Genomic DNA, 144,179 nt, shown 5'->3' on the forward strand with positions numbered 1-144,179 from the left:
TATATTAAGCACTTATCAAATGGTAACTATTTTTTTCAAGATATGTTTTAATATTTCCATGTAATGAGTCAGAGTGCAATTTTAAGCTGGTTTATACACCTCGCTGTCGTTCCACAGAGAAGAACATATTGGGGAAGAAATTCTGATCCTACATCAACCAGTAGTGCTCTTCAATTCTCAGTCTGCCCTGTGGTTTTTATTCAAGGTACTAGGTCCTGAATATGCTGCAGGAGATGGCCCCTTTCTCTTACAACCACACCAATACCCAGGATATGTGGTATGTCCTGATTGGAATCCCAGGGCTGGAAGATTCTCACCCCTGGATCTCCATCCCTATCTGTTCGATGTACGTGTTGGCTGTCATAGGCAACAGCTTCTTGATCTTCCTGATTGTGACTGAGCGCAGTCTCCACGAGCCCATGTATTTTTTCCTTTCCATGCTGGCCTCGGCAGATGTGCTGCTCTCCACAGCCACAGCCCCCAAGATGCTGGCCATCTTCTGGTTCCAGTCCATGGATATATCCTTCGGTAGCTGTGTATCTCAGATGTTCTTCATACATTTCATCTTTGTGGCAGAATCTGCTATTCTCCTGGCCATGGCATTTGACCGCTATGTGGCCATCTGTCACCCCCTGAGATACACCACCATCTTAACCTCCTCAGCCACTGGGAAGATTGGCATAGCAGCTGTGGTCAGGAGCTTTTTCATCTGCCTTCCATTCATCTTCCTGGTTTACCGACTTAGGTACTGTGGGAGAAACATCATTCCCCACTCTTACTGTGAGCACATGGGCATTGCCAGATTGGCATGTGACAGTATCAAGGTCAACATCATCTATGGCCTGACTGTGGCCCTACTGTCTACAGGACTGGATATTGTGTTCATCATTATGTCGTACACCATGATCCTTTGCACAGTGTTTCAGATACCTTCCTGGGCTGCCAGATTCAAGGCCCTCAACACATGTGCTTCCCACATCTGTGTCATCCTTATGTTCTATGCCCCAGCATTCTTTTCATTTTTTGCCCATCGTTTTGGGGGTAAAACCATCCCTCACCACATCCACATCCTGGTAGCCAATCTCTATGTGGTTGTTCCCCCTATGCTAAACCCCATCATTTATGGGGTGAAGACCAAACAGTTTCAAGACCGAGTGATGTCGCTTTTCTCTCCCATCAGCACATGTTGTTAAAATGGAGATTGATGCTAAATGCTGCATATCTCTGAATCAAACACATGCACCCTCACATATACACACACACACACATAATATTTTTTTTTTAATTTTTTTTTTAATTTTTATTTATTTATGATAGTCACAGAGAGAGAGAGGCGCAGAGACATAGGCAGAGGGAGAAGCAGGCTCCATGCACCGGGAGCCCGACGTGGGACTCGATCCCGGGTCTCGAGGATCGCGCCCTGGGCCAAAGGCAGGGGCCAAACCGCTGCGCCACCCAGGGATCCCCACACATAATATTTGAATGAGGAATTAGAATGATTGAAATCCATAAAGAATCCTCAACACACTTAAAAGGACAGTAAATGCCAAAGATACCAATGCATAAATCACTTAAAGTCTTTGGAATACTAATGATATTCTCAATTCTAGACATGTTATCATCTTGCATTGTACTTAATTCTTTTTTTTTTTTGTACCTATTTGTTAAGGAAGTGTAAGATAAGTCTGAAAAGAAAGGAATATATTTTAGGATTCAGTCCAGATGGAACTTTCTTGGGTATAGCTGGGGGGTGAGAATAGTGAGTTGCTGAGCTTTTGCACGGACATTTAAAATTCTGCTGAAATATAAAACTCTCCCACTGCAATCAGTAAACACTTGCCTAGTAGCATGAAGCTACTTAACTAAACTTATTTTTATCAGCACCTTTTTCTTTAATTAAATTGTTAGTTTTAAAGTGAGATATTTTTGTATCCCTGATACACTCTACTGTATGGAATAGGTACAGAATATAGGTCTATTGTATGAACGCTTAATAGTGAATTAAAACAAATAATGACTTCATCTTACATAAAATGTCTCTAATAACACGAAATATAAATTTTTATAAGCTTGTCTCCAAACTGTACCTTAATTTCTTTATTTAAGAAAATACTTTTATAGTATCTCCTTCTCAAGGCTTAACATGCTATGAGAATGTAAAATCGGAACTTATCTACATTTGATGTCAGCAAAAAGTGAACTTGGAGGTATTGCTTTGAACAATTGCAACCTTTCCAGGGTTAGTCTTTTTTCTTTGTCTTCTATTAAGTATATATCATGTATGTGTGAATATACACATTAATGTATATATGATGTAATATATGCGAATGAATGTGAAATGAAAGTCTTTTTCTTTGATCCTTGGAATCCTGAATAATTACCGTGGCTTGCAATAAATGATATATTCACTTGAATTTCAACAAATCTATTTTAGCAGTTAAAAAAAAAAGTTTGATATTAAAAATCCTTGTTTGCTTGTCCACACTAACTGTATAAAATTATCTGTTGTGTAACTTTTGATTCTTGCCTGGTAAAATGGAATCATTTGAGTACCTTCTTTATTGGCTTGATAATTAATCGAAATATGTCATAGGATATATTTGATATTTTATAAATATAAATTTTATTTTGATGATGTCGGTAATTTTTATGATCAGAGACACTAAAGAACCCAGCAAACTGAAACTAGCTCTAGTAACAATAGTTCATGGAAAAATGGTGGGAATGGGTCATAGTCATAGATATGGGAGTCACATAAACTGTGACAAAAGTTGCAGCACATAACTAGGAACTCTTTGACTCATATGGGTCAAAAAATGTTCTGTTTTCTTCTAGTCATTTATAATTTTAGATATTTCATTTAGATTTATAATCCATTTCAAGTCAATTGTTGCATAGGAAAATGGTTGTTTTTCTTTTTCTTTTTTGGATAATGATACCCAGTTGTTTCAGCAATATTTGTATAGAGGACTATTCTTTCTCTGTTGAACAACTTTGATATTGTTTTTGAGAATCAATTGACCTCATATGTAGACATTAATTTCTTGACTCTGTATTCCATATATCAGTGACTTTAGCAATATGAGTCTCTTAATGACCGTAGCATTCTTAAAATACAAAGTGGCGGGAAATTGGTGTAATTTATTGTATTCTGCTAAAAACCTGGATTGTCAGATTAGTGTATGATACATAGTGAATACATATCAATATTTTTGAGGAAATTTTTGGGTGATAATCCTTTAAAGATGATTCATTAGCCTACTACCCTCCTAAAAAAAAAGCCAATATTCAGAAAAAAGGAAAACAAATAGGTTTTGATCTATGTGTGAAGACATTTCCAGGGATTACAATAAAGTAGAAAAAGGTTGTTAGCCAAAATAAAATGGTCAGGACCATTCTTCACACTATTTGTTTTTTATTTTTTAATTTAAATTCAATTAGCCAACATATAATACATCATTAGTTTCAGATGTAGTGTTCAATAATTTATAATTTTGTATAACATCCAGTGCTCAGAGCATCATGTACCATCCTTAATGTCCATCACCCATTTATCCCATCACCCCACCTTCCCTCCAGCAATTCTGTTTCTTTCCTATAATTAAGAGTCTCTCATAATTTTCCTCTCTCTGATGACTTCCCTTTTAGTTTTCCCTCCCTTGCTCTATTATCCTCTATGCTGTTTTTTATAATCTACATATGAGTGAAACCATATGATAATTCTCTGCTTAATTATTTTGCTCAGCATAATACCCTTCAGTTCCATCAATATTGATGTAAATGTTAAGTATTCATCTTTTCTGATGGCTGAGTAATATTCCATTGTTAATATATATCACATAATCTTTGATCTGAAGAATTATCTTTCAAAGTATGTTCTACATCAACTGAAATTTGGATATGACTCGCTGATACTATATATCTGGAGCAGAATCAGGATATGTGCTGAAAATATTGTAAGAGTTGACATAATAACACTGATACTTAAGTTATTTTGAGAAGCTGCAATTGCCAATTACCAACAATAATGGATACTTTGAGGGTGAAAGGACCTTAGGATAGAATATTGGAAGGCACCAAATTTAAATAAAATCAGTAGAAGAGAAGAAGAGGAGGGAAACAAAGTGATGCACCAGCCTAAATTGTTCTTTAGTGATTCAAGAATGGGCTCATGATTAGCTAACATGTGCCAGTCTGACCTCTGTTTCAATTTCATTCCACATGAATCAGTATCACTGTATCTGTCTCCTTCACAAGTGTGCCCTTTTATCTTTATCTCATATTCTCCCTGAAATCCGCTGTGAATGCCTTCCTCGATCCTACTGAAAGTATTCGTCCCAAATTTGCCAGTATCTCAACATACCTCTTAAAGTTAGCAACATACAAAAAGTCTAGACTCCAGGTGAACCAAGTACTTCTTACAGTTAGCAGCATACAAGAAGGTCTAGACTCCAGGTGAGTCATGTCAAGGAGAGAAATAACAGGTGTGTAAGTATTTCTTGTAATTCATCACTTGTTATAATGATAAAAGGTATATGAATTCTTCCTCCCATATTTCTAAAGATTTGAAAGCATATATTATATATTCTTTATACTTGCATCAAGAGCAGACGGCATGATTCCTTCACACCTATGAGACATAAAACATCTGCATTCTGAGAGAAGAGTGGCAGAAAAGAGGAACTATAAAAGAGAAATGGAGAAAAAAGTCACCAAGTGGCCAACGACATGCTCAAAGTTCAGTATGGTAGGGTTTAGAAATGTACCATATAACTTGTCATGTGGGAATATTATTAAATTTACAGAAATAGTTTCAACACAATAAAAATCAGAGGAATGAGAATGCAGGACGATGAGAGTAAATGTGTGATAAAGAGCTATTGTGGATACAGATTTTTCTTTCCAGAAGTGCTTCAATGATAAAGGGTCATAAGGATATTTATAGAATTCATTGGCATAGTAACATACCCATATCTAAGTGTTCTTTAGATGTCTTTCCAAGTGAGAACAGCAGAAAAGGAACTGAACTCATAAAAGTATAACTCGTGTGCATTAATTTCTCTGCATTTACTCTGTGAGGAAAGAGAAAAGAGAAGAACAATGAGATTCTGCAAGGTATAGAAATGATTTCAGAGATATTAGCTGTGAATGGACCCCGAAGTGACTTATTCTGAGCTGCTGGGCCTCCTGGCCTGGGCTAGTGGCAAGGAAATCTCTCAGTCCATGTTCAAACTTCCTTTTTCTCCACATTCACTATGAACGTGTTAATTGGTAGCCAGGAGCTTTCTTCTGTACTTTGAGCTCAATAAATTTGTTGCTGCCTCAGCATAAATGAGACCGATCCTGCTGTCAGTTTTGTTGGAGGATGAATTCAGCAACATGATCTCAGGCAGACTTACAGAATAGAGTCAAATCTGTTTTAAAGGGGGAGAAGAAAGGCAAGAAAATTGTCCCACAGATGTCCATGTCCATATATTGGATATGGCCCCAGCAGCAAATAGATCAGAGTTCATGACATTGACAAGGGCTGTTACTGAGGGTGTAACAGGAGGCACTGCCCAGCACAAGATACTGGGGAATGAGACCAGAATCTCGAGAGAAAGACAGGTGGAGGAGAGAAAAGCAAGGAGGGATGACGGTCATCAGGTGTCTGGTAAGAACAGAACTGGTTCCCAATAACAAAGGGTAAGAATGTCTCACTATCTCTAAGTTTACCTCACAATGCTTCACTAGTGGATTTCCCTTCCCACCTGTCCTTAACTCACATCCTCTCCCACCTGCCTTCTCACCATCTGTACCTGTCAGGTAATGCTCACATGGCAGTTCCTTTCTCTTGACTAAGTCAGACAATGTGGTTGTTACTAAAGGATTCCTATTCTGTCTATAAGGAAGAGAAAAATCAACCCTGTGAGAAACAATCTGTGACCTATGGATGTGTAGAATAAGACACTGGAGAGCAAAGCTGTGGAAATTAAGGAATTAGCTGACTTACTAGTCTATCCTAAATACATGTTAGCTGATGCAGCCTTTCTTCATAAATGATCCCTCTGATTTAAGTCCTTTCCTTGAGTTGTAGCTGCATAAATCACAGCTGTTCTTGATCTACTGGCATATTTGGTGACATTGGTTATGTGGTTTGTTGATCATGAGCTTGCTGACATCAGGCAACACTGTTGGAGAGTTCAGGAAAAATGACATACCTGAACCATGTATTTTATAGGAAATGCTTTTCTATTGTATAACTTGAGAATTTCATGATTTTAGATATGCAGTTTTTAAAATCAATGATCTTTATCAGAGAAGAACTCTCATTTGAGGACTAAGAGCCCAAGAGTTTAGAAAATCCAGTCATCAGTGAATTGTGGTGATCAAATTATCTTTAGTTGCTCTACAGCCCTCTCCTAAATCATTTCTGGTGTGCCGAGGTCTGCCATCTTTCCTCCCTTTGTAGGACTTCTAACCATCTCTACCTGTCAGGTAATGCTCACATGGCAGCTCCTTTCCAGCTTCTAGATCGGGCTCCCTTTTAAGGAACCTGTCTTTTTATCCCTTTATTTTCTCATTCTTTATTTCTATTTTCTATTCATTTTTGATGCTTCATCTCCAAAATGATTGAAGTATTCAAATGAGAATCAATGAGACTAAATTTACCAATATTTTGCTAATGGTACCTCTAAACACTTTAAACCCTAGAAACTAAGCCTAGAAAAAGTATTAAAACAGATTATTTGCTTGGAGGTTATTTAGGCCTTAAAGTGCAATCAAACGAGACAAATCCTAATAGAACTTTCTCAGATACCCACATGACCACAATTAAACAAATGTACCATGTATTATAACTTTTTATCATGGTTCTAAATTATGGTAATCACTTTTCAATATTTATGCTATGATGAGAATATTATTTATATGCATCTTATGTAATGTTATAAGCAAACACATAGTAAGAATAAATACACAAGTAACATAATAAAGAGAACATTTATAAAATTAATAACAGTAATCATTCCTATAACCTGAGTTTTAAGTCTATACTGGGTTACTGGTGAAAAAGTTGCCACCAATACTAACATGTTGAGAACTCCTGAAAGCCCAGTTTTTGGACTAGTGTCATAGAAGGTTCTTATCTCTTCAGCCATGCTGGAACTCCAAAGGGCTGGGCCTCACAAAAACCCAGTTTAAAGCAAACTTGCTTTATGCATCCTTGAAGATGGGGGAAAATGGGCTTCTTCTGCCCCCTACTGGTGTCCAGATGTGACACTGAGAGGGACTACCTGGCAAAGAGTGAATCTTTCAATTTATTGAACAAAGCAGGTTGTGCGCGGGCGTCATTAAATAATGATACAAAAAAAAAAAAAAGCAAAAACCTGGACTATTCTGGCAAACAGTCATACTTTTTATTCAATTTAATGAAAAAGACTCTGACTTGTACATCCAACACTCCACCTCCATGCCTTTAGGGTAAGTAAGGAATATTCATCTTTACCCTACCCAACCTGGAAAAGGCAGCGAGTGATTAATAGTGATTAATTCATTAAAAGTGATTCATTTGCAAAGAACAGAAAAAAAGACAGCATGCTTGAATATGTAGGTCAGTTTGAACTGGAGGGTGTAAGAAAAGACTCCTGTGAGAAAATGATCTGTTTACTTTGATGACAGATATGCTTTCCAAATCCACATTCCAGACAAAGTGCACAGAGCAAATGCCGGGATCCCATCACCACCCTGGGCTCCAATTCACTGCTGCATTAATTCACTGCAATATTATTTATTTCATGCCAGGCATTGCTCTGGTTGCTAGGAATTCAGAAACAAGTATTATGCACACTGACTGAGAGAGGGAAAAACATAGCATGATGTTTTGAGAAATATGTTCTTTTTTCCCCTCCTTTTTGATACAAATGGAGCATATTTTGCATCTGAAATATCTGACCACTTTCCTTAGAAATTTTCATTTATTCATCTCACCAGCACTATCTTCTCTGATTCCCATCCTATCTCAAAATAGAATTTAGAAAAATCCTACAATTGCACTTTTATGCTGAAAGACCGTTCATCTGAGGCGACACTACTAAGCTTTGTGGCTAGGCTGAAGAAGCCTGAATGAGAGAATAGATTTCAATTCCATGTGTGCCTATATTCAGAGGATGTTTGAATCTTTTGTCGGTCAGGCTGTGAATGACGGGAATCATATCTGGATTCTGAGCATTGTTGTTTGAGGTCAGCAGGAATGCCCAAGGCAGCATCTGTTTTATGCATCACATAAACCTTCGAGAGGATGACAACGTTTGGTAACATGTGACCAAAAAGAATCGAATGTGTACTTTAAGATATGACAGTTTAGATTTCATGGTATTTTTTTGCAATGTGTTTGCATTTAACTTGTTTTATACCTCTGTAATTGAACAGTTCAAAATCATAGATTAATTCAAATAAGACAGTAATAATTGGATAAATGCCCCATCTATGCTACACCTCACTTTGCCTTTCAATGAGCAAAAACCAGACATAGCTCCTGTTCTTCTCATACTTCCAACAGATCTCCTAGAAAATCAGCAAAGGATAAGTGGCATAAACACAAAGCAGGGAATGATGAGACTCATTTATTGGAGAGGATGGGGGCACTTGTGGTGGGGCTACAAAAATCCCTCTGAGGAAGCTACATTGAACTTCTCCACCAAAGAAGAAAAAGTAATTGTTGACTATGTCACCTGGAGGGGAGAATCCTCAATGACGAAAGGAGGTTTTGTGCAAATACCTGGGGTAGATCATTCTACACAGAGAGAAGATCAAGAACAAAGACTCTGAGATAGGAAAACACTTAAGTGGTTTTAAGGAAGAATAGATTCCTGGATCTCATTCATTTGGGGAATATAAATAATAGTGAAAGGGAATATAAGGTAAGGAAGAAGAAATGTGTGGGAAATATCAGAAAGGGAGACAGAACATGGAAGACTCCTAACTCTGGGAAATGAACTAGGGGTGGTAGAAGGGGAGGAGGGCGGGGGGTGGGGATGAATGGATGACGGGCACTGAGGGGGGCACTTGACGGGATGAACACTGGGTGTTATTCTGTATGTTGGCAAATTGAACACGAATAAAAAATAAACTTATTATTAAAAAATAAAAAAGAAAGAATAGATTCCTGGGAGATAAGAAAAGAAAGCAACAGTGGCCTATCCTGTAGACAGAAAAGTGGGTAAGCCATGTCCTTTCATTTTTCCGACTAAGATAAAAATATTTTTGTTTTAAGAGCAATGAAAAGACATCAGTGATTTTGTTTTTTGTTGTTTTTGCCTTTTGTTGTTTCATTTTGTCTTAACATGGGCTTATGTGATGTAGTAGACATTTATCATTTATTTATTTATTTTATTAATTAATTATTTTTTTTAGCGGGGGGGAAAAGATGGTTTTAAAAAGCACTCAGTAGTGCCTGGGTGACTGAGTCGGTTAAGCATCCAACTTGATGTCAGCTCAAGTCATGATCAGGGTGATGGGACTAAACTAGGCTTTGGGTTCTGGGCTCAGCGTGGAGTCTGCTTGACCCTTTCCCCTTTTCTTCCCGCCTTCCCTACTTGTGCTTTCTCTGTAAAATGAGTAAAGGAAATGCAAAAATATAAAGAGGAAAGAAGGAAAGAAAGAAAGAAAGAAAGAAAGAAAGAAAGAAAGAAAGAAAGAAAGAAAGAAAGAAAGAGAAAGAAAGAAGAAAGAAAGAAAGAAGAAAGAAAGAAAGAAAGAAAGAAAAAAGAAAGAAGAAAGAAAGGAAGAAAGAAGAAAGAAAGGAAGAAAGAGAAAGCAGTGTGGTATCCCTGGGGAGAGTATATTTTTAGGGGGCAAGTAGAAAAACAATAAAACTAACTGGTAAGTTATTGCCATACGTGAAGAACAGATGAGGATATTATGTACCAAGACAGTGGTAGCGTACAGTGTGTAGGTGAGAAGTGGGCAGGTCTGGGTACGTTTGAGGCAGGAAATGATAGAAAGAGATGAAGGATTTGATAGCCAGGAGAGGGAAGGAAAGACAAGAAACAAGAAAGACTCTTGGGAGTCTTCCTAAGTAATCCTGTAATTGCTGAACTGATTTTATGATACCAGGAGTAAATGGATTTATGAGGAAAATGATATCTTTTTGTCATAATTTGAATTTTTGGGTTAAAGATGAAGATATCAAATATGAGGCTGTATCCATCAGTCTGTGCTCACAGGGGAGGTGAGAACACTGAAGTGCAAATTTCAACCTACCTTACGGAATAAAAATTAACACTATCCTCCCTCTCAGGGACATTACAATGCAGTATGTAACAGAGACCTTAGCCAGTTATGTAGGCTTATGAATATGACATTGTAAATTGAATAAATTATATAAAGATAAATGTATTTACCAACACAATAGATAAGTGAGGAAAATCTGTCTCAGGTAACGGATCCTTGAAAAGTGATGGTTGAGTTGCAGAGGAAAAATATAGTATTATTTTACAAATGGGAGGAAGATGTTGAGGAGAAGACGGAAAGAAAAGAACTCTGTGAAAAGAACACCTTAGGCAGAGAGAATATCTGGAGAAATATCTCATGAAAGAAGACAATTGTGCTTTTGAGAAGGAAAAGGAGCTCAAGGGGAATACATTTTTCTCCAAAGGGTAAAGACTCCATTCATTCAAGGAAGGACAGAAAGAAAAATATTGGACTAGATTATTTCACATGGAGAGGGGCTCAGGGCAAGAAAGAACAGCACAGGGGACTCTAGAAGGGGTCTGACAGGGACAGAGGGTGCATTATGAAGAAAGGTAGCCTGAGGAGCTGCTTAGTGTGCTAGAATGACTAAATTGAGGAAGAGGAAGAGGAAGACAGAATCTGGAGCTAATTGAACATGTTGGAAGGATGAGATGAAACAGAAGCCAGAATTGATTTTGAAACACCTGCCTATATTCTAAAGCCTTCAGTCTTTTTATGATGACTCCCAGGGTCAGAATCCCAAGCAGGAAAACAATGTGGGGAAGAAGTCAATGAATGCCGTTGCCAGGAGGCTTTTTAAAATTCTGGAATTACCTCTGCCACATTGGCCTTATTTCTAGTCTTTTGAATGCTAGGATCTAAGGAAGAGAAAAAACCTGCTCATCCCTTCCATAAATTGATATTCAATGAATATTGAACTTACTGATTGAATGAATAAATAAGTGGGTGAAGAACACTGGGCTGATGTCAGAAGCTGAAAGCTTTTAGCCCAAGTCTCTGAGTCACAAGGGCACAGTTAAGCTGAACATCTCAGAGTGAGAGCTCTCCTGGGAGATTCTTCTCCAAAGGCCTCATGCATAAATATTCCTCTCTTCTTGTCACTGCACAGAAAAAGTAATTGTTGGCTGTGTCATCTGGAGTGGAAAAAAAAAAAAACAAACAGGGGTGTCTTTCCTAAGGATTATTTGGAGGAATTATTCATTTGGAGACAGCAGAAAATGGAGAGTTAGGGGTACACAGCAACTAGACTTTGGAAAGACTTTGGATACTTAAACACTAAATGTTACTCTTCATTTTAAGTGCTTAATAAATTGGAGAGAGGAAACTAATAATTGCTTTGAGAACCTCAGCTCTCACTTTTACCGGTACTCCCTTTCCTCAGAATCCCTGAGAAAATATCCCAGGCAACATAGCCTCTCTGGAAATTAGCTTCTTACTCTGGTCTCCTCATTTTCACTTGTAGCTTCTAAGGATATAATGTGCCTCCAGTGGATGAATAATGGCTCTTACATGACATGAGGAGGACATTATTCTCTTCCAGGCAGCAGATAATACATCTCTAAAGAAGAGAGTTGCTCAGCTAGTATTTCATACACTCAGTTAACTATAGCATAATTTTATTTACTCAGAAATTTCACCTAATTCATCTGAACTTGGAGCATTTCCTTGGAAAAACCCTTTCTTACTGCCTGGAAGAGGTATCCCTGTGCCAAAAGGATGGCGTTGGGAAGTTCTAGCCTAAATTCTTCCTCCTTCCTTCTCACGGGATTTTCTGGCCTGGAGCAGCAATATCCTTGGATCTCCATTCCCTTCTCCACTATCTACGCCATGGTGCTTTTGGGCAACTGCCTGGTGCTGCATGTGATCCGGACTGAGCCGAGCCTGCACCAGCCCATGTTCTACTTCCTGGCCATGCTGGCCCTCACTGACCTGTGCATGGGGCTGTCCACGGTGCACACGGTGCTGGGCATCCTGTGGGGGTTCATTCGAGAAATCAGCCTGGATTCGTGCATTGCCCAGTCCTACTTCATCCATGGTCTTTCCTTCATGGAGTCCTCTGTCCTCCTTACTATGGCCTTTGATAGGTATGTCGCCATTTACAATCCACTGCGGTATTCCTCCATTCTGACTAATTCCAGGATTTTCAAAATCGGGCTCATCATAGTGGGTAGGAGTTTCTTCTTTATTACACCCCCCATCATCAATCTGAAATTTTTCCATTACTGTCATTCCCATAGCCTCTCTCACTCGTTCTGCCTACACCAGGACCTTCTGCGTCTAGCTTGCTCAGACATCAGGTTTAATAGCTACTATGCCCTGATGTTGGTCATTCTCACGCTGTTGTTGGATGCTGTTCTCATCCTTTACTCCTATGTGCTGATTCTTAGGGCAGTGCTAGCAATTGCCTCTCAGGAGGAGCAGCATAAATTATTTCAGACCTGCATCTCCCACCTGTGTGCTGTTCTCGTGTTCTATATCCCTATCATTAGCTTAACAATGGTGCACCGTTTTGGCAAGCATCTCTCACCTGTGATCCATGTACTTATGGGCAACATCTACATCCTTTTCCCACCTTTGATGAACCCCATCATCTACAGTGTCAAGACCCAGCAGATTCGGAGCAGAATGCTCAGACTCTTTTCTCTGGATATGTGTCGAGTTGCCTAGGGCTTTTGAAGAATAAAACAGCAGCCTTAATTAACACACAGTATGTAATACCAAAAAGGAATTTTGTTTTAGTTAAGTAGTCCAGAGTCTAGGATTCTTGATTTTAAACACATTTAAACATAAATCGAGAGAATCACCTATGAACGAATGCTATTTTAACTTATGTTTGGTAGTAAATCATTCTTAGGGTTGGAGTTGGGAGACTCCTTGAAACATTCCAGAAATTTTCTACCAACTATGGATTTATGTAAAATGGATATTATATGTTCCTGCCACAAGTATATCCAAGAGATGATAAAACTAGTTCATGTGCCCAAAATGGAAATCAAGCACTTTCTTTGCATTGAAACAAGGCTAGATTCAAATCCTAGGTTTTAGTTACAAGGGTGGATGACTACACATTCTTTGTTTCTCAGATTATGTTAACTAATCTTCAAATGGGGAAGTTGGGATCCATGGGTGGCTCAGCAGTTTGGCGCCTGCCTTTGGCCCAGAGTGCAATCCTAGAGTCCCGGGATCAACTTGCATCTGGCTCCTGGTATGGAGCCTGCTTCTCCCTCTGCCTGTCTCTCTGCCTCTCTCTCTCTCTCTCTGTCTATCATGAATAAATAAATAAATAAATAAATCTTTAAAAAAATGGGGAAAGTGCCCATCTCTGGGATCTTGTGATAGGCATATATGGACCAGAATCCTCCAGTAGGGTTTTACTAACATGTTGGAGATGTTCTCTACTATAGGGTAATAGGGACCAACATATAAGAAGAGCTATGTATTGCTATTGAACATTTGAAATGTAAAGAGTATAACTGGGCTCATGCCTCTACAATTCATGTTAAATATGGTTAATTTATATTTAAATGTTAAAAGGACATTGCCTCCACCAATGCAGTGGCTACTGTATTGGACAGCACAATATAGATTATAAAGACAACTTCTAATGGAATTTGATTTTGGATTCAATTTTTACCACGTCGACTTTATTTTTTTTTTTTTTTTTTTTTTTTTTTTTTAATTTTATTTATTTATGATAGTCACAGAGAGAGAGAGAGAGAGAGAGAGAGGCAGAGACACAGGCAGAGGGAGAAGCAGGCTCCATGCACCGGGAGCCCGACGTGGGATTCGATCCTGGGTCTCCAGGATCGTGCCCTGGGCCAAAGGCAGGCGCCAAACCGCTGCGCCACCCAGGGATCCCTACCACGTCGACTTTAAATTAGAATCGTCACTTGTTATATTTTACATGTAAACTCCTTTGTCATTGGGCCAGAAGTAGATTCTGCTGTAAACTCTGATTTTAAATCTGAAGAGGGGAATATTCTGAGTAGATGAAACTTTATGCTTATGGTTGAGCTTTATGAACTTTATCTTTATTGATTCTGAGTTAAAAAAATATCAACAGATTCCCTTCTGAGTAATTTAGAAAATTTAGTTCATTTTCAAAAGAATGGAAGCAAGAATGAAATCAGGTATCTGTGCTGAGATACAGGGGGAAAATGGTTTAAGATTCCCGTAATCTTGGATACCTGAGGAAGAAATGTTAAGTAATGCTCAACAGATGACTGCATCAGAGCAATTTCATGAAGCAAGAATTTAATATTAATAGGTAAAACCTAGACCTTTGTATTTTAAATTAGCCTTTGAAACTCTGTGTTTCTATCTTCCCCTCCTTTTTAGTGCTTCACTCAATTAAGTAATCAGTGTAGAAAGCAGAAGTATAGGCTACCCTCCAACAGCTTTAAAGTGTGGAAATAGTTCCTAGACAGAACAAAGTATCTTGGAACATGCGTTTGACAAGAGTCCTATGACCCAATTTCAGCATGAAAACAGCAGTTAGCTGCTGAATCTTTGGAGATTCTGTTGTTTCTCACAGACCATGTCTAGGCACATGTCTCTCAGCTTCCCTTCAATATCTTGACACCGCAGCATCACCTCTCCTCAGCACTGACTCAATCTTGCTGAAGCAGGGGCCTCTGGGGCAGCAGGACATGTCCTGCCCTGGCCAGGCATGCTGGGAGTACTGACATGAGCTTATGTTGTGTTAAGGGCATAGCACCATATGTAACACACCCGAGTCCTCTTTTGGAGAGTCCTGTATTCCACGGTGAATGGGAGGGTTCACTTGAGGACTTGGTACTCATACAGATGCTCTGAGTGGCTGTACCTCACATTATGACAATTTGTAGAATATGAGCCAAAAGAGTTGGAAAGAAGGGCTATGAAATGGACGTGAAAATACCTGGTACACTCTCAGAAACCACAGGGGGTTTCAGAACTGTGCAATTGTATTATGATGAGGAGACTTGTGAAGAACTTCAGAATGTTTGAAACTGTGTGAACCAGTGGAAGGATGTCAAAGGAAGGCAAATGTGTGAAGGAAGCAAGCTGATGAAAATACATCTCCTGATTACTGGGTTTTACATGGAAACAAACAGGCAGGAGAGTTGGTCTTATAAAGGCCTTTGACTTGAAGCACCATCATAAAGTCAAATAAAGCCATTCTTAGGGAGGAAGGGAGATTTTGGAGTCATCCTTCCCCGTCCTGAAGTTGAGAATTGACAGCCATACCTTAGGTTTAGGAGCACTGTCTGACACTTTGTAACCCCTTTAGAAACAAGACAAAGATATTTTTCCATGACTTCTGGAAAGCCAACTTGTAAGGAAAAGAAACTTGTTATCCAAAAATTAGACAGTCTCTGAGGGCTGTTGTCAATGAGGTGGCCTAAAGAGTCAGTAGGAACTAACAACCTGATGGGAGTTGCCCAGACATCATGCTAAGCCTTCAAGGCTGCCACCCAGTATGGATGGAAACCACTATCGAATTTTTGGAAGCATGTGTTCTCTTGATGTAGACTTTGTTACACGTGGACTGCCATGGCTTTGGACGCTTCTCCTTAACTGAGGTCAAACTAAAAGGAGAGAGCTAAAGAATATTAGACGGGGTGAGTTGAGCAAAACAGGATGTGGGAAAACAGAGAGTCATTGCTCTGTTGGTGTTCATTTTGTTCTGACTTCAGAAAGCTATGGTCCATAATGAGAGAGATTTGTGATCCTCAGAAGTGAGGGAACACATTTTTAGTGGAAATAACCCCACCCTGGTAATAGTCCAAAGGCCGATGCTCTTACTGTACACTATATGTCTTACTTTCCTTAGATGTAACAGAACTCTACTTTTCAATCAACTTAGAAGGTTTTCTACGTTAGGCTGTTTCTCTGGTCCCTACACTATTTGTGACCCCTACCTCAAAAAGGGAGAATCAGCTAGAGGAATGGATAGAGACTTCCTGGTGAGGCAATGAAAACAAGCCCACTATCCAGGATCACTCTCTTAGAAATTTAAAAATAATACCAACCCAGTCTAAATTCCCTTTGCCGTGGAAACTGGTGTCCTAGAGCTTTTCTACTGAACATGTGGCTTCCGGTCCTGCAGCCTCAGCTCGATCTGGGAGTTTGGAAAAAACTTATATTCTTGAGCTTAGTCCAGTCCTACTGAAAAGAATCTGTATTCATATTGGGGGTGCTGGAGCTGTTCTTTTTCTTGGTCAGAGTGTCGGCTATAGGTTTCTGCAAATTTCGTGGTAATTAACCAAGATGAATCTTTATGTACCTTCCTGTGTTCACTTAATAATAGAATATGAATTTAAGGAATGTAATTACGGAATAGGATGTGTAAATTTACAGGTAAACTCAGCAGATTGAATGTTATGTTTTTATTTCTGCTATTTTCTGAAGTTCACTAAAACCATGGTGCCCACAAAAGACAGTGTAAAATATTACCAATGTATGTGTAAACAAATTATATAAATATGGAAGATTAAGATATCCCCAAAAGGCAGAATGGATTACATAAATCTGAAATCTTGGTGCCTGCAGAAGGGGATACCCATGAGGTAAAAAATGATCTGTGTATGTCAACTCTAGAAAAACACAGCAATTTCATCCAAGGCAGTGGTGAGAGGTGGCACTGAGAATGGTACAAAAAGTGAGTTTGTGTGTAAGGCTTCCTAATTGAAGTGTCCAGAAAATATCTATTCCAATTCCTGCAAAACGCTTGGTCTCTATAATGACAGAATCAAATATGACCCAGATAAAAGGGCATTGGGTACAAAGGATGATAGGAATGAGGGGTCATATAAGAGAGAGGGATTGTGTAAAATATTTCGTTTTGAATGTTGAAGCCCATAGAACACTTGTCTACATTCACCTTGTAAAACAGCAGCACACTGATACTCTCTAGGGAAGCAAGTTTGAGATGATTCTCCATTGAACTGTCTCAAAAGAAAAGAGTAACAGGTACTGACATTTGAGTATTTACTCACTGACTTGTGTAGTCTCCTTCCTCTGGAACCTACAATGTCATGGACCAGGTAACATATCCCAGTATGTCCATGGAAGTCCCTGTTACATTCATGGTCCCTCATCATGAAATATGAATGGACAGCCAAATCAACACCAGGGATGAGATCAAATCCACATATGGAAAAGTCATAAATTAAAGTCAAAATTTAATTTATGAAAAGAAAATTACCTGAATTGAGCAGAGCTTCTTCAGAGTAGAATATAAAACTTAAAGAGAAAAAAACACAATCCCTAATTAATACTCCTAATGACATACTCCGTCATAATAGATCCTTGAGAGAAGATTAGAACACCCTTAATAAGACATAATTAGACAACACAAAAGATTATTTATGAATTAAGCAACAATGTGAGAGATTAAAGAAAAACCAATAGAACTCTCAGGAAATAGTGTTAAGAAAGTAGAACAAAAATTTAAATGTTATATTGGGGTGTGTGGGGGCGGGAGAAGAAAAAGAGGATCAATCTGACAACAACAACACATCATTAGTACGTGTCCTAGGAATCAGGGAATATAAAAATTTAGGCAGAATATTAGGATTAGGAATGTATTAGAGTGTTATACAAGAATTTTTCCTAGAACAAAAGGACACAATTCCACATTGATAGTATCCCCTGAGGACCCAGAAGAGAAAATAAAAAAGAATATAATTTCATAGTAAGTTAAGAAAATGAAAAGAAATCCATAGACCAGAGAAAATCATTACAACATACTGTTCATCAAAGGATCTGTATCCAAAGTATACAAGGAACGTTTTAATTCAAAAACAAGGAAATAAACAAGTCTGTTAAATATTGGGCAAATGATCTAAAAAGATATTTCCCTCCAAGAGGACTGGTCAATACCAATAAGCACGTGAAAAATATATTTTTAATTAAAAATATTTATTGGAGTTTAATTTGCCAACATATAGCATAACACCTAGTTCTCATCCCGCCAAGTGCCCCCCTCAGTGCCCATCACCCAGTCACCAACCCCCCGCCCACCTCCCCTTCCACTACCCCTTGTTAATTTCCCAGACTTAGGTGTCTCTAATGTTTGGTCACCCTCACTGATATTTTCACTCATTTTCTCTCTTTTCCCTTTATTCCCTTTCACTAATTTTTAATTTCCCCAAATGAATGAGACCATATACTGTTTGTCCTTTTCCAAAGGACTTATTTCACTCAGCATAATACCCCAGGTCCATCCACGTCGAAGAAAATGGTGGGTATTTGTCGTTTCTAATGGAATGGCTGAGGTTATTTGATTTTATACATATACCACAGCTTCTTTATCCATTCGTTTTTCAATGGACACCGAGGCTCCTTCCACAGTTTAGCTATTGTGGACATTGCTGCTAGAAACATCGGGGTGCAGGTGTCCTAATGTTTCCCTGCATCTGTATCTTTGGGGTAAATCCCCAGCAGTGCTATTGCTGGGTCGTAGGGCAGATCTATTTTTAAATCTTTGAGAAACCTCCACACAGTTTTCCAGAGTGGCTGCACCAGTTCACATTCCCACCAACAGTGCAGGAGGGTTCCCCTTTCTCCACATCCTCTTCAACATTTGTTGTTTCTTGCCTTGTTAATTTTCTCCATTCTCACTGGTGTGAGGTGATATCTCATTGTGGTTTTGATTTGTATTTCCCTGATGGCCAGTGATGCGGAGTTTTTCTCATGTGCTTGTTGGCCATGTCTATGTCTTCCTCTGTGAAATTTCTTTCCATGTGTTTTGCCCATTTCAGGATTGGATTGTTTGTTTCTTTGCTGCTGAGTTTAATAGATCTTTATAGATCTTGGAAACTAGCCCTTTCTCTGATAGGTCATTTGCAAATATCTTCTCCCATTCTGTAGGTTGTCTTTTAGTTTTGTTGACTGTATCCTTTGCTGTGCAAAAGCTTCTTATCTTGATGAAGTCCCAATAGTTCATTTTTGCTTTTGTTTCTTTGCCTTCATGGATGTATCTTGCAAGAAGTTGTTGTGGCCAAGATCAAAAAGGGTGTTTCCTGTGTTTTCCTCTAGGATTTTGATGGAATCTTCTCTCATATTTATTTATTTATTTATTTTTTATTTTTTATTTTTTTATTTTTTTGCTGTTTGGCATAGAGTAGTATTTATTATGTATGAGATATCCCAAGACCCATATGGAAAAGTTTAATTGAAGTATCACTAGGCACTAGACATGTTCACTCATAAAGCAACCTTAATCTTGTGTACTCCAAATATACAATATTATAGCAATCTCTTTTTTTTTTTTAAGGGTTGATATTATTTTATTTTATTTTATTTTATTTTTTTTTATTTATTTTTTTTTAATTTATTTTTTATTGGTGTTCAATTTACTAACATACAGAATAACACCCAGTGCCCGTCACCCATTCACTCCCACCCCCCGCCCTCCTCCCCTTCTACCACCCCTAGTTCGTTTCCCAGAGTTAGCAGTCTTTACGTTCTGTCTCCCTTTCTGATATTTCCCACACATTTCTTCTCCCTTCCCTTATATTCCCTTTCACTATTATTTATATTCCCCAAATGAATGAGAACATATAATGTTTGTCCTTCTCCGACTGACTTACTTCACTCAGCATAATACCCTCCAGTTCCATCCACGTTGAAGCAAATGGTGGGTATTTGTCATTTCTAATAGCTGAGTAATATTCCATTGTATACATAAACCACATCTTCTTTATCCATTCATCTTTCGTTGGACACCGAGGCTCCTTCCACAGTTTGGCTATCGTGGCCATTGCTGCTATAAACATCGGGGTGCAGGTGTCCCAGCGTTTCATTGCATTTGTATCTTTGGGGTAAATCCCCAACAGTGCAATTGCTGGGTCATAGGGCAGGTATATTTTTAACTGTTTGAGGAACCTCCACACAGTTTTCCAGAGTGGCTGCACCAGTTCACATTCCCACCAACAGTGTAAGAGGGTTCCCTTTTCTCCGCATCCTCTCCAACATTTGTTGTTTCCTGCCTTGTTAATTTTCCCCATTCTCACTGGTGTGAGGTGGTATCTCATTGTAGTTTTGATTTGTATTTCCCTGATGGCAAGTGATGCAGAACATTTTCTCATATGCATGTTGGCCATGTCTATGTCTTCCTCTGTGAGATTTCTGTTCATGTCTTTTGCCCATTTCATGATTGGATTGTTTGTTTCTTTGGTGTTGAGTTTAATAAGTTCTTTATAGATCTTGGAAACTAGCCCTTTATCTGATACGTCATTTGCAAATATCTTCTCCCATTCTGTAGGTTGTCTTTGAGTTTTGTTGACTGTATCCTTTGCTGTGCAAAAGCTTCTTATCTTGATGAAGTCCCAATAGTTCATTTTTGCTTTTGTTTCTTTTGTCTTCGTGGATGTATCTTGCAAGAAGTTACTATGGCCGAGTTCAAAAAGGGTGTTGCCTGTGTTCTTCTCTAGGATTTTGATGGAATCTTGTCTCACATTTAGATCTTCCATCCATTTTGAGTTTATCTTTGTGTATGGTGAAAGAGAGTGGTCTAGTTTCATTCTTCTGCATGTGGATGTCCAATTTTCCCAGCACCATTTATTGAAGAGACTGTCTTTCTTCCAATGGATAGTCTTTCCTCCTTTATCGAATATTAGTTGCCCATAAAGTTCAGGGTCCACTTCTGGATTCTCTATTCTGTTCCACTGATCTATGTGTCTGTTTTTGTGCCAGTACCACACTGTCTTGATGACCACAGCTTTGTAGTACAACCTGAAATCTGGCATTGTGATGCCCCCAGATATGGTTTTCTTTTTTAAAATTCCCCTGGCTATTCGGGGTCTTTTCTGATTCCACACAAATCTTAAAATTATTTGTTCTAACTCTCTGAAGAAAGTCCATGGTATTTTGATAGGGATTGCATTAAACGTGTATATTGCCCTGGGTAACATTGACATTTTCACAATATTAATTCTGCCAATCCATGAGCATGGAATATTTTTCCATCTCTTTATTTAGATCTAAATGGGATTGACTCCTTAATTTCTTCTTTCAGTCTCATTGTTAGTGTATAGAAATGCCACTGATTTCTGGGCATTGATTTTGTATCCTGCCACACTGCCAAATTGCTGTAGGAGTTCTAGCAATGTTGGGGTGGAGTCTTTTGGGTTTTCTACATACCATGTATCATGCCATCCTCGAAGAGGGAGAGTTTTACATCTTTGCAAATTTGAATGCCTTTTATTTCTTTTTGTTGCCTGATTGTTGAGGCTAGGACTTCCAGTACTATGTTGAATAGCAGTGGTGAGAGTGGACATCCCTGTCTTATTCCTGATCTTAGGGAAAAGGCTCCCAGTGTTTCCCCATTGAGAAAGATATTTGTTGTGGGCTTTTCGTAGATGGCTTTTTTTTTTCTTAGAAATTTATTTTTTATTGGTGTTCAATTTGCCAATGTATAGAATAACACCCAGTGCTCATCCTGTCAAGTGCCCACTTCGGTGCCCGTCGTAGATGGCTTTAAGATGCTGAGGAATGTTCCCTCTATCCCTACACTCTGAAGAGTTTTGATCAGGAATGGATGCTGTATTTTGTCAAATGCTTTCTCTGCTTTGTCAAATGTTTTCTCTGCAAAAAAGATGTTTAATACCATTTGTCATTAACAAATGGCAGAGTAAAACAACGAGACAGCACTACAACCGATTAGAATGGCTAAAACCTAAAACACTGACAATGCCAAATTCTGCTGAGGATGTAGTCATAGGCATTCTCATTCATTGCTGGTGAAAAGCCAAACTAGTACAGCCTCTCTGGAGGAGAGTCTTGCAGTTTCTCACAGGATCAAACATACTCTTATCATATGGTCATTCGTTCCCAGGCATTTTATCCAATGATATGAAGACTTAATGTCCACACAAAGACATGCACCTGTATCTTTATTTCAGATTTCTTTGCAATTGCCCCAAATTGGAAGCATTTAAGATGAATGGATAAAAAAAAAGTGGTATCTCTGTAAAATGTAACATTACCCTTTGATTATATAGAGAGAAAGAGAATGAGAGAGAGAGAGCGAGAGCTATCAATCTATGAAAAGACATGGAACAACCTTAAATGCATATTTTTAAGTGAAAGAAGCTGTCCTGACAAGGCTTAATATTTATATGATTTCAAGGACCCGACCTCCTAGAAAGGGCAAAACTATAGTAATAGAATAAAAATCAGTGTAGCCAGGGGTCCAGGAAGAGGGAGAGATACATGAATAGGTGGGGAACAGGGAATTTTAGGGTAGTGAAAGTTTTCTGTAGGATACTCTGATGGTGGGTATATGACATCATTTATAGGTAACCTCTAGTTTTAGAAAGTTCACCTTATGGCAGTTAGCTGTCATGAAAGACCTACATTAGTCCTCTTTTTGTCACTTGAAAGTAATCTCAAGAATATTTTAACTTTACATAAAAGGTGAAAATCAAAACTAGCTTTTAGTGTGTGTTTTGAATTCAGCCATCACAGGAGCAGTGAGAGCAGCCCCACCAAGGTCCTTCCGCATGAAGCACATTCAACATCATGGTATCAAAACCCCACAGTATTGATACTGTGTCTGTGAGCACCTATGCTCTATCCTGAGTGATTTTGTGCATCTGTCAGCAAGATATATCCTGAAGTATCAGAAAACCTAACAGAAGGTATTTTGGGGGTCTGGAAATGCTCAAAATCCTTCATGCTTTTGTTGTTGTTGTTGTTGTTGTTGTTGTTAGCGTCTTTACTTTGTTTCATTTCATTTTGGCTCAGAAAAGATTTTATAGGAACTCTCTACTTTTGGACACCAGGGAGAAAACATGTTCTCATCAGACACAGGATTGTAGACAGCACGATCCCATATGTAAACTGTCAACTTTGGTGAGTAATAATGCATCAATACTTCTTCAATTGCTTAACAAAGAGACAAATCAGACATGCAATCATTATATTGTAACATAAAATGGGAATGAAAAGGACACAGCAGTAGCTTGGAGCTGAAAATGAATAAGTGAGTAAACCAAAAGCCAATACCAAAGGAGTGGAAAACAGAATGGTCCTGCTAATTTCCACAAGAATGCAGGAATCTAGAAGATATCATAAAATCCCTTCAAAAGGTTGAGGGAAGGTACTGGACTCCTGATGATAATGGTAGTCACTTCCATCTCAATATATCTACAGATTTCTTTCTCTCCCTCAACCTATAAAGTACAACAAGAGGACTAGACATAACTATCCATATTTCCATGTCTAGGGACATACAAAATCTCAAACTTTGAGAGTCAGCTCCAGAACTACATCTGAAAAAGACTGTTTAGGGAACTAAGGTCGAGCAGCAGTATTTTACTGTTACTGAAACATTGAAAACACCACATCCACCAACACAAATGCCAAAAAAAGAGTTCATTCCATGGTGTAAAATAGTGAGAATAGGTCTGAGGGCTTTTGAAGGAAACATTCCTTAAGTGGAGAATTAAAGGAAGAGTTGAAAGGGCACAAAAAGAAACTTGAAAGCAAACTTGAGAAGCTGTTGCTTTTGTGTCAGGCAACACAATGACAAAATCGGTGTTAGTTAGGGGCACATGGTTGGCACTGTCAGTTAAGCTTCTGAATCTTGATTGTCAGCTGAACTCTGCTCTCCGTGTCCTGAGATGGAACCCTGAGTCGGGCTCTGCGCTCAGCAGATCAGCTTGAGATTCTCTTTCTTTCCCTTCCTCTCTATCCCACCCCTCCTTGTGCACTCCTTTTCCCTTTTCTCTCTCTCTCTCTCTCTGTCTCTCTCATATATATTATATAATATATATATATATATTTTTTAAAGAAACAGAGATCAGTTAAAATAGAGGACAAACAATAAAACAAAGCTAAAACTAAGATTATAGTTATAACCTTTGCAGAAAACCCAGACAATCCCAATGCATTTAGAGAATGGTTACTAGGAATGAGAAAGTTGAAAAAGAAACAGAGACAGAAAAAGAAAACCTCATGCAGAGAACATAAATATCCAAATAAAAAATATCTATAGGAGCTAATGGCGTTTCTGGATCCATCTGATGCTAATTCTACCATATGACCAATGGTAGAGAGAGAAAGCCAGGGAGTCTTAAATTTTTGAAGTAAATAAGAGGACAACATCAAGGTTTTAGGAAACTTCTAAGAAGCAAACAATGCTTTCACTTGTGACATTGAGACTCTGCATTTGCTGATGCCTCCAAGGGAACAAGACATGACTACACTAGCAGGAGTTTCTGCCTCTCAATGGAGACCTGGATGTTTAACGGCAAGTGTGTGCTGATCTCGGTGTGTTAGAGTGCTGGGCAGAGGGAAACCTGCACATGAGGCCTGTGGAGAGAATGTGGGGGCGCTTCTCCCCTAAGCCAGGTCTGGGCCCTCTCCTTCCATGAATCAGTAAAGTTCAGTCCTCTGGGGACTGAAGATCTTGGGCCTGAGAGGTCCCTAAAGGAGGTATAAATAGCTATACATTTCCTCTTTGTGTCTGTGTGTTTTGAAAAGATTTTATGTATCCACTTAAAGGAGAGAGAGAGAGAGAGAGAGAACAAGCAGGGAGAGGATCACAGGGAGAAGGACAAGCCAGATTCTGCACACAGCGCTGAGCCTGACATGGTGCTCCATCCCATGATGCTGAGATCATGGCCTGAGTGAAAATCAAGAGTAAGAGACTCAATGGATTGATCCACCCCCAGGTGCCCCATCCTATTTTTGCTTTGAACATCATCTGCCTTTTACTTTTTCCATCTCAACGAGTTAAATATCTCCAGGGTCCTAGAAAAGATAGGTAAGTAAGCTGACTTTTGCTCAGCAAAGATGTAGAAAAGACATCAGGGAAAAAAAGGAAAGGGAAGGAAAGGAAGAAAATCTTAGGAAACCGAAGGAGCTACTCAGTCTTCCTAGAACTTGATCATCCCACATTTCTCTCAGCCCTGACCCCTGAGGTGTGTTGTGTGGCTGTGATTGGACTGCAGGGGCGATTGTAGTGGCTCTTTGGGCTCTTTAACGAAATGAGTCATCTGCAAAGAGCACAAATATTTTTTCATTTAAGAATATATTTATGCAGTGGTTGTTTTTCTTTACTACGTGTCTCTGAATGTTGGGCATAGGGGCAATGAATTTCTATTCCAGATCCAGTAATAAGAATAAGGCTCAGGAGTTACACAAGTCTAGTAGTTAAAGACCTTGTATAGGTGTGTATACATCAATCCTTGCATGCATTTTTCCTTAGATTTCCTTGATATTCACCATATAGCAGGTGCTGGGCTCAACACAGAAGAAGAAGCTGAAGCGTAGAGATTTGGACTCCTCTCTCTATGTGACAGAGTTGCTACCCTGGTGATTGGGCAAAAATAAAACTCCATTTCTAAGCCCACTGAGTTCAGCATGCTGAACTGCCTGCATTTTATAAAATGAAGAAGACAGATTTGGGGTGAAAATTACAGTTGATACCATGCGTGTAGTGTGAGAAAGTGATTTTACAGTTTAGAATATATAACCCTCAAATGATCATCCCATTAGACCTTTCCTTAAGGTGGTACATAATTCTTGAAAGATGTTACACTAAAATGCTTGAGATGCATAAGTCTCTGGATCTCCTTTGATTACATAAGCTAATTGTCTAAACATTTAGCATACAGGTTAAATTAATTGTTGGAAATTTATTTTAAAAGGCATTGCAGGGTTTCAGAGAGTGAGAGAAAAGATACATTTGGCAGTATGCTTGTTCCAGACCTTAGCCAGAACCATGTACGTGAGTCAAGTACAGCTAAGGGGAGGGGTTGTAGAGTGAAAAGTGTTAAGTGCCAAGGCCTGCGTGTGTACTCTAAAGCAGTTCAATGTCTGTCCAGTGGGTCCTAAGCCTAAAGTCCAAAATATTGAACTTACTTCAAAGTAACAATGTTTTTTTATCTTAGTGATGGTAATTTTGGAAGTGCCCTAATTTCATCTGTTGCCTGGATAAAAATGTGTCTGATTTAGTAGCAACCATCCTAAAATAGTAACTTCAAAACTGGCTCACATCTGTCATTGATGTTTATTTTTGGGGATTTTACAGAAGAAAACTAAGCTTCAAGTCAAGATTTAATGGAAATGTAGTCAGAATATGACGTACTCAGCATGTACATCTAATCTGTGGGTCCCAATCTGTCTCTCTAGCCACAAACACTGCCTCTGTGCATATAGTCATGGTTCAGTCAGACTAGACCATTAGGAATATTGTAAAGAAATTCTTCAGTGAGCTCCAGAGCTGTAGGTTAGAGAGCTGCATGTGATACTGCTGCACCAAGAGGAAATCAAGTAAAATAAACCAGGTCACTGGTGTCCCAAAGGATCAGGAGAATATCTATAAATTGATTTGATTTCTCTTCTACCTCCTTTTCTGTGCTTTTCATCATTCATGTAGACTCCTCCCTCCCCCATCTCTGATGTCCTTATGAAGCCCCGCTTACTCTACAACCCCTCCCCATAACTGTACTTGACTCACATACATGATTCTGGTTCAGGTCTGGGTCAAGTATACTGCCAAACGTATCTATTCTCTCACTCTCTGAAACCCTGCAATCCCTTTTAAAATAAATTTTCAACAATTAATTTTACCTGTATGTTAAATGTTTAGACAATTAGCTTATGTAATCAAAGGAGATCCAGAGACTTATGCATCTCAACATTTTAGTGTAACATCTTTCAAGAATTAAGTACCACCTTAAGGAAAGGTCTAATGGGATGATCATTTAAGGGTTATATATTCTAAACTGTAATTTAATACATGGGGTCCAAATGACCGTAGAGAACAAACTAATGGTTGCCACAGGGATAGGGGGATGGAAGATGGATAAGATGGGTGAAAGGGAATGGAAGAGAGAAGCTTTCCTTTTTGGAATTATTAGTCCCAGGAATAAAAGGCAAGTATAGGGAATAGTGTCAGTGGAATTATAATGGTGTTGCATGGTGGCATATGAGATGTATCCATCTGGCGAATATAACATAACATATAGACTTGTCCAATCATGGTGTGGTCCTCTTGAAACTAATGCAACCTTGTATATAAATTCTTCAATAAAAACAAGAAAAACAAAAACGGAATCCAAATATTTCAATAATATGAAATGAAGTGCCAGATTATTGAACATTTAATGAAAAAAGTCAAAGTGGTCAGATTATACTGTGCAGTGATCCTGACACCTTGCAAACAAGAGGTTAAATAGGTTAACATCCCTTAAGTCCATGTTCCTCTTCAGCAAATGCGTTGAGCGCTTTTATTGAAGAACGGGGACTGAGGGAGGATGGAAGCCACTCGTTATCCACTTCTTTCCTATTCATGCCTATACCCTCGTTTTTTATGTGTGTGTTCATATGGACACACCCCCTCACACACACATCCCACTCACATGTTGTATCTCCTAGTCTGTTTTTCACCCAAAAGCTCTCCTGACTTTATGCACATTCTTTTGGAACTTTAGAAAAAGAGCAAACAGTAAATTACTCACCCTTCCTTTTAGTGAAGGACAGTGGATGCCCACTTCGTAATGTGAAGCATTAGTATTTGCTGCTGTGTGGGGAGTTGGAAATAATAAATATGTTGTCCAATTTTCAATCAATGACCCAAAAGGGAGAGAATGTTTTTCCTCACCATATGCAGGACATATCCATTTACGAACCTAACTGAGCAGTCAGCCCTGTGGCTTTGCGGCTTAGTGCTACCTTCGGCCCAGGAGACCCGCGATCGAGTCCCATGTCGGGCTCCCTGCATGGAGCCTGCTTCTCCCTCTGCCTGTGTCTCTGCCTCTCTATTTCTGTGTCTCTCATGAATAAATAAATAAATAATCTGTAAAACAAAAACAAAAGAATCTAACTGAGCTTGATCTTGCATGAACTTTAGGTTTTTAATGTTCAGCCTATAATTTTAAGAAACATGTTGATTAGCAGACAAGAATCAGTTAATTCATCTGTGGCTCCTCAATGCCCAGCATAGGCCTTAGCATCATTTCTACGGTCAATCAATGCTCAAGAGAGCCTCTGTATATACATGGTCTGAAATCTATTTTGGTAAAACCTAACTCCCTCCCTCTTCAATAAGCAGTATGATCAATTTCACATGTATCAATGTTACTCAGGGGTAGGATCAGTGAAAATTTTGATGATGTGTTTTTGTATAGGCAACATTCGATGGTGGTTAAGATCGGAACTTTATCATTTTCACTCTTTGGCTCTAATGGGACCTAAGTCAGGAAGCTGAAAGTCTGTGGGATTCTTTTTTTTCATCTGTGGGAATAAGAATGATATTATGTCAAGGATTATTGTTCAAGTCTTTTCAACAGGCTATTGTGAAGATTTAATGAGTTTAAATTTTGGGAGTACTAGACGTATATTAAGCATTTATCAAATGGTAACTATTTTTTTCAAGATATGTTTTAATATTTCCATGTAATGAGTCAGAGTGCAATTTTAAGCTGGTTTATACACCTCGCTGTCGTTCCACAGAGAAGAACATATTGGGGAAGAAATTCTGATCCTACATCAACCAGTAGTGCTCTTCAATTCTCAGTCTGCCCTGTGGTTTTTATTCAAGGTACTAGGTCCTGAATATGCTGCAGGAGATGGCCCCTTTCTCTTACAACCACACCAATACCCAGGATATGTGGTATGTCCTGATTGGAATCCCAGGGCTGGAAGATTCTCACCCCTGGATCTCCATCCCTATCTGTTCGATGTACGTGTTGGCTGTCATAGGCAACAGCTTCTTGATCTTCCTGATTGTGACTGAGCGCAGTCTCCACGAGCCCATGTATTTTTTCCTTTCCATGCTGGCCTCGGCAGATGTGCTGCTCTCCACAGCCACAGCCCCCAAGATGCTGGCCATCTTCTGGTTCCAGTCCATGGATATATCCTTCGGTAGCTGTGTATCTCAGATGTTCTTCATACATTTCATCTTTGTGGCAGAATCTGCTATTCTCCTGGCCATGGCATTTGACCGCTATGTGGCCATCTGTTACCCCCTGAGATACACCACCATCTTAACCTCCTCAGCCACTGGGAAGATTGGCATAGCAGCTGTGGTCAGGAGCTTTTTCATCTGCCTTCCATTCATCTTCCTGGTTTACCGACTTAGGTACTGTGGGAGAAACATCATTCCCCACTCCTACTGTGAGCACATGGGCATTGCCAGATTGGCATGTGACAGTATCAAGGTCAACATCATCTATGGCCTGACTGTGGCCCTACTGTCTACAGGACTGGATATTGTGTTCATCATTATGTCGTACACCATGATCCTTTGCACAGTGTTTCAGATACCTTCCTGGGCTGCCAGATTCAAGGCCCTCAACACATGTGCTTCCCACATCTGTGTCATCCTTATGTTCTATGCCCCAGCATTCTTTTCATTTTTTGCCCATCGTTTTGGGGGTAAAACCATCCCTCACCACATCCACATCCTGGTAGCCAATCTCTATGTGGTTGTTCCCCCTATGCTAAACCCCATCATTTATGGGGTGAAGACCAAACAGATTCAAGACCGAGTAACATTGCTTTTCTCCTTCATCAGCACATGTTGTTAAAATGAAGGTTGATGCTAAATGCTGCATATCTCTGAATTAAACGGATACACACACACACAGACACATACATACACAGAATATTTGAATGAGGAGTCAGAATGATTGAAATCTATAAAGAATCCTCAACACACTTAAAAGGACAGTAAATGCCAAAGTTACCAATGTATTTTCAGAAAGCACTTAAAAACATTGAAAAACTAATGATATTCCTAATTCTCCTAGACCTGCTATTTTCTTGCATTGTACCTTATTTCTAAGCAAACATAAGATATCTCTGAGAAAAGAGGAATGTATTTTAGAATTGAACCCAGATGGAAATTTCTTGGGTGTAGCTGGGAATTGAGAATGGTGAGTTTGTGAGATTTTGCACAGACCTTTGAAATTCTGCTGAAATATAAAACTCTCCCACTGCAATCAGTAAACAATTGCCTAGTAGCATGAGGCCACTTAACCATACTTATTTTTATCAGCACCTTTTTCTTAAATAGAAATGTGAGTTCTAAAATGATATATTTTCTGTCTCACTGACATAATGTCTCCTATATGGCATAAACACAGAATATAGGTTGTTGAAGGAACAGATAATACTGAATTAAAACGAATAATAAATTAAATGAACCCATCTGAGACCATGTAGACAACTTAAAAGTTAATACTTTTTCCCCCTATATATTAGCAGCTTCAGGCCCAAATCACCAAGGAAGTATCCTGTTATCAACAGAGACTTCATTGAGGGAGGGACTAAAAGTTTAAAAATGTCATGCTGAGTCCAAAATTAAAAGGCAATAATAGATTACATAGGATGTTTACCAATAATCTTATGTAAATGGCTCTAATCTCATCAAATATAATTTTCTATAAGCTTGTCTCTATACTGTACCTTAATGTCTTCATTCAAGAAAATATTTTTACAATCTTGAAATATGGAAATATTTTATGATCTGTCCTTCCTCAAGGCCTATCACATGCTATGAGAACATGAAATCTGACGTTATTTACACTTGAAGAAAGCAAAAAATGAACTTGGAAGTATTTTCTTGAACCTTTGCATCCCTCTCTGGGATAGTTTTTTTTTCTTTGTTTTTCTATTATATATATATACCATACAATGTGTAACACACTTTAATGAATGTATAATGTTAATGTGAGAAATGAAAGGCTGTTTCCTTGATCCTCGGAATTCTGAATAATTATCTTGGCTCAAAATATATGTTTTCTCCCTTGATGTCAGCAAGTAAGTCTATTTTAGGGGTTAAGAAAAATACTTTGATGTTAGAATTTTGGGTTTGCCTGTATCACAGTAACTCTATAAAATTGTCCTGTTATTTAACTATTGGTTTTTGACTAGTAAAATGGAATTATTTTAGTACCTTCTTTACTGACTTGATAATTAAATGAAATATATCATATAATGTACTTGGCATTTAATCAATGTAAATTTTATTTTGATTATGATGGTAATTTTTATGAACCGAGAAACTAAAAAACCCAACCCAGCAAACCGAACCTAGCTCTGGTAACAATAATTCATATAAAAATTATTGGAATGGATCTTCATTATAGATATGGAAATCAGGGGCAGCCCGGGTAGCTCAGTGGTTTAGCGCCACCTTCAGCCCAGAGCGTGATCCTGGAGAACTGGAATTGAGTCCCACATCAGGCTCCCTGCATGGAGCCTGCTTCTCTCTCTCTCTCTCTCTCTAATAAATAAATAAAATCTTTTAAAAAAAGATATGGAAATCACATAAAATGTTGATAAAAGTTGCAGCAAATAAGATTCTGGTTTAGGGGCAAATTCTCCAAGGAATGAAAGAGAGTCAGAGAGTAATTCAGTTACAATAAGCTGGCAAAATATTTGTTTAAATGCGTGTTTTAAGTGAGCCTAGAAGGACGTTTTAATGCTTTATTTTGGCAATGGGGATCTAAGAAAATGCCAATTTCCCACTCAGAATGTATGAAATATGATAGAGTAAACAATGATTGAGTTGACAATTTTAAGAAACTTTCAAGTTGAGGGCTCAGGGATGTGTAGATGCTGAAGGAGTTAGGAGAGCACTGTCTATTCTTAGCTGATGGAGGCACTATTACTGAGCCATTGCCCTAGAAATTTTGAAGGCAATGCTCCATATCCTATCATCTCCATGACCACTAAATTTCCAGCTGGGTAACAATGACTAAGAAAGATAGAATACCACACAAGATAGAAATGGTGAGCCCTGGAGGAGTTTAGAGAAAACTGACATAGTCTTCCAGACACAATTAAAAAAACAGGACACTAAGATTGTTAACATGAGAACAGTCTTTCATAAGACAATGCTGAGGAATTTAAATCAGATTCTGAGCTGCAGTAGTTATTGCGGGAGCTGACTCCAGAGCTGGACAGCTGGCCACTGCCACTGTTGTTGTTCCTACTGGTGTCACCTTGTACCTGGGACTGAGCAGGAGCCTCATAGGATAAACAACTCCCACTGAGCTGTGCACCTGGCAGGGGGCTGGGCTGCTAACCCAGATGCACACACCTGAGAATCAGCACAGCAGGCCCCTCCACCAGAAGACCAGGAAGAAGGACAGCAGAAATGCAAGTTACTGACCAAGCAGCAATGGAAAGTTCCAGGGGAAGTCGAGGGATTTACAATATATATAACCAGAGGATACTCCCCCTTGTTTTTTGTTTTCTGTTTGTCCCCCAGCCCCCACCTTTTTTCTTTTTCTTCTTTTTTTTTTCTCTTTTTCTCCTTTTTCCAGTACAACTTATTTTGGCCACTCTGCACTGAGCAAAATGACTAGAAGGAAATACTCACCTCAAAAGAAAAAATCAGAAACAGTCTTCTATCCCACAGAGTTACAAAATTTGGATTACAATTCAATGTCAGAAAGCCAATTCAGAAGCACAATTATAAAGCTACTGGTAGCTCTAGAAAAAACGTATAAAGGATTCAAGAGACTTCTTGACTGCAGAATTTAGATCAGATCAGGCCAAAATTAAAAATTAAATGAGATGCAAATTCAATCAAAAATTAAATGAGATGCAAAATCAATCAAAAATTAAATGAGATGCAAATCAAATTAAAATTAAATGAGATGCAAATCGAATTAAAAATTAAATGAGATGCAAATTAAATCAAAAATTAAATGAGATGCAAATCGAATTAAAAATCAAATGAGATGCAAATTAAATCAAAAATTAAATGAGATGCAAACCGAATTAAAAATTAAATGAGATGCAAATCAAATTAATAATTAAATGAGATGCAAATTAAATAAAAAATTAAATGAGATGCAAATCAAATTAAAAATTAAATGAGATGCAAATTAAATCAAAAATTAAATGAGATGCAAATCAAATTAAAAATTAAATGAAATGCAAAATAAATTAAAAATTAAATGAGATGCAATCCAAACTGGAGGTCCTAACGATGAGGGTTAACAAGGTAGAAGAACGAGTGAGTGACATAGAAGACAAGTTGATGGCAAGGAGGGAAACTGAGGAAATAAGAGGAAAACAATGAAAAGATCATGAGGATAGGTTAAGGGAAATAAATGACAGCCTGAGAAGGAAAAATCTACGTTTAATTGGGGTTACTGAGGGCTCCAAAAGGGATAGAAGTCCAGAATATATATTTGAACAAATTGTAACTGAGAATTTCCCTAATCTGGGAAGGGAAACAGGTATTCAGATCCAGGAGAGAGAGAGATCCCCCCCTAAAATCAATAAAAACCGCTCAACACCTCGCATAGTGAGGTGTTTCACCTTGCATAGTGAAACTTGCAAATTTCAAAGATAAAGAGAAGATCCTTAAAGCATCAAGAGACAAGAAATCTCTAACTTTTATGGAGAGAAGCACTAGGATAACATCAGACCTCTCCACAGAGACCTGACAGGCCAGAAAGGGCTGGAAGGATATATTCAAGGTCCTAAATGAGAAAAACCTGCAGCCAAGAATACTTTATCCAGCAAGGCTCTCATTCAGAATAGAAGGAGAGATAAAGAGCTTCCAAGAGAGGCAGAAACTGAAAGAATATGTGACCACCAACCCGGGTCTCCAAGAAATACTAAGGGTGACTCTCTAATAGAAAAAGGAAGTCCAAGGAAACAATCCACAAAAACAGGGACTGAATAGGTATCATGATGACATTAAATTCATATCTTTTAATAGTAACTCTGAATGTGAATGGGCTTAATGACCCCATCAAAAGGCACAGGGTTTCAGACTGGATAAAAAAGCAAGACCCGTCTATTTGCTGTTTACAAGAGACTCATTTTAGACAGAAGGACACCTCCAGCCTGAAAATAAAAGGTTGGAAAATCATTTACCATTCAAATGGTCCTCAAAAGAAAGTAGGGGTAGCCATCCTTATATCAGATAAATTAAAGTTTATCCCAAAGACTGTAGTAAGAGATGAAGAGGGATGCTATATCATACTTAAAGGATCTATCCAACAAGAGGACTTAACAATCATGAATATTTATGCCCTGAATGTGGGAGCTGCCAAGTATATCAATCAATTAGTAACCAAAATTAAGACATACTTATATAATACTACACTTATACTTGGTGACTTCAATCTAGCGCTTTCTACAATCGACAGATGTTCTAAGCACAACACCTCCAAAGAAACAAGAGATTGAAATGATTCACTGGACCAGATGGATTTCACAGATATCTACAAAACTTTACATCCAAACTCAACTGAATACACATTCTTCTCAAGTGCACATGGAACTTTCTCCAGAATAGACCACATATTGGGTCACAAATTGGGTCTGAAGTGATACCAAAAGATTGGGATCGTCCCCTGCGTATTCTCAGACCATAATGCCTTGAAATTAGAACTAAATCACAACAAGAAGTTTGAAAGGTCTTCAAACACGTGGAAGTTAAGGACCATCCTGCTAAAAGATGAAAGGGTCAACCAGGAAATTAAGGAAGAATTAAAAAGATTCATGGAAACTAATGAGAATGAAGATACCACTGTTCAAAATCTTTGAGATACAGCAAAAGCAGTCCTAAGGGGGAAATACATTGCAATACACGCATCCATTCAAACTGGAAAGAACTCAAATATAAAAGCTAACCTTAGACCTAAAGGAGCTAGAGAAAAAATAGCAAATAGATCCTACACCCAGCAGAAGAAGAGAGTTAATAAAGATTCGAGCAGAACTCAATGAAATTGAGACCAGAAGAACTGTGGACCAGATCAACAAAGCCAGGAGTTGGTTCTGTGAAAGAATTAATAAGATAGATAAACCATTAGCCAGCCTTATTAAAAAGAAGAGAGAGAAGACTCAAATTAATAAAATCATGAATGGGAAAGGAGAGATCACTACCAACACCAAGGAAATACAAACGATTTTAAAAGCATATTATGAACAGCTATACGCCAATAAATTAGGCAATCTAGAAGAAATGGACGCATTCCTGGAAAGCCACAAACTACCAAAACTGGAACAGGAAGAAATAAAAAACCTGAACAGGCCAATAACCAGGGAGGAAATTGAAGCAGTCATCAAAAACCTCCCAAGACACAAGATTCCAGGGCCAGATGGCTTCCCAGGGGATTTCTATCAATCGTTTAAAGAAGAAACCATACCTATTCTACTAAAGCTGTTTGGAAAGAAAGAGATGGTGTACTTCCAAATTCGTTCTATGAGGCCAGCATCACCTTAATTCCAAAACCAGACAAAGACCCCACCAAAAAGGAGAATTACAGACCAATATCCCTGATGAACATGGATGCAAAAATTCTCAACAAGATACTAGCCAATAGGATCCAAGAGTACATTAAGAAAATTATTCACCATGACCAAGTAGGATTTATCCCCGGGACACAAGGCTGGTTCAACACTCATAAAACAATCAATGATTCATCATATCAGCAAGAGAAAACCCAAGAACCATATGATCCTCTCATTAGATGCAGAGAAAGCATTTGACAAAATACAGCATCCATTCCTGATCAAAACTCTTCAGAGTGTAGGGATAGAGGGAACATTCCTCAACATCTTAAAAGCCATCTATGAAAAGCCCAGCAAATATCATTCTCAATGGGGAAGTACTGGGAGCCTTTCGCCTAAGATCAGGAACAAGACAGGGATGTTCACTCTCACCACTGCTATTCAACATAGTACTGGAAGTCCTAGCCTCAGCAATCAGACAACAAAAAGACATTAAAGGCATTCAAATTGGCAAAGAAGAAGTCAAACTCTTCCTCTTCGCCGATGACATGATACTCTACATAGAAAACCCAAAAGCCTCTACCCCAAGATTGCTAGAACTCATACAGCAATTTGGCAGCGTGGCAGGATACAAAATCAGTGCCCAGAAGTCAGTGGCATTTCTATACACTAACAATGAGACTGAAGAAAGAGAAATTAAGGAGTCAATCCCATTTACAATTGCACCCAAAAGCATAAGATACCTAGGAATATACCTAACCAAAGAGGTGAAGGATCTATACCCTAAAAACTATAGAACACTTCTGAAAGAAATTGAGGAAGACACAAAGAGATGGAAAAATATTCCATGCTCATGGATTGGCAGAATTAATATTGTGAAAATGTCAATGTTACCCAGGGCAATTTACACGTTTAATGCAATCCCTATCAAAATACCATGAACTTTCTTCAGACAGTTGGAACAATTCATCTTAAGATTAGTGTGGAATCAGAAAAGACCCCGAATAGCCAGGGAATATTAAAAAAGAAAACCATATCTGGGGGCATCACAATGCCAGATTTCAGGTTTACTACAAAGCTGTGGTCATCAAGACAGTGTGGTACTGGCACAACACAGACACATAGATCAATGGAACAGAATAGAGAATCCAGAAGTGGACCCGCAACTTTATGGTCAACTAATATTCGATAAAGGAGGAAAGACTATCCACTGGAAGAAAGACAGTCTCTTCAGTAAATGGTGCTGGGAAAATTGGACATCCACATGCAGAAGAATGAAGCTAGACCACTCTCTTGCACCATACACAAAGATAAACTCAAAATGGATGAAAGATCTTAATGTGAGACAAGATTCCATCAAAATCCTAGAGGAGAACACACGCAACACCCTTTTTGAACTCGGCCACAGTAACTTCTTGCAAGATACATCCACGAAGGCAAAAGAAACAAAAGCAAAAATGAACCTTTGGGACTTCATCAAGATAAGAAGCTTTTGCACAGCAAAGGATACAGTCAACAAAACTAAAAGACAACCTACAGAATGGGAGAAGATATTTGCAATGACATATCAGATAAAGGGCTAGTTTCCAAGATCTATAAAGAACTTATTAAACTCAACAGCAAAGAAACAAACAATCCAATCATAAAATGGGCAAATGACATGAACAGAAATCTCACAGAGGAAGACGTAGACATGGCCAACATGCACATGAGAAAATGCTCTTCATCACTTGCCATCAGGGAAATACAAATCAAAACCACAATGAGATACCACCTCACACCAGTGAGAATGGGGAAAATTAACAAGGCAGGAAACAACAAATGTTGGAGAGGATGTTGAAAAAGGGGAACACTCTTGCACTGTTGGTGGGAATGTGAACTGGTGCAGCCACTCTGGAAAACTGTGTGGAGGTTCCTCAAAGAGTTAAAAATAGATCTGCCCTATGACCCAGCAATTGCACTGCTGGGGATTTACCCCAAAGTTACAGATGCAGTGAAATGCCAGGTCACCTGCACCCCAATGTTTCTAGCAGCAATGTCCACAATAGCCAAACTGTGGAAGGAGCCTCGGTGTCCATCGAAAGATGAATGGATAAAGAAGATGTGGTTTATGTATACAATGGAATATTCCTCAGCCATTAGAAACGACAAATACCCACCATTTGTTTCAACGTGGATGGAACTGGAGGGTATTATGCTGAGTGAAGTAAGTCGATCGTAGAAGGACAAACATTATATGGTCTCATTCATTTGGGTAATATAAATAATAGTGAAAGGGAATAGAGGGGAAGGGAGAAGAAATGGGTAGGAAATATCAGAAAGGGAGACAGAACATGGAAGACTCCTAACTCTGGGAAACGAACTAGGTGTGGTGGAAGGGGAGGAGGACGGGTGGTGGGCGTGACTGGTGGCGGACACTTATGGGGGCACTTGATGGGATGAGCACTGCGTGTTATTCTGTATGTTGGCAAATTGAACACCAATAAAAAATAAATTTATTATTAAAAAAATCTTTAAAAAATAAAAAATAATATAAAATCGTAAACAAAAATGTATATATGCCTGAAATAAATGTAGGAAACATTTATTTCATATTGTTCATTGTAATAATATTGACTCCAAAACCATCTATAAATTCAACATAATACCAATTAAATGCTAATCTATGTTATTGTTTGCATGCTGATTTTTTTCAATTTTTTTTATTGTGGTGAAATATGTGTACCATATCACTTGTTATAATGATACTTTTTATGCATACAATTCATTGGAATTAATAATATTTTGGATATTACATAATATCACCACCAATTCAAACGTTTTTCATCACCCCAAACAGAAACTCTATACCTCTTTTTCTTTTGGAGAGGGGATGGAGAGGAAGAAATAACATTTTTATTAAAACAGAGGAACACTCAAATTTTTGTCTTTTTTTTCTTTCAATTTTGTATTAAATTCTAGTTAACATATACTGCAATATTGGTTTCAGGAGTAGAATTCAGTGATTCGTTATTTAAATGCAGCACTCAGTGCTCATCACAGCAAGTGCTCTCCTTAATACCCATCACCCATCTAGCCCATCCCCCACCCACCTCCTTCTATCAATCCTCAGTTTGTTCTCTATCATTGAGAGTCTCTTATAGTTTGTCTCCCCTTCTCCTTTTCCCCCCTGCCCACACATTTATCTGTTTTGTTTCCTAAATTCCACATATGGGTGAAATCATGTTATTTGTCTTTCTTTGACAGACAGATCAGATCAGTTAGTGAAACTATACCACTTAACCAGTAACTTCCCATTCCCCTAGTAACCTCTAATCTACTTTACATTTCTATGAATTTGCTTACTTGTATAAGTGGAATAAAATAATTTTTATGCTTTGTGTCTGGCTTCTTTCACTCAACATAATGTTTTCAAAGTTCATCCATCTTGTAGCATGTATCCATACTTTATATGGATGCATGATGTCCCATTCAAAGGCAGAATACGGAGTCAAGAGTCATATGGGTACATATTTATATAAAGTTTTAAACTAAAACAAAACTAATTTAAACTAAAACAACCTCAAAATGGTTGACAAAGTACCAAATTATCTATTAATATGTAATAAAAATGGTCTCTACATTTGTTAATAATTAAATTAAATCCTTGGTTACCCAAGTCCCCAAAACAAATTCCAGATGGAGTTAAAGTTTTCTCTTCTCTCCTTGCTTTCTCTCAATTCTATTAAAATCTCCCATCATAGTTGCTATCTATATCAGTATCTAGATCACTTCCCATCTCTATATAGAGTTTGTATCTGTTTTTGAATTTATGTATGGGATAGCTGTATAAAAAAACTGAATTTGTGTATGAGATAGCTGTTATAAAAATCATAAAAACTATATGTTATAAAGAAGAATGTTAACTACATAAAAGCTATGTATGACATGTATATTTCATAGGACAAAAATAAAATCAAAAGACAATAGAAAGAAAAACATTCAAATATGAAAAGTGTTCTATATTTAAATAATAATTAATGAAAAATTAATTATTTGTTGTCTCTTTATCTTCTTTTGTATCTATAAACTCTTAATATATTTCTTGTCAGAGGACTTGTTCCCTCCCTTTCTCTGGAATCCAGCTGAAGTTTCCAAGGATTATTATTCACTGCTTAATTGTTCCCTCAAGTATTCCATGTCATCATGCCTTAACTGCCAATCAAGTAAGCACATATAAAGGAAAGTAGTAACTAGACTTACAGCCTGATCAGAAGGAAAGCAAGAAAGGGGAGGCATGGATTGATGTGCCTGCTGTCAGTTAACCTGGTAGGAAAGTATGTGATATCTAGGATCAGTTGTAGTTATGTTTAATGCTCTCCTGGTACTGCCTGGCATCAGGTTGAGAAAGCTGCTTATAAATATCTCAGCTCTGCATTCAGCAACATCACATGGGTGGCTTGTAATTGCTCATAATGTGAGTATTTAACTAAAGAAATTGGCAACTGGTACAGATCAGGTATTTTACTCAGACAGCTGTTTTTTTTTTCTTTTTTTTACCTTTATTAGCACTCCACTGATTATACCTAACCAAGAGCGTGAACCCGATATGAGAAAAATACTTCACTTTCACTTTCATGTACCGTCTCTAAGCTACGCCTCACCCTGAATTTTACCTCTGATTCCTAACCTTCACACCCAAGGCTCTGCTACAGATGAGGAGAATTTTAGTGTTAATGAATTTGTTGAGATAAAGAACCCTAGCCCTAACCTCAATCCTTACCATTGTGTTCAGCTTGTGAGATCCTGATGGCTTTGGACACCAGGTTCCAATAGGAGACATTTACCTTCCTACCTATGGATAGTAGGTGGAGAAAGAGTGAACTGGTAAGTTAAAAAAAGACATTGGAAATACTAAAAACTAGGAGAAACTAGCCCTGTTTTCTAATATTTAATTGTTCCTTTTATTTCCTGAGCTGAATATTTATTGATCCAAATATAATGACAATTTACATACATTACCCTATGCAACCATTACTGTGTTTATATCAAATACCTGGATCTCAGATAATTAAGTGGCTCTCTCAAGATCACAAGCCTATTAAGTATTAGAGCCATGAATTCCTTTTATTACTCTGTTATATTCCTTCTGCTATTTACATTTACTCCTGTACAAACTGCAGAAAGTTACCAGATCCTTCTCCAGTCTTCAATTTCCACAGGAAGCTGTCATTTCCATGCTTATTAGAACTGCCTTCCATTGTCTTAAATGGCCCAGTGGAGATTTCTGTACTGCCAGGCAGTACCAGGATAGCATTAAACATTATCTTTTGTATTTGGCATGTAGCCCATGGAGAAATACTCTTCCACATGTCTAAACAGGAATCTCTTCCACATAGGGTGGTTTCCGTGTGTCCTTGTTTCAGATATAAGTTTTGCATCTCTTTGGTAATGAAATGTTTTTGTTTTTTTTTTTAAGATTTTATTTATTTATTCATGAGAGACACACAGAGAGATGCAGAGACTTAGGCAGAGGGAGAAGCAGGCTACCTGTGGGGAGCCCAATGTGGGACTCAATCCCAGGACCCCAGGACCACAACCTGAGTCAAAGACAGATGCTCAACCACTGAGCCACCCAGGCATCTCAAGGAAATGTCTTAAAAATGATTATCAAGAGCTTGAATTTTGATGTATAGTAACTGACCAGAGATTTCTATTCTCTAGTCCCTGTGTGCTTCCCTGTGTCTTCAAATGAAGTCTCACCATGACATTTTCAATGCGTCCATTGCATTCACACCTGCAACATTCACTCTTGCTGGCATTCCAGGGCTAGAGGCAGAACATATCTGGATATCCATCCCTTTCTGCCTGATATACATCATCATCTTCCTAGGAAATGGCATCATTCTTCATATCATCCGGATTGACCCTGCTTTGCACCAACCCATGTACTCCTTTTTGGCCATGCTGGCCTTTGTTGAACTTGGGGTCTCTGCTTCCACCATGCCCACTGTGCTAGGCATTTTCCTCTGTGGAATTAATGAAATCAGTTTTGGTGGTTGCCTGTTCCAGATGTTTTCCATGCATTCTTTTACCATAATGGAGTCAGGTGTCCTTCTCACTATGTCTGTAGACCGTTTTGTGGCCATCTACAGCCCCCTGCGCTACACAACCATCCTGACAATTCCCCGCATCATTGGGATGGGTGTCATCATTGCCTTACGAAGTGTGGTGCTCATGTTCCCACTGCTCTTCCTCCTGAAGGGCCTGCCTTTCTGTGGTCACAATACTCTCACACACTCTTACTGTCTCCATTCAGATCTAATCAAATTGCCCTGTGGAGACACTAGACCCAATAGCATCCTGGGTTTGTTTGTCATTACCTCCACATTTGGGCTGGACTCACTGCTCATTGTAGTTTCTTATATGTTGATTCTTCACACTGTACTGGGAATAGCTTCTGGAGCTGGGCAGTGGAAGGCACTCAACACATGCGTGTCACACATCTGTGCTGTTCTGGTGTACTATGTGCCCATGATTAGCCTCTCCTTGCTGCATCGTTTTGGGGGACACTTACCTCCACTCCTTCAGACTGTCATGGCCAATGCCTACCTCTTCTTCCCACCTGTGGTCAACCCCATTGTGTATAGTATGAAAACAAAAGAAATTCGCAATAGCATTGTTCGTATACTGCCTAGAAAGAGGCATGAAGTCTCAAGACAGATAATACCCTAAGAACTTAGGAATTTGGATCAGATCTGATTGCCTATATAGTAATCTGTCAAATGGGAAAAATTCATAATTTATCATTGCTTATGAGCAAACTGTAGGCTTTAGTAGATAAAGAAAAGAAAAATACCCTCACCTTTCTCCCTGAAAATATAGAATGTCATTACTTTGATGTAAGCTTATAGAAGGAGGCATGGGCCCCATGCTTAACCCTGGTGAGGACAACGTTTTTCTATTCAATTCTTAAATACTTGATTCATTTTTCCCCTTGGGAATAGGTAGAATGAGTCCTAGGGAGGTTTGTATTTCCAAGTACATACAATTTAGTGATACATACTTGTGTGGAAGAGAATCAGGACACAAAAGAGTGTGTATTGTATGATTGCAATGTGTGTATGATAACAGTGGTTACTTCTCTGATGGATGTAGAGGTGAGAAAGTGACTGAAGAAACGCATGAAAAAATTTTCTGTCAGATGGAAATACCAGACGTATTTTAGGGATGCAAGTTACATGGTTGTATTCATTTGTCAAAAAAAGTACAGCTAAGATTTGCACATTTCAATGACTGTCAATTTCACCTCTAAGCTTCTAAATAAAAATGATGATAGTAGCAACAAAAAAATGCTGGGTTAGACAGTGGTTGCAAGTGTGGGAGATAGAAGAACAGCATAATGTTCCAATTATAGAAGCTGGATGATGGATAGATGGAGTTTCATTCATTATAATGCCTTTTTTTTTCCATTTTCAAAGCTTTTGTAATAAATAGTCTTAAAAACATATTGTTCTGTTATTAAGTATTTATTGCATGTATGCCATGAAGCAGAGATAACTTTCAACTGATAACTTACTTACTAAGTGATTTATATACATTAAGATAATTTAATCCACAGAACAAATATATAAAGTAAAAAAATGACTTTAAGATATTTTATTTTTAATTAGCCAATGACTTAATAAACAATGATCTGAAAATAATGGTTTTAGCAGAAAATAACTAAAAAAAAAAACCCTCTACTCTTGTAATAGGTTTGGTTGACATGAATCACTTAGTAGTAGATATTAATACACATGCTTATGATCAACAGGAAGGCAAGGAGGGAAGGAATAACTTGATGTAAACTTTCTAGACAAGGTCTGCAAGATTCAACTTTTTTTCCACCTGGTTTCGATTTTCCACAAACTAGAATGAGTATCCTCATAAACCAGAGTCTTGACTAATTAGCGGTTAACCAAGTTAAGGCAAGTCCCTGTCTTAGAACAAGTGATAAACATATAGGGTGGCGGATGGCATCATTTATATAATTTATTTTCTGTTTTTATCTAATTCACTCGATTGAGTTCTCTTCCAGTTTTTTATGTATCTATCTTTGAAAGTGCTCGATTTAGTGAAATCATGAAAATGGAAAGGGTATTTTTTACTGACCTAGTTTTTAATTTTTCAAGGTACTCAGAAGCCATTCCTTAGCAATAATTAGTGTCAATGTCCATGACAATGCTATGAATTTGTTACTATTATTATTCTCATTATATAACTGAAGAAATTGAGAGAATTTATGTAAGTTTTTTGAAGTCACACAGAGAAAAGTTAGTACTTGCAAGAACTAAGTCTGTAATTTGATGTTGGATAATTGAATCCCATATAGTTACGTCCAAATTCTAGCTATTTTACTCTTAATATGTAGAGAACTTTTCTGTGATTTGACCTGTTTGAATTAAATGTCCTCATTTGTAAATAGGGGAATACAATAGAATTTCATGTTGATGGTTTAAAGATTCAATACAGGGCAGCCCAGGTAGCTTAGTTTAGCCACGCCTTCAGCCCAGGGCGTGATCCTGGAGACCCGGGATCCAGGTCCCATGTCAGGCTCCTTGCATGGAGCCTGCTTCTCCTTCTGCCTGTGTCTCTGCCTCTCTCTGTGTGTGTCTGTCATGAATAAATAAATAAAATCTTAAAAAAGAAATAAAGATTCAATACAATATACAAATAAAACAATTAGCAAAGTTCCTGGTAGAATTTGCTTCATAAGTACTTAGGTTTTATTAGTCATTACTTTCCTACAACATCTGATAGAAATGTGTGAAACATCCCACCAAATTTCAGACTGCCAGATAGTAGCTATATATCCTAATTTTAAGTTCAATAACATCATAATTAAAGTCCTGCAATTATTTGACAGAAGCTATATATCAAGTATCATACTAAGTGATTTATGTAGATAAGATCATTTAATGCATAGAACAGATATATGAAGCCATTATCAGTATTTTCTACATATGCAGATATAGAAATAGAGACAGAAGTAAAGTATAGTGCTCCAAATCATAGTTAGCCTGTGGCATAATCTTATTTCTAACCTAGACAACACAAATAAAAAACTAAATTTTCAACCAATTGTATTATGAGTGGTCCTGTATCTTAAACTTCAAATATATTATAATTAATTATAATTAACTATAATCTGTAATGATGACACCTAAATATTTCTTTAAGATTTTTATGCAGTGGTCTCCACCTAAACCTGCCTGGCTTCCAAGAGATTTTCTTCTTTAATCCTCATAACCACCAGAAATATCACCCATGATACTGTGGGTCAAACTTTCATTATTACAATGATAATAGAGGAATATTGAAAACAACAACTCAGTCTTATTTGCAATGTTTTTGTTTTTTTTTTAAGATTTTATTTATTCATGAGAGACACAGAGAGAGAGAGAGGCAGAGACACAGGCAGAGGGAGAAGCAGGCTCCCTGCAGGGAACCTGATGTGGGATTTGATCCCGGGACCCCGGGATCACGACCTGAGCCAAAGGCAGATGCTCAACTACTGAGCGATCCAGGCGCCCCTTATTTGCAATGTTTTATTACATGTTATTCATTATGAGTTTAACTCTTGTAGGTAACAGACTTAATTCACTCTGAGGACTGCACCAGGAATTTGCCTCATTTCATCATTGTACAAATCAAATTAGGCTAATTTATGCTACAGTAATGAATAGCTCCCAAATCTCAAGGGACTAAACATAAAATTTTTCTCTCTCAGCTATGTTTACAATGTGGGTAGAGGGTGGAGGGTGAAGTTATACACCACATAAGTATCAGGATGAGAAGTTGATGGAACCTCTTAACATTTCAACATGAAGCTCTTAGAAAAGATGCTGCAGGTGAACAAAAAGATGGTAAGTAAACACCAAAATGCTAATGCTTATTTGTAATTGACACATCAATTGCACTCATATTGACTTATGCAGAGGAAGTTGAAAAGACACAAATTTATAGAGATGTAAAGAGGAAAAGAGTAGAGAAGAAAAAGAAACAGAGAAATACTAGGAAATAGCATGCGTGTGTGAGTACAAACACTCCATCAAGGTCTCACAGGAAAAGAGAAAATAACTGTGTCAGAAATTCACTGAACTTGTTTGCAGAATTAGATGCTGTCAGTGACACAGCGGGAACATGATGTCAAAATTTTGTTTATTGTCCAGATCTGAAAAGCCAGGAGGAAAACCAAAAGCCTAAAATACAAGACCAGAAACATCACAAAAATGAGATAGACTAGGTATAAAAAAACAGACACTAGTGAGAACTGAAGCAGAGTGAAGCGGCATTTCCCTTTATGAAGAAGCCAGATACTATTCAGTTCCAGATAACTTTTTATCTTTTAGGAATAAAAGTCCATTATTAACACATTTTTTGAAGAGAAACCACATATCCAAAATTTTAGGCTGTTATGAGCAATGTTTTATGATGATTTGGGTAGAAATCCTACACATGCTAGCATTTTTATAGCTCTGGGGTAAGCACCAGCAGTGGGAATGTTGGGTTCTATGCTATATGTAGGATTAACTTTTAAAACAAATTTCAAACACTTTCCAAAGTGGTTCTACAATTTTGCATTCCCATCAACAGTACGTGAGAGTCCCAGATGCTCCACATTATCACCAATGCTCAGCAAAATCGGTCTTTAATTTACTGTAGCTGGTGTGTAGGTACATCTTACTATGGGTTTAAAAAATTTTTTTGTTTTTTATTTGGGAGAGAGAGTGAGGGAGTGAGTGTGTGTGTGTGAGAGAGAGAGCACAAGCAGGGAGAGTGGCAGAGGCAAAGGGAGAAGGAGACTTCCAGCTGAGTAGGAAGTCTAATGCAACACTTGATTCCAAGATTCTGGGATCATGACCTGAGCCAAAGAGGCTTAATCAACTGAGCCACCAGTGCCCTCGCTGTGTTTTTCCTAAAAGATTTATTTATTTATTTATTTATTTATTTATTTATTTATTATTTATTTGAGAGAGAGAGAGCACAAGCAGGGGTTGGGGCAGGGGGCAAAGGGAGAAGCATACTCCCTGCTATGCAGGGAGCCCTATGGATGTAAGGCTCAATCCCAGGACCCTGAGATCATGACCTGAGCCAAAGGCAGAGTTTAAGCAATTGAGCCACCCTGGCTCCCCACTTAATTGTGATTTTCATTAGCATTCTCTATTGACTGAAATAGTGGACACTCTTTTCATGAGCTTATAGCATATTCATTATGTTTCTGCACGTTCAGTAACTTCAAAGTTTTGCACATAGTTTGCTAAATATTCCTAAATGTATCTAAATAGACTAATATTTCTGGCTCCATCAATAACATTTAAGTTAGTTTTTCTCTAGATTTTTCTGTTTGAGATGATAAGTATGTCTTAGCAATACATTCTCTGCTACACCACCGATATCATGGGGATGATGAGAAAATAGATTTAGTTACTCAGGAAACATTTTAGAGAAAAATTGAATTTTTCCTTTTTATTAAAAATGTTTTTATGTATCCTAGATACAAATGATTGATTAGGTATGTGTTTTACAAATATTTTCTCTAGTCTGTGGTTTGTTTTAATTTTCCTAATAGCATCTTTGAAAGAATAATATACTTTTAAATTGTAATCAAGTCTAATTTATCATTTGGTTCTCTTGGTTTATGCTTTTTAGTCCTTTCTAAGAGATCTTTGACTAAAAATGAGGCCACAAAAATGTTTCAGTGTCTTCTAGCAATTTTATAATTTTAGATATTTTGTTTAGGTTTATAATCCATTTCAAGTTAATTGTTGTGTAGAAAAAATGTTGATTTTGGGGGGGGGATATGGATATCCAGTTGTTCTAGCATTATTTTTAGAGAAGATGGTTCTTCCTCTATTGAACAACCTTGATATTGTTTTTGAGAATCAATTGACCTCATATGCAGACATTAATTTCTTGACTCTGTATTCCATATGATTTATAAGTGATTTTGGCAATATGAGTCACTTAATGACTACACTTCTTTTTTTTAAAAAATGGACAAAAGAAGAAATAATACTTATTCCACTGAAGCTGTTTCAAAAGATAGAAATGGAGAGAAAACATTCAAACTCATTCTATGAGGCCAGCATTACCTTGATTCTAAAACCAAAGACCCTATCAAAATGGAGAATTACAGACTAATATTCCTGATGAATATGAATGTCAAATTACTCATCAAGATATTGGCCAGTATGATCCAACAGTACATTAAAATAATTTTTCACCATGACCAAGTGGGATTTATTCTGGGGATGTAAGAGTTGTTCAACATTGGCAAATCAATGTGATAGATCACATTAATAAAAGACAAGAACCAAGGAATCTTCTCTATTGATGCAGAAGAAGCATTTGACAAAATACAGCATCATTTCTTGATTAAAACTCTTTGAAGTGTTGGGATAGAGGGAACATACCTCAATATTATAAAAGCCATCTATGAAAAGCCCGTAGTGAGTATCATTCTCAATGGCAAAAACCTGAGAGCTTTTCCTCTAAAGATCAGGAACACAACAGGGATGCCTACTCTCACCACAGATTTTTTTCAGAGTTGGAAAAAATGATTCTAAGATTTGCATGGAACCAGAAAAGACCCCAAATAGTCAGAAGAATGTTGAAAAAGAAAACCAAAGCCAAGGCATCACAATGCCTGACTTTAAGCTATACTACAAAGCTATGATTATCAAAACAGCATGGTACTGGCACAAAAACAGACACATAGATCAATGAAATAGAATAGAGAATCCAGAAATAGACACTTAACACTATGGTCCACTAATCTTTGACAAATCAGGAAAGAATATCCAATAGAAAAAATATAGTTTCTTAAATAAATGCTATTGAGAAAGTTGGACAGTCACATGCAGAAGAATAAAACTGGACCATTTTCTTACACCTTACACAAGGATAAACTCAAAATGTATGAAATAACTAAATGTGAGATAGGAATTCATCAAAATCATAGAGGAGAACACAGGCAGCAACATTTTTGACCTGGGCCACAGCAGCTTCTTGCAAAACTGTCTCTAAAGGCAAGGGAAACAAAAGTAAAAATGAATTATTGGGACTTTATCAAGATAAAAAAGCAAAGGAAAGAGTCAACAAAACTAAAGGCAGCCTATAGAATGAGGGAAGATATGTGCAAATGACATATCAGATCTATAAAGAACTTACCAAAGTCAACACCCAAAAACAAGCAATCCAGTCAAGAAATGGCAGAAGACATGAACAGACATTTCTCCAAAGAACACCTACATAGGGACAAAAGACACATGAAAAATGATCCACATCACTCATCATCAGGAAAACACAAATAAAAACCACAATGAGATACCACTTTACACCAATTAGAATGGCTAAAATTAACAATACAGAAACAACAAATGTTGGCAAGGATGTGAAGAAAGGGGAACCCTCTTACACTTTTGGTGGGAATGCAGGCTAGTACAGCTACTTTGGAAAAGAGTATGGAGGTTCCTCAAGAAATTATAAAAATTAAAAAAAAAAAAAAAGGGATCCCTGGGTGGTGCAGCGGTTTGGCGCCTGCCTTTGGCCCAGGGCGCGATCCTGGAGACCCGGGATCGAATCCCACGTCGGGCTCCGGGTGCGTGGAGCCTGCTTCTCTCTCTGCCTATGTCTCTGCCTCTCTCTCTCTCTCTCTCTCTGTGTGACTATCATAAATAGGTAAAAATTAAAAAAAAAAAAGAAATTAAAAATAAGGCTACCCTATGACCCAGCAATTGCACTACTGGGTATTTACCCTAAAGATATAGATGTAGTGAAAAGAAGGGGTACCTGCACCTCAGTGGTCATAACAGCAGCGTCCTCAATATCCAAACCGTGGAAGGAGCCAATAAGTCCTTTGGCAGATGAATGGATAAATAAGATGTGGGATGTATATATATACACACACACACACACACACACACACATTACTTACATATTACATATGTGTGTGTGTGTGTATATATATATATATATATATATATATATATATATATATACACATTACTCAGCCATCAGAAAGGATAAATACACATTACTCAGCCATCAGAAAGGATAAATACCTACCTTTTACATTAACACATTAACATGGATGGAACTGGAGGGTATTATGGTGAATGAAATAAGTCAGTCAGAGAAAGAGAATTATACCATTATATATGGTTTCATTCATATGTGGAATATAAGAAATAGTGCAGAGGACCACAAAGGAAGGAGGGGGAACTGAATGGGGAAAAATCAGAGATAAAGAAAAACCATGGGAGACTCTTAACTCTGGGAAACAAACTGAAAGTTGCCAAAGGGGAAGTGAGTGGGGGTGATGAGGTAATAGGCATTAGGAGGCACGTGATGCTATGAGCACAGGGTGTTATATACAACTGATGAATTATTGAAAACTACATCTGAAACTAATGATTTGCCAACATATAGTTTATAGAATTTAAAGAAAAAGAGATGGATAGGAAATAGATGTAATTAATTTTACTATGCTAAAAACTGGATTGCCAGATTGGTGTATGCTTCATAATGAAAACATATCAATACTTTTGAGAAAAAAATGTTGAATGATGATTCTTTAAAGATTATTAGTTAGCCTATCCTGCCCCCCCCCAAAAAAAAACTCCACAAAATTCAGAGAAAAGGGAAAATAACTAAGTATCTATTTGTGAAAGTATTTCCAGGTAGTACAATAAAGTGGAAAAAAATCATTTACCCATTCCACAGGCAAAAGAAATGGTCAGGACAGTCCTTCAAATATGTTCAACATGAACTGAAATTTATATATGACATATTAAGTCAGATTCAGAACAGATATCAGAATCAGATATGCTGAAAATATTGTTATACGAGTTGGCATAATAAAATTGATGCCTCAGTTATTTTGAGAGACTCAATTACCAGCAATAAGGTATAGTTTGAGGGTGAAAGGGGCCAGGATAGGGGCACACAATTTTAATAAAATCAGTAGAAGAGAAGAAGTGGAGGGGAAAAATGATAAACTAGTCTAAATTGTTCTTTGATGACTTAAGAATGAGCTAATAACTAGATAACATGTGCAAGTCTGACCTCTGAATCAATTCTTTTCAACATTAAAGAGTATCATGGCATCTGCCTCCTTCACAGACAAAATTCTACAAAAAGCATTTAAGATTCCTTGCACCTTTATCTCTATCTCTTCTTCTCTCTGAAATCCATTGTGAATGCTCTCTTCCATTTGTACTGAAAGTATTATTCTTCCTAAATTTGCCAGTCATCCCAACATTACCTCAAAGTGAGTGACATACAAGAAAGTCTAGACTCCAGGTGAATCATGTCAAAGAGAAAAATAGGTGCATAAGTATTTCTTGTAATTCATCATTTGTTTTAATGATAAAAGATATATGTATTCTTCTTCTCATATTTCTAAAAATTTGAAAGCATATATCATATCTTTTTTTACTTTCATCAAGAACTGATGGCATGGATCCTCCACCTCTTTGAGGCATAAAACACCTGCATTCTGAAGGAAGAGTGGAAGAAAAGAAGGAGGAAGGTATAAAGGGAAGGATGGAGAAAGATTTCATCAAATGGGCTGCAACTGGCTCAGAGCTCAGTACAGAAGGATTTAGAAAGATGCATCATGGCTGGGCATTATGAAAATATTAATGAATTTGCAAGAATAGCTTCATCAAATAAAAATCTGATGAATGAGATTGAAGGAGAATGAGAGCTAAATGTGTGGTAAAGAGCTATTGTGGATACAGAGTTTTCTTTCCTGAAGTTCCTCAATGGCCAAAGGATTATAATGATATTCATAGAGTTCATGGCATAGGATCATGCCCATATCTAAATGTTCTTTAGGTGTTTTTCTAAGTGAGTACAGCAGAAAAGGAACTGAACTCATAAAAATACAACTTGTGTATATTAAATTTATCTACATTTACCCTGTGAGTATAAAGAGAAGAGCAAAGGCAGTCTGCGAGTTGTAGAAATGATTACAGAGATATTAGCCGTGGATGGACCCAAGAGGGTTTCGTTCTGAGCTGCTGGGCCCCTCCTACCCTGGACTAGTGGCTAGGAAATCTCTCAGTCCATGTTCAGACCTCCTCCTTCTCCACATTCACTTGGGGACATTTTAATTGGTGGCCATAAGCTTTCTTCAACACTTTGAGCTCAATAAATTTATGCTGCTGTCTCAGCATAAATAAGACAGATCTTACTGTGAGTTTTGTTGGGGAATGAATCCACTAATATGATCTCAGACAGACTTACAGAAATGGGAGCAAGTCTGCCTTGCAGGAACAGAAGAAAAGGAAAGACTATCCCAGAGATGTCCATATATTAGATATGGTCCCAGAAGTAAATGGATCAGAGGTCATGGTATTGACAAAGGCTGTTACAAAGGGTGTAGACAGAAGGAAGAGGCACTATCCAGAACAAGATACCAGGAAATGAGGCCAGAAGCTCAAGAGGAGGAAAGGTGGATGACAGGTAAGCAATGAGGGATAATGCTGTGAAAACTGATGATGGTCTTCAGGTGTTGGGTAAGGAGTTGGTTCCCAGTAACAAAGGGCATGGAAGATGGAAGTCTCACTATCCCCAAATTTATTCCATACTGTTTCACTACCAGCTTTTCCAATGATAAACAATCCTTCTCACCTGTCCTTTACTCACTTACATCCTCCCCTATCTGCCTCCTCAGCATCTGTACCTGTCAGGTAATGCTCACATGGCAGCTTATTTCTCTTGACTAAATCAGACAATGTGATTGTTACTAAAGGATTCCTATTCTAATTCTGATTAACTATGAAGAAGGAAAAAGTCAACCCTATGAGAAACAATCTGTGACCCGTGGATATACAGAATGAGGGACTGGAGAGCAAAGCTGCAGAAATTAAGGACTCAGTTGATTTACTAGTCTATTCTAAATACACATTGGCTGATGCAGCCTTTCTTCATCAATGATCCCTATGATCTTTCACTAGAGTTTTAGCTACATAAATCGCAGCTGTTCTTGAACTACTGGCATACTTCATGACTTTGGTTATGTGGTTTGTTGATCATGAGCATAAGGCAACAGTGTTTGAGAGTCTAGGAAAGAATGAAATCCTGAACCTTGTATTTTACAGGATGTCAAATATTTTTCTATTGTATACCTTGAGAATTTCATGATTTTTAGATACACAACTTTTAAAGGAAATTATTTTTTATCATAGAAGAACTCTCATATAGGACTACGAGCCTATGTTTTTAGAAAATTCAGTCATCTGTGAATTGAGGCAATTACATTTTCTGTTTGCTCTATAGCCTTCTCCTGAATCATTTCTGATGTCCAAGGTCTGCCTTCTGTCTTCCCTTCCTACTACTAGATTGGACTCCTTTTAAGGAATCGACCATTTTACCCCGTATTTTCTACTTATTTTTGGTGCTTAAACTCATAAAATTACCGAACCATTAAATGGTGTATATATAATTAAGCATCAACAAGCCTTAATTTACTAATCTTTTACTAATGGTAAATCTAAACATTTTAAAACCTAGAAACTAACCTCCATTCTGACTACCTTACTGATTACCTATGTTGTATAGTCAGCAAGAATGAGTCCTCTTGTTTTTTCTACATTGTTACTCTGGATTTCCTTGCCTCTGGATATTTCTTGCCTCTAGTAATTCTGAAACCTGTATTATAGTATTTCTGCTATTTTAAGGGTACAACTCTTTTTATGAAATTCCAAAGTTAGAAATATTGATAAAACAAATACAGTTTTACTAAAAATGTAAAAAATAGCATGGAACTTTGATACAAATAGTAAAAATTGCATGGATTTAAATAATCTTTTCTCAAGTTCTACCTCGCATTCTTTTTTTTTAAATAAATTTATTTTTTATTGGTGTTCAATTTGCCAACATACAGAATAACACCCAGTGCTTATCCCATCAAGTGCCCCCCTCAGTGCCCGTCACCCATTCTCCCCCACCACCATCCATCTCCTCCCCTTCCACCATCCCTAGTTCATTTCCCAGAGTTAGGAGTCTTTATGTTCTGTCTCCCTTTCTGATATTTCCTACCCATTTCTTCTCCCTTCCCTTCTATTCCCTTTCACTATTATTTATAAGTCCTCACATTCTTTTGAAAGGACATCCACTCTTACATAGACCTGTAACGTATAGATACAGATATCTAAGTATATTATGCTCTTAGGTGGAGGTGTTTCTATCCCCTTTCTCTTTCATAGAAGTTTTTGATACCACTATACTGTGGAGTGCGACTACTTGCAGGTCCAGACTACCAGTTCCTGACTCAGAGACAGTGGGGAAAAAATAGAGGACCAAGGATTAGCTGCAAGTTGGAATAGGGAGAGACTTTTCAAAATATGATTAATGCACAATTAATGTACAAGCAAAATAAACAAGTACAATTATTTTGTCCACAGGTCCAGAGGACATAACAGACAGGTCAGCACTTGATTCCCTTACTCAGATGGTCTGGTGGTTCTAATGCACTTAGCCTTTCATGCACATAACCTCTTAATATGAACTAATGATTGGGGATGCCTTTCCTCAAAACAGTGGGATCTATGGATCTTTTTCCTTAAATAATATGCATGATGTGGATGATATGATCTTAGACTTCAGCCAAAATCAGAGAGACTCACTATGATGACCTTGAACAAAAGTAGAAGTTGAAGAGTTCACTGACTGAGACACTTTTCATTTGCTTCTGGAGACCCAAAGACATTATGTCCATCTCCAACATTACAATCTTCATGCCTTCTGTGTTGACACTAATAGGGATCCCAGGCCTAGAGTCTGTGCAGTGCTGGATTGGGATTCCATTCTGTGCCATGTATCACTTTGCTATGATTGGAAATTTCTTGCTTCTGATCATCATCAAATCAGAGCGCAGCCTCCATGAGCCCATGTATATTTTCTTAGGCATGTTAGGAGTCACAGATATTGTACCTGGCACAGGCATTGTGCCCAAGATGCTTGGAATTTTTTGGCTACATGTACCAGAGATTTATTTTGATTCCTGCTTGCTTCAAATGGGGCTCATCCACACATTTGAGTGCATAGAGTCAGGCATCCTCCTTGCCATGGCCCTGGACCGTTATGTGGCCATCTGTTATCCACTCAAACACAGTGGCATCTTCACCCACCAGCTGGTGGCCCAAATAGGGGCTATGGTAACACTCAGGGCTGCCATTCTGGTAGCCCCATCTTTAGCACTCATAAAGTGTCGGTTTCAATTTTATCATACAACCACCATCTCCCACTCCTACTGTGAGCATATGGCCATTGTGAAACTGGCTGCAGAAAATGTGCGGGTCAACAAAATCTATGACTTGTTTGTGGCATTTGCTGTTGCAGGGTTCGACCTCACCTTCATCACTATGTCCTACATACAGATCTTCTTCACGGTTTTTCGTTTGCCCCAGAAGGAGCCCCACTTGAAAGCATTCAGTACCTGCATCGCCCACATCTGCGTTTTCCTCCAGCTCTACTTCCTTGCCTTCTTCTCCTTCTTCACATAGGTTTGGTACTCATGTCCTCCTTATATCCATATCCTCTTTTCTAGCCTCTACTTGCTGGTCCCCCCATTTCTTAATCCACTTGTCTATGGTGCCAAGACCAAGCAAATCCGCATTCACGTGGTAAAGATGTTCTGTTCTTAAAATCCACAGTGATTAACACCTTCAGCCTTCCCCTCTCTGCAATAGTAACAACCTCTCAAAACTAAATAAAACAGCAAAAACACATGTTGTTTGTGATGTTTGAGTATTCTATTATTTTTTTGTGTGTGTGAAATTTGCCTGTATTTTATGTGGTTGTCACATCATAGCCCGTGACACCTCTGCGTCAGTGAGATTTACAACCTACTGGATAATTAGAATGAGAAATGTTTAAAGAGCAAAATAGTTAAAATATCTCATTTCCTTTTTAAAATTTTTTTAGTTACTGATTGAACTTTCTCCTTTAAGTATGCTTCTCTAGAAGGATTCACAAATATGTATATCTCAGTGAATATAATTGCACCCAATACTCATTCTTTTTCCAATTTGTCTAGGTCAGCAATAACAAATTGTTAATACTGTTTGTTTCTGGGTCATCCTACTAATCTTCAAAACAAATGAGAGAATTTTTAAAAACTCTTATTCAAGCAAAAATCCCCAAACAAAAAGCAAAGACTTTATGTATCTGATGAGACATTGTCTTCAAATTTCAACATTTCCATTGTCATTTAAGATATTAAGATATAAAAATTATGAACAATCAGTGTTCCACTTTATACATCAATACTTTTTTCTGAATCCTCACCATTTGCTTCTTTATTAATTCATCAAGTGTTATAAAAACCTACAATATTATAATGCTATAATAAAGAATAGAGGCATAATGGTAAATTTGACGTAATGTTTACTTTTTTTTCAGTTTATAGCCATCATAGGTTTATATTTCTGGGAGAAAAAGGGGAGGAATAAGAGACAAGCAATAGAGGTCTCCATGGAATATGAGTTAGCAAAGAGAGTGAAGCACTGAAATTCAACTAAAAGCAGCAGTCTGTAGAGTTATTTCTATTTTATTTTTTTATTAGAGAGTCTGATTCTTCTTTTAAATTTTCATTTTAATTCCAGTTATTTACACACAGTTTTATATTAGTTTCAGGTGTACAATATAGTATTCAACACTTGTATGCATCACCGTGTGCTCAAATCAGCAAGTGCACTAGTTACTTCCCATCACCTATTTCACCCCATCACTATTTCACTTTCCCATCACCCCACCCACCTTCCCTCTGGTAACCATCAGTTTGTTCTCTGTGATGAAATGTCTCTTTCTTGAGTTCCCCCTCTCTTATTTTTCCCCTTGCTTGTTTGTTTTGTTTTGTAAGTTCCACATATGAGTGAAATCAATTGGTATTTGTCTTTCTCTACAAGGAGTCTGATTCTTAAGGAAGGACAAATGAATCGCTAAGCAGGTAAGGACATTCATGCCAGGTAGATGATATTGGAGATTAAATAGACAATCAAGAAACTGCCCTGTTTTTTTCAAAGTAATGTACAATTTGTAGAGATAAGACAAATACAAATGTTAAAAATGATTATGGACACTGTGCCAAATTGTTGAACTTTATATAGCTATCATATATCATTGGTGAGTTTTTTATTATAAGAAAGGCACTTATGTGTGTGTGTGTGTGTGTGTGTGTGTATACTTGGCATTTGGCAGCATATCTTAGTGGATATAAAACAGAATGCTTTTTAATTACTCAAGACTATTTATTAATGAACATATAGAGTGTTCTATCTAAATTAATAGCTTGAGAACTTAGGGTTTGTGGGCTGTTCCTGAAAACCTCAGCTCATAGATCATTTTTTAAAATTATGGAAAATATTCACATGTGCAAAAAATGTCCCTACTTGATTTATGACATTAAAATCAATGTATATATAAGAAACATTGGACTGCATGTCATAGGAGTGTGGATACTCTGGCTTGTTTTATGGACTGTGCCTTATCAGATGACTGCTAAAGATGATCACTTTATAAATCTAGAGGCTATCCTGATGCATTTTTTGAGGCTACTTTAAATGTCAGTATTTATTACATAGAATTGATTACATTACCAGTAATAGTTATTTTTCTTTGATAACAATGTATTTGGAATTAAATAAAACCTAAAAAACCATCAGAAATAATTTCTTAATGTTCTAGCCAGAGTTCCTCAAACTTTTATGTAAAGGGCCAAATAAATAACTTGGGCTTATGTAGGCAAAGAGAAAATTAAAGAGTATTTTTTTTGGTATTTATATAAAAAGAAACAAAGCATATTTCCACAAAAATTTTGATGAAATTCTATATAATGAAATATCATTTACAATTGGTAATATTAATAATAACAAACACACTTGTGTAGTTTTCTGTAATGTAAGTTTGAATGGAATTCATTTTTCTCTAGGAGATAACATTCTGCTTAAGTGGGACTGAAAGTTAGATTTTCCCTACGATCAAACTTATTGCAAAAATTCATCTATAAAAACCCTTCTTACTAGCTATTGGGCTATCCAGCCCTATATATAGACAGAGAGAGAGAGAGAAAGAGAGAGAGAGAGAGGAATATTTCTCAGCCACAAGAAATAATGAAATTGCCATTGGCAATGATGTGGTTAGAGCTAGAGACTATTATGTTAAGTGAAATAACTCAAAAGAGAAAGACAAATGCCATATAATTTCACTCACATGTAGAATTTAAAAAAAAGGAAAACAAATGAACATAGAGGAAAAAAGAGAGAAAGGAAAAAACCAAGAAACAGACTCTAAACTATAGAGAACGAACTGATGGTTACCAGAAGGGAAGTGGGTGGGAGGATAAATTGAATAGGTGATGGCGATTAAGGAGGGCACTGTCATGATGAGCACCAGGTGTTGTATGGAAGTATTGACAGTGTTACTGACATGGAAAGAGATGAGTCGAGAATGAACGTTGAGGATTTGAATCCTGATTGGAATGAAAAGTATGGTCATTATTTTTAATAGAGATATAAATAAATATGTACATATAAACATAATTATATAATTATATGTTTTTGTTGCATATGCATGTTTATTTTTGTAAACATATTTCATGGGCTCTATCCACTGAAGGGAACTAATAGCATGACAAATCAGTACAAGTAAAATCTTTACTATTGGGATCCTGAACTGGAAAGCATAATATAAGTTAGAATAGTAATGCTATGCCAGAAAGTAAGAAACTGCTCAAAGTGTGATTGGGACATGTCAAAAGGACCCACAATCTAGTCTGAAAGAATGCTCTCTAGCCCAATGTAGAAAAATTTGAGTAGTAGTAGTAGTAATACTACTACTACTAATAATAATTAATAATAATGGTATGGATTATGAATCCATATATATATATATACATATGCGTGTGTCTATGTATATGTGTATGTGTGTGTGTGTGTGTATACATCACCTCTTCTTTCTTCTTTAGCCATTCATCATTAGACTCTTTCTATAATTTGGCTATTATAGATAACACTGCTATAAACATTGGGGTTCAAGTATTCCTTCAAATTAGTATTGTTATATCCTTTGGGTAAATACCAGTAATTTAATTGCTGGATTACAGGATAGTTCTAATTTTAACTTTTTGAGGAACCTCCATTCTGATTTACAGAGTGACTTCACAAGTTTGCATTCCCACCAACAGTATGAGTGTTCCCCTTCCTGCACATCCTTGCCAACATCTCTCGTTTTTGTGTTGTTAATTTTAGCCATTCTGACAGATGAGGTGATGCTCATTGTAGTTTTGATTTGTATTTCCCTGATGATGAATGATGTTGAGCATTTAAGCTTATCTTTTGATACCTGTGCTACCACAACTCCACCAACATACGGAACATTTCCATAACTTCAGAAAGTTCCCTTTTCATGCGCCTTCCCAATGAACGTCTACCTCCCACTCCTGCAGAAGAAACCACTATTTTATTTTTTTTCATTTTATATTAGTTTTGCATGTTCCACACCATCTATAAATAGAATTATAAAACCATGAATTTTTAATCTTATTTACTCAAATCCTTTTTTTTTTTTTTTTTTTGGTATTTGGTGTGTTAGTCTTATGAATGTCTGATAAAGAATTGTGTCCATTTTGTTTTTATAATCGAATTGTAAGATTTATTTCTGTAATTTTGACTCAAGTGTTTTGTCCGTATAAATAAGTATATATATATGTGTGTGTGTAAATGTGTGTGTGTATATATATATATATATATATATATATAACGTCATATATATGACACAACCTCACAGTCTGCGTATTGCTTATTAATTTTTTCAAACTATACTTCTCTTAAAGTAAAAATTATTAAAAAGATGGTAGCCTATAGCTTTTTGTGTCTTAATAAGGAAATCTTTCCCTATCCTCCAGTCATATAAATATTCTATTTTTTCTAGAAGTTCTATTTTTAACTTATCACTACTTTGTATGGGTGCTTATAAGACAATCGGGTCATTATATGTTTATTAGGGCTGGGAATGTGATTGGGACATGTCAAAAGGACCCACAATCTAGTCTGAAAGAAAGCTCTCTAACCCAATGTAGAAAAATTTTAGTAGTAGTAGTAGTAGTAGTAGTAGTAATAATAATAATAATAATAATAATAATAATAATGGTATGGATTATGAATCTCTAACTAGGGTAATTGATGAAGGCTGTTCACAGTACAATGCAAATCCAAAAAGACTGAAAGAGGTTATTTCAAATGTGTAGATCTCAGTACAAAGCCACAAGGCTCATGGAAACACATGAAAACCTGGCTCAATCAGAAGAACAAAATAAATCTTCAGAAATTAATCTTAAAGAAACAGTTATTTGAATTACCTGATGAATTGAAAATAACCATCATACAGATGTCCAATGAACTAAAAAAAACAATACGTGAATAAAATGACAATCTCAAGAGTGGTAAAAAGTACTTTAAAAGATCAAACAAATTTTGGAACGGAAGAATAAAATAACTGAATTGAAAAAATTCACTAAAAGAATACAACATATGACAAGAAAAAGAGAAAATCATTGAATCCAAAAGTAGGTTTTTCTTTTTTTTTTAATTTATTTTTTATTGGTTTTCAATTTACTAACATACAGAATAACCCCCAATGCCCGTCACCCATTCACTCCCATCCCCCACACTCCTCCCCTTCTACCACCCCTAGTTTGTTTCCCAGAGTTTTCTTTTGTAGTTGAAATACAACTTATATACCATCAAATTCACTCTTTAAAGCATACAACATACTGGTTTTTAGTACATTCAAAAAATTGTGTAACTATCACTACTAATTCTAGAATGTTCTCATCGGTCTGACAAAGATACCATATTCTGATTGGCAGTCACTTCCCACTCATCCTGTCCCTAGTCTCTGGCAACCACTTTTTTTACCTCCTGTCTATATGAATTTGACTATTTTGGAAATTTCAAGTAAGTAGATAATATGTTACAAGGTATTTTATGTCTACCTTCCTTCATATGGTATGAAGTTTTCAAGGCTCATCCATATAGTAGCATCGATTGGAACTTCACTTCTCTTTTTATGTCTGAATGAAATTCCATTGCATGAATATACCCAAGTCTATTCCTGGCACCTGGCAGGCAAAATCTGGCCACACAAGGTTTTCCATGATCTCTCCTCTCTCTGTGTGGTAAGGACTCCTGTCTTAGTTCATACATTCCACAAATAATATAATCATGGGCTTTTATTTTCTATTTTCCATTTTTCATGTACACTTACTTCTTCTCACTTGATTAATTTTATCAACCATCATAGTAAAAGCTATTCAGAGGTCATATTTCTTTGTTGAAAGGTAATTATAAAATTTAATATGACAGAAATTATATTTTGGTCTTTTGGCTTCAGTATGCCATGGAATTTGGATCGAAGTAGTTTCATTTATTATAACAAAAAGTCTTAGGTTTTCATTCATATAATATAGTCTAATAATGTCAATATCATACATTAAGGAAGATAAAATACTCTAAAATGTCTGAAAATTTTATGAAGATGAATGATATAGTACATATTTAATAAATGGTGAATATTCATTTTGAATTTCAAGCTCTCAACACAATCTAGATTTTTAAAAAATGTTTAATAAATATATTTTACTTATTCTTCAATTGCTTCCAAAAGTACCTGAAACACAATTAATACTTAATTATTGTGTGTTGAATAAAATCATCAGGATGTAACTTTTTAATTGGTGGGAAGTAACATTAATGTTATTTTGTTGATTTCATATTCCATATAATCTGTCAGTGATTTTGGCAAAATGAGTCTCTTAATGACTGTAGCTTTGTTAAGTCAAAGAGGTGAGAGATGAACTTATGTTGGGTCTAGCTGATTTTACTATGCTGAAGACCTAAATTGCCACATTGATATGATTCATAATAAATATTTATATATATATTTGGTTAACAGATGGGATATGATGATAACCTTTCACTTAGAATAATAGTCCCTAGAAGAAAGAAAAAAGAAGAAAAGAAGAAGAAAGAAAGAAAGAAAGAAAGAAAGAAAGAAAGAAAGAAAGAAAGAAAGAAAGAAAGGAAGGAAGTAGAGAATACATACATAGGTATTGACTAGGTTTCAAGTTATTTCCAAAAATTATGATAAAGTGGAAAAGTATTTTTTTACTCATTGTGATGCTAAATAAGATGGTCAGGGACAGTTTTTCAAAGTGTATGAAGCATAAACTGAAATTGGATAACATATAGTGAACCTATGTTTCTGGAACAAAATAAATGGAGTGAGAAAATTTATGTTGGAAATACAGTTAAAGAAGTTTGCAGAAGGAAGTGAATTACTGCATTATTTGGAGTAAATAGAATTACAAGCAAATTTACAGAGTTTGAGGGTTAAAAGTACCCAGGATAAAATTTTGGAGGGTGCCAAAATTTAAATAAAATATGTAGAAGACACGAAATCTGGAAGATTATAAGCTAGTCTAAATTATTTATTGCTGACTCAAGAATTAAGGTACTTATTAGCTCACATATCAATCTGACCTCTGAATCAATTTCATTCGACATGAATTAGTACTATTTTATCTCTCTCCTTCATGTAGAAAATACCGTAAAAAACATTTAAAGTCTCTTGTCCTTTTGTCTCTATCCCTTATTTTACCGGAAATTACAAATGCCCTCCTCCAACTTACTGACCAGATGAACTTAATATATATATTCAAAACATTCCACCATAAAACAGCAGAATTCACGTTCTTTTCGAGTGCATATAGAACATTCTCCAGAATAGATCATATATTAAGTCACAAAACAGACCTTGACAATACGAAGAAATTGAGATCATACCAAGCACATTTTTTGACCACAACTCTTTTTTTTTTTTTAATTTATTTATGATAGTCACACAGAGAGAGAGAGAGAGGCAGAGACATAGGCAGAGGGAGAAGCAGGCTCCATGCACCGGGAGCCCAACGTGGGATTCGATCCCGGGTCTCCAGGATCATGCCCTGGGCCAAAGGCAGGTGCCAAGCTGCTGTGCCACCCAGGTTTCCCGACCACAACTCTTAAAACTAGAAGTCAACCATAAGAAAAAATTGGAAAGACTACAAATACATGGAAGTTAAACAACACACTACTAAAAAAAGAATGAGTCAGCCAAGAAATCAAAGAGGAAAAAAAAAATAGATGGAAACAAATGAAAGTGAAAACACAATAGTCGAAATAAATAAATAAATAAATAAATAAATAAATAAATAATAAATAAATAAATAAAACACAATAGTCCAAATCTTTTGGGATGCAGCAAAAGTGGTTATAAGAGTGAAGTATAGGCTTCTAAGCACAACATCTCCAAAGAAACGAGAGCTTTAAATGATACACTGGACCAGATGGATTTCACAGATATCTACAGAACTTTACATCAAAACTCAACTGAATACACATTCTTCTCAAGTGCACATGGAACTTTCTCCAGAAGAGACCACATATTGGGTCACAAATCGGGTCTTAACCGATACCAAAAGATTGGGATCATCCCCTGCATATTCTCAGACCATAATGCCTTGAAATTAGAACTAAATCACAACAAGAAGTTTGGAAGGACCTCAAACACGTGGAGGTTAAGGACCATCCTGCTAAAAGAGGAAAGGGTCAACCAGGAAATTAAGGAAGAATTAAAAAGATTCATGGAAACTAATGAGAATGAAGATACAACCGTTCAAAATCTTTGGGATGCAGCAAAAGCAGTCCTGAGGGGGAAATACATCGCAATACACGCATCCATTCATAAACTGGAAAGAACTCAAATACAAAAGCTAACCTTACACATAAAGGAGCTAGAGAAAAAAACAGCAAATAGATCCTACACCCAGGAGAAGAAGGGAGTTAATAAAGATTCGAGCAGAACTCAATGAAATCGAGACCCCAAGAACTGTGGAACAGATCAACAGAAACAGGAGTTGGTTCTTTGAAAGAATTAATAAGATAGATAAACCATTAGCCAGCCTTATTAAAAAGAAGAGACAGAAGACTCAAATTAATAAAATCATGAATGGGAAAGGAGAGATCACTACCAACAACAAGGAAATACAAACGATTTTAAAAACGTATTATGAACAGCTATACGCCAATAAACTAGGCAATCTAGAAGAAATGGACGCATTCCTGGAAAGCCACAAACTACCAAAACTGGAACAGGAAGAAATCGAAAACCTTAACAGGCCAATAACCAGGGAGGAAATTGAAGCAGTCATCAAAAACCTCCCAAGACGCAAGAGTCCAGGGCCAGATGGCTTCCCAGGAGAATTTTATCAAACGTTTAAAGAAGAAACCATACCCATTCTCCTAAAGCTGTTTGGAAAGATAGAAAGAGATGGAGTACTTTCAAATTCGTTCTATGAGGCCAGCATCACCTTAACTCCAAAACCAGACAAAGAACCCACCAGAAAGGAGAATTACAGACCAGTATCCCTGATGAACATGGATGCAAAAATTCTCAACAAGATACTGGCCAATAGGATCCAACAGTACATTAAGAAAATTATTCACCATGACCAAGTAGGATTTATCCCCGGGACACAAGGCTGGTTCAACACCCGTAAAACAATCAATGTGATTCATCATATCAGCAAGAGAAAAACCAAGAACCATATGATCCTCTCATTAGATGCAGAGAAAGCATTTGACAAAATACAGCATCCATTCCTGATCAAAACTCTTCAGAGTGTAGGGATAGAGGGAACATTCCTCAACATCTTATCTTAAAAGCCATCTACGCAAAGCCCACAGCAAATATCATTCTCAATGGGGAAGCACTGGGAGCCTTTTCCCTAAGATCAGGAACAAGACAGGGATGTCCACTCTCACCACTGCTAATCAACATAGTACTGGAAGTCCTAGCCTCAGCAATCAGACAACAAAAAGACATTAAGGGCATTCAAATTGGCAAAGAAGAAGATAAACTCTCCCTCTTCGCCGATGACATGATACTCTACATAGAAAACCCAAAAGTCTCCACCCCAGATTGCTAGAACTCATACAGCAATTCGGTAGCGTGGCAGGATACAAAATCAATGCCCAGAAATCAGTGGCATTTCTATACACTAACAATGAGACTGAAGAAAGAGAAATTAAGGAGTCAATCCCATTTACAATTGCACCCAAAAGCATAAGATACCTAGGAATAAACCTAACCAAAGATGTAAAGGATCTATACCCTCAAAACTATAGAACACTTCTGAAAGAAATTGAGGAAGACACAAAGAGATGGAAAAATATGCCATGCTCATGGATTGGCAGAATTAATATTGTGAAAATGTCAATGTTATGTTACTCAGGGCAATATACACGTTTAATGCAATCCCTATCAAAATACCATGGACTTTCTTCAGAGAGTTAGAACAAATAATTTTAAGATTTGTGTGGAATCAGAAAAGACCCCGAATAGCCAGGGGAATTTTAAAAAAGAAAACCATATCTGGGGGCATCACAATGCCAGATTTCAGGTTGTTCTACAAAGCTGTGGTCATCAAGACAGTGTGGTACTGGAACAGAAACAGACACATAGATCAATGGAACAGAATAGAGAACCCAGAAGTGGACCCTGAACTTTATGGTCAACTAATATTTGGTAAAGGAGGAAAGACTATCCTTTGGAAGAAAGACAGTCTCTTCAATAAATGGTGCTGGGAAAATTGGACATCCACATGCAGAAGAATGAAACTGACCACTCTCTTTCACCATACACAAAGATAAACTCAAAATGGATGAAAGATCTAAATGTGAGACAGGATTCCATCAGAATCCTAGAGGAGAACACAGGCAACACCCTTTTTGAACTCGGCCACAGTAACTTCTTGCAAGATACATCCACGAAGGCAAAAGAAACAAAAGCAAAAATGAACTATTGGGACTTCATCAAGATAAGAAGCTTTTGCACAGCAAAGGATACAGTCAACAAAACTCAAAGACAACCTACAGAACGGGAGAAGATATTTGCAAATGACATATCAGATAAAGGGCTAGTTTCCAAGATCTATAAAGAAGTTATTCAACTCAGCAGCAAAGAAACAAACAATCCAATCCTGAAATGGGCAAAACACATGAACAGAAATCTCACAGAGGAAGACAGACATGGCCAATATGCATATGAGAAAATGCTCTGCATCACTTGCCATCAGGGAAATACAAATCAAAACCACAATGAGATACCACCTCACACCAGGGAGAATGGGGCAAATTAACAAGGCAGGAAACCACAAATGTTGGAGAGGATGCGGAGAAAAGGGAACCCTCTTACACTGTTGGTGGGAATGTGAACTGGTGCAACCACTCTGGAAAACTGTGTGGAGGTTCGTCAAAGGGTTAAAAATAGATCTGCCCTACAACCCAGCAATTGCACTGTTGGGGATTTACCCCAAAGATGCAAATGCAATGAAACGCCGGGACACCTGCACCCCGATGTTTATAGCAGCAATGGCCACGATAGCCAATCTGTGGAAGGAGCCTCGGTGTCCAACGAATGATGAATGGATAAAGAAGATGTGGTTTATGTATACAATGGAATATTACTCAGCTATTAGAAATGACAAATACCCACCATTTGCTTCAACGTGGATGGAACTGGAGGGTATTATGCTGAGTGTGAAGTAAGTCAATCGGAGAAGGACAAACATTATATGTTCTCATTCATTTGGGGAATATAAATAATAGTGAACAGGAATATAAGGGAAGGGAGAAGAAATGTGTGGGAAATATCAGAAAGGGAGACAGAATGTAAAGACTGCTAACTCCGGGAAACGAACTAGGGGTGGTAGAAGGGGAGGAGGGGGGGGGGGTGGGAGTGAATGCGTGATGGGCACTGGGGGTTATTCTGTATGTTAGTAAATTGAACACCAATAAAAAATAAATTAAAAAAAAGAAAAAGAAATAGATAATAGGAATAGAAAATTTTAAAAAAATAAAATAAATAAAAATTTTAAGCATGTGTGTCAAAATAAACAAAGAGACAAACATATAAACATAGCCAAATCTTTATGGATATAAAGAGATCATAATATAAAAATTTCAGTACAATCTTCAGAGTCATTCAGCAATTTTGAGATGGAAAAATCATGAGAAATCAAGTGTTCCATATTACATACTCATACTTTTTCTCTTGCATCCTCCAGGTATTTAATTATTACTCCATCAATCAAGTATTACAGCATCATATATTAAATATTGTACTAGGGAATAAGGGGCAGGGTGGCAAATTTAACAGATCACTTAAGTTTCATCCACCTGTTTCCTTATGTTTCTGGGAGGGAAGGAGAGAGAAACAGAGAGGGAAAGGAGTAAGACGTTGTAGTCGTATATGCACTGATTGTTAGGTAAGGGAACACTGAAATCCAACTGAAAGCAGCAGACAGGAGAGTTAAAATCCTGTTCTTTGGTTTTCAGTTAGGAAGCCTGATTCTTAAGCAATAATGGAAGATGGCCCAGTAAGGAAGGACACACCATGCCAGGTAGATGATACAAGAGACATAAACTAGAGAATGTGCTTAATGTAACTGCACAGATGTTTTCCCAATGTAAGATATGATTTGGAGAGATGAGCATACTGTGGATATCAAGGATCACCCTGGAGGGCAAATTGGCCAAAGGAGAGCAGGAGATAGAGAACCTACTTGTGATAGGAATAAGTCATGGGGATAAAAAGCACAGCATAGATAATAGAGTCAAGGGTATTCTAGTAGCACTACATGGTTACAGATGGTAGCTACATTTGCTGTGAGCACACCATAAAGTATAGATTTGCTGAATCACTATGCTGTACCCCTGGATATAAGGTAACATGGGTGTCATCTCTATTTCTATTAAAAAACTTAGAATCCCCGTCAGGGATGAGCACTGGGTGATATGATATATGTTGGCCAATTGAACTCCAATTTAAAAATTAAAATAAATTTTAAAAAGAAAATAAAAGAAATAAAAATTTCTAAAAATAAAAAAAAAAAAACAACCTACAAGAATGGCTACCACAGACACTCTGCAAAGAAGTTGAACTTTATTTTGAAAGTTATTATGTGGCATTACAGGTTTCTTTATAAGGGAAACACATGTATTTTGTGTACATGTGTAAACATGTATGTACCTAAGGAGCATGCAATAGTGTATCTTCTCAGTGGATATAGACATCATGCTTTTTAATCAGGCAAGGCTATTAATTTAATGAAAAGATGGAGTAGTCATCTAAGATTATGATTTCAGAGCTTAAGACTAGGGGACTATTCCTGAAAACTTCAGATCATAGACCATTTTACTGAACAATTGTGGAAAACATGCACATGTGGGCAGATGTCTATGATTTCATTTAAAATAAATACATCTATAAAATAGGCTGCATGTCACCAAGATGGAGGATACTCTGGTTTGTTTAAAGCAATCAGGCTGAGGATGCATGGGTGGCTCTGTGGTTTGGCGCGTACCTTCAGCCCCAGGGTGTGATCCTGGAGACTGGGGTCAAGTCCCACATCAGGCTCCCTGCATGGAGCCTACTTCTCCCTCTGCCTATGTCTCTGCCTTTCTCTCTCTCTCTGTCTCTCATAAATAAATAAATAAAATCTTAAAAAAAGAAAAAGGATTCAGGCTCATCACCTATCAATGATTGATGAGGATCACTGACTACTTGTAAATCTAGGGGATTTCTTGTGGCATCTTTGAAAATGTTCTCAATATAAATCTTTCTTGTATAATTAACATATGATATGATTAGCATGGATTACCAATAGGGGTGGTTGTTCTTAGAGAACATAACTTCTTTAGGAATAAAACTGAGATGGCATCAGAAGTGATTTCTTAATGTATTAGCAGGGTTCAACAACATTCTATGAAAAGGAACAAATACATAGCTTAGGCTTTGTGGGCAAAGAGGCAATTGAAGACTATTACATAGGTTTTTAGATACCAAGAGATAAAACATGTTTACATACAGAAGTTGAACGAGGTCCAAAGTCTAATATGAGAAATAATAATCAAGATTGTGTAGATTTTCTATAATTCAGTCTAAAGTAGAAGAATGGAACTCATTTTCCTGGTGGAGAACCTTCTGCTTATGTGGGGCTGAAAGGCAGACTTTCCCTATCACCACCTTGAGTGCAGAAGTTCATCTGTGCATACTCTCTTCAGCTAATGGGCTGAACAAAAACAGCAGGCCAGTTTAGGGTGGTGCACTGTAATTCCAAGTTTATTTGGAGAAGTTTGAAATATATCTAACAAGGACTGGTCCTGACAGTGATTCTAAAAATAGACAGAATAGGAAATCAATAGGGAGACAGAAGATGAAACTGGAAACCTTTTACACCATCCTCAACTGTCAATATGCCATAAAATATCTAGTCTAGAGTCCAGATTATCCTAGTATTGTGGCCTCCAAATCATCAGGACCAGATCCAAACTGAGACCTGAAAAAGGAAAAAAGAATATAATGACCCTTATTTTTTTTTTTTTTTTCTCTCTTCCCACCCGCAGCCCTTCTGGGCCTGCCCAGACAGGGCCTTTCAAGCTTTTTTTTTTTTTTTAATTTATTTTTTATTGGTGTTCAATTTACTAACATACAGAATAACCCCCAGTGCCCGTCACCCATTCACTCCCACCCCCCGCCCTCCTCCCCTTCCACCACCCCTAGTTCGTTTCCCAGAGTTAGCAGTCTTTACGTTCTGTCTCCCTTTCTGATATTTCCCACACATTTCTTCTCCCTTCCCTTATATTCCCTTTCACTATTATTTCTATTCCCCAAATGAATGAGAACATATAATGTTTGTCCTTCTCCGACTGGCTTACTTCACTCAGCATAATACCCTCCAGTTCCATCCACGTTGAAGCAAATGGTGGGTATTTGTCATTTCTAATAGCTGAGTAATATTCCATTGTATACATAAACCACATCTTCTTTATCCATTCATCTTTCGTTGGACACCGAGGCTCCTTCCACAGTTTGGCTATCGTGGCCATTGCTGCTATAAACATCGGGGTGCAGGTGTCCCGGCGTTTCATTGCATTTGTATCTTTGGGGTAAATCCCCAACAGTGCAATTGCTGGGTCGTAGGGCTATAATGACCCTTATAATGGGTCATTATAAGGACAGAGGATAACCAAGACCCTCTATCCTCCCACACATTCTCCAGGATGATTATAGAGAACCTTCTTGGACAGGAAATTGCCTGAAAAAGAAAAATACATTTTGTAGAGGGTCATTTTAATGATTTCTAGAAACTTCAAACTGGATTGCATCAAGTGCAACAATGACTAATAACACTTGTATCTCTGAATCCTCAAACACTGGTTATGATTGAGATTTTTAAGCTTTGACAGTCAGCTTGGTGAAATATTCTTTTTATAACTAGTATTCACAAAGAGTGCAGTAACTGTTGCTTTTTCTGCTTGCATATCCTTCCCTTGAAGTGCTTCATTGTTTCCTTTAATCACCTGCTGATTTGTATTCATTTCTTCTTTGTGTGTTTAAAATCTGATAAATAAGCTTTTCCATGATCCCCTCCTCTCTGCATGGTAAGGACTATCATTTTACATCAGACAATTCCACAAATAGTATAGGCATGGCCAGTTCCCACTATTTGGTGTTTCCCATAATTCATGTAAACTTGGTACTTCTCACTTGATAAACTTTATCAACCATTGCAGTAAAAGGCATGCAACTCCATTCTTAACACTGTTGTAATAAAAATTAAACTTTTGTTTCTCGTTTTCTCTAGAACACGTGTAGAATGAAGAGCCACTGATGAATACCTGCACCCTATATTTCCTATTACATTACAGTAAGATAATTATTCCTATTGATATAAGGAGTTCTAAGGAACTGTATTTGTCACCAAAGGAGTCATATTGCTTCTAAAACCTCTTATTCACCTTAGCACTAATGTTTTTTTTTTTTAAGATTTTATTTATTTATTCATGAGAGACATAGAGAGAAAGAGAGAGGCAGAGACTTAGCCAGAGGGAGAAGCAATCCCCCTGCTATAAAATTCACCCCTTCACATGTACAAAACACTATTTTGTGTTTTCAGAAATTTATGTTACTGTCTCTTCTCTAATTCCAGAACACTTTTGTGACCCAGATGCTGAGTTCATGATCTTAGCCAACGGCAGATGCTCAACCACTGAGCCACCCAGGTGCCTGCCAGCACTAATGGCGTTTAACTAAGCATTATCTAAGAGTAATTTTTTCTTTAACATTCAATAGCATTATGATTCTGTGAGGTTCAAACAGTTTTGCATTTCCCAAAAATATCTTGTGGGTCATTCAACATGCTTCTAATACTCCAATTCTCTATAGACAGAGTAGTGTTTGAATTTCAGAACCTGCTGGCCTCATAGCAGCCTATATCATATTCTATGTGCAAACTATTCTTTTGTTTTCTCTGAAGATATTTTATTTTATTTTGAATTCATCAGATGCTATTCTGTTGGGTGGCTGGCATTCTGATATACATTGTTTTCTGGTGTACCTATTTCTACTATGGTTGATTTGAATTTACCATGTCACTGAGTGCAGAACTGGGAAGAGATGCACACAACCAGCTCCCCTAAGCGCCTGTGAGGTAACCCAGCCCATGAAGTAGCCGTATTACAGGATAAAGATAACTTTATGGCAATTTAATGACAAGATGGGAGTCAGAGAGTCTCTCAGTACAAAAAAGAACGTGTCTGCTAAATGCAGCCAGATGCAATCAATGACAAAAAACATGTAACTCTAAGTGAGGCTATCATGTCTGTCACATAGATGCATGTAACACAGCCTTGTTAGATATTTTTTTGTACCACGCAGATTCAGAATCTTTTCCTTTCCTCTTCTTGATCCCAAAGCTTAAAATCCTGTTTAAGTCACAAACTCCCCCTCAACCCCCCTCTTTTTTTTGTCAACTAAGTAAACACCAGCCATAAAAATAATTCATAGTTGGGAAGTTGATATATATATGGCGACTGGCAGTAAAATCTAAAAACACATAACATCATTTCATGATAATTCTAAAGAAATAGAACAATTTCTATATCACATAGATATATTCCATTTAGTTCTCTGTTATCATGTCTACATTGATTACTCTGAATACCTTTAGATGTTTTTATTTCCCTTCATTTGGCTCATTATTTAGTATATAAGTGTCATTGACTGCATTATCTTGGGGTACTATTTTCTCTTAAAAGCTTCTGAAAGGACAGTTGTTTTGGTTCCCAGTCCTCCCAAGGACAGCAGGAATGGAGAATTTTTATTAGATGCAGATCTGCTATGAGACAAGTTCTCCTAGGGTTTGAACCATATTGTGCCTGCTTTTCACCTTTGTCTGAAGCTGATTTATAGCTCACCAGTGATTAGTGCAAAATAGTCCCCCAGGTGGCTCCTATAGTACAAAACATCCATCCTTACTATATGAAACACCAAAAGAGTTTCACCCTGTGGCTTCTATGTATGTTATCATGGAGGATTCCAGGTAAATCTTTGGGCCTTAGATTCTGTACTGAGTGTGGGAAATGGAGGACTGGTTTCAAAGAGAACACAACACCCTTATGAGCTAAGAAGATGCCAGGATCTTAAAAAAAAAAAAAAAAAGCCACAGAATCTTGCAGTAGCTGATTGCTCAAACATGAAGATTCTGTTTCGTGTTGCCCTTCAGAATATTTCTGAATCACTGAATCACACAATCGGTGACAGATTATAAAGTAGGCCTGAGAAGAGGAAGACCTGAGAGAAGAATATGGGTTAATAAATGTGTAATAATTTTGTTTCTGAGAATCTACCCCTGGGGGCTTGAGACAGAGATCAAAGGATGAATGTCACAAACTCTGCATAGGGTAAGATTTCCTGAGATTGTAGGGAGAGTAGCTTTAGACCTCAATCCCTTCATTCTTTTAGGTTTTGAGAATCAGCCCGAGTCAGAAATGGGTTGTAAGTAACCCTAAGAGTTCAGGGTTGATGCTGAAAATGAGAACCCCTGATTGTTTACCTGGCCCACACATTTCAAGGTTTAAGATATGTCTCCTTCCTCTTCTAAACATGTACATATCTGTACACACACAGTTGTTTCAAGCTTGTCTTGTGATCTAGTGCCATTACTCTCAACCCAAAGGTATCTTAGTCTCACCTCCCATGATTTCCATCCATCAAGTCAGTGAGCAGCACAGACATTGTTCCCATGTTAGTCTTCCAATGAAGCCAGATCACTTCATCCTACCCCATCTGGACTATCACAAGTATCCTTCTAACTTCATTTCCCTATGCCAGATCTCATCATTGTAAGCCATTTATCATTCTGCCAACAGAATGGATTTTTAAAGGCAAACAAAAACCAAACTTGTTATTCCATCTAAGGTTTTGAAATTATTTTGCTTAATAAAATTGTAAGGACATTTGTTATTCTTCCCTTTTGCTTAGCCCCAAAAACCATCATTTCTGTTTATGCATCAATTCATATGTGAAAATTACTTATTGATTTGTGATCCCACTGTACATTTCACGCTTCTTTGATTTTGTTCAACGTATTTCCTCAGGGAATGCTCTTCCATCTCCTTTATTTGGTGAAGGCCTATTAAAGAATGATTCCCCTGCCTAGTCAGATTTATTGTGCCCATTTTGATTAAAGCTCCAAAACGTTAATTTTCATTTAATTAAAGACTCTTTTTCTTCAATGAAAGACTCTAGAACAATAAGTAGTAACCAGGTATGTTGTGTCCCTCCCCACACATGCAGGTGACATTTGGCATTGCTTGAAACATTTTTGATTTTCATGATAAGAGAGAACAATTGGCATAATGAGTAGGAGTGGGGATACTGCTAAGCCCCCTACAATATACAGAGTTACCACAGAACACAACATTTATCTGACTAATAAATGCCAGTTGTTGAGATCTCATGAAGTTAGAAATGTAAAGCTATCAGGAAGAAAACTAACTGCTTTCTTCATACAATTTTTGGCCTCTTAGATTGAAGGCATGTTTTTCAATTTCATTTACCTGCTCCTTTGTTTACTTTCTTCCTTCCTCTTTTTTTTTTTTTTGCTTTCCTTCTGATTACTCATGATATATACTGCTATTGAATTTCAGTTTGCACATTATCCTGTAAAGATTCTCTAAGACAATAGTGACCCACATGGCCATGATAAATCTCCCAAGGGATAAATATCCCGGGGATATTCCTGATAAAGATAGTAGCACACAATTTTGAGCCAAAAACTTAGTGCTATCTATTATACAGATTCATGGCATAACTAATGTGGTTTTATATCAGACATGTAGCATATAATAAGAATATGTGTAATGTATATGTTACGTCCATTTAGTAAAATAAAGAAAGATATGTGAGTTGTTTTCATCACAATCTCAACAGGCTCAACCAATTAAAATTTGTTGTATGTTTTTACACAATCCCATTTCATGTGGTTACACATTGATATATATCCCATATCCTTACTGAAGTATAATTATAAAATCTCAGAGTATACAAATTAACTTTTGTTCTTTCTGAGTCAGTATGCCATGGAATTTGGATCCTAGTAGATTTACTTACAAGTTAATTATTCATTAATATAATATACGGTAATAATGTCAATATCAGAAGTTAACAAGATAAAATATGCAAAACTATATGAAAATATGAAGGTGAATCATATAGTACATATTTAAGAAATGGTGGATATTAGCTTTGAAATTCAATCACTGAGCACAATTAGTTATTGAATAAATATATTTTACTTATTCTCAAATTACTTCAAAATACTTGGAATATAGTGAATTCTTAATTATTGCGTATTGAATGAAATCATCAGGATATAAATTTCTGATTTTGGGGTAGTAATGTTATTTTAGGAAGATTTGAGGAAGATCTAGTTTGGCATACTGTATATTTGTTAAAAGGAAGGGTTCAAGAACAAAGAGTCTCAGAAAGGAAATCCTTTCTTAGAGTTGAATACTTTTAAAGAAAAGGAGGCAATAAATGCTCCTGCCGTTGATCTGAGGTGCATACTAGGTAATCTTACATGGTTAGAGGTAATCTAAGTTTATAGATAATCTATGTTACATAAAATACTGAAGAATCAATGTTTTTTCAGGATTAGGAAGGTAAAAATGTTTATTAATGGGAAGAGAGAAGAGCAGAGGACACAGATTGGCACTTGGGAATAAATACAAGAGATGTGCAAATAGCAGGTCATAGTAAGAACAAGATCTGACAGGGACTGCCAAAGAAAACAGTCACGATTAACTTATTTTCTGAGAGAATAAGTTGGAAAACTTGCACATTTTGGAAAAATATGGAAACTTTGACAAATTAGGTTGCAAACATTCTGAGTCTATGGGAGAGAGATTAGGCTATGAAGACACTATTCTGAGATGTTAAGCTTGTGAGCTGCAAAACCGAAAAATATTCTGTTCAAATTGTCTTCGAATTATGAACAGCAGAATTGTCTACCACCACTCTGGTTGCTTTATGTCATCCCATTTGAATCCAGTTTTTGAAATGTGTATGCTCTGTATCTAATAAGCATTCTTCACAGTCGCCAAAATAAGCACAGGCGATGAGGAGCAAACATGAGATAAAAAACACTCTTTGGTCCACTAGTCAAAGACTAAAAAAAGCAATCTCATCTGCTTAATTTTTGTCTTTGATGATTAAGGCATGTAGAAGCATAGAACCTGATGGTTGTTCTTATAATGACTTTGTGAAAAGAGAAAATTTGAAAGGAGTCATTCAAAGAAAATAATAAGATGGTTAATATTCCATTGCATATATATGTCACATCTCCCTTATCCATTTGTATGCTGATGGGCAATAAGGTTGTTTCCATGTCTTGGCTACTGTGAATAATGCTGCATTAAACAGAGTATTGCAAATATTTCTTCAATTTCTGTTTTCCTGTCCTTTGGCTATATACCCAGAAGTGGAATTGCTAGATTATATGTAGATAATTTTTTCAAAATTTTCATTGAAACTTATATTGCTTTCCAAAGGGGCTGCATTCCCATGAATTATGAGCAGTGGTTCCTTTTTCACTAAATTTCCTAAATACATATTATCTTTTCCCTTATTGAGGATAGGCCTTCTTACAAGAGTGAGGTGATATCTCATTGAGGTTTTGACTTACATTTGTCTGATTATTAATTTATTAAGCCACGAGAAAGAAGGAAATCCTCTTATTTGTCACAATAGTAATGAAAATTGAGAACATTATGCTGTAATATTAGTCAAAGACAAAGACAATGTGTATATATATATATATAATGTGTGTATGTGTGTGTGTGTGTATATATATATATATATATATATATATATATATATATATATAAACACATAAACATAAGACATCTTCTGGTTTCATTTGGCAGAGATTTCCTTTGCAGCCTGCCTTCTACAAATATGGCTTATTCACTCATTCCAGGCAATTGAATCAGGCATCCTACTGGCAATGGCCCTAGATTGTTATGTGACCATCTGTGACCTCTTGAGACACACCACTGTCTTCTCCCAACAACTCTTTTTTAAAATAGTTTATTTATTTATTCATGAGAGACAGAGAGAGAGAGAGAGAGAGAGAGAGGCAGAGACACAGGCAGAGGGAGAAGCAGACCCATATAGGGAGCCTGACATGGGAATTGATCCCAGGTCTCCAGGATCAGGCCCTGGGCTGAAGGCGGCACTAAACCACTAAACCATCCGGGCTGCCCCTCCCAACAACTCTTGACTCACACTGGAGTTGTGGTGACACTCAGGACTGCCATTCTTATTTTTTTTTAAATTTGTTTATTTATGCACAAGAGACACACAGAGAGAGGTAGAGACATAGATAGAGGGAGAAACAGGCTCCCTGAAGGAAGCCTGATGCAGGATTCAATCCTAGGACAGCGGATCATGACCTGAATAGAAGGTAGATCCTTAACCACTGAGCGACCCAGGCATCCCAGGGCTGCCATTCCTGTAACACCATGCCTAGGACTCCTCAAATGTCATCTTAAACTCTATCGAACTACAGTCATCTCTCATACTTATTGTGAGCACATGGCCATTGTGAAGGTGGCCACTGAAGATATCTGTCCGGGTCAACAAGATATATGGTCTTTTTGTTGCCTTCAGTATCTTGGGGTTTGACACAATCTTCATCACCTTGTCTTATGTTCAGATCTTTATCACTGTGCTTCAATTGCCTCAGAAGGAGGCACGATTCAAGGCCTTTAATACCTGCCTTGTCCACATCTGTGTCTTTTTACAGTTCTACCTCCTTGCCTTTTTCTCCTTCTTAACACATAGGTTTGTTTCTTACATACCACCTTATATTCATATCCTCTTATCAAGCCTTTACCTGTTAGTCCCTCCTTTCCTCAACCCGATAGTCCTGGTGTGAAGACCAAACAAATCTGTGATCATGTCCTGAAAATATTTTTCTCCAAAAAGCCATCTGGATTATTGTTGAATATTTCTATAGGCATTTTAAGAGGATTCAAAGGAGCAACATCAATATGTTAAATATTAATATCTACCAAAAATATCTGTGTTCCAAGATATTTAATTTTATATGCTTATAATAGAATGAGGAGTTCAATAACCATAGATGTCTTAAGAAATTTGGTTTGTTGTTCATATTAGAGCAAAAGAATGCTGATATTTCAAGGTTTTTCAGTTATTTCTGTGTTTTTGCCCTATTTCTTTAAACCTAGAGGTACCTCTCTGGCAAAACTTAGACGTACATAGAAGCCAAATTACACAAAACAGCACAATTCCAGGTAACTTCCAGGGACCAGGTCATACATCAATATTCTCAAACTGGTAACCCAGCCCAGAGCTATATTTTTCTGACTATATCTCATTTTTAATATTTGCTTGTGTATTTTATTTTGACAACTTTGGAATCACCTATGTTTGATTATATTCTGCAATACTGAAAAAAATAAAAATAATATAAAACCAGTGATAAAAATATTAGCAACACCAAAAATATATAAACATAGACTATAAATGGTGATGAGTTTGCTAAGAGAGGTATACTGAAAAGATTTATGGAAAAGGTAAGCATATTCACTAATATGCTTTTTTAACAGTTTATCAAAGTAAAATTCATGTATAATAACTGATTCACACCTATGAATCCATCACTACAATTAATAATAAACTTAAGCATCACTCCCAAATATTTCCTCATGCTCTTTGTGCCAGAATTCTACTGAACCTCCTTACACACTGGACAGGCCCCATCAACCATTGATTTACTTTCTGTCACTACAGAGCAGGTTTTAGTCTCAAGAATTTTATAAAAGTTGATTCATAAACTGTATAACCCTTTTTGCTTGTCATCTTCCACTCCCTAATATGCTTCAGAAATGAAAATATAATCAATACTTTCACAAAGATAATCCTTCTATACACACAAGTTTCATGATTTTACCTAATTCGAATTTTGTACAAATTTGAAGGTGGAAGATCTAAAAACGAACATACAAAACGGACTTCCACTACTGCATGAGGTAATTGCCTAATGCATGTATCTTGAATATAAGAACTGTGTCAAGGATGCATGGGTGCCTCAGTGGTTGAGCATCTGCCTTTGGCTCAGGTCATAACCACAGGTCCTGGGATCGAGTCCCATATCAGACTCCCGGCAGGGAGCCTGCTTCTCTCTCTGCCTGTCTCTGCCTCTCTTTTTGTATCTCTCATGAAAATTAATAAAATCTTTTAAAAAGAGACCTCTATTGGATTTATACTTGTTATCAGCAATGCATAGGGCAATCAATGCCTGAGGCTTCTGAGAATCTCAACAAAATGAGAATAATGAACAATTTGAACATTTTGTTGATCAATGGTTTTCAAAAGGAATCAATGTGATGACTTAAGGTAATATGTGACATCATTACCTAGAATATCTGCATAGAAGGGAGTTTATTCTGATACCGCCAAGAAAAACAAAGATGATGACTTGAATGAACCATGATGAGACCCTGAAATAAAGTATGATCCAAACACAAAACTGGCATATGAGAGACTGACTCTAAAGAAGTGATTTCAGACCTTCACTCTTTGTTGTTCCTCTGCCCACCTACCTTCCACCACTTTCAGGATGCACCAACAACAGATATCTGGTTAAATTCTATTCATTCAACTTTCGAGACTGTGAAACAATAAGATGATTATCAAAAAAAGAAATGAGTATACAGAGAGACATAGCTTCTTCTCAAATTTTGGACTTCTACATAGTCAGAGGAAGAAAACACCCAAGAAAACATAGCATTACAGAAAATGGAAGGGACAAAGGCATTCAAAAGGCAGAGGTGGTAGAGGATATTTTTTTTAGGAAAAAAGTCTTGTTGAATAAAGCAAATAAATTTGAGCCTTGTTGTTCTTGATGTTTAATAAAATGTATGTGAACATGAAATATATACAAAGTAAGAAATGGCAAATACCATGACAAAAGGAATGAAACATATTGGTGGATATTAGAGAAGGAAAAATATGATTTTTGTGAGATAATAAGCATGGAATTGACACATTTTGATTCTGTTTAGGGGATTAAGTGTTTCAGGAAGTTGTGGCAATCATAGTACATACTGAATAATTGATGAGGACATTATCCTTCCAGGAGAAGACAAAGGCAACCATATGAATTTTAGAGATTATATACAAAAAGGATGATTAATGGATATAACTGTGTGATATTTCTGAATAAGAAGTCAAAACTAATACAATATGATACATTGCTATAATCTGGACCTGTGTACACTGTTGAATAAAGGTATTGACAAAGAGGCATCCTGGCATCTCTCTCAATCTATGGAGAAATTTTAGTTTTACACTTTTAAATATGGTATTCAATAGATTTTTCATGGATATATTTAATCAGTTGAAGAAGTTTTTTATTACTCCTAGTTCTCTGATGGTTTTTACTTTAATTGGATATTGAATATTTTCATATGCTTTCTCTGAAGTTATTGAAATCATGGCTTTTTTCCTTCCTTTTGTTTACAATGTTAGTTACATTGATTGACTTTCTTTGTTTTTATTTACCTAATATTTAATTGACACATCTAATTATAACAACAAACATAGCATGCATCAATTGAGATTTAGAGGAAAACAGCTGACTGCTGACCAGCTCCAAATTCAGCTGGTGAGGAAAGGAGAGAAAGACTGAGGGGAGAGCAGTTCAGCTCCCTGGAACATCAACTGGCGTGTGTCTGGCAGGGGAGAGTGGCAGTGAGCTGCATCAGTCACTTCAGAAGTCAATGAAGAGCTTCTGTTGTTGTATTCTTATCTTACCGATGATGGCAATGAGGCTTGGAAGAGGTAAAATAAGTATTCAGAAGCACAAACAGCCCAAGTTTGAGTCCTGGCTAGGAAGGAGCAGAGCTGTTTCCTTCCAAAAGTTGGCTTTTAACCACCACATGCTGCTCAAATAACCTCACAGTATTATGTAAAGTATACTTTTGCCTCTGGCATTTGGTTTCTCTCAGGTAGTCAGTGGAATGGTCTGCACCAGGTAGCACATGATCCCAAGAAGGGTAATTAGCAATTGGTATTGATCAGGACTTGAGAGTCCTGCATTTTATTATATCTAAATCTACTTCCACTCTCCCTAGAGATGGTTTTTGTGACCTCCTTGATGAACAAAGACCAGGCAGGCTACTGAGACCAACTGATTGAGTCCCCACGTGGATCTGTTGGTATTTTGGTTGCCACTTAGTCCCCTTTTCAGGTGAAATCATTCCAAGCTGCAGATTCAGGAACATATCAACTTTTGAAGGTATAAAGAGGACCTACCCCCAGAATCGTGCTGCATGTATAGTCATTGAAGAGCTTCTTCACTCCCATCTTGGGGGTCCCCTTGAACTGGGTATTCCAGCTAATTAGGTGCCGAGTCCAGGGTAATAGGAAAACACATGTATAGGTTAATGGGTTGAGATATGTGTCACATTGACATAGGCCCTATGTATGATGCAAGGAATGAGGGACTTACTCCAAAAAGCTTGCTATGAGAGCATGAAGGGAATGTCCGAAGATAAAAAAGGACAAATGGTATAGCCCAGGAGTCAGGCAGATGGACAAGAGGCTTACTATACAATAACTCCCTGCAACTTCTAAACTTCCTCCTACAACTCTATAACACGTGCCTCCCTGGGATCACTGAACTGCATCTGGAAATCCTCTGAATCTCCATGGGATGGTCAAGACTAAGTAAGTGGGATAAATAGGAAGAGGCTACCATTTGTGTGAAAGCAATTTCCTTTCCTTAAAAAGCCTGGGATAAAGCTGGCCACTTTACTCAGGCAAGACTTGGAGTTCCAGCTTTGGAGTCCCCATTTTGTGTTCCATTTCTCCATCATATAAGTAAGTAAGAACAAGGAATCACATATGTGGTAGTGTGAAACACACTACACTGTTTGAATTAGAGAAGATGCTTCAACAGTACCAGCTCCTGGCTGCCCTAGATATAGCAGGTCTCCTGGGAATTGAGTAAGATGTTGTCCTGAGAAATGATGGTTGTTCCTGTGGCTCTAACCCTCCTTCTTTGCCACAGGGAGTAAAAAAAAAAAAAAAAAAAAAAATCTCACGATATGCAAGAAGCTTATGAAGTTTGGTCATAAGGGAAAACTATGTTAGAAAACCCAGACAATCCACTCCTAGGAAAAGCAAAGATCAACCTTCTCCTGATCCAGTCACCTCCCACTGCTGCTTCTGGATACTAAGTATGACCATCATGAGGAAACTTCTCCTGTTCTAGCCACTTACCTCTGCTGCTTCTATATACTAAGTAAGTGAGTAGCAGTTTAGCTCAACTTGAAATTCTAAAAGTTGAAGTATAAACAAAGTACAATCAATGAATATAGACTCCACAGCAAAATTGCTAATCATTAAGGAATACAAATAAATTTTTGGTAGACTCTTACTTTGAGATTTAGAAAGTACAATTCAAAAGCACTCATGATAAACTGGAAAATCTGTGTTACAAAATAGAGAGGTTAAGGAAATTAGCAACATGCTGCCGGCCAAGATGGGTAGAACTGCATATGTTTTAATTGAAGGAGAACAGATCATGAGTAACTTGAATCTTATGATATTTTTACTGAATATCTGTAATTCAAAAAGGGGGTTGGTGGTTTCAGAAAGTTTGTCTCTTCCACACGAGGATAAGTCTTTCTAAAAATGAGCATTGCACAGTAGACAAACAGGCATGAAAAGGCAAAAGCACACATAAAGTCATCTCCAGGATTCCCTACTAAAGAATTCTCCTTTGGGAGGGTGATATAGTGGAATAATATCCACATCATTCCAAATTTGAATTTTTAGAGGAGTCATTAGGTTGTTGGGGGCCAAGGAAAAGCTCAGATTAATATTGGGACGTCAAGACTTAATTTATGGGCTGATGTTTCAAAATGCTTCAGGAAAGAATAATTTAAAGATACACAGATCAGCTTCATTTAGATCTCAACAACTGATCACTTAGGCAACCTCTGTGTCCTCACTTAAAAAAAGTGATCAATGTGTAGTCTAGTGAGCCTCACATCTGAACTATACTTCATTGCTGGAATGCAGTTACTGGAGAGTGTGAAGTGTCCCCAGTAACAGTCTGCAGATTGCAATGAGAATTGTTTTGGAAACTTCTCTTCCCATCTCTGGTGCCTCCCCAGGCACTTCCACATGAATGTACCTATATGTTTGTTAACTATTATCCATGGAATCTCTTGATTAATTTTGAAAAAAAAAAAACCCCACTTCTTCATCTTCTTCTTATGTCGGCTTCTGTAGGAGATAAAAACTAGAACTTTTTACTTGCCCTCACTGGTATGTACCCCCAATATCAATGCAAGGATCATCACCTCTGCTGACACTAGGCTCCCAATCTCATTCACTTAACCTTATCCTACATCAGTCACTTCAGCTTCTTCCTTCTGGCTGTCTTGGTGAGACACCCAGGATTTCTCTTTTATACCAGGTACCCTTTAACCCTTTTAATTTTATTTAATATTGTCAAACTGTCCTTCCTCTATAATATGTGCAAAAAAGAGTGTGAGAAGCTATGGGTGCCTATTTCACCAAACTATTTGCATTGAGCATTTGTGTCCTGAAACAGAATTGCCATAGAAATTATGCCGCTGCCATTGTCTTTCTTGATAGAGTCTGGTTCCACAGCAGTGTCATATTTGCAAAACTTTGGTGAGGAGGAAATTCAAGATCATGAATGGTTATTATATTTATGTATAATGGGATCTTCAATTGATACTTTATCAAAGAAAAGTTGGTATATTCCATAGAAATACCCAGATTTCTAATCTAGGTTGTATACATGATAGAAAGGAGACAAAAGATGAGAGAAAAATGAGGCTCAAGGTACAGTGGATTTTGGTGTTTCTCTGTTTACAGTATCATTCCAATTTTTTATTCTCTGATTTCTATGACCAGGTTAAAAGGGGGAGAAGATGGAATGGGGCAGGAAGAAGAACCCCACTAAGCAGCGTGATTACAGTGGCCCCATCATAAGGATGTTGCCCAAATACTCAGTTTTCATGTTGTGGGTATCACTTAGTGTGGGTGGCTGATTTTGGTAAACTACACACTGTTAACCTTTCCCTTGACTTTTTCTAACTCTTTAAAAAATGATAACTAAGCTGTTGAATTGGTTCTCCTATTCTTCTCATTCAGTAATTTATGACTGGATAAAAAATAGGACATATTAGAATACACAGAATTATTTTTGCTAAAGCTAGCCTCTTTAACAAAGAGACCCCTGGACTGCCATGCCTATTACAAATGGCACCATGTTCATGCCCTCTGTGCTGATCTTCATTGGGATCCCTGGTCTAGAAAGTATACAGTGTTGGATTGGGATTCCATTCTGTGCTATGTACGTCATTGCTTTGGTGGGAAATTCTCTGCTATTGATCATCATCATATCTGAACCCAGTCTCCATGAGCCTATGTATATCTTTCTGGCCATGTTGGGAGCCACAGACATTGCACTTAGCACCATCTTTGTCCCCAAGATGCTTGGAACTTTTTGGTTCCACTTGCCAGAGATCTTTTTTGATGTTTGCCTCTTTCAGATGTGGCTCATCCACACATTTCAGGGTATTGAATCAGGAGTCCTGCTGGCTATGGCTCTGGACCGCTATGTAGCAATCTGTTACCCTCTGAGGCATGCTACCATATTCACTCGACAACTAGTCACTCACATTGGAGTTGCAGTGACACTGCGGCCTGCCATTCTGGTCATCCCATGTCTGGTGCTCATAAAGTGTCGTCTGACACTTTATCGAACCAAGTTAATATCCCACACTTACTGTGAACACATGGCCGTCGTGAAGCTTGCTGCTGAAGACGTTTACATTAATAAATTCTATGGTCTCCTTGGGGCTTTTATTGTTGGTGGCCTGGACTTCATGTTGATCGCCCTCTCCTATGTACAAATATTTATCACTGTCTTCCGCCTGCCTCAGAAAGAGGCACGTCTTAAAGCATTTAATACATGTATTCCCCACCTATGTGTCTTCTTCCAATTCTATCTCCTTGCTTTTTTTTCCTTTTTCACTCACAGATCTGGATCTTATATTCCATCATACATACATATCACCCTGTCCAACCTTTACCTACTGGTTCCACCTTTCTTCAATCCTCTTGTCTATGGGGTGAAGACCAAACACATCCGAGAGAAAGTAGTAAAAATGTTCCATTGCAAAGACCAGGTTTGACATTTATGGAAACAGTTCCTCCTACAGATTTCATGGCTCGTTTATTGGTCCTGTGTGATGTGAAAGTCCAGCCAATAGATAGGAATATCATTATGCTTTGTAAATAAACAAACAAACAAAAATCATATAAACAAATACATTATTGTGTTAAAAAAAAAACCCAGCCAATATCAACTTTAAGTTAGAAGGCAGTTAGAAGAAATAAGGGAAATAGAAGATCAGATAAGATACTAAAAAACTCTATGTTGGCTATAAGACAGTCAGAATTCATCACTCTCCTGATTATCTGAGACTGCTCTGAATGGAGTAGATAAATTAGAGATCCTTTTGCAAACTGTAGTGGCACATAATACAATGACTTTTTTGTCCTTAGAACAGCAAGATCAGCCCCCTTTATATGCTATACAAGTCCCAGTACATTCTTTCTCCAGTTCTTCTAAAATCTTTGGTGTTTACTTTATCCCATAAAAATACATCCTTTGAATATCTCTTTGTTAAATATAATCTGAACTTTGAAAGAAATATCTATAAATATCTCCTTCTTCTCAAAGCTTATCCCTATTAAATACTTTGTTTTTAATCAAACTGGTGCTTCACATGACCTAAACTATGTTTGCTCCAACACATCTATGATGAAGGCATATAATATCATGCTACTGTTCATTATTATTAAGTTTTAATTTAATTTATTCATTTGTATAAAGAGGAAATTGATAAAAGCTCTGGTATTTGGTGATTTTTTTTTTTTAAGATTGTGAAGACAAGTTGTAGAGGTACTGTAAATGAGTTATTCTAAACATCAGGAACAATCATTTTCCTGATTCAACCAACGATAACCCTTTGGTCTAAGAAACCTGGACAGAAATTCTGGAGGCTAGGATTCATGATATACTAGTTTTCCAAAGCATCTTTTGCTTTTTAATATAAGCAAAGTAATTGCATTAAGATTTTGTTATGCATGAAGATGCTCATACACTAATGATAATATTTCATAAAGAAGCTGCATTGCGCAAGCCCATCATATATGAGGGCAAGTCGCCAAATATAGGTCAAGACTCTTATAGCAAAAGCAGATTGCAGTATGGTAGGCAAAAAAATCATTGTGGAAGCTGTTACTTGCATGAGTTCTAGAGTCAAAATGAGCTTGGTTCAAAATTTTGTTTTTCCAATTCCTAACTACATGCTTTGGAATACAATTTGTTGTCATAAATTCAGCCGCCTAAACTATCAGCAAGGAAGAACAACATGCATTTCATTGGGAACTGGAGACAGTGGTGGGTAAAACATAATGGATATGCTTATGTAAGGCCCTTCACATGGGGTTTCATAACTGGTAAGCACTCAGGAGATATTACCATGGCCATGATGGTCATCATCATCATCATCCTTTTCTTGTGAAATCCACATCACTACTATTAAAACTTAATAGCTTAAGAGCTTAAACTGAACTGCTGGGCCATGACTTTCCAAATAGTTTCTTAATATCACACTGAAGTTAATTGTAAAAATACAGATTAAAGCTTTATATGCCTCAGTTTGTGTTATGCTTTATTCACCTGTACTTATGTTTGAAGTGCTATTTATAAGTCTATCTATATCTATATTTATCTAGCTGTATGTGCATAGTCAAGTTTGTTAATTTTAAGTGATCTTATTTGTTTCCTTATATTAGTTTGCTTGCATTTTCAGCTTTTCATAGACGTGTGTTAAAATGTTCCATTACAAATGTGCATTAGTCAATTTCTCCTGTTAGAGCTGCTGATTTCTTTGATTTGTGTATTTTTAAGCTATGGATAGTTAGACACTTCCACTTATTGAGCGCATAAAGATCTAAAGTTAAGGGATTTTCCTTGCTGACTGACCTTTTTGTAACCATGAAACCCTCCTATTTCCTTAGAAAGGCATCATGCCTGAAAGTCTCAGGTTTGTTATTTTCTACTAACCTTTAGTTTAGCTCCATAATCTTGTCTTCTACTCTGTAATTCTGCTTTCCCGAATTATTAGGTTTACCTCCTGTGCATTAGTGTTTTCTAATGTCTATCTGCTCATTCTTCCTATCTGTCTCTTTTTCTTTGAATTTTAACTTTTAGTATATTGTATATTTTTGGTAAAATTTCCCATATTTTTGTATTTTAAAAATGTATACTTTTTTTTATCATCCAATCCTCTATTTCCTGGAATGCATTAAACATTGTTACTGGCAAATCTCTGACTGCTATTTACAATAAATACATTTGTGGGTAGGTCTGTCTCTTCAGGTTTTCTCCCTGCTTTTGAACTCATGTTCTTGTCTCTTGCCATGTCTACTAATTTCTTATTGAGTATTTAACATTATTTTGAAAAATTATGGAGGGCAGATGAAGTTATATTTTCCTCCAGTGATAATTCACTTCTTCCTCTGTGATAAGCACCATATAGGATTTTTACATTGATCTAAAGAAAACTCTGAGTTGAAGCTTATTCTATCACTTTATTGACCAGTGACACTTTTGAACTCACTTATGGCTTGATCTGCTCAGGCTTTCAATTGTGAGACGTGGTGTCAAGGAAACAAAGACTGCCCAGAACTCCCTCTTATTTTTCAAATGCTTTCTGCATACTCTTTTGCTCCCCATTCCATGATGTCTGAGAGTTTAGTAAATGTCTCCTCTGAAAACTAACACGTCATCAGTGTCAGGTCTCTGTTCCTCCTTTCTTACCTGGAATGAGATCTTTTAGTTGTTTACTTTTGTCTTTTATGTTCTGCCACAATCCCAACATCTGTTTTCTGACCCTCAGAATTGGCTTTGTGCAGGAAAATCTTCCCTCTTGGCCAGAAATAGTTGATGGCTCTTGGCAAATGTGGCTTCAGAAAGTCAGCTTTGTATGACCTCTGAAATACTCCTTCCTGAAATCTTATTGCTTCAAAATGTCTCTGATGCATTTTTTTTCCATCTCTGTATACCTTCATTACTTGTTTATTAGGTGTACTTTTGTCTCTAATTTTTTTCTTCTTTGTCCTTTTGGAAGGTAGGACAGAATTATAATTTGATTTCATGTACAAAACATTTTCATTTCCCTTAACACATTTGTGATTATGCTTAGAAAACTTTGCCAATCACAAAATTTGTATAGGCGTTTAGTGTATATGAAATGGTGCGTGATGCCTATGTATCAGTTAAAATGCATCAAGGCAACAATTAAAATTATTGCATATCTCAAGATAATTCTCTTTTGATAAATATATATGTTTTAAATTGAAACAATACCATTAATTGTATATAACTCTAAGACTGTAAAATGCTTTTGTTCTCTCCTCTCTCTCTCTCTCTCTCTCTCTCTCAGTAGAGTTAATTAGTGAGTGTATCTTCAGATTTTTATATATTGGAGACTATATGTAGAGTTATTTTAAATAAAAATAGATCATATAATAAATTCTGTTCTGCAGTTTTCCAACTAAATAGCTAATAATGAAGGCAATTCTCCAAATTCTGACTTATGGACTTTTTCACTTTAAAAATGCCTATGGCATTGAATATTCTAGCAGTGCCATAATTCAATTAGCTTTTTCTCTCAATAAACATTTTCTGAAATATATAATGATGTAATAAACATTCATGTGCATTTACTTATATTTTCCTAGCCAAAAGTGATTTTGCACTATGCGTTCAAGAAAGAATTGCAGTGTAAGTATAGATATAGCCTATAGCCTATTTTTATTATTTGCTGCAGTTATGTTCTGTGAAGTCTCTGCACACATTGCAATAATAAATTCTGAACCACAGCATTAAGTTGCTTTTCAGCCTCTGATCACAATTTCAATAAGAAGAAGGAGAAGAAGAAGAAGAAGAAGAAGAAGAAGAAGAAGAAGAAGAAGAAGAAATAATATAATATAATATATTATCTATAATATGTAATAATAATATAATGAGATAATTGCATGGTCCTTCTGTTCAAAGACACATTTTAATATATAGTTCTTACAAATAATAAATTTCATAAAGGATCTCATTGTAGTGAAACACTAGCTGAGATGTGTTTGACATTTCCTTAGCCCTGGGTGATGTGTCTATAGATTCCTTTGGATTTCACCCTCACAATCTGCTACCCATTAAACTTTTCTTTTTCTTTTTTTGCTACCCATTAAATTTATTTAATCCCTCATAATCCCTTGAATTCACAAATTGTTTCACTTTTCTTTTACATAGTTTCATCGAACACCTTAGATGTCACTATAGCACTTGTAGAATCAGCCTCATACACAAATTGCTAAACCTCTGTTCTGTTTTCCGGATGTACAGTATTTTTATCTCCTTAATATTGATCTCACTATCAAAGAAGCTATAACTCACACCTATGGGCAGCTTAACTGCCACACTTATTTACCGGATAAAATAGATCACAGCCTTGTGTTTAAGAGCCTGGACAGCATTTCCATAACCTGATTAGGGGGCTATCTTCAACAGTCCCCTTCATCATACGACCAACAACAATGAAATGAGAAGAATAAGACATTAAATAGATCACAAAAAGGGATACTGACTGAGTCATATAGGAGATGACACCTAAAGGTAGAACTTCACCTTGTCTAAACTCAGCTGGGAACATACGTTAGGCACCTCAATTTTTTTTGTGCTCTGCACATGTCCACTGATGGTGACAATACTGGGATACTGATTTTAAGGTTTCAAATACATTTAAGCAATATGGTGAATTCGCACAGAATCTGTAATAATAAGAATCAACTAAATATATATATATATGTAGATATAAATATGCATATGTAGTTATATATCTGTATACACATACATAATGCATTAATAGCTAATTTCTCATTATGTTATCAATTTAGTTACAATTCTTAAAAATAAAGTATAAATGTGTAAATGCAGAATTTTGACCATAATAGTTTATGAATCACCACTTGATTTTTTTCCTTTTCACTAGTATTCACTTCGGCTCATTTAGCTTTTTGTATCTTGTAGTCAGCACATAGAGGGAAGAGTTTGAAATTTTATAAAAAACTGTAAGAAAACTAATTTTCTTAGAAATATCCTATGAGAGGGCAGCCCAGGTGGCTCAGCGGTTTAGCGCCGCTTTCAGCCCAGGGCCTGATCTGATCCTGGAGACGTGAGATTAGGCCCGCATCAGGCTCCTGCATGCAGCCTGCTTCTCCCTCTGCCTGTGTCTCTGCCTCTCTCTCTCTCTCTCTCTCTCTGTTTCTCTCATGAGTAAATAAATAAAATCTTAAAAAAAAAAAAAAAAGAATTATCCATGGAGAAAAACAAAAGCTCAACTTATGCAAAATTCAAGTTCCCAAACCCATTTTACTGTTGTATAAAATGGGCATAATATTATTGCCCTTGGATAACTCAAATAGTTATTCTTACTTCAAAATCTAACTTATAATATCTATAAATGTTTCCATTTAATGTCAACCTTTATGCATATATAATAGGGATCATTTATATTTTTATCATTAATCAATAGTATAATTGAATGTAAAGCTTCTTCCACATCCTATTTCTCTAATTCTTCTAACAAGGAAAAGAAATAAGACATGTTTTTCCCACTGTAACTAGAACAAGTCAATTACCAATGATTTGCAAGAAGCATCTTTACAAAATGAGCTACAGAGGAAATGACTGATGGGAGAGCCAGGCACTCTGCCATAAAGAAGTACCACCACAGAGAGCCCAACAGAAAGGAGCCATCAAGGTAAAGTCATCTGACAAGGGCAGAGCTGTTTAGGCAGGCAGACTGTAGGGATGCATGGGTTTATACAGTAACAGTTTGAAAGGAAGAATAACAAACATCAACTTGATGGCTTCTAATTTAAAAAAATCGTATTGGGGCACCTCAGTGGCTCAGTAGGTTAAGTGTCTGCCTCAGCTCAGGATAGGATCTCAGGGTCCTGGGATCCAGTCTTACATCCTGACCCTATGCTTAGCAGGGAGTCTGCATGACTCCCTCCCTCTGCCTCCTCACCCCCACTCATGTGGTCTCTCTCTCTCTCTCTCAAATAATTAAATAAAATATAAAAAAATCAACTTAAATTTCTAATAAAACACTAAAAGACAAAGATAACCAAACAAACATTGTTTTTCAAATTGAATTCTCCCATTTGTTAGAATATTGATGATGGAACTTCATATACCTGAAGATACATGTGCAACAATTTGCTTCCTCCTATCTCTAGAGTTTAACTGTAATTAATCACTGCTGGTAACTACTGCCATAGGCATTGCTAGTACATAGCTCTGAGTAAGTGATAATATTCAAAGAAATAAAATAAATATTGAGACTGATACTATGTGTTGTGTTTTTTTTAAAATTTCCTCTTTTTTCTATTTGGAGAAGTCAGTATTTTTTAAAGGTGAGAACCAAAAAATATGTATCTGGATTTTATGATTGAATTGAAATTCTTAATTTTATCTATGAAGAGGATAAAAGATGGAAGCGAAATATACACTGAAAAAATTCTCAAAAGCACAACCCCATGCCCAGCTGAGCTACTGATATTTTACAGTCTGTACCTCTGCATCCTCCCTTCAAAATAAAGAAGTTGATCAAACTCTCTTTTAAAATGTCACATAGCCACTAGAAACTACAAATACCCACCATTTACTTCGACGTGGATGGAACTAGAGGGTATTATGCTGAGTGAAATAAGTCAATCGGAGAAGGACAAACATTATATGGTCTCATTCATTTGGGGAATATAAAAAATAGTGAAAGGGAATAAAGGGGAAAGGAGAAAAAATGAGTGGGAAATATCAGGGAGGGAGACAGAACATGAGAGACTACGAACTCTGGGAAACTCAATTTATAAAAAATAAATAAATAAAATAAAATGTCACATATGGAGACATCAAGATTATAGTCAATTGACAAATCTCGTGAGTACCAAAATCTATGTAGATTTGGGGGTGCACAGTAGAATATGTAGGAGTGTGATAACTAACTCCATCACTGTTCACCAAATCTTTTGCACTAAACTATGTAATCTAACCTACCAGTCCTGCATTCTGTTAGGTCAGACAGAATGGGTTTTCCAGATGCTTTTGTTTAATTATAAGCAGAAGAGGTGTGAATGACCGTGTGAGGGTCAGGAAAGGCCACCCTCAAAGTGTGACATAAGGTCATAAAGACTATTTTGAACTAACAGCTTCTGCAGAAAGACTGACTCTGTCTCCAGAATTCAATAAAAACATCTCCCCTGTGAAAGGTCCCCTCTTTCCACCGAAAGGAAAAGAGACATCCTTATCATCAGAGGTAGGAAATGCAGGGCCAAAGTAGCCTATATAAATAAGCCTTGTAAAAAAAAGAAAAAGAAAAAGCTAAACCTGAATAAACTTTGTAAATATTACTAATAAATTACTCCAGCCTGGATTCTACTCAAATTTAGAATTCCTTACTAATTGAAGCTGGTAAGCATAAGATTTATTTGTCTTGTCAATTCCTCACAGCTTTGTATTTCTTTGTCTAAAATCCATAAAACTTTCATGCCAAGGCACCTGGAAGGCTCTGTTGGTTAAGTGTTCACTGTTGGTATCAGCTCAGGTCATGCATGACCTTTCAAACAGGATGGAGCCCCACAGGGGGGCTCTGGTGCACAGCCAGGGATCAGCTTCAGAATCTCTCTCCTTTTCTTCTCTCTCTCTTTCTCTCTCTCTCTCTCTCAGATAAATAAATAAATAAATAAATAAATAAATAAATAAATAAAATCTTAAAAACAATAACAGCTTCATGCCTTGGCCATTTCTTTAGGTCTTTACCACTGTGCCTCTGTGTGCATTTAATTTAATTATGTTCTTTTTTCTCCTGTTAATCTTTCTCATGCCAACTTAATGCTTAGACCAGTTTAGGAGAATCTTGAAGAATAGAGTAAAATTTTCCTTCTCAACAACCTCAACAGACTCAACTTGTGACACCTGATGCTAATAAGTAAAGGCTACTTGTCTCATAAATATACAGATATACCAGTTACATGGAAAAGTAAAATCATACTGTAAATTAGAATTCAAAAACATGGATAGGACTGCAAACTTAGTAATTACCCAAGCAAGTGCTCATTAACACACTATGGAATATAATTCACTGCAGTTAACATTATACTTAACTTTAAAATTAGGAAATGAGATCAGCAACACATGCTCTGCTTATTTCTCTGGCTTTGCCAAACTGTATTAGAAAATGATGATCATATGGCTTTAATCTGTTAAATATTACATAAAAATGTATTACTTCTGCTACAAATTGTCATTAGTCATTCCTCTTAAAAATACTACCTTCCCATCGTAAGGACACGGGGACCTTTAGTACTCAGTTTTGTTTGGTGAACCATCTCTGGAACCTGCTGCGTATTTGTTGGGTTTTGACACTGTAGATGATGGGGTTCATCAAGGGTGGGAAAAGGATATAGATGTTGCCCATGAGGACGTGGACCACAGGAGACAGATGCTTTCCAAAGCGGTGCACCATGGTCAGACCAATGATTGGGATATAGAAAACTAGCACTGCACAGATGTGGGAGACACAGGTCTGCAAGGACTTGAAGCGCTCCTCCCGGGATGCAATAGTCAAAACTGAGTGCAGGATCAAGACGTAGGAGATGAGAATGAGCACTGAATCCAACAACAGTGTGCAGATCACCAGGGCTAAGGCATAGAAGCTGTTGAAGCGAATGTCAGAGCAGGCCAGCCGAAGTAGGTCCTGGTGCAGGCAGAAAGAGTGGGAGAGGATATGAGGACGGCAGTAATGGAAGAACTTTAGGCGGACAATGGGAGCAGTGATGAACAGGAAACTCCTCCCTACGATGGCCATGCCCATGTTGATGATTCTGGTATTGGTGAGGATGGATGTATACCTCAGAGGATTGCAGATGGCAGTAAAGCGATCAAAGGCCATGGCAAGAAGGACTCCAGACTCCATGCATGACAGACCATGAACAAAGAAGGTTTGAGCAATGCAGGCATCCAGACTTATCTCCTGGCTGAGCCCCCACAGGATGCCCAGCACCGTGTGCACTGTGGACAGCCCCATGCAGAGGTCAGTGAGGGCCAGCATGGCCAGGAAGTAGAACATGGGCTGGTGCAGGCTCGGCTCAGTCCGGATCACATGCAGCACCAGGCAGTTCCCAGACAGTACCATAGCATAGATACAGGAGAAAGGGATGGACAGCCAGGGATATTCTTGCTCCAGTCCAGGGAATCCCGTAAGTAGAAAGGTGAAGTTACTGACTTTGGAATCAGATTGAACAGACATGGATCTATAAAGACAGAAACCTCTCAGGAAAACAATATAGTTAACTGTTCATTTAGAATCCTGTGTTTCCCATTGTCTTAGTAGAAATTTTGAAGTGACTGCTCTGAAAGAATGACTGGATTTAGCACCATGGCTCATTACATAATAGACCAAGGCTTGTATTTTTTCGGGAACTGCTATTTGCTATGAAACTGGTTTTATGCCTGCATGTGAAACCTCTTTGTTATTAGGTCTACATCAAAGGTTTCTGTGTTCATATCTACAATCTCACTGTCACTTCCTAATTCAATGCTTCATACTATAAATAACAGGGAAAAAATGTGATTTCTGGCTTGTGAAAGTATAATAGTGAAGTTTACGTATACCTAGTAGAGAAAGAAAACACATTTGAATCCTTGCCCCTAAAACATGGTAATTTGAATTGCTAATCACTGCCATGGAGTGGAAGATTAACCTGCTTCTTCCAAAAGACACTCAGTCACTTGTAGAATTCATCTCTCAGCCATTGTTGTCCATTCTGATATGTCCATTTCATGGAACTTCATAAAGACCTCATCAGTGGAAATGGTCTCACCAATCTTGCAATGAACTGTTTCTTCTCTCTTTTGCCCCAGCGGCATCAATGTTCTAGGACTAGCATGATTTATGCAGGTGTGAGAGTCACTGGAGTAAACCCCGAATCCTGGGAGGTGCTGAGTGAGTGATGCAACATATAGTGGCTGTGTTCCTTTGGGAGAATGAGGGCAAACACAGGGTTAGTGTCTGCACACTACACTCTCCATTCTATCAAATTCTGAATATCTTACAATTGCAATTTTTAAAATATAATTCCTTTACCCAGGGAGATTTGGAAATGAACTTTGGACTTACAGATTAAGAAATATCTTGTAAAAAAAAAAGAAAGAAAGAAGAAAGAAGAAGAAAGAAGAAAGAAGAAAGAAAAGAAAGAAAGAAAGAAAGAAAGAAAGAAAGAAAGAAAGAAAGAAAGATCTTTTAGCTTCCTTCCCCCTTAACTGGTCTATACATGTTTTGTTTTGTTTGTTTTGTTTGAAGGGCAGCAGTAATAGCTTATGTAAAACAGGCCCTTGTCATTAACATAAAATTTGATTTTATTTTTCTCCATTTGAGTTATAAATTTTTATTCTCTTTTAGAACCCTGGCTTCAGTCTCAAGGAATCACCTGCTGGCAAAGAAAGCCTTATGAATCATAATAGTTTTGTATAAGGCTGATAATCCTTATAAGCTGCTTGAAATCTGAGTCTCTATTCTCAAAACAACAATATTACTATGCATTTCTTTTTGGCATTTAATGAGGACTAGGAATCTTAGCATTATTTAATTCTCAGAATTAGAAATTTGAATCAGAATTATTGAAGGATGATATCTTTTCTCTCTAATAGGCAGTAGACCATACAGATAAAGAATGTGCTTATAGAGCCTGACTTTCTGGTTGGTAAACCCTTCCCCAACACCTGAGTACACTGTCCTTGGGCAACATACTTAACTTTAAAACAGTGTTCTCATCTAAGGTGGAATAATATTATTATTTCATAATTGTCCTGACAATTTATTTAGATGAATTTATAAACCATTTGGATTGTGAAAGACAAAGAAAACACTTAAAGGAAATTGTTATTTTTTCCATGGTAGAGAAAAAGAAACTAAGTTTAGGGTGGCATTCTTTAAGAAGTTATCCATGAACCACCAGGGACTATTGAGTACTTGGAATGTGGCAAGTCCCAATTGAGATGTTATGTAAGTACAAAATACATACTAGGTCAAAGACTTAGAGTGGAAAGGATGATTTAAACTGTCTCCCCATATGGTCTCATTCATTTGGGGAATATAAAAAATAGTGAAAGGGAATGAAGGGGAAGGGAGAAATAATGAGTGGGAAATATCAGAAAGGGATACAGAACATGAGAGATTCTTAACTCTGGGAAATGAACTAGGGGTGGTGGAAGGGGAGGTGGGTGGGGGGTGGGGGTGACTGGGTGACGGGCACTGAGGGGGGCACTTGATGGGATGAGCACTGGGTGTTATGCTATATGTTGGCAAATTGAACACCAATAAAAAATAAATTTATTAAAAAAATAAACTGTCTCCCCAAAATGTTTATATTGACCACGTGTTGACATAGTATTTTAGATGTAGTAGGTTAAAGAAAACATTAAAACTTGTTTCTCATTCAATTTTACTTCGAATACCTAAAGCTGCATAAGTGGTTCACATTGGATTGCTCTGGGATGACACTTGGTTAGCGATAAGTACTAGAAACTTTCCCAGGATCACTTAGCTATGTTGTTTAACATTGTTCCAAAAACTTTTATGAGTCTTTTGGACCTAACTGTAGAATATTTCTACCTTAGAAAAGAACTTCAAGTATGTTGAGAATGTTCAAGTCATTCATCCGGATCATTTCCAGTGTGTTGAAAACTCTAGTTCAGGAACTCTACACTAAGGAAACTCACTGTGGAGAGACTTTAATGGTGTGGTTTCCTTTAATGTTGTGGTATAAACACTTTATAAATATAAATATGTTATAAATACTTAGAAATACTGGATGAGTTTGAACAAAACCTTTTTCAATTACCAGAAGTCAAGATTTAAAAGGTAAATGAAAATGACAAGGATATGTGCCAAAAATTACATTGTTTGCTTAGGTCAACTGATATTGACAATCCAAGACCTGTGAATGATATTCACAACACAGGACTTGTGTCCCCACACTCATTTAGGAATAGAGGAAAGATGGTTAAATTTGAACTGAGTTCCCATGTAAAACCAGAGAAAGAAGGAAATCCTCTCCTTAGTAATAATAATAATGAACTTTGAGTACCTTAATGCTGTGAAATTAGTCAAAGAGAGAAAGATAACGTATGCTATCTTTTATATGTAAGTGGAATCTTAAAACAGCTGAACCCCGTACGATATCACGTATATGGAATCTAAGAAACAAAAAGAATGCCTGACAAAGAATAAGGAGAAACAGATCCATGAATACAGATCTGGTGGTGGCCAGAGGGGCAGAGGTTGTGGGTGGCCAAATTGGTGAAGGGGACTGGGAGACATAGGCTTGCAGTGATGAGATGAGCAGTTACATGATAAAAAGTACAGCAATGGGAACTATAGCCACGGTTAGTATACGTGCTGCCGAAGCGAGCACAATATAGCCACGGTTTGTAATAGCCTTGTATGGGGACACCTGGTAGCTAGATTAGTGGTGATCCCCTCAGAGTGTATTGACTTGCTGAATTACTATGTAATATCGGAAAATAAGTATCATCACGTACTGGGGACACTTCAATAACAACAAATAGCCAACTCATAAAGACAGATACAATAGTTGGTATCAGGGGCTGAGGGTGAGGGAATACAGCAGACACTATATTACTAGATAAATAAGTCCTAGAGATCTGATGCACAGGAGAGTATAAATAATAATATTGTATCAAAAATATTAAACTTACTAAGAGACCAAATCTTAATTATTCCCACCACAAAAAAGAAAACAGAATTATGTAATGTGATACAGTGTTAACTAAATATAATGGCACTCACTTTGCAATATGTGAACATATAAAATCAACAAGCGCAGTTAAGCTTAAAAATGTTCAGTCACCTATAATTCAAGAATAAAGGACAGAGGAGATTACCATCTTTTATCTAACTAAATTATACATTGCTAAAACAAATCACATGGTACTATTTTTATTTTTTTTAAGATTTTGTTTATTTATTTGGGAAAGAGAGAGAGAGAACAGGAGGAACAGAGGTAGAAGGAGAAGCGGATTCCTCACTGTACAGGAAGCGCGACACTGGTCTTGATCCCAGGACTCAGAGATCATGACCTGAGCTGAAGGCAGACACTTAAGTGACTGATCCATCCAGGTGCCCCTTATTTTTAATTTTCATTTCAATGATAAATAAAGGAAGGAGAGGATGATACATGCTCTACAGAAAGTATACTTTACTGAAGTAAAGTGATTTCCTCTTATTTTTTACATATGTAATCTTGACGGGGACTAGAAGGTGAAACAGCAGCATGATTCTACTGACCATATCATCATGCTCACTCCCAATGCTTCCATCTTCATGCCCGCTGTGCTAACACTCACTGGGATTCCTGGGCTGGAGTCAGTGCAGCATTGGATTGGGATTCCATTCTGTGTCATGTATTTCATTGCTGTATTCGGGAATTCCCTAATTTTAGGTATAATCAAATATGAGCACAGCCTCCATAAACCCATGTACATATTTTTGGCCATGTTGGGGGCCACAGACATTGCACTTAGCACCTGTATTCTTCCCAAAATGTTAGGCATCTTCTGGTTTCATTTGCCAGAGATTTCCTGTGCAGCCTGCCTTCTACAAATGTGGCTTATTCACTCATTCCAGGCAATTGAATCAGGCATCCTACTGGCAATGGCCCTAGATCGTTATGTGGCCATCTGTGACCCCTTGAGACACACCACCATCTTCTCCCAACAACTTTTGACTCACACTGGAGTTGGGGTGACACTCAGGACTGCCATTCTTATTTTTTAAAAAGATTTTATTTATTTATTCACGAGGGACACACAGAGAGAGGTAGAGACATAGGCAGAGGGAGAAACAGGCTCCCTGAGGGAAGCCTGATGCAGGATTCAATCCCAGGACACCAGATCATGACCTGAACAGAAGGTAGATCCTTAACCACTGAGCCACCCAGGCATCCCAGGGCTGCCATTCCTGTAGCACCATGCCTAGTACTCCTCAAATGTCATCTTAAATTCTACCGAACTACAGTCATCTCCCATACTTATTGTGAGCACATGGCCATTGTGAAGGTGGCCACTGAAGAGATCTGTCCAGGTCAACAAGATATATGGTCTTTTTATTGCCTTCAGTATCTTGGGGTTTGACACAATCTTCATCACCTTGTCTTATGTTCAGGTCTTTATCACTGTGTTTCAATTGCCCCAGAAGGAGGCACGATTCAAGGCCTTTAATACCTGCATTGTCCACATCTGTGTCTTCTTACAGTTCTACCTCCTTGCCTTCTTCTCCTTCTTCACACATAGGTTTGGTTCTCACATACCACTATATGTTCATATCATCTTGTCAAACCTTTACCTGTTAGTCCCTCCTTTCCTCAACCCTATAGTCTATGGTGTGAAGTCCATGGTGTGAAGACCAAACAAATTTGTGACCATGTCCTGAAAATATTATTTTCTGAATCAATTCGTAATCACTAGTAGCTCTTTCTATGGGCATTCTAGGTTGATGCAGAGTAGGAACAGGAATATGGTAAAAATTAAATCTCTTAGAAATATCTGTGTTCCAAAAAATCTTTACCTCTCAGGTGCTCATAACTCAGAGAGATTATATATACATATATATTTATTTATTTATAAATTAAATAACATGGTCTTGAAGACCTGATGGCTCGTGGCTTAGAAAACAAACAAAAAGGGTAATTAGAATGATGAAATGAAAACACATCAAATTGAAGCCTATGGGATACCACAAAAGTAGTACTAAATCGGAATGTAATAAGAAGAAATGTCTATATTCGAAAGGTCAGATATCTCAAATAAATAATCTAACTTTACACCAATGAACTAGTAAAAGAAGAAAAACTGAACCAAAATTAGCAAAAGTGAAATAAGATTAGAGTAGAAATAACCATAGTAGAGAACAGAAAAAAAAATTGGGGGTAAACAACAAAAGTAAGAAGTTGTTTATTTTGAAAAGATGAATGGGACTGACAGAACTTTAAACCTAAAAAGAGAGAGAAGACTGAAATGAATAAATCATAAGTAAAAGAGGATACATTACAAATGACAGCACATAAATACAAAAAATCATAAGAGACCATGATGAAAGGTGATATGCCCACAAATTGGATAAGCTGCAAAATAGGGTTGATTTTTTTTTCCACAATAAAAAAAGAAGTCAAGAGAGTCATTTCCCTTGAAGAAGGGATGACTGTCAAGGGGAATGTTACAGAATGGGAAGAGGTGGGTCCTTCTGGGGTACAAGTAAGCTTATAGTCCTCATTCAGAGGCTAAGTCATTTATGTTTACTTCATGACAATTATCTCAGTTGGACAACATATGATTTTTGTATGTATGCTAGAATTCAGTAAGATATTTTTTAAATAAGTAAATAATTACTCAGCAACAACCCAAAGCAACACAAAAAGAAGAAAAAGATATATTAATGATCCATTGCACAGGAAAGGATTCTGAAGGGACATCAATAGAAAATGCACGGGGGGATTCTGCTTATTCCAAAACTGCAATCATTGCTTCTGATGTTGGGCGTTACTGAACACCTATTTCATCATTAATCTTAGTGACTGTGCATTAAATAATTCTAAAATATAATCTCTCTTTTATATCAGTACTTATTCCCACTTTAATCTTCCAGGAATCCTTCTGAGAAATAAAATATTTTTCATTATTCATTTATTGGTATTTCTTTTACATGTCTTACTTCTGAAAGTTATGAAAGTTAGCTTTCTAAATTTGAAAACTAGTCTGTCATCTCTGTATATTATGTAATATTTGTTTTAAAGCAGCTTTAGATCTCTTGCTTCTTTTAAACTTTTTTAAAGATTTTATTCATTTATTCATGAGAGACACAGAGAGAGAGAGAGGCAGAGACATAGGGAGAGGGAGAAGCAGACTCCCTGCAAGGATCCTGATGCAGGGGTCAATCCTAGGACCCTGGGATCATGACATGAGTCAAAGGCAGATGCATAACAGGCTGAGCCTTCCAGTTGCCCCAGGAGTGTCCTTTCATTAGGTAACATTGATCATTTCTTATGCTTGGTTTTCTATACCCCTTCTAAGGCTTTCACAGAAGATATCACATTACCTCCCCCCCATTTCTTCTTTATGCTACTTCTTCTTCCACATAGATCATGTCTAATCTATCTGTACTCATGACCTGGATAGCACACAACACATTTTAATGATAAATGTATATTGAATGAAGAAACGACAGAATAAAAGGGGAACCCTCTTGCACTCTTGGTGGGAGTGTGAACTGGTGAAGCCACTCTGGAAAACTCTGTGGAGGTTCCTCAAAAAGTTAAAAATAACACTGACCGGTAGCCGTGATGGCTCAGCGGTTTAGCGCCGCCTTCAGTCCAGGGCGTGATCCTGGAGGCCTAGGGTCCAGTCCCATATCAGGCTCCCTGCATGGATCCTGCTCCTCCCTCTGCCTATGTCTCAGCCTCTGTGTGTGTGTGTGGGGGTGTCTCATGAATAGATAAATAAAATCTTTAAAAAAATAAAAATAAAAATAAAAATAGAACTGACCTACGACCCAGCAATTGCACTGCTGCGGATTTACCCCAAAGATACAGATGCAGTGAAACGGTAGGACACCTGCACCCCGATGTTTCTAGCAGCAATGTCCACAATAGCCAAACTGTGGAAGGAGCCTCGGTGTCCATCGAAAGATGAATGGATAAAGAAGATGTGGTTTATGTATACAATGGAATATTACTCAGCCATTAGAAATGACAAATACCCACCATTTGCTTCGACGTGGATGGAACTGGAGGGTATTATGCTGAGTGGATTAAGTCAATCGGAGAACGACATACATATGGACTCATTCATTTGGGTAAAACAAAACATAGTGAAAGGGAATAAGGGGAAAGGAGAGGAAATGAGTGAAAATATCAGAGAGGGTGACACAACATGAGAGACACCTAACTCTGGGAAACGAACAAGGGGTAGTGGAAGGGGAGGAGGGCGAGGGGTACGGGTGACTGGGTGACGGTCACTGAGGGGGGAACTTGGCGTGATGAGCACTGGGTGTTATGCTATATGTTGGCAGATTGAACTCCCATAAAATCCAGTTCCACAGTCAAAAACAAACAAACAAACAAACAAAAAAAACTTACCAAATTACACCCTTTAAATGTAATTTTATTGGATATCAATCATACCTAAATAAAGCTATTTTAAAAATTTTAAAAAATGAATGACAGAATAAATACACGTTACTTTTTTAAACCAAAACCAAAAGCCAAAGCATTAATTTTCATAATAATATTATTTCCATATTTTCTAGTTTGAAGAACAAATAGAGGAAGAGGTGTTCAAACTCAAATAACTTAATCAGATCGTATTTTATTGACAACAATAGTTCTATGTCACAATTTTAATTTCAAAGAACATCAATCCCGGGATCCCTGGGTGGCGCAGCGGTTTAGCGCCTGCCTTTGGCCCAGGGCGCGATCCTGGAGACCCAGGATCGAGTCCCACGTCGGGCTCCCGGTGCGTGGAGCCTGCTTCTCCCTCTGCCTGTGTCTCTGCCTCTCTCTCTCTCTCTCTCTCTCTCTCTCTGTGTGACTATCATAAATAAAAAAAAATTAAAAAATTAAAAACATCAATCCCCAGGATACACACACATATACACACACGCACAGACACACATACATGTATGTGTGTGTGTGTGTGTGTGTGTGTATAGTGAGAGAGTATAATGCCCCCAATACAAAGTTAAAAGTTAAACAATAGCAGAATCTGGATTCAAAACTAGACAGTCCATTTCAAAACTAATTTTTAACCAACTACATCATGAGGTGTATCTTAACTGAAAAATCAAATCCATTTATCTTTAAATTTGAAGGATATCAGGAAATCATAAAAACCATTTTTTGTTTTGAGACTCAGTGAAAAAAGGGTCACAAGGATGTTTATTTACATAGAACTCAAGGCATTGGAGCATGTCTACTTCTACATGTTCTTTATATCATCTCATATGAGCACAGCAGAAAAGGAAATGAACTAATCAAAATATAATTTATGCCTATGAATCTGCCTGCCATTTACTTTGTGGGGAAAAAGAAGAGAAGAGAACAAGGAGGTTCCGCCAATTTTAGAGATGATTTCAGATGCATTAGGGGTTTTTTGAATCCCAGAAGTCTTCATTATGAGCTGCTGGGCCCCTTGTGGCTTGGGCTAGTGGTGAGGAAATCTCTCAGCCCATGTTCAGGCTTCCTCCTTCACCACATTCACTGGGGAGCATTACAATTAAGTGCCAGCAGCTTTCTTCTGTAATCAACCTCAATAAATTTATGCTTTTGCCTCAGCAGGATACAGACCTTCTGGGCACATTGTTGGAGATGAACACACCAATATGATCTCAGACAGACTTACAGAAGAGGGAGCAAGTCTGAATTGTAGGGACAGAAGAAAAGCAGAAAGGCTATCCCAGAGATGTCCACATATTGGCAGATAGCCCCAGCGCCAAGTGGATCCGAGTTTATGATGCTAACACTGACAAGGGCTGTTACAGAGGGTCCAGATGGAAAAAAGAGGCACTTCCCAGCACAAGATACCAGGGAGTGAGACCAGAATCTCAGGAGGAGGAAAGGTGGATGATAGGTAAGCAATGAGGGATGGTGCTATGAAGATTGATGTTGGTCTTCAGGTATCTGGTAGAGCAGACGTGGTTCCCAACAACAAAGGGCAAAGAAGTCTCACCATCCCCAAGTATATTCCTATACTGTTTTGCTGCCAGCTCTTCCAAGGATAACCACTCCATCCCACCTGCAGTGTACTCACATATGTCTTCTCCACCTGCCTTCCCACCATCTGTACCTGTCAGGTAATGCTCCCATGGCAGCTCCTTTCAATTGAATGAGTCAGACAATGTGATTGTTACACTAGGATTCCTATTCTAATCCTAATTAATATAAAAGAAAAAAGTTAATGAAAGAATTCATGACCTGTGAACCTGTACAGTTAAACATTGGGGAGCAAAGCTTTGGAAATCAAGGATTAGGTGGCTAACTGGTCTCTTCTAAGTATAGGTCAGCTGACACAGCCTCTCTTTATAGAATGATTCTTGTTGACTGAGTTCCTCCGTTGGAGGTTTAGCCCCATAAACCATGGCTCTTCCTGCATTACTGGCATATTTGGTGACATTGGGTATATGATTATATGATCAGGAGCTTGCTGACATAAAGCAGCAGTGTTGGAGAGTTTAAGAAAGAGTGAAATAACTGTACCCTATTTTTTACAGGCTAACAATTTATTTTATAGCTTGAGAGTTTCTTGATTCAAGACTGTAATTTTTAAAAATCAATGTTTTTGAATCAAGAATGACTTTATGTAAGGACTAAGACCCCACATTTCCAGAAATCCAGTATTCTTTACTAGGAAACAAAGAGGTCATTAAAATTCTCTCCAATTGCTCTAGGGCTCTCTCCTGAATCATTTCTGGTTTCCCAACGTTTGCCTTCTGTCTTGCATTTCTACTTCTTCATCTGACTCTGGATGAGGAGTCTACTCTTTCCCTCACTTATGTTTTATACATCTTTTAATCCTGAGCTCACAAAATGATTCAGTAGTTCAAATGATCTGTATTTTATTAAGAATTAACTAAACTAAATTAGCCAAGTCTCAGGCTAATGACCGCTCTGAACTATGAGGCCCCCAAACTGGCCTCTATTCTTCTAAGTTACCCATTTACTCATTTTACCACATCCTGTCGTCAGCAAGAATGAGTCCTCCTGCCTCCTCACTATTCCTGGCTCCTAGGTTTTCACTAATGTGTATTACAGAATGTCAGTTATTTTAAGCATGCAACTAATTTTTAGAATTTTGGTTGTTAATAATACAGGCAAAATAAGATGCAGCCTTATAAGAAATGTAAAACCAGTATGGGATTTTGGCCGAGAATAGACAAAGTACTATGATTTAGACAATCTTTCCCGAAAGTCCTCCTTCACAATCCATTGAAAGGGCATCCAGTCTTACATAGATACAGACAATATATAGATAGATGTAGATATCTACATATATTACACATATATATCTACATATATGATTTGGAAGTCAGTATTTGCTGTCTTCTCTGTAATAATGAGCTTTTATACTATATTCGAGTCAGAGTTCTATTTGCTGGGTCAAACTGACAATTCCGGACCTAAGGACAGTGGAAAATAATAGAGCTTTAGGGTAGCTGCAATGGGAGAAATAGAGAGATTCATCAACTCTGATTCAAAGGCCCTTTCCAAGCAAAATAAACAGGTATAATTATTTTGTCCACAGGTCCAGAAGGCTATAACAGATAGGTCAGCAGTTGATTCCCTTACTCAGATGATCTGGTGGTTCTAATGCATTTGGCCTGCCATGCACATGACCTCTAATTGTGGACTAGTGCTTGTGGAAGTCCACTCTGAAACAGTGACGGTAAAGTTTTTTACTTTCAATAATATAAATGATATGGATACTATGTTCTTAAAATTCTGTCAAAATCAGAGAGACTCCTTCTGATGACTGGATAAAAAAAGAAAATAGAAGAGTATCACTGACTGAGATACTTCTTTCATTTCTATCTGGAGACCCAAAGACATTATGTCCATCTCCAACATTACAATCTTCATGCCTTCTATGTTGACACTAATAGGGATCCCAGGCCTAGAGTCTGTGCAGTGCTGGATTGGGATTCCATTCTGTGCCATGTATCTCATTGCTATGATTGGAAATTCCTTGCTTCTGTTCATCATTAAATCTGAGCGCAGACTTCACGAGCCCATGTATATTTTTGTAGGCTTGCTAGGAGTCACAGATATTGCACTTGCTACCACCATTATGCCCAAGATGCTTGGCATATTCTGGTTTCATGTGCCACAGATTTACTTTGATTCCTGTTTGCTTCAAATGGGGCTCATCCATATGTTTCAGGGGATAGAGTCAGGCATCCTCCTGGCCATGGCCCTGGACCGTTATGTGGCCATCTGTTATCCACTCAGACACAGTGGCATCTTCACCCATCAGCTGGTGGCCCAAATAGGGGCTATTATAACACTCAGGGCTGCCATTCTAGTGGCCCCAGGCCTAGTACTGATAAAGTGCAAGTTTCAATTTTATCATACAACCACCATCTCCCACTCCTACTGTGAGCATATGGCCATTGTGAAACTAGCTGCAGAAAATGTGCGGGTCAACAAAATCTATGGCTTGTTTGTGGCATTCGCTGTTGCAGGGTTCGACCTCACCTTCATCACTTTGTCCTACATACAGATCTTCTTCACGGTTTTTCGTTTGCCCCAGAAGGAGGCCCGCTTGAAAGCATTCAATACCTGCATCGCCCACATCTGTGTCTTCCTCCAGTTCTACCTCCTCGCCTTCTTCTCCTTCTTCACACATAGGTTTGGTGCTCATGTCCCTCCTTATATCCACATCCTCTTTTCTAGCCTCTACTTGCTGGTCCCCCCATTTCTTAATCCACTTGTCTATGGTGCCAAGACCAAGCAGATCCGCATTCACGTGGTAAAGATGTTCTGTTCCTAAAATCCACAGCGATTAACACCCTCAGCCTTCCCTTTTCTGAAATAGTAACAATCTCTCAAAACTGCATATAATAGTTCACAATCCACATTAATCGAGACTCTTCAGTGTTGCATGTTTGTTTTGTGCAATTTGTGTGCATTCTATGGTTTTTGCATCATCATACCCCATAGCAACTATCAGTTAGGCTTTTGGATGCAACCGGAGAATGAGAAGGAAGAAACACAAAGAACAAAATACCGAAGATATAATGTTTCCTATTCTCTCCTCTTTTTCAGTCCCAGGTGCAGCTTTCTTTTCTTTGGATTCTTCTCCAGAAGGATTCACAAATATGCATCTATCACTGAATTTAAAGGCTCCCAAATCCCTTGTTCTAGAGTGTCCAAGTACTCCATAAAAACAAGGTGTTGGTGTGTCTTGAACTTTCTAGTCATCTAAAAATTTTAAGCATGGGTGTCAAAATAAAGAGACAAACATATAAGCAAAACCAAACCTTTATGGATATAAAGAGATCATAATATAAAAATTTCAGTACAATCACCAGAGTCATTCAGGAATTTTGAGATGGAAAAATCATGAGAATTCAAGTGCTCCATGTTACACACCCATACTTTTTCTCTTGCATCCGCCAGGTATTTAATTATTACTCCACCAATCAAGTGTTATTACAGCATCATATATTAAATATTGTACTAGGAAATGAGGGGCAGGGTGGCAAATTTAACACATCACTTAAGTTTCATCCACCTGTTTCCTTATATTTCTGGGAGGGAAGGAGAGAGAAACAGAGAGGGAAAGGAGTAAGACGTTGTAGTCGTATATGCACTGATTGTTAGGTAAGGGAACATTGAAATCCAACTGAAAGCAGCAGACAGGAGAGTTAAAATCCTGTTCTTTGGTTTTCAGTTAGGAAGCCTGATTCTTAAGGAATAATGGAAGGTGGCCCAGTAAGGAAGGACACACCATGCCAGGTAGATGATACAAGAGACATAAACTAGAGAATGTGCTTAATGTAACTGCACAGATGTTTTTCCAATGTAAATTACAATTTGGAGAGATGAACATACTGTGGATATCAAGAATGGCCGTGGAGGACAAACTGGTTAAAGGAGAGCAGGAGATACAGAACATACTTGTGATAGGAATAAGTCATGGGGATAAAAAGCACAGCATAGATAATAGAGTCAAAGATATTCTAGTAGCACTACATGGTTACAGATGGTAGCTACATTTGCTGTGAGCACACCATAAAGTATAGATTTGCTGAATCACTGTGCTGCATCCCTGGAAATAAGGTAACACGAGTGTCTTATCTATTTCAATTAAAAAACAAGAAAGGCCACCACGGACACACTGCAGAGATGTTGAACTTTATTCTCAAAGTTATTAGGTGGCATTACAGGTTTCTATATAAAGTAAACACATGTATTTAGTGTGCATTTGTAAGCACGTATGTGTCTATGGGGCATGTGACGGTGTATCTTTTCAGTGGATATAAGACATCATGCTTTTTAATCAGGCAAGGCTATTAATTTAATGAAGAGATGGAGTAGTCATCTAGATTATGATTTCAGAGCTTAAGACTAGGGGACTATTCCTGAAAACTTCAGATCATAGACCATTTACTGACAATTGTGGAAAATATGCACACGTAGGCTGATGTCTATGATTTCTTTTAAATTCAATACATCTATAAAACAGACTGCAAGTCACAAAAATGGAGGATACTCTGGCTTGTTTAAAGGATTCAGGCTGGAGACACCTGGGTTGCTCTGTGGTTTTGCACTTGCCTTCAGCCCCAGGGTGTGATCCTGGAGACTGGGGTCAAGTCCCACATCAGGCTCCCTGCATGGAGCCTACTTCTCCCTCTGCCTATGTCTTTGCCTTTCTTTCTGTGTGTCTCCCATGAATAAATAAATAAAATCTTTAAAAAAAAATGATTCAGTCTCGTAACCCTATCAATGATTGATGAGGATGAATGACTACTTGTAAATCTAGGGGATTTCTTGTGGCATCTTTGAAAATGTTCTCAATATCAATCTTTCTTGTATAATTAATATATGATATGATTAGCATGGATTACCAATAGGGGTGTTGTTCTTAGAGAACATAACTTCTTTAGGAATAAAACTGAGATGGATCAGAAGTGATTTCTTAATGTATTAGCAGGGTTCAACAACATTCTATGAAAAGGAACAAGTACATAGCTTAGGCTTTGTGGGCAAAGAGGTAATTGAAGACTATTACATAGGTTTTTAGATACCAAGAGATAAAACATGTTTACACACAGAAGTTGAACGAGGTCCAAAGTCTAATATGAGAAATAATAATCAAGATTGTGTAGATTTTCTATAATTCAGTCTAAAGTAGAAGAATGGAATTCATTTTTCTGGTGGAGAACCTTCTGCTTATGAGGGGCTAAAAGTCAGACTTTCCCTATCACCACCTTGAGTGCAGGAGTTCATCTTGTAACTCTCCTGAGCTAGTGGGCTAAACAAAAACAGACAGCAGACCAGCTTAGGGTGGTGCACTGTAATTCCAAGTTTATTTGGAGAAGTTTGAAATATATCTAACAAGGACTGGTCGTGACGGTGATTCTAAAAATAGACAGAATAGGAAACCAATGGGGAGACAGAAGATGAAACTGGAAACCTTTTACACCATCCTCAACTGTCAATATGCCATAAAGTATCTAGTCTAGAGTACAGATTATCCTAGTATTGTGACCTCCAAATCATCAGGACCAGATCCAAACTGAGACCTGAAAAGGGAAAAAAGAACATATGGATCATTATAAGGACAGAGGATACCCAAGACTCTCTATCTTCCCACACATAGGCCAGGATGATTATAGAGAATATTCTTGGACAGGAAATTGCCTGAAAAAGAAAAATACATTTTGTAGAGGGTCATTTTAATGATTTCTAGAAACTTCAAACTGGATTGCATCAAGTGCAACAATGACTAATAGCACTTGTATCTCTGAATCCTCAAACACTGGTTATAATTGAGATTTTTAAGCTTTGACAATCAGCTTGGTGAAATATGATTCTTTTTATAACTAGTATTCACAAAGAGTGCAATAACTGCTTCTTCTTCTGCTTGCATATCTTTCCTTGAAGTGCTTCATTGTTTCCTTTAATCACCTGCTGATTTGTATTCATGTCCTCTTAGTGTGTGTGTGTGTGTGTGTGTGTGTGTGTGTGTTTGACAGCAAACTTTATTTTTTTAATAATAAATTTATTTCTTATTGGTGTGCAATTTGCCAACATACAGAATAACACCCAGTGCTCATCCCTTCAAGTACCCCCTCAGTGCCCATCACCCACTCGCCCCCACCTCTCCCAGCCCTCCTCCCCTTTCACCACCCCTAGTTTGTTTCCCAGAGTTAGGAGTCTTCATGTTCTGTCTCCCTTTCTGATATTTCCCACACATTTTTCTCCCTTCCCTTCTATTCCCTTTCACTATTATTTATATTCCCCAAATGAATGAGAACATATAATGTTTGTCCTTCTCCAATTGACTTATTTCACTCAGCATAATACCCTCCAGTTCCATCCACGTTGAAACAAATGGTGGGTATTTGTCGTTTCTAATGGCTGAGGAATATTCCATTGTATACATAGACCACATCTTCTTTATCCATTCATCTTTCTATGGAAACCAAGGCCCTTCCACAGTTTGGCTATTATGGACATTGCTGCTAGAAACATCTCGGTGCAGGGGTCCTGTTGTTTCATTGCATCTGTATATTTGGGGTAAATCCCCAACAGTGCTATTGCTGGGTCGTAGGGCAGGTCTATTTTTAATTCTTTGAGGAACCTCCACACAGTTGTCCAGAGTGGCTGCACATTCCCACCAACAGTGTAAGAGGGTTCCCCTTTCTCCACATCCTCTCCAACATTTGTAGTTTCCTGCCTTGTTAATTTTCCCCATTCTCACTGGTGTGAGGTGGTATCTCATTGTGGTTTAGATTTGTATTTCCCCGATGGCAAGTGATGCAGAGCATTTTCTCATGTGCATGTTGACCATGTCCATGTCTTCCTCTGTGAGGTTTCTCTTCATGTCTTTTGGCCATTTCATGATTGGATTGTTTGTTTCTTTGGTGTTCAGTTTAGTAACTTCTTTATATCTTGGAAACTAGCCCTTTATCTGATAGGTCATTTGCAAATATCTTCTCCCATTCTGTAGGTTGTCTTTTAGTTTTGTTGACTTTATCCTTTGCTGTGCAAAAGCTTCTTATCTTGATGAAGTCCCAATAGTTCATTTTTGCTTTTGTTTCTCTTGCTTCGTGGATGTATCTTGCAAGAATTTACTGTGGCCAAGTTCAAAAAGGGTGTTGTCTGTGTTCTCCTCTAGAATTTTGATGGAATCTTGTCTCACATTTAGATCTTTCCTCCATTTTGAGTTTATCTTTGTGTATGGTGAAAGAGAGTGGTCTAGTTTCATTCTTCTGCATGTGAATGTCCAATTTTCCCAGCACCATTTATTGAAGAGAGTGTCTTTTTTCCAGTGGATACTCTTTCCTCCTTGATCGAATATTAGTTGACCATAAAGTCCAGGTCCACTTCTGGTTTCTCTATTTTGTTCCATTGATCTATGTGTCTGTTTTTATGCCAGTACCACGCTGTCTTGATGACCACAGTTTTGTGGTACAACCTGAAATCTGGCATTGTGATGCCCCCAGATATGGTTTTCTTTTTTAAAATTCCTCTGGCTATTTGGGGTCTTTTCTGATTCCACACAAATCTTAAAATAATTTGTTATAACTCTCTGAAGAAAGTCCATGGTATTTTGATAGGGACTCCATTAAACGTGTAAGTTGCCCTAGGTAACATTGACATTTTCACAAAATTAATTCTGCCAATCCATGAGCATGGAATATTTTTCCATCTTTTTTGTGTCTTCCTCAATTTCTTTCAGAAGAGTTCTATAGTGTTTAGGGTATAGATCCTTTACCTCTTTGGTTAGGTTTATTCCTAGCTTTCTTATGCTGCTGGGTGCATTTGTAAATGGGATTGACTCCTTAATTTCTCTTTCTTCAGTCTCATTGTTAGTGTATAGAAATGCCACTGATTTCTGGGCTTTGATTTTGTATCCTGCCATGCTACCAAGTTGCTGTATGAACTCTAGCAATCTTGGGGTGAAGGCTTTTGGGTTTTCTATGTAGAGTATCATGTCATCGGCGAAGGTCACAAATCGGGTTTGAACTGATACCAAAAGATTGGGATTGTCCCCTGCTTATTCTCAGATCATAATGCCTTGAAATTAGAACTAAATCACAACAAGAAGTTTGGAAGGACTTCAAACACGTGGAGGTTAAGGACCATCCTCCTAAAAGATGAAAGGGTCAACCAGGAAATTAAGGAAGAATTAAAAAGATTCATGGAAACTAATGAGAATGAAGATACAACCGTTCAAAATCTTTGGGATGCAGCAAAAGCAGTCCTGAGGACGAAATACATCGCCATACAAACATCCATCCAAAAACTGGAAGGAGCTGACACTTTGTGTTTCGGCGACAGGCAGACAGACAGGCAGTCTCAAAAACTGGAAGGAACTCAAATACAAAAGCTAACCTTATACATAAAGGAGCTAGAGAAAAAAACAGCAGATAGATCCTACACCCAGCAGAAGAAGAGAGTTAATAAAGATTCGAGCAGAACTCAACGAAATCGAGACCAGAAGAACTGTGGAACAGATCAACAAAACCAGGAGTTGGTTCTTTGAAAGAATTAATAAGATAGATAAACCATGAGCCAGCCTCATAAAAAGAAGAGAAAGAAGACTCAAATTAATAAAATCATGAATGAGAAAGGAGGGATCACCACCAACACCAAGGAAATACAAACGATTTTAAAAACATATTATGAACAGCTATACGCCAATAAATTAGGCAATCTAGAAGAAATGGACGCATTCCTGGAAAGCCACAAACTACCAAAACTGGAATAGGAAGAAATAGTAAACCTGAACAGGCCAATAACCAGGGAGGAAATTGAAGCAGTCATCAAAAACCTCCCAAGACACAAAAATCCTGGGCCAGATGACTTCCCAGGGGAATTCTATCAAACGTTTAAAGAAGAAACCATACCTATTCTCCTAAAGCTGTTTGGAAAGATAGAAAGAGATGGAGTACTTCCAAATTTATTCTATGAGGCCAGCATCACCTTAATTCCAAAACCAGACAAAGACCCCACCAAAAAGGAGAATTACAGACCAATATCCCTGATGAACATGGATGCAAAAATGCTCAACAAGATACTAGCCAATAGGATCCAAGAGTACATTAAGAAAATTATTCACCATGACCAAGTAAGATTTATTCCTGAGACACAAGGCTGGTTCAATACTCGTAAAACAATCAATGTGATTCATCATATCAGCAAGAGAAAACCCAAGAACCATATGATCCTCTCATTAGATGCAGAGAAAGCATTTGACAAAATACAGCATCCATTCCTGATCAAAACTCTTCAGAGTGTAGGGATAGAGGGAACATTCCTCAACATCTTAAAAGCCATCTACGAAAAACCCACAGCAAATATCATTCTCAATGGGGAAGCACTGAGAGCCTTTCCCCTAAGATCAGGAACAAGACAGGGATGTCCACTCTCACCACTGCTATTCAACATAGTACTGGAAGTCCTAGCCTCAGCAATCAGACAACAAAAAGACATTAAAGGCATTCAAATTGGCAAAGAAGAAGTCAAACTCTCCCTCTTCGCCGATGACATGACACTCTACATAGAAAACCCAAAAGCCTCCACCCCAAGATTGCTAGAACTCATACAGCAATTTGGTTGCGTGGCAGGATTCTTTGTGTGTTTAAAATCTGATAAATAAGTTTTTCCATGATCCCCTCCTCTCTGCATGGTAAGGACTATCATTTTACATCAGACAACTTCACAAATAGTATAGGCATGGCCAGTTCCGACTATTTGGTGTTTCCCATAATTCATGTAAACTTGGTACTTCTCACTTGATAAACTTTATCAACCATTGCAGTAAAAGCCATGCAACTCCATTCTTAACACTGTTGTAGTAAAAATTAAACTTTTGTTTCTCGTTTTCTCTAGAACACGTGTAGAATGAAGAGCCACTGATGAATACTTGCACCCTATATTTCCTATTATATTACAGTAAGCTAATTATTCCTATTGATATAAGAAGCTCTAAGGAACTGTATTTGTCACCAAAGGAGTCATATTGCTTCTAAAACCTCTTATTCACCATAGCACTAATGTTTTTTTTTAAGATTTTATTTATTTATTCATGAGAGACATAGAGAGAAAGAGAGAGGCAGAGACTTAGCCAGAGGGAAAAGCAGTCCCCCTGCTATAAAATACACCCCTTCATGTGTACAAAACACTAATTTTTGTATTTTCAGAAATTTATGTTACTTTCTCTTCTCTAATTCCAGAACACTTTTGTGACCCAGATGCTGAGTTCATGATCTTAGCCAAAGGCAGATGCTCAACCACTGAGCCACCCAGGTGCCTGCCGGCACTAATGGCGTTTAACTTAGCATTATCTAAGAGTAATTTTGTCTCCAAAATTCAATAGCATTATGATTCTGTGAGGTTCAAACAGTTTTTGCATTTCCCAAAAATATCTGTGGGTCATTCAACATGCTTCTAATACTCCAATTCTCTATAGAGAGAGTAGTGTATGAATTTCAGAACCTGCTGGCCTCATAGCAGCCTATATCATATTCTATGTGCAAACTATTCTTTTGTTTTCTCTGAAGATATTTTATTTTATTTTGAATTCATCAGATTCTGTTGGGTGGCTGGCATTCTGATATACATTGTTTTCTGGTGTACCTATTTCTACTATGGTTGATTTGAATCTACCATGTCACTGAGTGCAGAGCTGGGAAGAGATGCACACCACCGCTCCCCTAAGCCACTGTGAGGTAACCCAGCCCACAAAGTAGCCGTATTATAGGATGAATATAATTTATGGCAATTTAATGACAAGATGGGAGTCAGAGAGTCTCTCAGTACAAAAAAGAACATGTCTGCTAAATGCGGCCAGATGCAATCAGTGACAAAAACCATGTAACTCTAAGTGAGGCTATCATGTCTGTCACATAGATGCATGTAACACAGCCTTGTTAGATATTTTTTTGTACCACGCAGATTCAGAATCTTTTCCTTTCCTCTTCTTGATCCCAAAGCTTAAAATCCTGTTTAAGTCACAAACTTCCCTAGCCCCTTTTTTTGTCAACTAAGTAAACACTGGTCATAAAAAAATAGTTCATAGTTGGGAAGTTGATATATATAAGGTGACTGGCAGTAAAATCTGAAAACACGTAATATCATTTTGGGATAATTCTAAACAAATAGAACAATTTCTATATCACATAGAAATATTCCATTTAGTTCTCTGTTACCATGTCTATATTGATTACTCTGAATACCTTGAGATGTTTTCATTTCCCTTCATTTGGCTCATTATTTAGTATATAAGTGTCATTGTGTTATCTTGGGGGTATTGTTTTCTCTTAAAAGCTTCTGAAAGGACAGTTGTTTTGGTTCCCAGTCCTCCCAAGGACAGCAGGAATGGAGAGTTTTTATTAGATGCAGATCTGCTATGAGACAAGTTCTCCTAGGGTTTGAACCATATTGTGCCTGCTTTTCACCTTTGTCTGAAGCTGATTTAAAGCTCACCAGTGATTGGTTCAAAGTAGTCCCCAAGGTGGCTCCTATAGTACAAAACAGCCATCCTCACTATATGAAACACCAAAAGAGTTTCACCCTGTGGCTTCTACGTATGTTATCACTGATGATTCCAGGTAAGTCTTTGGGCCTTAGATTCTGCACTGAGTGTGGGAAATGGAGGATTGGTTTCAAAGAGAACACAACACACTTATGAGCCAAGAAGATGCCAGGATGACTAAAAAAAGCAACAGAATCTTGCAGTAGCTGATTGCTCAAACATGAAGATTCTGTTTCGTGTTTTGCTCTTCAGAATATTTCTGAATCACTGAATCACACAATCAGTGACAGTATATAAAGTAGGCCTGAGAAAAGGAAGACCCTACAGAAGAATATGGGTAATAAATGTGTAAAAATTTGGTTTCTGAGAATCTACCCCTGGGGGCTTGAAACAGAGATCAAAGGATGAATGTCACAAACTTTGCATAGGGTAAGATTTCCTGAGATTATAGGGAGAGTAGCTTTAGACCTCAATCCCTTCATTCTTTTAGGTTTTGAGAATCAGCCTGAGTCAGAAATGGGTTGTAAGTAACCCTAAGAGTTCAGGGTTGATGCTGAAAATGAGAACCCCTGATTGTTTACCTGGCCCACACATTTCAAGGTTTAAGATATGTCTCCTTCCTCTTCTAAACATGTACATATCTGTACACACACAGATGTTTCAAGCTTGTGCTTGTGATCTAGTGCCGTTACTCTCAATCCAAAGACATCTTAGTCTCACCTCCCATGATTTCCATCCATCAAGTCAGTGAGCAGCACAAATATCACTCCTGTGTTAGTCCTCACTTCATCCTATCCCAAATGCACTATCACAAGTATCCTTCTAACTTCATCTCCCTATGTCAGATATCATCGTTCTGGATCAGATGGAGTGGATTTTTACAGGGAAAGAAACCTGCTGTTATTCCACCTAAGGTTTTGAAATTTTTTTGTTTAAAATTATAACCTTGGGTGCTGGGAATTCGGAGGGCAGTTGATGTGATGAGCCTTTGATGTTGTACACAAGTGATGAAGTATTGAAAACTACACTTGAATCTAATGATGTATTATATGTTGGCTAATTGAATTTATATTCAAAAAATTGTGAGCTTAAATGTGTTATTCTTCCCTTTTCCTTAGCCCTAACAACCGTCACCTCTGCTTATGAAAGAATTCATATCTGAAACTACCTTTTGATTTTCAGTCCAACTATACATTTCATGCTTCTTTGACTTTTTCCAAAGTTTTTCCTCTTGAAATGCCCTTTCATCTCCTTTATCTGGCTAATATCTACCAGAGAATGATCCCTCTTCATAGCCATATTTAGTCTGCCTATTTTGATTAAACCTACAAAACATTATTATTTAATTAAAGACTATTTTTCTCCAATGTAAAACTCTAAAGCAATTGTTAGCAACCATATGTGATGTGTCCTTCCCCACACATGCAGGTGACATTTGGTTTAGCATGAGACATTTTTTATTTTTGTGACAAGAGAGAACAATTAGTAACTCATGGATAGAAGTGGGGATGCCGTCAAGCCTCCTACAATATAGAGAATTAGAACACAAAGTTTATCTTATCAAAAATGCCAGTTGTGCTGAGAGTGAGAAGACCTGTTCTAGAAGAATATCAGTTAAGCCTTATGAAGCTGGAAATGTAAAACTATCAAAAAGGAAGGTAACTGCTTTCTTCATAGGATGCATGTTCTTTGAAGGCACATTTTCCCATGTCACCTACCTGCTAGTTTGTTTCTTGGCTTCTTCCCTTTTTACTCTCTTTCTTCTGACTAACCATGATATAAACCTCAGCCACACTTCAGTTTGCACACTATCCTCTAAGAATTCTTCAGGTCAAGTATGACTCACATGGTTATGGCTATGTTAAATCTCCCAAATGACTATGCCTAAAAAAGACAATAGCACACACTTTTGAGCCAAATCACAGAGTGTTAGCCAGTACATGGGTCATCTGATGTGCAAACTTGGACTTATATGTGCAGCATATAGTAAGCCTGTATATAGTTTCTGTGTTTTATCTATTTGGTGAAATAAAAAGGTAATATGAAAGTTTTTTATCCATCAGCCTGAAAAGGCACAAGCTGACCAAAATCTTTTGTATATTTTTGTATAATCCAGCCTGACTTATTCACACACTAATATGTAGCTCATAATTCTTACTGGATTCAGTGGTAAAATCTCAAAAGACAAAGTATTTTTTGTTCTTTCTGGGTCAGTATGCCATGGAATTTAAATCCAAGTAGATTCACCTATAAAAATAAGAAGTCTTAGTTTTTCATTAAGATAATGGGCTAATGATGGGAATATCATAAGGTAAGGAAGATAATATAATTAAAAATGCTTACATGTCTTAGGAACATGGATAATATAATACGTATTTAACGAATCATAAGTCCTAGTTTTGAATTTCAAGCACTCAAGGTAATGTAGATTCTTCAAAATATAGGATAAATAAATTTTACAGTCTGTACCTCCGCATCCTCCCTTCAAAATAAATAAATTGATCAAATTCCCTTTAAAATGTCACATATGCAGACACCAAGATTATAGTCAATTGACAAATCTCATGAGTACCAAAATCTATGTAGATTTGGGGTTGCACAGTAGAATATGTAGGAGTGTGATAACTGACTCTATCACTTGTTCACCAAACTTTTGCACTAAACTATACAATCTAACCTGCCAGTCCTGCATTCTGTTAGGTCAGACAGAATGGATTTTCCAGGTGCTTTTGCTTAATTATACACAGAAAAGGTATGAATGACCTTGTGAGGGCCCAGGGAAGGCCACTCCCAAAGTGTGACATAAGGTCATAAAGACTATTTTGAACTAACAGCCTCTGCAGGAAGACTGACTCTTCTTTGTCTCCAGAATTCAGTAAAAACATCTCCCCTGTGAAAGGTCCCCTCTCTGCACCTAAAAGTAAAGAGACATCTTTATCATCAGAGGTAGGATATGCGGGGCCAAAGTAGCCTATATAAATAAGCCTTGTAAAAAAAAAATAAAAAGCTAAAACTGAATAAACCTTTTAATATTACTAGTATTACTCCAGCTTGGATTCTAGTCAAATTTAGAATTCCTTACTAATTGAAGCTGGTAAGCATAAGATTTATTTGTCTTGTCAATTCCTCACAGCTTTGTATTTCTTTGTCAAGAATCTGTGAAACTTACATGCCAGGGCACCTAAAGTCTCAGTTGGTTAAGTGTCCACTGTTGGTATCAGCTCAGGTCGTGACCTTTCTTCTTTGTTTTTTTTTAATGTCTGCAACTTCTTAGCAGAGAATATGGAATCTAGAAGTGTATACATAGACCACATCTTCTTTATCCATTCATCTTGCGATGGACACCGAGGCTCCTTCCACAGATTGGCTATTGTGGCCTTTGTCTTTTTAAAGCAAAGTTGATGTCTATATCACACAATTCAAAAAATCCTAGGCACAAAGAAGCAGAAATTTTATCACTGCTTGTATACTTAATAGATAATGGAAATATAAAACTAGAACAGAAAACAAACACTGAACAGAGAAGAGAAAATTTAAAAAGAAATCCATCTTATTTGCAAATAAAGATACCGGGGTCCATAACGGGGAAGTGATTAACCCAACAACTTACGGAAGTTTTAGAGAAGAGTCAGCCCTTCACATAGGCTATTTTAGTGTGCCTGGAATCTCCATAAATAAATAATTATTCTGTCAACTTGATTTCTTCCTATAGGAAACTAGCCTCACTACTTTGCACCAGAGCATGCAAACTCTCCAGTTTTAATATGGCAGACAATGCTACACATAGCTACATCTCATCTTTTTTCCTGGTTGGTATTCCTGGTTTGCAAGCTTTTCACTGCTGGATTGGCATCCCTGTCTGCCTCCTGTTTGCCCTGGCCCTGCTGGGGAACAGTGTAATCATCATCACCATCAAAATAGAACCCAGCCTCCACCTGCCTGTGTATTTCTTCCTTTGTATGCTGGCAGTGAATGACATGGCTCTTGTCTCTTCCACAGCCCCCAAGATGCTGGGTATCTTCTGGTTGGATGCTCACAAGTTTGACTTTAGTATCTGTCTAGCACAAATGTATTTTATCCACACATTCTGCATAATTGAGTCAGCCCTCTTGGTTGCCATGGCCTTCGACCGGTATGTAGCTATTTGTATCCCACTGCGTTATACAACCATCTTGACAACACCAATGGTCACTAAAATGGGTCTAGCTGGTGTGATCCGAGCTACCTTTATGGTTTTGCCCTGTCCTCTTCTTATTAAAAGGCTACCATATTACACTAAATATGTTATCAATCATGCCTACTGTGAGCACATGGCTGTGGTGAAGTTGGCCAGTGCCAACACCCTCATTAACAGAGCATATGGAATCTCTGTGGCCCTTTCAGTGATGGTGTTGGACCTAGGGCTCATCGCCACATCCTATATCAAGATCCTTCAGGCAGTCTTCCGGCTATCTTCTCAGAATGCCCGCTCTAAAGCTCTGGGCACCTGTGCTGCCCATGTCTGCACTCTACTTGGATTCTACACACCTGCACTATTTAGTTTCCTAACTCACCGTATTGGCAAGAAGGTACCTTCAAGCATTCATATAATCTTTGCAAGTTTGTATCTTTTGGTGCCTCCCACAGTCAATCCCCTGGTGTATGGTGTCAAGACCAAACAGATTCGTGACCGTGTGGTCAGTCTCTTCCTCTCAAACAAGATTATTTCTGGAAACTAAAATATGATGTAAATACAAACCCGTATTGGCAGATTCTGTTTTATGAAATCATGGTACATTAACAATAGTTGCAACTTTGTCCCCAACATACAATTTCTCAATTCAGTTTTATTTCTCAGCAGGGATATTTGATGTTGTACATTTTTCTCTCTTTTTTCATTTTTTAATATTTCCCTTTCTTTCTCTTGGAAATAAGCTTCATGGGAAGCGTTCAATAAATACTTGCAATAATTGTTATTTATTATTGACATTATTTTGTATTCTATATTTATGAATAATATTTCATGATATTCACAAATGTGAAATAAATAGGTTAATTTTTGTAATAATTTAAAAGTTCTCAGTATATTGGACAATGTAATTTATGAAAACAATTTTTTTTTTCCAATTCACACTCTTACATGTACTGATTAAAATTCTTCAGTAAAAGTCGTCATTTTCAAGTTTCAGTTATAACAGTTGTAATAATGGCTTAACAGTCACATAATGATCATTGTGGGTTTGGCTGTTTACTAAGCCTTTTACATTTATTTACTCCTTTAGTCCACAAAACTATACTATGATGTGGGTAGTATTATTATTTTCCTCGTACCAAGTAGGAAACTGAGGCACAAAAAGGTTTAGTAAATTGCATAAAGGTAACTCCCCTAGCACAAGGCAATGTAAAATTGAACCCAGGGACTCTGGTTTTCAAAATACATGCTCTGTATTATGCAATATTGCCCACTAATATGCTTATACTTACTTGCCTTATAAATTTGGAAGCTTATTCCTCTAAACCTTTTAATTTTTTATCCTCCTACATCTCCTCTTCTTTTCTATATTGTGGTAGATATTTCTTAATTTCTTTAAAATCCCTTATAAGTGATAAATCTACTGCAATATCTTGACAACACCCCAAGCAAGAATTGCTTCTACTTTACTAGAAAACTGTCCAATCAGTACGGCCTGATAACACTATTACTATACAATCATTATATGGTTTCACTCATATGGGGAATATAAAAAAATAGTGAAAGGGATTATAGGGGAAAGGAGAGAAAATGAGTGGGAAAACTCAGAGAGGGTGACAAAACATGACAGACTCCTAACTGCGGGAAACAAACAAGTGGTAGTGGAGGGGGAGGTGGGCAGGGAGATGAGGTGACTGGGTGATGGGCACTGAGGGGGGCATTTGATGGGATGAACATTGAGTGTTATATGTTGGTAAATCGAACTCCAAAAAAAATATGCATATAAAAATTAAAAATTAAAAAATATATATATATAGTTTCAAAACTTAATGAAAACTCTAAGATTCTGAAAATACTATTTACCCATATGGCATTCCCCTCTCCTTTTTCTTTTTTAAAAAATTTATTTCTTCCCTCTTTTCCTTCAGTATCAATTTGTTTTGATCACATTCATTCAGTGCTGAAATTGAAAATGTTTCACTTCTAAGTTTAATGTTACTATGCATGGAACATAGAAGAAACTACATTGGACATATCTATAGAATGCTCTGTTCAAATGCTCTTTTACTTTAGATCATCATGGGATGTAGTGTTCATTGAATCAGAAATTGTTGGGTTTTGACCAACATTGGTATATTCTTTGTGGACTATTCATAAACATTTGTTTGTTCTCAAATGAATTAGTTCCTCAAAACTTTACATTTTTAGATGTTTCATCTACAGCCATATTCTTGTTTGTCAAACTCAAGTTTAAATACTGTTTCCAAAACTGATAGCTAAGTGAGTGTTATTTTTAACACTATAAATCCTAACTTCATCATTTGTAAGTGTGGAAAATAGTTTTTAAACTTCATAGTGTTAAAGTAAGAATTCAATGAGACTACGGATGAAACAGTTTCACAATAGTCAACACAATCTTCCAAACACACCAATTCTCACTGCTATGATAGGTATTGAAATAATGAAGGTCGGGATTCCTGGATGGCTCAGCGGTTTGGCGCCTGCCTTCTGCCCAGGGCATGATCCTGCAGACCTGGGATCAAGTCCCACATCGGGCTCCCTGCATGGAGCCTGCTTCTCCGTCCCTCTGCCTGCGTCTCTGCCTCTCTCTCTCTCTCTGTGTGTGTCTCTCATGAATAAATAAATAAAATCTTTAAAAAAAGAAAATATGAAGATCATTATTAAATTTATTTTTTCAAATGTCTACATAGAGCTCCCAACTGAGTATATCTACTAGGAGATCCTATTTCTTTAATTTAACATGCCCCAAAGTGGACATTCTGCACTTATTCCCCCACCCAAACCATTCTAAAAAATTTCTTCTCTCAGTGAATCACATGCCAAGTCACTGCAATAAGTTACACAAAAACAATTAATGTCATAGAGGATTTATTTTCAAATATAAGGCAAAGATACATGAGAAACTAAGTGGTAAAAAAAATATTAAGTAAGTAAAGAGAAAATAAAATTCACCAGCCATCCCAGATAATGTAGACAAACAATTAAATATAATATAGTTAAAAACATGTAGATGATGGGTGTTGGGTAGCTCCATTGGTTAAGCATCTGACTCTTGATTTCAGCTCGAGTCTTGATCTCAGGGTCATGAGTTCAAGCCCAACATTGGAGCCCACTTTAAAAATAAATACGTAGATGATTATCAAACAAGAGAAAAACATCAAGTCTGAGAAAATTCTAATTGAAGAATATTGGAGGAGATGCCAAGGAAAGGCTGATTTGAGCATTGAAGAGTGATGGTAACATTACCAGGTAATAGGGGGAGGGTTTCCAAGTAGAGGTAACATCTCAACAGAAGTGAATAGACGTAGTAAAAAAAATAAAAATGCCTGCAGAAGACAGTGATGTTATAAAAACAAAAGGAAAAAAAGCTTCAAGGAAAAACATACAATTAAAAAAGCAGTTGGTACATCCAATAAGAGAATATCTGGTGTGTGGCACTATGAAGGTCATTGGTCACCTTGGGAAACAAAGAATAGTACAATGGTCATGGTGAAAAGTCCATACAATCTTTTGTATAGTGGATGACACTGGTTTCAGGTGATAAACCTAGTCCAAACCCTGAACTTATGAATTACACAGCTACACTATATTTTGTACTTATAAAGCCTACCACTGTTCTTAATCAATCACATAGATTATGAATATGTCAAATCCATGGGAGAAATCATTGCACACAGATCAAATCCAGCATGTTGCCTCTTTCTGTAAACAAAGTTTTATTGGAGCATCACCATATCCATGAATGTATGTACTGTCTATGGAAGATTTGCCCTCCACTGGCAAATTTGAATAATTAGGACAGAGATCACATGACCAAAAAAGCTTAAATTACTTCCTGTCTGTCCTTCTACCTAAAAAATTGACTGGTACATAATTTAGAACTACTAATTGCATCATAATGTCTTTTTTTTGTTAAGATTTTATTTATTTATTCATGAGAGACACATACACACAGAGGCAGAGACACAGGCAGAGGGAGGAGCAGGCTCCATGCCGGGAGCCCGACGTGGGACTCGATCCTGGGTCTCCAAGATCCGGCCCTGGGCTGAAGGCAGCGCTAAACCGCTGAGCCACCCTGGCTGCCCTCATAATGTCTTATATTCCTGTACTATTGTCTTTATTGACCTGCTCTTAAGCTTTAAACCTTTGATCAAAATTTTCTATGAGAATTATAAAATCCACAGAAACATATATGGGAAAACGCTAGAAAAGATAAAGGTCTACTTTATCACTCAGTATTTCCCATATATACACATTTATGTGTGAAATTTATTTTAGAGTTTAGTTCCAAGAACACATAAAATTTTCAATGGCCAAAGTGGACATATAGAATACCAAAATGAAGTGTCTCCTTTGAAGAATTAATCGTTTTACTCTTTAACTGATATCTATAGTTATGACAATTTCCTTTAAAATTCATTACACTTGGATATATCAATTCAAAGTAAATATGGGAATATTTCAGTATTCAAAAATCATTTAATGTTATCCTTTGCATCAACAGGCTAAAGAGGAAAAATCATATTATTATATCAACTGATATAATATAATATAATATAATATAATAATATAATATAATAATAATAATATAATAATCAGTGAATCAACTGATTCAGTAAAAGCATTGGCAAAATCCAACACCCATTTCTGGCAGTGGGGGTGGGGGACCTCTCAGCAAACCAGGACTAAAGAAAGGGTAACTCTTCAAGTTGGTAAAGAACATCTACAGAAAACTTTATATCTAATATCATACTTAATGGCAAGGAACTGGATGCTCTTTCTCTAAAGTGAGCAACAGGGCAGATATGCCACCACTCACTATTCCCATTCAGCATCATACTGCAAGTCTTAGCTAGAACTATAATGCAACACACAAAAAAATAAAAGATATACAGATTTTGAAGGAAAGAATAAAACCATTTGTCTACAGATAAATAGGTGAAGTACATGTGATTTTTAGGTAGATCAAATTCTTTTGTATGATACTGTGATGGCAAGTACATGATATTGTACACCATTAGAAAAAGAACTTTACAACATAGAATGGATATTAATATGTATAAATAAGAAATGATTACTTAGGGGTACCGGGGTGGCTCAGTCAGTTAAGCATTTACCTTTGGCTCAGGGCATGATTCCAGGATCCTGGGATCTAGCCAGCATTGGGCTCCCTGCTCAGTGGGGAGTCTGTTTCTCCCTCTCCCTCTGCCCTTCCCTGTCCTGTGCTCCTGAACTCTCAATCTCTTTCTCTCTCTATTTCTCAAATTAACAGATAATTTTTTTAAAAAAAATAATTATTTAGCAAATTAGAGGATTCCAAGAAGGAACGTAGATTATAAAAAAAATAATCTACCTGTTTGGTAAATGCATTGAATAGCTTCACTGAATGGGATGGTGGGAAAAGATACTGACATAAGTTACTTTGGAAATGAATGGAATGTAGGCATAAAAGCGAAAAGAACTGTTCATAAACCCTTTACTCCAGTTGGTCAAGTTGTTTTCACAGGGGCATGGATTAACAACTATGATATGGCTTTAGAGGCATATTGGAAATCAACAAGTAAATGTGTGACAGAAGGTTGAGGCCAGATTTTTCACTGTTGGAATGCGACTTTAGCAATAAGCAAATTGAAGTAGTTAGAAAGATCCTTGTGGTAACAAATTCATGTTGCAGATATTAGTAAGAACTATAAATTAAGTTAATTTAGATGCAAGTGTTTACATACAGAAATATTTATAGATATGTGTATGAACATAGGTTAGCTAACACACAGAATTCCTTGCTCTGTCACCTGAGAGAACTTAAAGCATACCTAAGGCCCTGTTCTTTGTTTCTAATTCTATTCACCAATAAAAAGAAGAAAACATCCCAGGGAAATCATAATTCTAGAACTGAGGCAGGAAATACCCAAGATTAGCCTGGAGCATCTTCCAATGCCATAAAACAAAAAGTCACACACACACACACACACACACACACACACACACACACAATGAGGGGTAAGCCATAAAGGAACAAGAGCATCCAACGGTCAGGTTGAAACAACATGAGCAATAAAAAAAAATAAAGTAATATTGGATTATACTCAAATTATGACAAAGATACCCATAAATCCATACTGATATAAATAAATGATTAAAGAAATTAATAAGTAAGGAGAATAAATCAATTGCCTTGTAAAAGAATTCTAAGTAATTTATTAAATTATGTATCTACTCCATCCTCAAGGAGAAGGAACATAAATCCCTACTCCTTAAGTGTGGGCTAACTAGAACAATATTCCTTCCAAAAGCACAGTATGAAATGGTAATTAAACTGAAGAAACCTGACAAATACTATCTCAGATAAGTAATTATGCTCAAAATACACAGCTAATCAATTATGTTGATAATAAGTATCCTTGATATGTAATCAAATTGGAATTTAACATCTATGATTTTCCTCCCCAAAGCACATAATTCCAATCTAATCATTACATAACATCAGATAAATTCCAATGAAAGGGATTCCTATGGAATACCTGAATAGCACTCTTCAATGTTGTCAAGGTCATTAGAAACAAGGAAAGTCTCAAAAATTATAACTAAGAGAAGCTTACAGACTTGACAACTAAATGCAATGTGTCATCCAGGATGGGATCTTTTGAGGAAATAAAGGAAGTTAGGGAAAAACTAAGAAATTTTAATAAAATATGGACTTTAGTAAATCATAATGTATCAATATTGATTCATGGACTATAACACATATTAGTGAAAGATAACAATGAGAAGGAAAACTGGGTAGGGGGTCTATGGGAACTCTCAGTAACTAGATACTTAAGTTTTTGTAAACCCGAATCATTTGGATTTAAAAATAATTCATCTTAATAGTCAGATGATTGTAAGTCAGAAAACAACTGAAAACTTGAAAGGCGATGACAATTAAAATGATAAAGATGATGAGTTGGAGGAGCAAGATTACTGAAATTAGAAGACAAAAAAGAAATTAGTTCACGATCCTTGGAATTATCAACTTTATGAATTAATTTATTGTTTTTAAAGAACACAATGAAAATGTTTTACTCAGAGGTTAACGACTTAAATTTACTTGTGTTTTTAGGAAATTTCCTCACTGAAATATTGAATTAAATTAAATTAAACTAAAGATTGACTAAACCAGAAGCAAATCTGCATGTTTTCTGCCTTTTATGTCATCTACTAATAAGTTGATTCTGTATACATAAATACTAATGGTTTAAATAGGAATGAGAGCCTGTCTCCAATGTAAAATCTAGAACTGTATCTTTCGGCAGCATAAATGAACTTGAGAAAGCACAAAACCTGATCCCAAACTACTATTTCTCAAATTGAATTTTATTATTTGAGAAAAAGTTAAATGAGAAGTCAAGATGAATCTTTAGAGTGGAAAACCTTGGACACTCGATCTCGAATCTGTTTGGTCTTCACCCCATACACTATAGGATTGAGCAAAGGAGGGACAAGCAGGTAAAGGTTGGACAGAAGAATATGAATGTAGGGTGGAATATGGAACCCAAACCTGTGTGTAAAGAAGGAGAAGAAACCAAGGAGATAAAACTCAAGGAAGACACAAATATGGGCAATGCAGGTGTTGAAGGCTTTGAGCCTAGCTTCCCTCTGAGGCAGATTGAAGACAGTTATAAATATTAGGATGTAGGAGAGGGTGATGAAGATTATGTCAAATCCAAGTATAGTGAAGGCCACAAAGAGACCATAGATCTTGTTGACTCGAATGTCTTCTGCTGCCAACTTCACAATGGCCATGTGCTCACAGTATGAATGGGAGACCACAGTGGTCCGGAAGTGTTTCAGCCGACATTTGATGAGGATGAGACATGGAGCTACAAGGAGGGCTGCTCTGAGTGTCACTCCCACTCCAATCTGAGTGAGAAGTTTGTGTGTAAAGATGGATGCGTGTCTCAGGGGATCACAGATGGCCACGTAGCGGTCCAGGGCCATGGCCAGCAGAATTCCTGATTCAATGGATTGGAAGGTGTGGATAAGCCACATCTGAAAGAGACAGGCATCAAAGTATATGTCAGGCAGATGAAACCAGAAGATGCCTAGCATTTTTGGTAGGATGCAGGTGCTGAGAGCAATGTCTGTGACTCCTAGCATTGCCAGGAAGAGATACATGGGCTCATGGAGGCTGCGTTCTGATTTGATGATGACCAGGAGCAGGGAATTCCCAAACAGAGCGATGATGTACATGGCACAGAAAGGAATTCCAATCCAGAACTGCACAGACTCCAAGCCGGGGATCCCAATCAGTGTCAGCACCGGGGGCATGAAGATTGTGCCATTGAGCTTGGACATCTTGGCTTAGAGCTGCTTGATTAATGTTGCAAATTTTGTATTGGGTTTCTCTTTATTTGTTCTCATCTAGATTTATTGAAATTTCTAGAAACAGAAATTGAATGTGTTTTTAAAGGGCATTTTGTCAAGCATAGCTGTTGACTGATCGTGTAATTCTAGGAATGCACAGACAGGCTCCCCAAATTCTCTGCCCCTGTCTCTGTGTCTACCTCTCTCCATGAAGGCACACAAATACACAGGACAATTCAATATGCAAAGCAGACCCACTCACTTCTGAAACTGTAAGTGCATTTGTGGCCATTTGTCAGTTAAAGAATGTTAGTTTGGTTTTATACTAGGTTCAAGAACTTAAGATGTTACATGTATCAATTTTGTTTTTATCCAAGTGGAATTCACAGGCAGTCATTAGTCTGCAGTCAATGCAAAGAGAGAGAAAAAAAAAAGAATATTCACCATTCTGAGCAGTATTCCATACCAATGGAAAATAGGTAGTTACAAAGTACTGACCTATACCTTAAAGTCAACAATCTATACAGGAATATTCATTGTTTAATAAAAAGTTAAAGGTCTCTGTCCTTAGGAAAGGAAAACAACATGATTAAGAGTCACTTGTAGACTTGAGGTACATATGCAATGTACCTCTCATCAAAATCCCAGCAGGTGACTTTGCATATATGTACAAACTGTTCTTCATTCACTTAATATGGAAAGGTGAAAGACCCAGAAGAGCAACAGGCACGAGAGAAGAACAAAATGGAAACAAACAGAAGTGAGAGCCCATAAATAGACACACACATATACAGAATTAACTGACACAAGAACAAAGGCAATTTAATGGAGAAGGAAAATCTTTTCCACTAATGGTGCAGGAACGACTGCATATCCACATGCAAAAATAAATGGATGTAGACATAGACCTTACACCTTTCACAAAAATTCACTCCAAGTGGATCACAGTACTTCTAGGTGGGAAATAAAGTATAAAAATTCTAAAAGAGAGGATAGGATAACCTATAGGAGATCATGGCCCCAACAGTCAACTTTTTGTTAACTTTCAAAGTATGATCGGTGAAAAAAGAAATTGATTAAGTTGATCTTCATTACAGTTGGAAACCATCTGTTCGGTGAAAGACATGGTTAAGAGAATTAAAAGACAAATCACAGACAGGGACCAAATATTTACAAAGTATGTATTTGATTAAAGGACTTTTATCCAAAATGTACAAAGAACTCTTAAAACTCAACAATAAGAAAGTGAACAAATTAAAAATGGGCAAAAATCTGAACATAAACCTCAACCAAGAGGAGGATATATTGATGAAAAATGAGCACGTAAAAAATGCTCAACATCCTAGGTCACAGAATTTCAAAACGAAGCAACAGTGCAATATTACCATACACTTTTTTCAATTGCCTGAAATTCAAGACTCTGATGTGTTAAATGCTGGTAAGGAAGTGGGTCAACAAGAATTCTCATTCATTAAGGGTGAAGATGCAAAATGGCACAGCTACGTGGGAGACAGTGCACAAAGCTAACCATAGGCTTATCATGAAATCCAGTAACTGTGCTCCTAAGTATTATCCAAGTGAATTCAAAGCTTATGTAAACACAAAGCTTGTGCATGGATATTAATAGCATCTTTATTCACAATTGCCAAAACTGGGAAGCAACCAATATCTCTATCATGTATACACAAACTGTGATACTTCCACATGATGAAGTATTCAGTGACAATAAGAAATGAACTATCAAGTCCCAAAAGATTTGGAGAAACTTGAAGTCCATGTTGCTAAGTGAATGAGGCTGCCCTGGAAAAGCCACCCACATGGGATTCCTACATATAATATTCTAGAAAAGTGAAACTATAGAGACAGTATTCACCACGGTTTCAGGGAGAAAAAGAGAGGGGTGAATACGTGGAGCCTAGGACTTTTTTAAGGTAGAAGAATATTCTATAAGGTACAACAATAATGGCTATAAGATATCATGCATTTGTCCAACCCCGAAGAAATGTAGAATAGAAAGAATGAGCTCTAATGTGTATTATGTACTGTAGTTAATAGTAAGTATATAAAAAATAATTAATACCAATTTGCTCATCAGTTGCAACAAATGTACCACACTAGTACAAGATGTTAATTGCCAGAGAAAATGTAGGATGGGAGAGGAAGAGAGTGTACTTTCTGCACAATTTGTGTGTAAACCTGAAACAAACTCATTTCAAATAAACTGTATTGGAAGTCTATTCAAATATACCTTAGGAAAAGAGCCTCCAGTATCCCAGATAAAATTAGATAACAGTACAAAATAAAATTGATGATGGTAAACGGGAAATTAGACAGATTCGACTAAAACTTGATGCAAGGATAAATGTTCTTACTGAAATTCAGATAAACATTTTGTATATTATGTACAGAAAATAGTGCTTGATAGAATAATGGCCTAAAATGAAGTTATACCTTGTTGAATTTCTCTTGGAAAATTTTCTCATATCCATATCTGCTCAATAAATAATATTGTTTCAAAGAATACATGGTAATTATGAATTCTAAACAAGATAATTTTAGTAAACTAAATCTGATAATACCAACACAAGTATTTAAAATATCACAGAAGATATACAAAATTTCTTTATTCGATGAAATTCAATTGCTATGATTATTGATGAGAAATATTTTTCATATATTTCGTATTACAATTATTATATTCCTTGCATAAAGTCTCATTGGTTTTTGGTTGGATGGGTGGAATAAAATGCATGGAACACACAACTGACTTTAATACAGCCAGGACAAAAGAGATTAAAATTGTCCTGAACCAGGCAATGCTCAAATAGAAAATACAAATTTTGTGGAGCTGTCCTCTTTAATCAAAGTGTGGCATTGTATCACACCCCTAACCCAACCCTTAAACCATTTCCTTTCTCTTCCAAATACCTGCTCCTCTAAAACCCACCCTTGGATGTCAATGCACAGCCCAGTTTCCTGTTTACTGTCATTCATTCCTCTGGGAGAATGTTAGTATCTGTTCCAGTTTAAACATTGCTTGCACATCACATAACTGTGACATTCTCACATTCACTTTGAAGCTTTTCCTTCTCTTTGGTACAATAGTAATACCAAAGGAATTCAGTTAAGTTCGATCTGAGTGCTTTTCCTGATATTTCCCATGTAAAAGACACTGTGCCAGGGGCTGAGCAAACACACATGACATCTGCAGAATTTGCCTGCAGCAAACAATGAGGCTACACTCTTGTTGACTCCTTTAGGTTGCAGCTCAATTCTCCCAACAGGACATCTGGCCCTGTGCCAAGATGTTTAGCACCGCCTTGGGTCCAGGGCATGATCCTGGAGTCTCTGGATCCAGTCCCACATTGGACTCCCTGCATGGAGCCTGCTTCTTTCTCCCTCTGCCTTTGTCTCTGCCTCTCTCCCTCTCTCTGTGTCTCTCATGAAGAAATAAATAAAATCTTGAAAACAAGAAAATACAAAGAATCAGTGTAAGAAAAACATTAGGAATTTTAGTTTCATGATGTGTAAGGTTTCTTGTTTGCATTCCTACATTATCTTTACATATACACGAGTCAGGACACAAACCTACTTTTTAATGAAAGATCTGGAGACATTCACTTTGGATAAGAGAAGAAAGAAGGTGAAAAATGTTCCTCCAAGAACTTATATCTTGGGTCAAATCTGACAACTGAAGTCTTATATTCCCTTTAAGGCTTTCTGCTCAGAGTGACTTCTTATGCAGAATTATGAGGTGCAGTTCCCCCACACTCCCTTTGGATCCTTTCTAAATATTTCTCCATCTAGATTTCAGAGACACCTATGAAGAGCACATACTCACAAGTTTAATTCTTCAGTCTTCTTATGTGCACTCACCTACTCATGTGGCATTGTTATAAACAGTGTAGTTATTTAAAAAAATCACTTCCAGTGAAATATAATTTTAGCCCCGGGCACGACTATGATGCAATTCTCCTGAGCACTGAAGAAGGGATCATATATGTTCCCTGTGGTCAAGACAATTAAATGTATCTGCTTTTTAATTTATTGTTTTAGTATAATGATGGGATAAAAAAAAAAAAAAAACCTCCCAAACTCTTTTGCCTCTACTCGCTGAATCGTAGCTATTTCTGTTCCTGCCCCACAAAATTTTTACAGAAGAAATCTCATTCTTTGGTAGTCCTTGAAGTTAGTAACAAACAGGGTGAGAAATGCCATCCTATGACATAAAGGCTTTAAATGGATTCTAAAATTAAATATATCAATGGTGGAAAGAAGTCAGACCTGATTCCAGGACAACATTTTCAATATAGTCAGACATTTATATCCACTCATTAAGTTGAAAATGAGAAATAGAAATAGTCTTTCCAGCAATGGCTGATCATGTTGCACTATCTACTTGAAGGCGTGGATTTTTCTCGCTTATAATTTTCCTTTAACTTGAGAAACACCCTAGTCATGTTCAATTTTAGTGAACTAACAATAGGCAACTCTGACTATCCAGAATCAGCTACTCAAACTTTAATCTGAATTGGATGATAGAAGCATCTTATTGTTATTGTATCAGAAACTATTATTTTAACAAAATGGAATTAAACTGGTTCCTGATTCCTGCACTGCCTCCAGTACATGTATTTATTATTTTATTTTATCTTCAAATTTTATTTATTTATTTATTTATTTATTTATTTATTTATTTATGAGAGAGGGAGCAAGTACATTACAAGTGGGGAAAGGAGAAGAGGGAGAGGGAGAGAGAATCTGGAGCATATTCTGCACAGAGCATGGAGCCCCAGTGGGGGGCTTGATCTCATGGCCTTGAGATCATGACCTGAATTGAAATGAAGTGTGGGCCAACTAATTCACTCATCTATCCTAGTAACCCATGTATTTACTATTTTATCTAGCATATTCTGTAGTATTAAAGTATAATTGATATAGATCTTGTTTTAAACAGGAAAAGAGTTGTTGACTTGGAAAGAGTACTTTGTGGTTTCTGAAGGAGGATTTCCTCATAAATGTATTGCTATTTTTGTCATGATTGCTATCATTACAAAATCAACCAAACCATAAAGTTAGGAACTCTGCAGTTATAACTCTTTCTCCTTAGAAATAATCTTTGAATAGATAATGAATTCACACTTCTCCTTCAGCCTTCCCAGTCTGAGACAGGAGGGGGCATACAGAATAATCAGAGCCATTTCTAGTTCAGACTTGGATAATTATACCTCCTGTTACTCATGACCATTTTTAATGATTTATTTAGGCCTTACTTCTCATATTTGTAAAGTGATAGCATAGGCTTACTTAATCTTGAAGCCCTAGGCCCTGAGTCCTTGCCTTAACTTTCTGCAATTATATGAGCTCACCAAAGAACTTCACATATATACAGAGAACCAAAAGATCTTCAGGTCAGGAAATGTGACAGAAGTCTTCATGAGAGAGTCAGGATCTTTCCTGCATAAGTCTGATTATTATTATTATTATTATTATTATTATTATTATTATTTAGATTTATTTTTATTTTTATTTATTGACACAGAGAGAGAGGCAGAGACACAGGCGGAGGAAGAGGGAGAGAAGCAGGCTCCATGCAGGGAGCCCGACGTGGGACTGGATCCCGGGTCTCCAGGATCACACCCCAGGCTGCAGGCGGTGCCAAACCGCTGCGCCACCGGGGCTGCCCTGATTAAATAGATTATATATATATGACATATATGTACATACTTTATGGATTATGCCATGTATGCACATTATACAAATATGCATATGTACATATATACCTTTTAATTTATACATATATATACAGTATATATATATATATATATATATATATATATATATATATATACACTTACTATTTCCCAGTGTCCATAGTATTAATGTAAACTGAAGACAGTGCTCCAAATGTGTGGATCACATATTTCCATTTAATTATCTGATTAGAGTTATGTCACTGGAGGAAGAAGAAGAGCAGCTTTGGAATTAAGTGATGAATGCAGGAAGAAAAGTCCGAGATTGGAATTTCTCCTATAACGGTGTGAACATAATCTATTTTATTATTAAGGGAAGAGATGATAAAGATAAATTTGTAAATTTTTTCAAACTGGTGTTAAGTCTAGATCTCTCTCTGTTTTGCATGACATTGAACACATTACTTAAATCTGTGGTGACATTTCCTTCCTGTATGGAAGCAATAATATGGGGAATTATTAAAACAATGCCATAAGAAAGGACATATAGCACAATATGCAGGAAATAAAGCACTAAATAAATGATAGCTAATATGTGTGTGAAACTCAAAATTTTTCATCACTGGACACTTCTTACCTTTTGGCTTTATATTTAACACTCTGATTTAACATTTCCACAAAGGTTTCAGCAATTTCTATATTACGATACGCTTTTACAAATCTAGGTAATCTTCAAAAAGTCATATATGGAAATCACAAAATGTATTTTAATTTGAGACAGAATTGTAATAATTTACCATTTTTAAATATAAGACCAGACAAAACTTATTCCTAAAATACTTTTATATTTCTAGGTATGTTTTTCTCTCATTAACCATACCCAAAAAAGCACTTGCCAAAAATTTTTGTCTCACTTTCCTGATAGTGCAATAAGATATTAAAGACATATTTAAGGACACTCCTTTTGGAGCATATTAAATTCTCCTCAATTATTTACATTAATATGTTGTAAGTAAATTCAATGGAAATACTAAAAACTAATGTTATGCTGTATTCAAGGCTTTCAAAATATTAAATATTGCTTTCATGGATATAAAATCGGCTATTTATAATGCAATCCCATTTATTTTTACATAATTTAACATTATACACCCTATTTACCTAACTCTTAAATTGCCAAAAGTATGTATTATATAACTCTTGATAAGTGTAGAATTCAACTGAAGGAAATACAATGTATTGGTATAGGAAAGAACAGAGTATAAGACATATGTCAGTAGTGTATCTTGGACACCTACGAATCTCCTTTTTTCAGTTAAAAGGATATTGGTTAAGAGGGTATACTTGGTTTTCCCCCAAAGTTAAGATGCTCTTAAATGCTGCCATAATTTTACTCAGGATGGCTTTTCTAATGAACATGACATTCCTCTATTTTGTGAGTAACAATTATACTTCCCTTTAGACCTAACACTGTAACAGAATACCCCCTAATATCTTTATTTGTTTCCTTTGCTAACATATTAAACTGCCAATAAGTAAAATATGAAAAACAGTTTAAATAATTTTCCCTATTAAAACTATGCATCCTGCAGGTAATCAATGTAATCACGAATCCGCCAACGTATTACATAGTAAAGACCCATTTATTCTATAATCAGTTACCCTCCCAGAGTATGATGCTGGATTTTGAGAAAATTAAACTTAGGATGATATGTTCAGTTAATCATTGCATTCGGACATCATTTTCTGTAAGTGAAAACAATATAAGATTTTGTAAAAATATTTAGACGAGATATTGTAAGAGTGCATTAAAAAAAAAATATTCCTAAATGTGATCCAGAATTTGCAAGGTGGTATCTTCCTTTAGTTCTCAGAGAAAGATGTAAAATTCAGCTTATTAGTTTTCAGGATTAGAAAGATTAGTCCTAGATGATTTGTTACATTGTTTGAAGATACTGTGAGATTGGGGATTTAGGAGTTAAGATTTTATGGCAAACTATAGTGATGTGCAGCATCAACAGGACTCATGACCAGAGAGCTGGGAAATTTCTATGAAAATTACATCATCAGGTTCTACAGCATTGACGAGCCATAGACTAATCAAATCTTTCTCTAACTTCAAAGCAGTTTACATCTAGTTGGAAAAGAAAGATGTAGAGACACAAAGATTTATAACAGTAACGCTTTGGATCTAAAAAAATTGGTCCATATGTTAAACTCAAATTAACCAGAAAGGAGTTTGATAAATGCATAGATTTGAGAGATCTATCCTGTGATGAAGGCATCCTTTAGGCCTGGATATGGACGTATCTGTGTAAATGGTCATCTCATATGACAAAGTGCTAGAGCAATGGTCTTTTATTTTCTTTTATTTATAAGATTTTATTTATTTTTCATGAGAGTGACAGAGAGAGAGGCAGAGACATAGGCAGAGGGAAGAGAGCAGCTTCATGCAGGAAGCGCAATGTGGGACTTGATTCCAGGACTCCAGGATCCTGCCATGAGCCAAAGGCAGATGCTCAACTGCTGAGACCCCTAGGCATCTCTTCATGGAAAAAGCGAACAAAGACCATGGCAAAAGGACTCCAGACTCCATGCATGACAGACCATGAATAAAGAAGTTTTAGGCAATGCAGGCATCCAAATCTATCTCCTGGCTGAGCCCCCACAGGATGCCCAGCACCGTGTGCACTGTGGACACCCCATGCACAGGTCAGTGAGGGCCAGCATGGCCAGGAAGTAGAACATGGGCTGGTGCAGGCTCGGCTCAGTCCGGATCACATGCAGCACCAGGCAGTTCCCAGACAGTACCATAGCATAGATACGAGAGAAAGGGATGGACAGCCAGGGATATTCTTGCTCCAGTCCAGGGAATCCCGTAAGTAGAAAGGTGAAGTTACTGACTTTGGAATCAGATTGAACAGACATGGATCTATAAAGACAGAAACCTCTCAGGAAAACAATATAGTTTACTGTTCATTTAGAATCCTGTGTTTCCCACTGTCTTAGTAGAAATTTTGAAGTGACAGCTATGAAAGAATGACTGGATTTAGCACCATGGCTCATTACATAATAGACCAAGGCTTGTATTTTTTCAGAAACTGCATTTGCTATGAAACTGACTACTTTATGCCTGCATGTGAAGCCCTTTGTTATTAGGTCTATATCAAAGGTTTCTGTGTCCATATCCACAATTTCACACTCACTTCCTAATTCAATGCTTCATACTACAAATAACAGAAGAAATATGATTTCTGGCTTGTGAAAGTATGATTGTGAAGTTTACGTATACCAAGTAGAGAAAGAAGACACATTTGAGTTCTTGCCCCTATACTGTGGTAAGGGATTAGTTACTACTTACAGGATTCCCTGGACTGGAGCCAATTGCTAATCACTGGCATGGATTGGAAGATTAAGCTCTGCTTCTTCCATAAGATGATCATTAACTTGTAAAATTCATTTCTGAGACATTGTTGTCTATTTTTACACGTTCACTTTATGGACTTGATAAAGAACAACAGGGACACCTGAGTGCCTCAGAGGTTGAGAGTCTGCCTTTGGCTCAAGGTGTGATCCTAAAATTCAAAGATCTAGTCCCCTGTGGGTCTCCCTGTGGGTGGCCTGCTTCTGGCTCTGCCTATGTCTCTGCCTCTCTCTGTGTATCTCTCATGAATAAATACACAAAATCCTTTTAAAAAGAAAAAAAGAACAATTGTTGTGGTGGAGATGGTCTTGACAATCTTGTAAATGGATCTGGTTTCTTCCTTTGTTCAAGTTGTATTGCGATTCTAGGGGAAGTAAGGCTTATGTAGATCTGAGAGTCACTGGAGTAAAACCTGGGAAGTGCTGAGAGTAAGTGATGTGACATGCAGGGGGCTGTGTTCCTTTGGGAGTGAGGACAGCATCTGCACAGCACATGCTCCAGTCTATCAAATTCTGAATATTCTTGCAAGTGTAAATATTTAAAAATAATTTCTTCATCTAAGGAGATTTGAAAATAAACTTTGGACAGACAGATTAAGAAACATCCTGCAGCTTCCTTTCTCCCTAAGTGGTCTTAAATATTTTTGAAGGGCATCAGATATAGCCTATATAAAACAGGTTATTGTTATTAACATAAGTTTTGATTTTATTTTTCTCCATTTCAGTAAAACTTTTCACGCTTTTTTTAAACCCTGGCTTTAGTACTCAAAGAGCTCATGTGCTGGCCAAGAAAACATTATTTATAAGCCATCGCAGTTTTGTATAAGGTTGATTCCTTATAAGCTCCTTGAATGCTGTCTCGATTTTTAAAACAATAATAGTACTAAGCACTATTTTTTAGCACTTACTGAGGACTAGGAATCTTGGCATTATTTAATTCTCGGAATTATAGTACTTCTTTTTTGAAAAATTTTTATTTACTTATGATAGTCACACAGAGAGAGAGAGAGAGAGAGAGAGAGAGAGAGAGACAGAGACATAGGCAGAGGGAGAAGCAGGCTCCATGGACCGGGAGCCCGACATGGGATTCAATCCCAGGTCTCCAGGATCGCGCCCTGGGCCAAAGGCAGGTGCTAAACCCCTGCGCCACCCAGAGATCCCCAATTAAGGTACTTCTAATTAGAATTAGAATTACTAAAGGATCACATCTTTTCTTTTAATAAAGAATGTGCTTATATCTAACTTTTAGTTGGTAAACCCTTCCCCAACACCTGTGAGTACTATGTACTTAGGCAAGATACTTAACCTTACATTAGTTTTTTCATCTAAGATGGGGTAATATCATTATTTCATTGGATTGTCCTGACAATTTATTTAGATGAATTTGTAAATAACTTGGATTGTGAAATACACAAAGAAAACACTTAATTAAAGTAAATTGTTATTGTTTCCATGGTAGAGATGAAGAAACTGAGTTTAGGGTGGCATTCTTTAAGAAGTTATCCATGAACCACCAGGGACTATTGAGTACTTGGAATGTGGCTAGTCCCATTTGAGATGTTATGTAAGTACAAAATACATACTAGGTCAAAGACTTAGTGTGGAAAGGATGATTTAATCTGTCTCCCCAAAAATGTTTATATTGCCACATGTTGACATAGTATTTTAGATGTAGTAGGTTAAAGAAAACATTAAAGCTTGTTTCACTCGTTCAGTTTTACTTTGAATACCTAAAGCTGCATAAGTGGCAAACATTGGATTGCTCTGGGATGACACTTGGTTAGAGATAAGTACTAGAAACTTCCCCAGGATCACTTAGCTATGTCGTTTAACATTGTCCCAAAAACTTTTATAAACTAAGTCCAAAGCTGGCAGAAAGAGAAAAAGAACAAAGATGATAGCAGAAATAAATGAAATGAAGATGAAAAAATGTAGAAATGATCAATGAAACTAAGTTGTTTTTTTAAAAAGATGAAAGAATTTACTAATCTTTAGCTAGACTATGAAAAATAAGACAAAGACTCCAGTATGTAAAATCAGAGATGAGAGATGAAATTTACCACTGATACCATAGAAACACAAAAAATCACGAGACAAATTTTATACATCAACAAACTGGATAACCTAGAACAAATGGATAAATTCCCCCAAACATAAAACTTACAAAGACTGAATCATGAGGAAATAAAAATTTGAACAGACCAATTATAGGTAAAGAATTTTAGTCAGTAATCCATTGCACACTTAAAAGCCTAGGATCAGAGGTTTCACTGGTGAATTCTATTAAATATTTAGAGAAATTAATGCCAATTCTTCTTAAACTCTTTCAAAAAATTGAAGAGGAAGGAATACTTCCAAACTCATTTTACAAGGCCAGCATAACCTCAGTACCAAAGCCAGATAAGTACACGACAAGAAAAGAAAAGTATAGACCCATATTCCTGATGAACATAGATGCAAAAATTCTTGACAAATATTAGCACAGTAAACACACAAAGTAACAACAGTATATTAAAAAGATTATATATTGTGATTCGGTGGGATTTATCCCTGAGATGCAAGGATAAGTCAACATATGCAGATCAATACATGTGATTCACCACATTAATAGAATAAAAGACAAAATCATATGATTAACTCAATACATGATGGAAAAAGCACTTGACAAAATACATCATCCTCTCATGACAAAAATTCAACAAACTGAGTATAAAAGAAGCATATCTCTGGCAGCCCGGGTGGTTCAGCGGTTTAGCGCTGCCTTCAGTCCAGGATGTGATCCTGTAGTCCCAGGATCAAGTTCCAAGTCAGGTTCCCTGCATGAAGCCTGCTTCTCCCTCTGCCTCTGCCTCTCTCTTTATCTCTGTCTCTCATGAATAAATAAATAAAATCTTAATAAAAGGCATACCTCAACATAAGAAGGGCCATATATGACAAACTCGTGGCCAATAACATATTCAATGGTGAAAGGTTGCGATATCTTCTAAGATCAGAAATAAGACAAGTTTGCCCAGTCTCCCCACTTTTAGTCTAGGAAGTCAGAAACTGTAGCAATCAGGCAGCAAAAAGGAAAAAGGACATCTCAACAAAAAAAGACAAAGTAAAATTGTCTTTGTTTGCAGATATGATCTTATATCTAGAAAATCCTGACGATTGCACCAAAAAACAAACAAACAAACAAACAAACAAACAAACAACAGAAAAACCTGCTAGAATTAACCAAAAGATTCAGTAAAGTTGCAGGATATAAATCAGCATACAGAAAACAGTTTCATTCTATACACTAAAAAAGCAAAACATCTGAAAAAGGAAGTAGGAATTCAAACTGCTTATAATAGCATAAAAACAATAAAAAACTTAAAAATAAATTTAACTGGACAGTTTTCAATATCTGCACTCCCTTGTTCATGGCATCACTATGCCCAATATGGAAACAACCTAAGTATCTGTCTATAGATGAGTGAATAAAGAAGATGTGATGTATATTGAATATATATTTAATAAAATATATAATAATGATTAAATAAATATTAATAATCAATAAAATAATATTCAGCCATGAAAAAGAAGAAAATCCTGCTTTTAACAATTTTGATAAAGCTTGAAAACATGATGTTAAATGAAATAAGTCAGACAGAGAAAGATAAATATTGCATAATACCCCCTATGTGGAATCCAATGGAGCCAAACTCAGAATCAAAGTAGAGTGGTTGTTCCCAGGAGATGGGGAATGAGGGAAATTGGGAGATATTTGCCAAAGGGCACAAACTTCCGGGTATAAGATTAACAATTTCTGGGGATTAATGTAGAACATGGTGATTATAGTTAATGGTACTGTATCATATATGTGAAAGTTGCTAAGGGAATACACCTTACATGTTCTCACTCTAAAAAACAATGGTAATTATTTGACAGGATGAATGAGTTAGCTAATGTTATGGCAGTAATTCTTTTGAAAGAGGTAAATTATAAAATCAACATGAACACCTCAAACTGACACAATGTTATGAGTCTATTCTACTTGAATAAAGCTGGCGGGAAGGAGAAAGAAGCTCTAATTGAGAAAGTCTGTGACCGATGAAAAGCAGTTACTCACAAACCCTGGAAAGTCTCCAGAACAACAGAAGAAACAAAGAGTATGTACCTTGTGGTGGCTGAAGGCCTAGTTTGTGAAAGAAGGGAGTATGATAGAGGATCTTAAGCTCACTGATGATCCTGTTGAAAGCAAGGAGAACTGATAAATGAGATAGGTTTAATGTAATCTTAAAGATTAGAGAAAACCCCTGAAACCTTTGAATCTTCATGCTAGGGAAGCAACAGCCTCTGAAAGGTGATAGCAGCGAAACTGAAGACAGATGAGCCCTTAAGAGCATATGCCTTGGAGTCGGCCTGCAAGGATTCACAGCTTCACTTACTCGCTGGGCAACTCTAGCCAGCTGCTTACTCTCTCTTGAACTCAATTTAGTCATTTATAAAGCGGGGCTCACAATAGCACCAGTTACTTAGGGTTTGTGTGGTATTACCTATTTTATAATTGAATTATAACTAACATATAGTGTTATGTTATTTTCTCTAATAGTTTTTCAACTCCTGGAACGGTTAGAACATCAAACGGAATATGTGCTTGTTAAAAAGAACAAATGCACTCCCTATGGATAATTCCAGATTGTAGTCAGGTAATAGCTGTTTTGACCATTCATTTTAAAATGTGAACAGACTATCTCTAGGGACACGGGGTCCATTTATACCCATCTCGTTCCTAACGTTATACATCACAGTCGTCTAGTTCTCTCTTGATGCAAGTACTTACAAAGATATGATCTACTTTCTCGAGAGCAGAGAAACAAATATATCTTTGAGCTTTTGTTGTTGAGTTGAGACTCGAGCAGTGATTGCCAGATAAAAAAGACAGATTGAATCACCGGATGCATGAAGAGACAGACTGAACCGCGCCCAAAGGTGAAGGGTAACTGTTTTTTACAAATACTCCGAAAAATTAACAGACATCTGGAAAGTCAAAATTTATCATAATCTCTAGTTGCTCGAGAAAGACGAAATCTATTTTAGATCACTTTCCTTGGTCTACCCTCAATGTTTTATTAGGTAGACACACAACAAGATTCCTAAGTGTGGAGATGTACTTGGATAACAGGTGTGAACAGCAGTAAGTGTGACTTTTTAATGTAAAGAATTCTGTATTACATACCCATATCATTTTTGCTCAGATTGGTCCTCTATGAGAAAATAATTTGAATGAAAGCGCTCTACCAAATGGACACAAGTGCTGACTCGTTGGAAAAATACAGCAAATGATCCATGCCTGCTTTTCCTGCTTATGACACCAATTCCTCCACCTTTCTACTAACAGGCTTCCCTGGCCTGGAACAGGAATATCCCTGGCTGTCCATCCCTTTCTCCTGTATCTATGCTATGGTACTGTCTGGGAACTGCCTGGTGCTGCATGTGATCCGGACTGAGCCGAGCCTGCACCAGCCCATGTTCTACTTCCTGGCCATGCTGGCCCTCACTGACCTGTGCATGGGGCTGTCCACGGTGCACACGGTGCTGGGCATCCTGTGGGGACTTAGCCAGGAAGTCAGCCTGGATGCCTGCATTGCTCAAACTTATTTCATCCATGGTCTGTCCCTCACAGAGTCTGGAGTCCTTCTCGCCATGGCTTTTGATCGCTTTACAGCGATCTGTAATCCTCTGAGGTATACGTCCATACTAACCAGTGCCAGGATTACCAAGATTGGGCTGGGAATTTTAGTTAGGAGTTTTGTGTTCATTATGGCTCCCATAATCCGCCTAAAGTTTTTCCACTATTGCCATTCCCACATCCTCTCGCACTCTTTTTTGCCTTCACCAAGACTTACTAAGACTAGCATGTTCTGACATTCGCTTTAACAGTTTCTAGGCCTTGGCTCTGGTGATTTGCACACTTTTGTTTGATTCCATGCTAATTATTGTATCCTACATTCTGATCCTGCATTCTGTCTTGGCTATTGCATCCCGGGAGGAGCGGCTTAAGTCCTTGCAGACCTGTGTCTCCCATATCTGTGCTGTCATGGTTTTCTATATCCCAATAATCGGTCTGACTATGGTGCATCGTTTTGGGAAACACCTCTCTCCTATGGTCCATGTCCTCATGGGCAACATCTATATCATCTTCCCACCCTTGATGAACCCCATCATCTACAGTGTCAAAACCCAACAAATCCGTGGCAGGATTCAGAAGTGGTTTTCCATGAAAAAGGAGTAAAACACTTTCGATTACATAGACACAGGGGCTTACCTGTAGAAAACTTCAGGCAAGGAGAGGGAAGGAATATATTTATTTAAAGACGTTAAAAATAAGGTGACTGAAAATGAAGACTTACAGGATATGCCCATTACATGAAAGATTTCTAAGTATCAAAAATAATAATCAAACCCAAGTTTGAAGTTCTGATAGTAGAGTCATTCATAACATGGCATTATCACTTCTGACTAGAAAAAAATAATATTCACAATTGTCCAGAGAAGTTTAACTTACAAGGAATATCTATAAAGAAGTCATCCAAACACATAGTACCCATTTATCACTGGAGGCACAATTTTGTCACCACTTGGTATGGTTGCCTTACTCGATATAGACATTACAACTGGTTGCTAATCTTAAGTGATGTTTTCAGACTGGTTAGCAGTTTGAGAGTCAAGCAACATCACCCTTCTCTTCTGGTTAATTTGTCAACAGACAATTCTGTTGTCTGCTTCTCAAAAGAACAATCTTTCTTCATTTTACATACCTCAAAATGAGTGCTAAAATGACAATCTTAATTTGAGTCTCACAGAAATTGATGTCTTTACCGTGTAGAATAAATGTTTCACTAATATGCTTTACGGAATCTTTTTTATTTTAATCTTTTCTGGATTTGATAAATATCAACAAGGCAAGACTTTTCTTCTGTAGTGGCGTTTCTCACTGATGGCAAAACCATGTCTACCTAATAATTAACATGAGGTCAGATAACTAGCCATTTGGGAACGTAATAAAGCCTAGTCTGTACTAAAAACCATGTGGAATTGCCATTCATGAACATCTTCAAGAGAAAAGATACTGTTACCTTTTTTCATCTCTAGCAGCAACTCATCTTCATTCTCATCCTCTTTACCAAATTAGGAAAAATACCCATGCATATGCTATCAGAGAGTGCTATTAGACAGAGCTGATCTTTATTGCTTTGTGGAACTCTGTCCATAAGCTTCTGAGAGCAAACTTGTTAAGCATTTCATCCTTAAAGGATTTCTCCAAATACTCTAACCCATCGTCTTTTTTCCTCTTCTATTATTGGAGAACTGGATCATTAAATTCATGATTCAATCTTCATAGCATGCATTTATGAAGAGGCATTTATCTTTTGGCATACAACTAAAATACATTAAGACACACGGAGATATATATATATGTGTATATATATATATACACATATATATATATGATCATCTGACTGATAGCAAGTATGTAAATGTATAAATTCATAGGTCTTAAGTGTTAATCTTTTAGAAAAATGTATAAAATAGAGATAGAAGAATGGATGAAGAACTCTAACTAGGGAAAATGTGTTTCCTTATTAGATTCCTTTGGAGTCCTTATTTATATTTTGGAAACAAGATTTGAGCAACTCATTAATTTTGTGGTAAAAATAACTTCCAATCTTCAAAAGTAGTATGGCATTGGTTTTACAATATCATATTGGCCCTTTTTCCTGCTTTGCATTAAAATGCATCTAAATGTGTATCACATGTAAGAGTTTACAAAAAATTGAAAATAAGGAAAAATTGTCAAATGATTGAAAACTTGGAAATAATTTCCATAATGTAAATGAAGCTATACTGTAAATGAATCTGGTTTAAAACATACAATTGATTATTCATGCCTATTTACTTTATGAACCAAAAAGAATCAACAATCCGTATCTAATTAAGAAGTAATTTGGGATCCCTGGGTGGCGCAGCGGTTTAGCGCCTGTCTTTGGCCCAGGGTGCGATCCTGGAGACCTGGGATCGAATCCCACGTCGGGCTCCC

At 37.1% G+C, this 144,179-nt stretch overlaps 9 protein-coding genes and 4 pseudogenes across 9 annotated transcripts; 11 read left to right on the forward strand and 2 right to left on the reverse strand.

Moving 5' to 3' along the window:
• Window positions 1-221: 221 nt before the first annotated feature.
• LOC144295389 (olfactory receptor 52Z1P-like) lies at window positions 222-1,193 on the forward strand. The gene has a single exon (XM_077867779.1). The coding sequence runs from the start codon at window positions 222-224 to the stop codon at window positions 1,191-1,193; it is 972 nt and encodes a 323-aa protein (XP_077723905.1).
• A 10,756-nt stretch (window positions 1,194-11,949) lies between these two features.
• LOC144295390 (olfactory receptor 51V1-like) lies at window positions 11,950-12,900 on the forward strand. Its single transcript, XM_077867780.1, has one exon. It carries the CDS (start codon window positions 11,950-11,952, stop codon window positions 12,898-12,900), a length of 951 nt encoding a protein of 316 aa, XP_077723906.1.
• A 15,890-nt stretch (window positions 12,901-28,790) lies between these two features.
• Window positions 28,791-29,762, forward strand: LOC144295391 (olfactory receptor 52Z1P-like). The gene has a single exon (XM_077867781.1). The coding sequence runs from the start codon at window positions 28,791-28,793 to the stop codon at window positions 29,760-29,762; it is 972 nt and encodes a 323-aa protein (XP_077723907.1).
• An 11,407-nt stretch (window positions 29,763-41,169) lies between these two features.
• On the forward strand, window positions 41,170-42,153 carry LOC144295535 (olfactory receptor 51G2-like). Its single transcript, XM_077867884.1, has one exon. It carries the CDS (start codon window positions 41,170-41,172, stop codon window positions 42,151-42,153), a length of 984 nt encoding a protein of 327 aa, XP_077724010.1.
• Window positions 42,154-54,182: 12,029 nt separating this feature from the next.
• On the forward strand, window positions 54,183-55,118 carry LOC144295392 (olfactory receptor 52A1-like; annotated as a pseudogene).
• Window positions 55,119-72,109: 16,991 nt separating this feature from the next.
• Window positions 72,110-76,977, forward strand: LOC144295150 (olfactory receptor 52A5-like; annotated as a pseudogene).
• A 6,257-nt stretch (window positions 76,978-83,234) lies between these two features.
• LOC144295393 (olfactory receptor 52A5-like) lies at window positions 83,235-84,185 on the forward strand. The gene has a single exon (XM_077867783.1). The coding sequence runs from the start codon at window positions 83,235-83,237 to the stop codon at window positions 84,183-84,185; it is 951 nt and encodes a 316-aa protein (XP_077723909.1).
• An 8,304-nt stretch (window positions 84,186-92,489) lies between these two features.
• On the reverse strand, window positions 92,490-93,431 carry LOC144295394 (olfactory receptor 51V1-like). The gene has a single exon (XM_077867784.1). It carries the CDS (start codon window positions 93,429-93,431, stop codon window positions 92,490-92,492), a length of 942 nt encoding a protein of 313 aa, XP_077723910.1.
• A 4,068-nt stretch (window positions 93,432-97,499) lies between these two features.
• LOC144295151 (olfactory receptor 52A5-like) lies at window positions 97,500-98,668 on the forward strand (annotated as a pseudogene).
• Window positions 98,669-104,800: 6,132 nt separating this feature from the next.
• On the forward strand, window positions 104,801-105,739 carry LOC144295395 (olfactory receptor 52A1). The gene has a single exon (XM_077867785.1). It carries the CDS (start codon window positions 104,801-104,803, stop codon window positions 105,737-105,739), a length of 939 nt encoding a protein of 312 aa, XP_077723911.1.
• A 12,485-nt stretch (window positions 105,740-118,224) lies between these two features.
• On the forward strand, window positions 118,225-119,178 carry LOC144295396 (olfactory receptor 52P1-like). Its single transcript, XM_077867786.1, has one exon. The coding sequence runs from the start codon at window positions 118,225-118,227 to the stop codon at window positions 119,176-119,178; it is 954 nt and encodes a 317-aa protein (XP_077723912.1).
• Window positions 119,179-125,909: 6,731 nt separating this feature from the next.
• Window positions 125,910-126,986, reverse strand: LOC144295397 (olfactory receptor 52A5-like). The gene has a single exon (XM_077867787.1). The coding sequence runs from the start codon at window positions 126,984-126,986 to the stop codon at window positions 126,036-126,038; it is 951 nt and encodes a 316-aa protein (XP_077723913.1). The 3' UTR covers window positions 125,910-126,035.
• Window positions 126,987-141,427: 14,441 nt separating this feature from the next.
• LOC144295152 (olfactory receptor 51V1-like) lies at window positions 141,428-142,373 on the forward strand (annotated as a pseudogene).
• The last annotated feature ends 1,806 nt before the right edge of the window (window positions 142,374-144,179 follow it).

Source organism: Canis aureus, chromosome 23 (genome assembly GCF_053574225.1).
Source record: "Canis aureus isolate CA01 chromosome 23, VMU_Caureus_v.1.0, whole genome shotgun sequence".
Lineage (NCBI taxonomy): Eukaryota > Metazoa > Chordata > Mammalia > Carnivora > Canidae > Canis > Canis aureus.

Bases quoted from the DNA above. Each gene is read 5' to 3' on its own strand.
- LOC144295390 (XM_077867780.1), top strand. From the start codon at position 11,950: ATGGCGTTGGGAAGTTCTAGCCTAAATTCTTCCTCCTTCCTTCTCACG.
- LOC144295396 (XM_077867786.1), top strand. From the start codon at position 118,225: ATGGCAGACAATGCTACACATAGCTACATCTCATCTTTTTTCCTGGTT.
- LOC144295389 (XM_077867779.1), top strand. From the start codon at position 222: ATGCTGCAGGAGATGGCCCCTTTCTCTTACAACCACACCAATACCCAG.
- LOC144295397 (XM_077867787.1), bottom strand. From the start codon at position 126,986: ATGTCCAAGCTCAATGGCACAATCTTCATGCCCCCGGTGCTGACACTG.
- LOC144295535 (XM_077867884.1), top strand. From the start codon at position 41,170: ATGAAGTCTCACCATGACATTTTCAATGCGTCCATTGCATTCACACCT.
- LOC144295391 (XM_077867781.1), top strand. From the start codon at position 28,791: ATGCTGCAGGAGATGGCCCCTTTCTCTTACAACCACACCAATACCCAG.
- LOC144295394 (XM_077867784.1), bottom strand. From the start codon at position 93,431: ATGTCTGTTCAATCTGATTCCAAAGTCAGTAACTTCACCTTTCTACTT.
- LOC144295395 (XM_077867785.1), top strand. From the start codon at position 104,801: ATGTCCATCTCCAACATTACAATCTTCATGCCTTCTATGTTGACACTA.
- LOC144295393 (XM_077867783.1), top strand. From the start codon at position 83,235: ATGCCTATTACAAATGGCACCATGTTCATGCCCTCTGTGCTGATCTTC.